We start from the raw sequence: 142,336 nt of genomic DNA on the forward strand, positions 1-142,336 counted from the left end.
CTACATGATTAGCCATGAGCTAACACTCATTTGGCATTATTCTAAGATATTTAACTGTTGATTTTTAGGACATTTGACAAAGAGGTTAGTGCAATTTGATATAAATTAAGAAAGTTAAGTTGGTTTATTTAATTTTCCAGTTTTTAGTTTGGTGTAAAACTGCATATTAGCAGATTGGATTGTTTCTTAACTATAATAATGAGCACATTTCCCTCATGCTACCAAATTACATAACTCTTCCACAGCTGCTACTAAATTATTGAAAAAAGCCAACATGCTAATATATCGTTGGACACAGAACTACACAATGAAAACAAAACATTTTCTCACATTTAAAGAATTGATTTTTTGCAAGTTAACTACATATCAATCAATTATAATGAGCAATGACCAATGGAACACTTTTATCCAAATTGCACCACCCTCTCACCCACTTTACACTGAGTTTGACAACACAGAACTTTGTCTCTCTATATAATAGTATAAAATGGCCACTAGTATCACTCCAGTACTGGTAAAAGCCTGGGAACCGAATTAACATAATATAACTCAAGTACTCATTATGCAGAATGGCTCATTTCAGAGTGATATATTATATTTTGGGGTTATTAGTATCCATTAATATGTTGGATTTGGTCAAAATGGAGCAAAATTTTAACTACTTTACACACTGTTGGGTAGTTACAGGTATAACGGTACATATTAGGATTTTTATATATCAAATGTAATGAAGTAAGTACCATATTACCTCAAAATGACACCCGAGTACAGTTAAATGACAGAATACCTCTTGTTTTGGGTGACATGGCCTTATCTCTGACACCTTGTATCATCCAAACTAAATTAGGAACAAAGTTTTCTCCTAATTTAAAATCCATCAGTTGTGTTTTTGTGGTGTGTAATGAGCATTGAAGCCTCGTGGGGGCCGCTGGAATAACGATGGGCTTTTTAGTCTTGTTTGAACAGAATGACTAATTGAAGGTTTTGTAAGCTCGTTGTAACACAGACGATGTAATTTCTCTTGTTAGAGGTGCGCTCCCGCTCCCGCCCCCGCCTCCTGTAGGCTGTCAGGCTTCATGTGAGCAGATGGTATCTCACGTCTCTGCCTTTGATCCAGGAGCCTGTGTGCATGTCAGAACTGATATTTTCCATCTTGGCTGGCGTTGGTGAGTCCGCTGAGTCCTTTTAACGATCACTGTGCAGCTCCTGTCTTTCATATGTGTTTCATAACGACCTCTGACTTTGTGAATTTGACCTCTACCTTCAGCCCCCCCTCTCCCTTTTATTGTGGAAAGTTTAGTACACATTTTCATCATCATCACAGCTTCAGATTTATGGTAAGAGATAAAGCTGATTGCCAAGAGTGCATAAACTCATTAAACTCATTACGCACCCTTATATCCAGTGGTCTCCAACCCTGCTTCTGGAGAGCTACTGCCTGCATGTTTTAGGTCTCGCCCCCACTCTTACACACCTGATTCTAATAATGAACTCCTTATCAAGCAGCTGAAGCTCAACGGGCTTGATAAGGAGTTCATTATTAGAATCAGGTGTGTTAGAGTGGGGGCGAGACCTAAAACATACAGGGTTGGAGACCCCTCTAAAATACACTTTTTTTTTTTCCTTACAATTGTACTAGAGTAAATTCTTCTTACTAAAGGCAAACTATAGCTTCCTCTGTTAACTGAAGATGACAATAACTTCAGCTGAGAAAGTGCTTAAGCTTAATTGTCCATTCCTGGCTGATTTGTAATGAGTTGACAACAGTTTAAGCTCTTAGATGTGTTCATTTCAAAAATCACTCAAATTTGAAGAAAGCTTCAGCACATTCATCTCTACTGCAGTTCATCTCATTTTCAAAAGGAACAAAGGAGAGAAACAGTGGAAGAAAAATAACAACTACTGCACCTCATCCTCATTAAAACTTCCATGACCTAACTCATCTTAGCAAAAAGGCATTAGAGTATTGATGAGTGAAATAATGCTGTGTAAGTTAATATACACTATGTGGTCAAATCTATAATGGACAAGCAGACATTACACCCAGATGTTGTTTTAAGGTTAATCTACTCCGGTAACATCTCTCACTCTTCTGGGAAAGCTCAAGAATCTTTACAGAGCTAAGCATTAGTTTCTCAGAAAGACAATAAGATGATGTGTAGAAAAAGCTCAAAGTTATGAAGACAGTTTTGCCTCCTGATCGAAACAAAAACAGTGGCGTGTGGCAACCTGGAGAGGAAAGTTTGCTCTCAGCTTTTCCTCTAAACAGGAGTCTTTTAAAGGGCTCTGGAAATATCTTAAGTAGAGTGGCAGGTCAGTGGCAGGTCAGGCACAAGTGACGGACTTCAGAGGTTCATCAACAACAGCTGTTCAACCAAAGCAGGTTTCATATCTAAACTGTTTCTTTATATTGGTTTTAGATGCTTGAAAGGCTAAATCTAACTTTTATTCCACAAGAAAGAAAGAGAGGGATTTGAGAGACGTTGAACATGAATTTTTGACCCCACAGATTTATCCTAGAAATCAGCTGGAGTTTCCCCAACAGCCAGTTAGGGAATAAGTGGTTTCAACTCATCATTGATTGTTACAGAATTAAGATCTCCCTTTAATTGAAGCTGTATAGGTCTAAAACAGCATGCATATATATAAAAATGCTTATCCAAAATAGATTTGAGCCCTTTTAAACAGAAACAAGTGCACAAATTCCTAAATAAAAAAGTCTGGAAAAAGTTTGTCATTGTCTTTATTTTAATCTCACACGACGTTGCAGAGTCAAACTTTAGATTTTTCAGTTTTTCCATCTGGACTCACGCTTTAAAGAAAAAGGGTTCAACATTTTTGTTATTGTCCGGTCATGAGTTGAAACAGAGGGGAAAAAACATCCTACCCACAGCTTTGGGAAAAGGAATGTGAATAATGGAAAGTACACCGAGTCCTTATTATCTTTTTTTTCTGAGTTGTGTTTGAACTTGGCACGACAAACACAGGTTAAAGCAGAGGTTTAACGTTTTTTGGTGGGACTCCTCAGGAAACAGTTGCAGGGGAGGCTCAGTGACTGGAAGTGGAAAAAATAGGCCTAGATTAGTTATCAGAAGGGAGACCACAAAGAATGACCTGAATGTGTGTGATTTGGTTAAAGATGTTGACTAGTCTGAAACTACTAAATCTCTTCGGACAGACCTTTTTTATGTATGAAGTGTTGTATGAAGTATGTGAAACAGCTGATCAGGCTATCTCGGCTCAATTGTTGAGTGTCTATGGCAGAGGTGTCAAACTCATTTTCTTTCAAGGGCCACAAACAGCCCAATTTGACCTAATGTGGGCCGGACCATTAAAAAGATGGATGGAAGGAAGGAAGGAAGGAAGGCAGGCAGGCAGGGAGGGAGGAAGGAAGGAAGGGAGGAAGGACAAATGGAAGGAAGGTGGGAAGGAAAGAGAAGGAGAAGGAAGGAAAGGTTGGAAAAGAAGACAGGAAGGAAAGATGAAAGGGAGGAAGGACAGAAGGGAGGAAGGACAGAAGGACAGAAGGGAGGAAGGAAGGAAGGAAAAAAAGACAGGAAGGAAAGTGGGCCGAATTGGACTCTTCGGAGGGCCAGTTCTGGCCCACAGGCTGCATGTTTGACACCCCTGGTCTATGGGGTCAAATAACATAATCATGACCCTATAGACATCCAGGAATTGAGGAAAACTAAGGAAGTAAAAGTACCAATCTCTTTTAATGTAAGTTTGACTCATCCTTCCTTATGTGTTCTTTCTTTCTTTCTTTCTTTTTTTCTTTAAATAAGAATGACAGAAAACAGAAAGATACAGCCACCAAAGAATAAAACTTACATCCAGTACAGCTTCTCATACGTCCTTTTAGTACTCCACAATACTGCAAGATTACAAGTTACTGTATGGCAAACACACACACACACACACACACACACACACACACACACACACACACATTAAAAATGGACCAATAGCTGGACACTTCAAAGTGCACATTTCAACGTCAAGACAAAGTACAGAGACGTAATCAACATAGAAGCTATACACAGATATAGACTTTGTACATTTTTGCCTATTTAGTGCTCTTCTTCTTCTTTTTTTATTTCTTTTTAAATGTTTTTGCCAAGTTGTCACCAGCAGAACCTCTACTTTACTACCTCTGATACGATCACATCAAACATTTAATCATAAAAAGTGTTTCTGTGTGTATATCCAGCATATTGGTTCAAAAAGGGTCACGTCGTGTCAATGTTTCCCCCCCCCTCTGTCCTCAATCGCTCTCCGCTCTCTTTTTTTAAATCAGTTCAAAGTCACATCCTGTCACCTCCTGCTCAGAGAGTTTGTTAAACCGCACTGCTCTTGCTCGCTGACTTGATAAGAAAGACGATCTGACAGCTTTGACCTCAAGTCTGTTAAGTCCTTATTTGTGTCGGTCAAAGTCTGATTAATTTGTTGTGATTTTAATTCGATTTGATCGCCCGCCGCTCCTTGGGTGTTTGTCCAACATGTGTCCTGGAGCTTATTTAACACACAGAAAGAGAGAGAGAGGGTCTACATGTGTGCCACCAGCGGCCTCAGCATCCTCAGCATCCTCAGCATCCTCAGCATCCTCAGCATCCTCAGCATCCTCAGCATCCACACGGAGAAAACATTTCAACACAGGAAAAGTCTTGAGATAAAGTCTTTTTTTTTTTAAAGAGTCCATTCTGCAGAAATAAGCAGTCCAATATGAATGAGAAGGGTATTTTACAGAGGGGGCAGAGGGGCATCTTGGTTTCTGCCGACAGCATTGTGCAGCCGCTTCCACAACTTTTTTTTTTTTTCTTTGATCTGTTCTTTCCCCAAACATCAGCCCTGCATCGTAGCCCACAAGTTGGACCAGCAGAGAGAAGCTGGATCCTCAAGTAACATCACGTTAAGGCAGCAAGACCTGCAGACAAGAACAAAAACTTTAAATACAGATCAGTTATTCCACTTCATCTACTTAGTAAATTGCTTAAAACTTATTTGCATATTTCTAACTCTTATAATATTGTTTTTTATGTGCTTTTTATGGACGTTTTTTTGTCGAAATTTTAAAAATAGGCGAGAGCCCAATGGAGCACTCCTCTCCCACATCATCCATTTATTATACAAATCGTCTTCTACACTTAAATTAAACACACGCTCATGCTTTTATTAAACACTCACTGCTGCTGAAGCATCTCTGCACAAATATTTAGGAGGAAATGTCGACCTTGTTCTTTTAAGCATTGGATTCAGATTCATTAACACGGCTATATTAAAATTATCAGTCCGAAACTGTTAAGTAAAGGAGCAATGAGATTTAGTCAGAAGCTCATTTTTAATGCTTATCATTGGTTAAATATTTGTAAAAAAAAAAAAAAAAAAAAAAAAAAACAGAAAGACACAAAGGCTGACCAATAGCATTGATTTATAAAAGAAAATTAAAATGATGAAATATGGAGATACAAAGTTTCTGCCAATTAGCAATGATATGCTAAATCTACCAACATTATGAGTGATTATGATCAGTATTCATGATTATTATTATTAGCATTTGGTTTTAATATATCAATTTATTCATTGATTCATGTAAAGTAACGTGATAAGACAAATATTGAAATAAATATCCCCCCCTAGACTCTGATAAAGCCTCACTGTGTCACTGTCAGTCATTATAAACTCACACAATGTATCAAAGTTTACCAGAAATAACCAAATATAATCTGAATTTTGGGGATTATGGACATATAAAGGTAATTTACAGAATTTCCATTTGATGTGACAGTTCAGCAGCTACATCTGTATGACAGAAATTAGACATGATACACTTTAGTCTGGCCTGATTCTGATATATAGCATATTTTTTGACTTAAGATATTTAAATTAGACATTTTCTGGCAAATAAAAAAAATATAATAACATTTCAATAATGTAAGAGGATTTAGCAAATCTCCACCAGGATTATATTCCTGGGAGTGTGGGGATTTGAAATAGCATTTAAATCATCATAAATCATACAGAGCATATATAAATATATATCACACTGGCTGTCAGATAATATGGTATAAAGATGACTTTCTCAAACTTAAAGCTATTTAATGGGGAAAAAGGGGTAAACTGGATTTTAAAGTGTGTTGTAATGGTGGGGGGGACACTGAACATCAGCTGCTGTGGGTGCAAGTTTTAATTAAAGTGTGTTGAAGGTGTGTTTTCCTACATTTCCCAAAATTCACTTGAGTCAGTTGCTTTAGAGACTCCATCATAGAGCGGATGGAGCATAAAAATAAAATAATGACTCAAGTAAGGCCAATTACACAGCAGTATCTATTTAAAGGTTGCCATAAGCTGCTGATCATAGCAGACCAAATAAGACCCCTGACAACATGTTTATTGATTCAACTTTCAATGTGTCAGAGGAACAAGATACATTTCTTCTTTCTTTTTTTTTCTTTCTAAAGTTCAAGTTGCTTTAAAGGATGATTTGCTCATAAAAAATGAATAAAATTGGGATAAAGTGGTTTGTAATGGTGGGAAAACACATGATTATTACTTCAGTCTGCAGTAGGAGCAGCAAATCAATCTCGCCCTTGCTACAGACTACAATACACTCATTTAGATCCTTACCTGTGTGTGTGTGCGTGTGTGTGCGTCTGCTTGATTATTTACACACATTATATGGCGTTATTACCGGGCTCTGTGAGGAGAGAGAAAAAAAAGAGAGAGAGAAAACAGTTAAGGAAAGGAAAGGATTGCTGACTATTATTAACCAGCAGGTGGCAGTATTACACAATACTAATAGTCATCTTCTCTAAAAGTGAAAAACAGCTGCAAATTTCACCACCCCCGCTTTGATGTTGGAGGTTTCTAACTCAGACAGGTGTCAGTATTCATCCTCCTGAGTGACTAGACAAGAAAAGCATCTCATTAAAGCGCATCTGGAGTTTGATGAATCCCCATATTTTCACTTTCAGTCTCATGTTTCATGTTTCATCTCTCTCTTTCTCTCTTTCTCATCCTCATTATCTCCCCCCTCTCTCTCTTTCTCTTTCTGTGTCTTGTCCTCCCTCTCTCTCTCTCTTTTTCCGGTCCTTCAGTTGATAATGGCTTCTTCCTCCCAGTCACTTTGCTTATACGAGCTAACAGGCGACTGTGTCCCGGCTGATATGGTGGCTGTGATTCATTTAGACAGGCTGGCAGCAAGCTGTGTAAACAGCCATTAGTAATTCATGACTCTGTCCAGCATCCCCCGGGGCTTCAATTAACCCTTGCTATTGGTGCATTCTTTCTCTCCATCACCAATCTTTCTCTCTGTGCCCCCTCTGTCGCTCATTTCCTTTCATCTCCATCCTCCTTCATCTGTATTCTCCTCTTCTCTTCTTCTTCTTTCTTGCAACCCCGCTCGTTTAAATCATCCTCATTGGGTCCGAGTGCAGTTGTCATCTCTCCCAATCAAAAGTATATAAATAAATAAATTTAAATAAAATCAGAAAGCTGAGCAGGTGGTGTGAAACATCCATCTAATATATGCAGATTAATAGTTTGCACGTGTGAAATTATGCAGAGACATCTTGAAGGACACAAGGTGTGGGTTTCTTTATTTCAAGCTGCTGGTTGGATGTGTTGCAGTAGGAATCAGATGGTGTCTTTTGATGAAAGTTTGCCTCATTATTATGTCAGGCTTTAATGAAAATGTCAAAAATAAAAACACTTGTAAATCACTTTGACTTTACTTGGACTCGAGCCACGTGACTTCAAAATACTTACAGTATATTACACTCTGCAGCCAAAAGTGGAATCAAATCTTGGCTGGACAGCATATTCAGAGACAGAGCAGACATTCAGATTGATTTTTTAATAAGTTCTGTAACATTTGCTTTGTTTTTGGGTTTCTTTAATGGCCTGGATCTCGTTTCAGGTTTAACTGCACCAGACTACTACTGCTCTACCTTTATTGTTTACCAGCAAACTGTCTCTTTTAGAGCACTCTACAAATTACCATTAAAATGGGTTTTTGGAAAACGTAATACATTTATAAACTATTAGCTTTTGTTTCCATTTCAAAAATGGCTTTAAATCCAGTAAGGAATGTAGTATTGCTTTAGTAGGACTTGGATGTCAATGATGACTATGGCTGAAACAACGAGTTGATTAATTGATTAGTCGAGTGGTTTCCAACCTTTTTGACTTTTGACCCTTTAAAGTGATGCGGGCTGTTGTTATGTTGAAACAGGAGTTGGGCTTTTCCTCAAACTGTTGCCACAATTTCCGAAGCACACTATTGTCTGAAATAATGTTGTAAGCTGTAGCATTAAGATTTCCTTTCACTGAAACTTGATCTACAGTATATGTCTACATGGAAGGGAAGTATCATCCTCTTACTGTCTCCCAGCAACTCCTCAGACATCAGACTGTCCTGGCGGTTTCCCAGGACGAAGGCCAGGAAGGAGAGGATGAGAGCGTCCATGATGCCCATGATGGCCAGGATGTAGGCCCAGCGTACCGAGCAGGCCCCCAGCGTGTACTTGTCTGTCTGCTCGCCGCACATCCGTTTCACCTCGTCGCTGTCCCAGCCGTCTGGGTAGATCATGCAGCCCAGGATCAGACATGTACCTGAAACAGAAGGGGAGAAAAAGACAGATGAGTGTTTGCAACAAGCTTAATTGGCTATCAAGGGAGGATTTACTGCTGGATTTTTGGACACTGTGCAAAACTAAAAATCTCAATGTTCATAAAAAATGCATAAGATGTAAAATATAGTGTCTGGTGTAAAAACAGTGAGCTCAGGCAAGATGAGGAAGGATTTTATTTACACTTTTTTAGCTTTATGTATAGATAATAAAATTCACATTTATAGAAGATTCATTAATAGATTGCCGAATGACAGAGAAAGAAAAAGAAGACTTAAAGAGAGGAGGAGAAGGAGAGGAGGTGGCAGCAGTGCAGAGATGTGACAGAGAGGTGAGAAAATATGTTTCCCACATGTCACAGCAACATGTGGCGGGGAGTCAGGGTGCTTCATTAGCTGGCTGCTGCATGGCTGACGATGACAGACTGAGCTGTTAGAGAGCAGAGTAGTCTGACTCACACACACACACTCATACACACTCACACACTCATACACACACTCACACACACACTCATACACACTCGATCAAAGCAATCAAATCATTTGCAGGTCTGTATTTATTTGCTGACTATGCTCCCAAAAGTGTGTGTGTTTGTGTGTGTGTGTGTTTGGGATTATGATTTAAGTCACTTTCAGGGACACAAACTATGATTAAGACCAGTTGATTGTGGGCAGCTTGAGCAATTTGGGACAAATGCTGTATTATTTATTGGGTCAGTGGTTATGATTGGGGTTTCGGGTAAGTCATGAAATGAATGTAAGTCTATGTAAATACCCCAAAAGTGACTTAAGTAGACGTTTGTGTGTGTGCGTGTGTATGTCTGTCATAGGCTACTTTTGGGGACAATTTTCAGATTTTTGGACACCTGATTTTTGGGTCAGTGGTTAAGGTTTGGATGGGGTAACTCTCCTGGAAATGAGTATAGGTCTATGTAATGTTCCCAATAAATTTAAGGGGTTAATATTTTACTATAGTTCTATTGTTGCTTTATGCCAGTATTTGGGGAATTGTGTAGTATGTTGATTTATCAGATAATTCTGTATCTGATAATTTCATTGACAGTTCTTGGATGTATTTCCAGAAAAAGATAATATATTAATTTATACAGATGCCTGACAAATTAAAGTAAGGTTCTGGGCCAACATATTTGTCCAAAATCTCCCATAGGTGCTCAGATCTGATGACTGTAATGGTCACATCATTTTCATACTTAATAAACCATTCACTGCTCTGCACGGAAACATCTACTTCTGTTATGTTTCTCCACTCCTTTTTAAGCAGACACATGTATTTAGCTAGAGTTTATCGCTCTCATGATATGAAATATCCCTTAATGGAAGATTTATTTCATATTTCCAACCCCCTCGTTAGATTTAGGATAAGAGTTAAAGTTGTATTATGGCATGTAGTTAAGATGTTTGGGATTAGAGGGGTTACAAGAATGCATTATGTCTGCCAGGGTCCTTACAGATATAGAAGGATAAACGTGTGTGTGTGTGTGTGTGTGTGTGTGTGTGTGTGTGTGTGTGTGTGTGTGTGTGTGTGTGTGTGTGTGTGTGTGTGTGTGTGTGTGTCAGGTTAACACACTAACTGGAGTTGCCATCAGATTAAGCAAACAGATAATCTCCGGAAATGACTCAAGTCCCCTCCACCCCCTCCTCTTTCTCATCATACACACTTGCTCTTATTACAGCCCCCATAATGAGTAAAGACGGAGAGAGTGGCACAGGTAGAAAGGAAGAGCATTAGAGGTGGAGACCTTTATATGGAGTCCATGATCGAGACAGAGAATGAGCAGAAATGGCTGTCTGTGCAAATCTGGACTCCCCGCTGTGCCCCCCTCCACCCCCCATCCCTCTCCTCTCATGTCTGTTTTTCTGTTATTCATGAGTTAAACTACACCGATCCATTCCTTTCACTATCACAATTGTACCAATAACAGCAGCAACAAGCCACTGTAATAATAACCAGTATTGATATAAAAGCTCTCTAATCCATATCTGACGCCTACATTTCCCAGGGGGCAGCAAGTCTATTGACTTTCCTGCAGCCTTCCAGAGTTTTCTCAACAAACCCCTCCAAAAAAACAAGTTTAAGCAGCATTACATTGTTGTGAATACATTTCGCCTCGTATTTCATTGTGAATACAGGAAACAGCATGTACCTACCCTACTACATGTTTGAGCTGACAGTTTGTTGCATTTGTAGGATTGAGAAAAAAATGCTCACGAGGCATAAAAAATGCTTTATTACACTTTTTGTAATCTGAGTCCGACCCTCAGGAGGTAACGTCATTTCTCATTGATCTGACGTTGGAGGAGCCACCAGAGTCCACAAGCAATAACACACATGCTGAGGAGTTATCACGTGAAAGTTTCAGGTGATAATTTTTTTTCTTTTTTTTACAGAGCTGTATGCAATAAACTTAGCATGTGATCATAACAACAAAAGTTTAGAGTGTCAGTTTCTGCTGCAACATGGAGCCAGGAGAGACTTCTGATCTTGATCTACAGCAAAGAACCAGGTGCTGCTTATAATTTCTTTACTTTACCATACTGCTGGACAGAGATAAAGATACCAAAGATCCAGTATTGCTTTTATCATCAAAGAATAATATGTTCCAAATTCAATGCATAGTATGACTAATTTCATACTAAAGCTCTAACAAATCTATAAATCCACAGATGTATTCTTGCTGTTTGTTATGTAAATGAAGCAGCTTAAAACATGCCACTTAAGGATGTAACCATTTGTATTTCAGTCTCTTATCATCTTCAGGAAACCAGTTTTCATGTTCACAAATAACTTAATGTTTATCTTGTCATCCATGTTATATTAGTGTGAATTTTCTTAAGTTCATATTAGATGATTTGGTACAGTGCACACAGTTATCTCCTGTGTAAACAACCTGCTCCTGAAGGCTTTTTTTCAGATGTAATATTAATAGAATGAGTTGAACAGCACATTGTCTCAACGGTGAATCTTAAAAATCTCCCACAGAGCTCAAGTCGAAAAGAGAAATACAAGAGATCAAAGAAGCGTTGGTTTTATCTGACTATCTGACTGACTCTCATCTGAATGCCTTCGAGATGTCCGTGTTTCTGTGCTGGTGGTGGTCCAGAAGCTGCAAGTTTGATGTCACAAAAGGAAAGCAAACAGAATATCTACCTAAAGCCACATGTGTGACATTTTAGGGGGGGGGAAATATTCACTTTCTTGCTGTGTGTGAGATGAGAGGATTGATACCACTTGAGTATAAGAAGGGTTTCAATCTTCCTCCAAAATGTTGAACTGCTCCTTTAAAATGCTCACTCTTGCCTAAAACCCTAAAAGTACAAAAGAATTATATTTTTATAGTAAATGTCACGTAAATCTCTCCTCTTCTCCTTCGCTGATCTGATTATATTCAAACAACTCTTTCAAATACACTTTCTCTTCCCTCCATTTCCAAAAGTGTACTGATATATGAAATCTAATCTTTTTAGCTTCAGCAGACGTATAATTTCTTTTTTCTTTTTTTTTCCTGTTGTTATCCGGAAAGATGATGAAGAAAAAAGCTCAAATCAAAAATCCCCAAAACTGCATCTAAATATCTTTAAAATAGGCTGAGGGCAATGTTTTATCTTTGTTTTCAGGCGTCAGTATAACACGCAGTAACAACAGGGATAAACCAATGAGGTCAGCATCTTCATCCCCTGATAAATACATTTTCATCTCAGCATCCTCGAAGCCATCCTCACCACACACACACACACACACACACACACACACACACACACACCCACACACACCCCTGCCATAAATAATGAAAGATATTATGAAACCACTCGTCAGTTCATTTGAAGTCGTCAAACGTTATGAGTGATGTCTTCAAACTGCGCAACCCAAGAGCTCAGGGTGACGTTCGTAGGCAGAAAGCATCTGGGTTTATAATGTTGCAACGCTTCAAATGATTTAGGTCGACTGCAAAATCGTGTTGAGAGTGTTGAGAAATGTTCAAAACGACGGCCTTGTGCAGCTTTTTCTTTTTTCTTTCTTTTTTATAACTGTGAGGCTTCATTCAGCGTGGTAGTACTCTAACACGGCTGGAGGTGGGTAGTAATGAGATAAAGATCACAGTGGACTCTGGAGAACGATGCTCCACCACGGAGGGAGGAGGGGTGTCATTTACTAAGCTACACTTCATCTTGCTCTCTCATCTCATCTCGGCTAGAAGAAGAAGAAGAAGACTCTGGATTTTCTCTCTTTGGCCAAGTCAGTATAATGAAGAGATGAAATACTCTCTGTTCCTAGACAGTAGAGCACTCTAGTTTTTAATGTTTATGATTGTTTTTTGTTGTTGTTGAGGGTTTCATAGTCTACTCAACTAAAGCAGGGATGTTCAACATACGGCTCGTGGACCAGAACCGGCCTGCCGAGGGATCCAATCCGGCCCGCTTTCCTTCCTGTCTTCTTTTCCTTCCTTCTTTCCTTCCTTCAATCCATCTTTCTTTTCTGTCTTTCCTCTTCCCTTTCTTCCTTCCTTCTTTTCTTCCCTCCTTCCTCTTCTTCCCTCCTTCTTTCCCTTTCTCCCTTTCCTTCATTCTGTCCATCCTTCCTTCTGTCCTTCCTCCCTTCCTTCCTTATGTCATTTCTTCTGTCTGTCCTTCCTCCCTTTCTTCCTTCCTTCTCTCTCTTCCATCTTTCCTTCCATCTGTCCTTCCTCCCTTTCTTCCTTACTTCTGTCCTTCCATCTGTCCTTCCTCCCTTTCTTCCTTCCTCCCTTTCTTCTTTCTTTCATTCTGCCCCAAGTCCTTCCTTTCTTTCTTCCTTCCTTTCTTTCTTCCTTCCTTTCTTCCTTCCTTCCTTTCTTCATTCTGTCCATCCATCCGTCCATCCTTCCTTCCTTCCTTCCTTCCTTCATCCCTTTCTTCCATTTTTCCTTCCTGTCTTCTTTTCATTCCTTCCATTCATCCATCCTCCCTTTATTTCTTCCCTCCTTCTTTCCATCTTTTTAATGGTCTGTATTTGGACCTTGATTGAAAATGAGTTTGACACCCCTGAACTAAAGGAAGAGTGTTGAAACAATTAATGGATTACTTGATGAAACCATTTTAATACTTAATAGGCTTGAAAACAATGGTTCAGCTGCTCTTAGGTTTAAATATCCCCTCCAGACAAGTTTTAAGAATAATAATTAGTGTTTGATATGGTTTTCCAACAAAAAAAGTCAATTATCTCATTAAAATCCATAAATTACTCTACTTCTGATTATATAAATATTTTTCATTGCAAAAGTTTAATTTCTGGATGCCAGATTTCTCCTCCATCACTGAAACTCTATTGTTAGTTTATGTGCTCAGGAGGCTTCAACTTTTCCACATTGCACTTGTGTATGTTGAATAATTGACTACAGTTGGCTCCAAATTAGCTGTGATGTCACAAATCTTGCTTGTAGGTGCTCACCTCAAACTCTGATTTAACGTGAGCACAAAGAAACCTTCCCCATTTTCAGGAGATGAATTAAAAAACACCCTTCTAGTGTCAAACTACAGACATATCCCTTTGCACCATAAAGCTCAAACATCCAACTGAAAATATGCTTCACTGCACCTGTGACCCTCATGACACACCCTCACACGCTTACATCACTGCAGCGAGATGAGAAAGAGAAGCAAAAACAAGATTTTCAGGGAATGTTAAATTGCTCTTTAGCTCATTTTTCATATAAAAGATAAAACATCTGCTGGTTTCAACTTCTCAGATATGAACTGTTAATCTAAAATCTTTGGGTTATGGACTGCAACGTTTCCATGGCTTTTCAGAAAGTATATCTGTACATTCAAATTGTTTTATGATAGCGTGTGTCAATGGTAGGAAAATAGCAGCTCCAGATAAAAAAAAATATTTGTCCCTGAGATGCAAGCTGAAGATCTGACTTTTATAGTCAACATCAAAACTTACATAATAACAAAATAAACATAAGACTCATGTAAATCCCCAACATCTAAAACTGCCTCCAACACCAGGAGAGACTTTAAAACCGTGGCTGTATCTTACTATTTGAACAGTGTGTGCTGCTGAAATTCCAATAAACCTGCCAGATATGAAATTTTAATGAGGGAAATCAAACACTTTTTTTAAAGTTCCATAACTTTACCCTGTGTAGCTACAACAGGTTTGTTTTTTTCACAAAGATAAACAGGTGGGACTGGAGACTGATACAAGGCAACAACAACAACAACAACAGTACTTTCCATCAATTGTGTGTCTCACAGGACATTTATTCATGCATGAGTCATTTTTTTAGCCAAATGGGTATTAAAATGAGCCGTAACTCTGAGTTCACAGTGGTGTCACAGTGTTTGTTCTTAAATGAATAAAATAAAATAAATGAAAATACAGGCCTTGATTTTCACTGAGCCCCCCAATGAAAAATCTTGTAGTCTGGTAGTTTGACCTCATTTCTGACCCCTGTCCGACCCCTATGTTGTTATTCATTAAAACACAATCTGATTTCTTTTTCTAAGTCTCTCTCTACAGTGGACAGTTTCTCAGTCATCCTCTTGATTTTTAACGCCCTTGATTGCTCTTTCTCTCTTTTTTCACTTACAAAACACACATGCTCAACACATTTCCTTTCTCCTTGAAGAATTCCCAGCTGACAGTCGTCGGCAGCAGCTCCCATGGGACAATCAGAGGAGGAGGTGTCATAATCTAGACCTCTATGTCCAATCACCACATGCACGTACACACAAACACACAAACATGCACACACATCAAGCCTCTCATTATGGTGTATTTCACAGACCCAGCTGTAGCTGTCAACTTTGTGCGATTCATGTTGCTTTAAATGTCACGGTTATTGAGAGCATGTGTGTGTGCAGGTGTGTGCGTGTGCGTTTGATGATGGGTTGAAGATACAGGGAGTGAATTAGAGGGCTCATACTGCATGCAATGTGCATCAGCATCAAGGTGGACCGTGGCAAATGATATTAATGGGAGTTAATTGGGGCAGAAACTGGCAGATGCAAGAAGGTACGAGGACAAAATACCTCCTCCCCTCTCGCTCTGTCTCTCCACCCCCCTGCCCTGATCCCTTCTGCTTCACAGAGGAGTCAGTGAGCATCTCTGCATGTGTGTGTGTGTGTGTGTGTGTGTGTGTGTGTGTGTGTGTGTGTTGCCTGTGAGCTGAAAGATAAGGCAGGGGGAAAGGGAGCATGACTTGCAACATGAATCGTGCTGCATACTCACATACTCATTAACACCTCTTGTATTAGCTCCACTGATTCACACACTGGTTAGTCTATGCTATCGACCGCTGGCGCAGTAGATTAATGTGGCTGCTCTGAAGTCGCTGCACTCCCAGGCGTTATGTTTCACAGCGTCACATGTTGCATGATACACTGCACTCAAAAAATATGGGGAAACTTATATGAACAACAAGTGGAATAGCTTATATATGTTAAAAGGATTATAATTTGACTCAAAATCACAGAATCCAGTGAAAAGATAAATGGGGTTTTGCACACACTATACATCGCTGAGCATAATAACGTGTACTTAAAACGAACATCAATGGTCATAAAAGATAAACACTAAAAGTTTGAATTAGTAACTGCAAACTCAGCCCATAAAAATCTACTACTACAGATTTTTTTATTAACGTTGGCACAAGCGGCACACTTCGCTCAGCGGTTCATTCAACAAGCCAAGAGATTAAAGTTCTCACACTAATTAATGGTGGTGCCTATCTGTGTGAAAATGAATATAAAGGGGAAAACAGTGGGAAGAATTACAGGATAACATCATAAGTCCATTCATTCCTCTAATATAGATATTAGAAAACATGATGGAAAGCACTCTGGAGAATCAATCAACAAGAAAGTTTAGACTGAGAGAAAAAACTTTAATTATATTAATTAAAATCCAAAATGAATATTTATTGCTTTAAATTAACCAAACTAGATTTTTTTTTCTCACCTAAACTTACTGAATAAAAATCTAAAGTTACAAGAAAAATATGCAATTTCGATTTAAAAATATGAAACAACTTCTCAGCGAGAAAAGTAGTAAAGAGAGAGTAGCATTGCTTTTATTATTACTTTTGATATTAATGTAGCCTTGTTGTGGTATTTGTTCCAACTATGATATGTATGATCAATGTAAATAAATAAAAAGTTCTAAAAAATAAATATTTTGGTAAAACTTATGTTATGTTATGGGTCCTATGATACTGAGCTGTAATTTCTTAGAAAGATTATAGACTTGAAGACTGTAATTACAGGAAAAGTGGAGCTAGTGTTCACTCGGTAAACACATAGTTATGTTACACCACCAATTAATTGGTAGTATAAATGTTTGGAACAAGCGAAAGTGCATAAGTCAGCTCAGCATGCAAAAATGGAACAATGTGTCTTTCTGTGTGGATATAAATTGGAGGAATGCAGTCAACAAATACAGAGATTAAAAGTCCCCAAAGATGAATTCATATTGACATGTTTTTTAATGAGTCAGTTTTTAAAACCTGCTAATGGTTCAATTATATTCTATGTATATTTTATTTCCCAACATGAAGATCTAACCTTATCTACACTGCTAGTAATAAAACTTCATTATCTTAATTTATACCAAAACATAGAGGAATTAATGTACAGTGAGAGTAAAAATATTGCAATTAGCCTATAAAATATCCACCAAGTGTAGAATATAAACTCCATTTCATGATCCTCACTGTCCATTACACACAACTAACAATGGATCCTCAATGAAAAAACAAAGACTCTCAATGTTTTGATCATATGTGACCATGTTGTGAGCATACAAACCAAATCAATGGACAAAACTGGCTATTATAACAAGCATCCTTAACATACAGCACATAAAGCATCCAGAAAACCTGCTGTGATTGAAACTAATGTAGAAAAAACATTATAATCACGTAAGAATATGTATATGAACCTTCAACTTCACTGTTACCATTGTAATGCTCACCGGGAGCTGTCCACACACTGTGGTGCTGAAACCTCTACAGGAGATGTGGTCACAGCTTCTTCCAGCGGTTTCAAGCTACTCTGCACTGCATTGCACGACCGCATCAATTTCCTGTGATTTAGATACTGGCTGGGGGTCACTCTGAGCCTCTCTGTATGCATGCCAGCACACAGGCTATAACAAAAGACCATTCACATGCTCCCTTTTGTTTCCTCTTCACCTGCTACAAAAGCCAACACCGTGCTGCTGTTGTCATTGTGGATGATAAGGAGGAAGAAGGGGAAGGTGAAGAAGATAAAGTAAGCACTAAAGATGAAGAGACAAGAGTGAGGAGGAGGAGGAAGAGGAAGTGAAAGAATAATGACAACAGGCTGGAAAATGAGAGGAGTGCCAGATCAATGCAGCTCAGGCTTAAAATAACATTAGTGTTTGCATGGAGTGTGCTTGTCAGGATGGAGGGAGAGAGCAGAAAGACAGACAGGTGGCTGCAAGATTAGGATGTGAAACATGACAAGGAAAATAATGAGGAATAAGATGATTAAGGATGATCAAGACAGAATCTGGAAGTCGGATATTAATATTGTAAGATTTGTGTATATGCGTGTGTCATTCATTTTCCAGGTGTGGATTGAAATGACAAGGCAGAGCTGGGAGGGAGTGGAGACTGACGGTTTGTACGGTAGGAACAAGGGTTACAAGATTTGAATCCCAATGCACCTCATTTGAGACACGGAGGGAATGAAAGTGGATGTTTAAAGATGCAGCGCCAGACAGAGACGGAGAAACCACACTTCAAAGACATAAAGCAGACAGACTTCAGTCGAGTCAGGGCAAAAACTGGCCAGTCCGCTCTTTATTTTACTCTCTCGGACGACCTCGGCCATTAGGCTGTCCTCATTCAATTTAATGAAAAAAGGAAAATAAATTTTTACTCTGTGTCGAAGTGTGTCGTAAAATTGATTGAGGAGGAAATTTACAATCTAATCATCTCTGAGCGCAGGCAGGTTCATGCAGCTCAGCTTTGTGTTGAGATCAGGCCAAACAGAGTTATTATATTATTAGTGCTTTGTCATTTATTAAAGGGAAAATAACTGACCTTGGATCAAGGTTATAAGACACCTGTATTTGAACTTAATCTATTAGTCAAAACTCAGTAGGTAAATTACTGCTGCTACACATTTGAATCTGCAGTTTGCTACATGGGAAACATTTAATGCTTGAAATTCAGAGTAATTTTTGAAACAATGCATCATTGATTTCAGCCAGGAGGAAAAAGCAGGCGTCACATTTCTAAAATGCTGTCAGAGGCAGATTTTTATCGCTTGCAACACAGTTGTGTTTTCATCACTTTCAAAGGACATGTAGACAAAACAGACTTTAAACAAAACCGATGTGTCAAGACTGAAAGACGATGACTAGTTTCACACAGAGTTTAGACCTGTGACTTGACAGTTCATTGAAACCTTTTTGGAGGACAGCCAAAGAAGGCAACAGTAACAGCCATTTTCTGAGGATTTGTGGTGTAGATTGTGAGTACGGCGGGTCTTTTCAAGGGAGGCAGCGGGACACAGTTGCATTTGCAGTGTGGGTTAGTTGGGACTGTGTTAACTATATTATAGTGGAGACTGGCCTGTCTGCAGTGGCTTTAGGGCATGGATCTGTATCCTCTGAGGTGAGATTAAATGAATATCAGCCAGCATATATGTAATAGTAGACAGGCTTCATCTTGTCTCCTGTAGACTTTGACTGAATACTTCTTCCCCTTCCATTTCAAGTTTATAGGGGAGCCTACAGTGGCTGCAAAAAGCCCTCTCTAGAGCCAGTGTTTAGTTTATCCATTCAGGGCTACTTGTAGAAACATGGCAGTGTAACATGACAGCTTCTGGGGCTTATTGTAAGGTAACGAAAACACAACAATTCTTATTTTCAGGTGATTTTACACTAATGAAAACAGACCTATGAATATTATATTCCATTTCTGACAAGTCTGTTCTGCCAGATGCTGCTAAATTCTACACACTGCACCTTTTAAGTTGATTGAAAACTCAAGGTGACTTTTTAATGTTTGCAGCTGACTCATTTCAATATGAAAACTCTAAAGGTCTGAACATGAAAATATTAAATCACCCCTGTAGAAAACATAAATATACTCAGAAATCAAGAAACATAAGTATGATCATATGTAATGTAACTCAACATGAGCCTGACTGGATGTTTAACTTACACAATTTGTGACAATAAGTGACACTTCCAGATCAGACAGTGTTCATGCTCTATTGTTTGTATTTCGAACAGTATTTCTCACTTTTAGCATTACAAGAGAAAAGACTTAAAGGTTCAGGACAAATCAATGTGTTTAAAGACTGTAAGATTTTCTCATGTAATGGGCTTGGCTGAAGCTGCTGAAGTAGAACCCAAATGAAATCCAATAAAAGTGCTGCTAATGTTCGCCTAAACTCTCTAACAGGTAGCGTTTAAGACCAGCTGCCACACAGCAGGTAAATACTACACAGTGGATTTATTATTGTGAACAGGAGCTTAATTTTTAACATAAGTATAATCCCTGCAAAGTATGAAAAGCGACATTTGGACAATCGCTGTTTGGCAAGTTTAGTGAGCTGATGATGTTACAGTATTCCTTCTAAGAAAATGTAAACAGTGTAGATTAATGCAATTTAAATATCGTTCCCTCTCCTAAATCTGATGTTCTCAAGTGTGTAAGCATATTAGGATTATTTTAAGATACTTCCAGAGGCCCTTTTTTTTAAAAAGCCCCTCGGCAAGACAGCACAACAGAAACAAAGCCTCCCTCTTTTAGTCATAATCTGCATAAAAGTTATTATGATAATCCCCCTGGGTGGAGGTATTGTTTTCCTCTTTCAGATCCTTCCTCTAATGCAGGAGAACCCCCGCCCCCCTGCTGACTTACAGCACACAGGAGAGGATCTCAGAAGTTGCATCCAAACAGCGATGCAGCTTCAGATTCTCATTCCTTGTCTTTTTTGAAGTGAGTCCTACTTGGAACAACCTCCCCGTGAGTTTCCAAACAACCTCTAATCAAAGCGTCCTCTGTTTGTTTGTTTTTTAACGTGGGGAGTACAAGACATATTTGGGAGTGAGAGGTCGCTCCTTACAATGAGGATCCAGCAGGCAGTTGGATGAAGTGGATGCTGCATCGCCATGGTGACGGGCTGCCTGCTGTCTCTCCTCAAACTGATATGTGTTTTGTTTTTTTTTGATGTAAGGATGAGAACTAGTGTCAGAGAGATGGCGTCACCTCAGCGCTGTGGTGTGAATGTGACACAAAAAAACCCTTCTCCTGTTTCCTGTTTTCTCTCTTCACCCTCCTCCTCCCTTTTTTTTCTCCCTTTTTTTTTCTTCATCTCCTCTGATGAGTTAAAACCCTGCCATATGCTCCAACGCTCCCGGAGCAGACATGTTGCTCATATGACCGCACAGGTTTACAATCTGAAGCAGCTCCATAAACCTATTGGTACATAGGAGCTGATATCGAACAGGTGTTACCCATTAATTAACAGTTCCCACCAGTCAACCCGAGGAGGTAAATCTGCCAAACAAGATCCACGCTGTATCCAACACAGAAGAAAAAAACACATGTTAAACCTTGTAGGCTCGCTGTCAGTAAAGCTAAAAATCCCCCTACGGCGATAATGTTTGTGAAGCTGTATAAACTCAATATTGTCGTGGCTCATGGTGAGGTGAAAGGAGGAGGAATAAAACAACAGGAGCACATTTTTCTCAGTTGGAGTTAGTGAAGACAGAAGATAGAAGATAGAAGATCGATGAAGCCCAGATGGTCAGATTTTTATTTACCGCAGTTGATCCAATAAATGTTTTACTTCTAATGAGCCCAGGTATGTTACATGTTTGATCAGTCGTTGCTTCATCCGAGTGCTCTCTGCCTCCTCAGATGTGGTGACAGCACTTCTTGAAGTGGCAGGCAACTTTGGCAGTTCTTCTGAATCTTTAACGGTTGTCCTTATTTTCTCTCCAAAACCGCCTGCCTTTGATGTCGGGCCGAGGGGATTGCTCCACTCCGTTTCAGCAACTTCTAATGTGTCTCTGATCTGTGGTGATGGCAGAGGGTACATGTTCTCTTTTTTCTTTCAAGCCTCCCCCTATTCTCTCTCTCTCTCTCTGTGTGTCTCTCTCTATCTCTCTCCCTCTCTCTCTCTCTTTCTGCAGCACTGAGCACTAATGACTGATGATATGAGGGGAGGAAAGAAAAGAAAAATTCAGAGCACTGTCTCACACAAGGAAAATCCACCTGGCATGAATAGGCAAGTGCAAGCTGTCAAGAATGAGGCAATGGAGGCATTTAAACATCTTAAACCCCAAAGTCCTAAAGGTGAGTGAGTCAGGAAACTCATGCTGTGCAGTTAAATGTTGCTTAAAGTCTAGTTGAAATCCCAAAGTTTTCAAAGATGCTAACTATGCCAAGCTGAATTTTGCGGAAAATGTGCATCATTTGGTGGAAATGTGCAGCCATAATAAAGAAGAGATAATACTGTTAGACAATGTTGAATAAGATGTTTCTTGAAGCCAAAACAATCTAAATTTAAAGGGTTTTTTATACATATACATACATATATATATATATATATATACATATACATATACATATATATATATATATATATATATATATATATATATATATATATACATATATATACATATATACATATAATATATTCAGATCTTCAGAAAGGGAACTTTTTGGAATTTGAATAAACCTAAATTAATTTTCATGACACAGAACCAAATTTAGAGAGGCACAATCATCATTAACATTAAAAGTAACATGGTTTACAACGCTTTGTGGTTTCAAACACAAAGACGTCAACTCGAGTACAGTAACAAACAAGTAACTTGTAGGAAGATTTGACCTATTTCCATCTCCTGGCTGTAGCTTCATATTGATCTAACATCCATGAGATTGGTATTGATCTTCTCATCTAACTCTCGACAAGAAAGCAATTATGCTTATTTCCCAAAAAGGTTGAACTGTTCCTTTAAGAGGTTACAGGGGAATAAAGGGAGATGTTACTTCTGGAAGAAAAAAGAACTAAAGGTTCGCACAAAGGTAACACAAGCTGTGTGAAAAGTTTTCATCTCCAGGAATGCTCTCTTGACCTGCAGATGTGACCCAAAGGGGAGCGAACAAATTAGGGGGCCAAAATCCAAGCGCGTTGCCATGGAGACGGCCTGAACCGCATCATGGGTGCATCAATTCCCAGAGTGTGCTCCCCTCCTTCCTCCTTCTGCAGCTCCCAGAGGATCCCACTGATCCTGAGTAGCTCGGCTTGGCGATCTCACGGAGAGGAAAGGAGAGAGGAGAGGAGAGTGATAGGATGCTGCCGGCAGCACGGAGAGAGCCGTCTCCATGGCAACCAACAAGCTCGGAAGGGAGGAAGGAGCATTAATGGGTGGCTGAGGTGGCTGCGAGCATCAGTGAAACACACACACACCCCTCGCTCTTTCTTTCCCTGACACACACACACACACACACATACACACACCCACACTTCTCTGATCTGTGTGACCTTCGAGAAATGTTGACTGTAAACAAACATGCAGCAGAGTAGCGGCAACTGTTAACCTGCGGACATACACACACACCACACACACACACACACACACACACACACACACACACACACACCTGAGAAAAAATACTTCACTCCGATCCAAAAAGAGCCTCCTCTCTGAGTGCAGCTGAGGAGGAGTATTGTTCCTCTGCCGTTTCCCCCCCAAGTGTAATCGTAAGTAAGTCCACTGGGATGCAAACACTCCCACGGATTCTTCACTTCTTAACTCCCCCTGCTAAGTTTATCAAATAACAACCCTCGTTGCACCGCTGCATGAGCGCTGGAGCTCTTTTGATGTCCTCTCGAGCTTAGACTTCATTTGTATTCTACTTATACCCCCAGTTTTCCACTAAGCTTTCTTTGATTCCTTACCACCGCCAATATGTTTTCCATGTTAACATTGTTAGTCATGTTTTCCACACAGCATGGGGCAACTTCTTCATTTGCAGTTCAATATAATTGCCAATGGATGATCAGTGTAATTAGGCGTCTACCTCGGGAGACCAGCAGGAGTAGAAACGTTGGGACTCAGTTAGACATTTTGGCATGGGAACAGGTAAATGTTAGGGAAACATCAAGTATAAGTTCATTTACTTTTGTTACTCAATAATAGCTGACGCGTTTTCTTTACAGTGTAACACATCTATCTATCTTCCGAGGCCACAGACAGTCCAGGAGAGTAATATATTCTCAATGACATGTCTGAATGATTGCTAAAAGGCTGCAGCCCGGCCCTCGTCAAACATCTTCTGTGTCTGATATGAAGTTATTGATTGATGAGGGGATGGATTCTTGAAAATGAAATGTCTGCTGAGAAAGCTATTTGCGAAGAGAAGTAGACCAAATGGATGTGAGTTTTTTTGTTTTGGCTCTGACCGGGAGGAAATGCGATTGCACTTTAGACCAGCAAAGATGACCAGAATGAGGGTTTTGGAAGCCATGGTTTGGATATTAGGGAGACAGCAAGGGTAGGATATAAAGGGATCGAATACTGGGCTTGAGGAAATGGGTTAGATCCATGCAAAGGGCCAAGTTTCATCCATCAAGTATGCTGGAAAAAGCATGGCAGAGAAGTGTGGGAAGAGAAATATCTGCTGAAATGGGAAAGTAGCATCCTTAAAGTTATGTCTTGCTTCCTGCTGTCATCAAAAATGAGAGTTTACAGCTGTTTTTCAGACTTTGAAATTGGACTGTGTGGCGCAACCTTCACCAAAGTCTCTATGACATAAATCAAGGCGCATCGGATCATCAATTCCCTCGAACAATGACAGCCAGGTGTCATAACAGGCCTCTCTTAGAGCCTGATATATGAGGAGGACCCCGGCCTGCGCGTCAGTCTCCTCGACAGACGCCGGCATCACTCGTTGACTCAAAACACTCGCACATTGAAATGAGCATCACTCAAATGCACACGCACGGACACACGCAGGCTTATCCAAGGTGGATGGTTTCAAAATGGGTCACCGTGTCCTTGTCCCGCTGCCTCACTCAGGAAGAGGAGGATAAATCAACCGGCTGTCTTCTCCATCCCGGCCCAGTGATCAAGAAGATAAACCCCCGATGGGAAATCTATAAAGCTCTGCCCCTCCTCTGGGCTCGGAGACACGTGAAAGCTAGCGGCAGAGGAAGAGACGTGTTGATAATATTTAGAGTGTGCCGTGGAGGACACAAAGACAGCTACAAAGTCTAATGGATCACGCCGTAGCTTGATGTAGCTGCTGTCTGTTGGTCAGTCATTTGTCTACAAAAGGAAAGAAAAAAGGGTGGCTCTGGTGTCAGGTGTGGCAGAGAAGAATCATTTATTTTTACTTTGAGTCTTTTTATGGCTCTTTTTTACTTATTTATTAATGGCACAAAGAAATGAGGAAGAAAGACATTAAGCTCACTCTGAGAACAACAATGTCTCCTAAATGACCTTTATATACAACTTAAATTGCAGAAATGTAATGCTGGAGGAATATATTGTCTTGTCTTAATGTATTTGATTTGGAAATTGCAAAAAATGTTGATACTGAACATATAAATGAAATGATCAGAGAAAACCCAAATCTTTTTTTCCCACCAAAATATCTGATCTTGTATAGTATATATTATAGTATAGTCATATTTACAACCTGGCAGCGCTCAGTTAAGGTTAGGGAAAGATCACGGTTTTGGTTAAATACAGAAAAAAGGCTGTAATAACTTCAAGTGTAACATGTATTTTAACATTTCTACATTTCCATTAAACAATAATCTTTCATTACCCTTCACCAATTTGCTTTCAGTGCCAAAATATATAAATGTTTTGTGTCATTTGTTGGAAAAAAATAAAAAACTGGAACATGGATGTGCTCAGCCATTTAAGTTCATAAGAAGAGAGATTTCTGAGACATCTTTCAGAGTGTAAAAGTTTTTTTTTTACTTTTAATTTAAGATAAACAATCCAGACTGTGATTATGTTTGCTAATTGGGAACACTTTAAATATATTTACAGTACAGTCAAAAGTTTGGACACACTTTCCTATTCACATCAATGAGAAAGTGTGTTCAAACTTTTGACTGGTAGTATGGTACTGTATATTAACATCATTTCTTGGAGACGGTTGCAAATAATGAATCTTAAAAAAAATATGCACCTACTAGTTAAATATGATATGATTGAAAACAGCTACTAAAGTGACCTCATGGTAAGATTGTTTTCTCATTTGCAGTTTTCAAAGTAAAGAGGGATAAAATGGTTTGTTCATCATTTTAATACATGATTGTGAATTAATCAGGCATTGTTTTTGCCTTGTAACTTGTATGTGTCTTGAGGGGGAATGTGTTCTTTTGCTATTATTAAGAAGCTCACTGCTGTTTTCTTTGTTTTGGCCTGTGTCAAGATAAGACAGAAGCTCTGAGTTTTGGGACGTGTGGAACAATCGTAATGTTCCTGGGGATGTGTGGCTGACTGATGTATGTCCTGTGGCGATATGCCATTGGCTGTAGTCATACAGTATATGCTGCTCACATATTTGACAAACAGATCATTTCTTTGTCCCTTCAGGAGCTATAATAGGTTACGTTTGTTCTTTGCTGGTAGAGACAAGCTGATGTTAGTTTGTGTGTATGCTGTCTCCTTATTGTATAATAATAACTGTTTAATATGTTTTAGTGTTTTAGTCAGTCAATATATGCAAATATCAAAAGTTTGACATGAGTTTATTAATATATATATATAAATAAATCAGCCTTCAAACATGTTATATTCATCATATTCAAAAAAATGTTCTCCTGGACCATAAAATAGTGATTGTGAAAGTTTTTGGTTTTTTTTTCCTCTCCAAAAATGAGTCATAAATGTACTAATGACTGATGGGGGAGTTTATGACGGTGGATTGGTGTAGAGACTAATTATGAGTCAGAATATGAACAGTATGTAAGGGTTAAGAAGTACTTAAAGTGCTCAATTTAAACGAAAAAGGACATTTGAGCAGCTACAACTCCTCAATAACAGAGCAAACTACATCTTCTAATGAAGATCATGTGTTAATATTGAAATATTGACAATGACCAAAAGGATCTTTGGCCTTTGATATTGCTTTTTAAATAGCTAATATCTACACATTAACTTATGATATATTTTATTATAAGTAAACTTGTATTTCAGGTTCTGTTTTTTCAGTCTTTGATGCATGCAAAGTGTTAATTGTTGCAACATTTCTTTACTTCAACTTTCAAGAATTCACTTGTTCTTCCCGATAATATTTAAACTTTATTTCTTTGGACATTTTCAGTTTCAGATGGCGACAGACATCTTGGAAATACAACACACAAGAGCTTCAAGCTTCAAGTATTTTTCCTGCCAACATGGAAATAGCTGAGAACAGCCCACAGACATGCTGGTGAATTCAAATGCAGTCAAATGTGAGCATGTTTTCAGCAGAAAATGAATAATTTACAGGAAATATGTATTCATGCAGTTCATGTGCATATAAACATCTCTTGTTTTATGGATTACTCGATGAACTCCAGGATGTCAAATACACACAAGATGACAACCCGTCAGTCAAATCAACAAAATTTAATTAGACCTCATCCACACACATTGCTTTTAAAAGGTTTTACCCACTGATATCCAAACACACATCCCTTCCCATCTCCCTCCATATTACTCTGTTGGCTACTACGACTTATAAGCGGTCAAGTGTGGTTTTATGTGATGGGTGCAGTTAGCGAGTCCCCAAAAGGTCACATTTGATTGGTTTAAGTTTTTTGTAAATGCCCCTGAGTTCAAGATGAATTGTCAAACATTTGAAACCCATTTTACAGGAAGAGGACAGACAAAGAGTTTAATGTAAAAATACTCAAAAATGATTTTTCTGTTTTTTCTCTGTTTTTAAGTCCCATTCTCGTTAACACAATATCTCAGCATTGCCCAGAGCGAATTTCTTCAAATTTGGCACAAACATGTACTTGGACTCAAGGATGAACTACTTAGAAATTGGTGATCAAAGGTCAAGGTCACTGTGAGGTTTTGAACCATAACTCAAGAAATCAGAGGCTAATTGTGCTTCACACAAACATCTAATAGGATAAAATGATGAAGTGATCACTTTTTATGTCCAAAAGGCGGCAACATCCATACCTGAAGCATCGTCTACTGTCATGGCTACATCTTTGTGCTCTATCAGAATCAGTTTATTGGCCAAATGTGTGAATATATACAAGGAAAATACATTTAATACCTTTTATTAAATTCCTTTAACTAAAAATATTATCGAAGTGTGAACAGGGTTTGTTGGCAGAGGCATACAACCTTGAGGCAGTATTTTTAGTTTGACATAGAACTAGAGATAACAAGAGATAACTGAGCAATTAACTCAGGGACATGGGATTAGAAGTGAGAAAATGTATTTTTTCATTTTAAAAGATCTCTGGTGTTTCATGTGTGGTCCAGCCATATACTGGGTTTTGACCTAGCCTTGTTTGGTAAAACATGATACCCTCTCATCGCCCTCAAGGCAGTGATTAATTGTGTGGAGTAACTCCTTCTCTTTGCCCTTAGGTCCTAATTAAGCAGAATGCAACTTTCTTCATCTCGTAATTATGAAGCCAGGGAGAAAGAAGAGCTCGGATCAGTATAAATACAAACAGATTGAGCAGGAGAGAGAGAGCGGGAGAGAGGTTTGGTTAGGACCTAGAGGTGTTGTTATTTGGGTGTTTTAGGAGCAGTACATGGAGGATTGGATTGCTACAGTATGTATGTAATTACAAATAAGCAACAGAGATTCATTTGCATTGTTGAACCACGGAGAATTTGAACAGTTCGTGCTGCTATCTCTGGTTTGAATGAGGATATTTACTTTGTGAGACTGATACGTGACTGAATTTCTGAAAAACAGCACCATAAGAGATGCACACTCAGAAGCCTTCAATCACGTCTCCGAGAATAATGATTTATTCACAAACAAGCAGTTGTGTTTGCATGTATAATTCATATTGAAATGACTCAAGTGGCCAGTGCAGAGAGACAAGGAGACCAACAGCAGCGTTTAATCTCACAATGTCCAAAATCACCTCATCTGTGAGCTGTGAGTTTGGATTGAAAGGCCTGAGGGATCAAGACGCAACAAACTTGTTGGACAGTCGATCTGGCATACTAGCTGGTCCAGGGTCTCATTTCTTGTATTTAGCCTGTCACATCCCATCAAAGCAAGGCGAGCCGCAGAGCCCAGACTTGTTTTCTACTCATGAGGGGAAACTTTAATAGAAGTTCCCAGTCATCTGCGGTTATAATGATTTGTTGGTTGACGTTCAGAGGGTGTTGAGTGGGTATATACTGTAGGTCTCTAAGCTTGCAAAGGATGAGCGGTGGAGGTCAGGGCAGCAGGGTAAGGCTGCAATCAGCCTTTTTTCCTCCGCCCTTCCCCCACCCCTCCTGGTTACACTAATTACCTTACTCCTGGGGAGACGGGATAATCAAATCTTAATGAGGCGTGGAAGACTGGAGTGCTGTGCTTAACATGACAGTCTCTACCACAAGAGGTGTTGAACCTTTGTTCGAAGTCTCTGTTGACTTGTAGAGTTTGTGCATGATGCAGCTGTATGAAAATAATCCCATTTCACACCATCCTGCAAACCTGATCAAACTTTTCTCTTCTGCTTATTCTTTTCAATATTCAGTTTTCACAATGGATGAGGAGGATGAGGAGGAGAATAATGCTTTTGATAGTGACAAAACATCTTTTATCGAAGGCTGTCAGAGTTAACATGATAATAACACGTTAACACAAATTCTTTTTAACACCACAACTTTTTTTTTACCTGTAGTCCAACCCTCTAGCATTAAGCCAGATGGAAACTAGCAAAGAACAATGGATAAAGAAAAAGGTATTTCAAATGGCAAGTTCAACTTTGAAGCCCTGTTAAATGTGTCTGTCGACAAGATCAAAAGTTATGTGTAGTTACTGTCGATGTGAATTGAGTTCCTTCCAGATTATATCTGTGGATATCGAGGGATCCAGGGAGTGATCTTTAATCAGTACTGAAGTAATGAAAAATGTAGCTGGTCAATGCGCCCGTCTATTGCCTGTTGGGCTTGAGTTTCCCATAAGCGTGTTGAGCATATGTAATGTAAGGGTTTCTGACAAGGAGATAACAAGATAATAAAGCAATATTGTTTAGTTTTGGCAGCCCTGATACAACTCTGAAGGATGGAGGCTTTCTGGGTTTCAATCCTGCAAAATGGTTCGACCCGAAGTTTGAGAAAGTATTAATAAGAGGAATCAATCAAGTCCAAGTCAAGCTGAGATTTATTAAGCAAAGTTAGTCCAAAACTGCCTGAATGGTGGGAGGGATTGATTTTAAATTAAGTCACTATATCAAAATGACATTTTTCTATCCCAGTGAAACTTGGGAATGTGCAAATGAATAGAAGATGATTTTAATTTGAGGATGTGGTTCATGAACAAATTTGGATAAATATGAACTATTCTGCTTCAACTGAGACACACTGACAGCTGGTATCATGTTAGCCTTTGATATGCAGAACAGACTGATATTGACAACTTTGAACAATAAGTTAGTTAGTGTTATTTTGGAGCTTCCCATAAGACTTAAAAGACAGCAGGAAAAACAGAGAGGCGGAGTAAATTATTCTCCTCTGGGACATGCTTATGCTTCTCGAGATTATCACTTTCTCCTGCTGGGGGATTTGTCACTGATCCCTCGTAGAGCGCGGAGCGGGCAAGCTATTTAGTGATGCTCCCTCAGGGATACATAATACAATAGGATAATACAACAGCAGATTGGGAACATTTTCTTTTTCAGAGAGCAAAATATCACAACATCGACTGCTGCTCCTCACATCAGTAATATTTCTACCCGGCTGGTCTGAAACACACTCGCATGCACATATACTAGGATGAATATTTTCTGTTGTTTTTTATACACACAACCAAGATGTCAAAGTTGTCTCCTCTTGCCATTCAACACTCTCATTTCCTTCGACATCCCCTGCTGTTTGCTCTCCTGCTGCTTCATAACTGGCACCTGATTAGGAGTGTTATTAAGTCCTATGACTTCAGCACATCCACATCCTGCGGAGACGGCTGCAAAGACCTCGTTATCTCCCCATCAGCTCTGCTACCTGTTCTCTCTGTCTGGCAACCGGACACTATCCCATCTTCATACCACCAATTTAAAGGGCAGCACAGCCCAGAAGAATGCCAACAGACTTCCATCTCTACGCTGTTTCTTTCTCCGGTCTCAGCAAAACATAAGAGAGCCAGGCAGATCTCATGAAACATGTATAAAACCTTCTGGCAAACACTGCAGAAATCAAGGCTATAAGCTGCCTCGGAGAGAAACACATCGCTCTTTAGGAATTGCGTTGCTTCATGCAAGCAAATTGTGGGTGTAATTAGAGGTTCAACTTTTGACAGTTTCGTAATGGTAAAAAAAAATCGCCTTCAGCAAACTCTTAACAACATGAGCGTAAATATGCTTCCATATAGTTGGTTTAATGTCGACGTAATGGAGCCTGCGAGGTCTCTCCCCTAGAATAGTGGGATGAAAAGTGCTTTTTAGTGTTCAGTTAGAACATTCAAAGCAACTAGAGAGCCACCAGAGAGTACATACTTCTGCAGAGGTCACATAATTATCTCAATGTGTTGCTCTAATGATAAATGTAAATGATTTTAATCTGAATCTGCACCAAAATACACACACGGGGATAGTGATTTCACAGAATATCTAAATGCTGTTGTTTACAGTGTATGCATAATTTGTCATGATCACTGAGATGCAATAATTTAAGCTCATGAACTTGCCCTACTGTCACCTAAACCATTAGATTTCCAAGATGGCTCATAGTTGGTGTGGTTTGTTCAAGAGTTATGGCGGTTTATGTGGAGTATGGTGTCAGGAATTTGGCAGCCAATTATAAGAAAACAGTGACATGTCCAAAAATAAACCATAACATTTGTAAAGGTCTTTTTGCAGGCTTATTCAATTATTTAATCTATTAACTTTAGTGAGGATTGGATTATATGTGAGGTCTATACTGGATCCAAAAAAGTCAACTCCTCATAATTTATGAATTATGAATTATGAAGTTATGAATTAAAACTTTTAATGCTTTACTTTAAAGATCTAATCTTTTTAAATATGTATATAGACTATAGAGAAACTGGATGTGTCCTGGTAGGAAACCTCTATTTAAACCTAAGTAAATATTAATTCATTATCGGAATCTTTACGCTTTATCCATATTAAGCTGAATTGTATATCTGACTGGAGACTGCAAATCTCTCATGATCTGCACAAAATGTATTGAACAAGGTTTCTATTTTCCCTAGAATAGAGGTTGTGGACCCTGTAAATTTAAGCATTAGAGGAAAGAATTGCTCTATGTATACCCTGTGTTGTTATGTTGATGCACTGTCAAGGTGTCAAGTGGAGCCGAAACATAAACATTTTATTCTCTATTTTTTTTAAACCTGTGTAATAATGAGATGTAACAAATAAGCTCATGAATCTTGGATCATATTTTTGTTGCCTTATGATTTAATTTTACACCAAATTTTAATAAAATTAGTAACATTCTGGCTCTTAAAACAGTACCAAGAACATCCCTGGTGAAGTTAATGAGGTATCCGTCTCCCCTCGACTCCGTCAAACAGCACCTGTCAGTGTTTTCATGCTTAAACCAAAGTGGGTTCAGATTATATTATGTTTTGTTTGTGCATGTAAATTCCCCATGTGTCAATAAACACCCCTATCATCTCTATTCATTTCTTTATAATTCAGCCTGAGCAGAGGAGTATCCATTTTGTGCAGTGTAATTACAGTCCTGGAGATATTTGAAAAACAGCGTCTTGTCATTGGTTGTCAATTTCATCTGGCTAGCAGCCCTCAGAGTCCCTTCTCCTTCTCGCCATCTCACATAATCTCCATCTCTCTGCTCATTCCACGTCCTAACTACTCTGCAATCAAAACTGTCAGTCACACTTAAGGCTCTAAATACCTTGCGATTCCCCCAATCAGACACACCACCATCGCTCTATACCTCAAATAAGGGCTACGGTCGCTCCTGCAGCCCTATCTGTCCATCACACTGTGGATAATTTTTTAAGACAAACTCATCATCACCTCTGGATGACATGTTATTTATCAACAAGCCGTGATAAGTGGCTCAAAATAACCTGACCTTCACAATATCAATGCCATGAAAAGTCATTTATAGCGGCACAGCTCTGTTGCTCCTCCGCTTTGATCCTAACTGAAATATCTCAGCAACTATTGGATTAAATTAGCCACAGACGTTCACGGTGCCCAGAGGATGAAATGTAAAAACTTTGATGATCCCTTAAATTTGAATCTTGTGTCAACAGCAGGTCAAAACTTTAACTTATCCAGGGAAATGTCTCAACGTCTATACTAGACAGAAATTCATGGTTCCCAAAGAATGAATCCTAATGACTTCACTGATAATTCAACTCTTTTTCTAATGTCACCAGGAGGTTCATATTTGTGATTTCTATTTTGCCATGAAATGTGGTTCACTTATTCATGCCTGTCTCAGGATTAACTGTTGCTAAGTAGCGCTACTGTATCATCTAATAACCAAATACCTTCAAAGCTAATTAAATTCCACTCAGTCTGACCTGTAATTTGTTATTAGTGCAGTCTTGCAGAGCAGCTAGCATGGCTATACTATATTAGCTTTGTAAAAGGTTTATAGTGAAAAATCGGCAAAATGTAGAGTTTCACCTTTAAGAGTACTTAATGTCTCAACTCTTTACCATTCACAAAAGTCAGGAAATCACCTTCTGTCACTTGATTTAAGCTACAAATTCACAATTTAGCGTATTGTGTACCTTTTACTGCTAATTATCAAATGTTAGCATGCTAATACACTTAATTAAGATGGTGATTAAGATGTTAACCATATTCAGCATCTTAGTTTAGAGTCCTAATATGTATCAAACATTGATACTTAAACACATGATTTACATTGTCATTGCCATCTGCTGCTAGCTGATATAGACTCTTATTCTCATTCGCCTACATATAGAGGCTATCATCTATTTTACATAATGTGTGATTTGTAAAGGTGCAACAAGACAGGAAATATGCAGCGAAGCATAATGTGATTTTTCATTTTCTACTTGTACTTTTCTATAAGTTTGTGACTGCTTTATTATGTTCTTTCAGGGTCATATAGCATTACAGTTAAACCATAAGAAACCTCGTAATTCCTGTGAGAGGAAGCCCAATCCTGCACTATACCTTCTACATACACACTACACCGTTACCTATGAAATTGTTAGTGCACGTTAATGTCGAGTTCTTCCTCTGGCTGCAGCAGATTTGTGAGCAGCTGACAGGCAGATATGACGACCCCCAGTCTGCCTGTGATTGCAGCAACTTGGACACGATGTTCAATCTCTCCACTTCACGATACCACACACACACCCCATAAAACACCTCGCCCTCTGTGACACCTTTACGTCGCTGCACCCACGCTCTGTTTGGATTTATTCGTGGGTTGACAGCCCTATTAGGAAGATCACTGATCATCTGAGAGAAAGGCTTCAAAGGACACATTTCAAGCTTTTTGGTGGTTTTGTGCATTTAATGGAGTCATGAAGATCCATGTTTATTTGTATATTTAAGGAAGAATTTAGTGAGTCTTTTTCACTCCCATGGAAATGATTAACAATCCTAATTTATCTGTGGAGTGGACAGCTTATTATTTGTATAATTAAATATCATGTAATTGGTTGAAAAAGGTTACTTTTAACAAATTGGGCTATTTTTGTGGTGGTATAAGATTACTTTTGGCTTTTGAAATAATAACATTCATCTGGCAGCTGCTTTTAATAAGGTGACATTTTTCTACATACACTGGCAGCAATTTGGCTTCTTGCTCAAGCACACATCAGTAAGTGGGCAGGAGGAACCAGGGATTGAAAAATAACAACCACATGATGAAATTTTTAAGTGTTACCAATCATAATTAGAATGGATAATTATTGGTGTTGATATTTGGCATCTTGGCTCCGACCGTGTTCCTCCCCACAAGGAACCACTGAGCCCAGCATGGCAGTGATGGCACTGATAACAGGAGAGTGATGATACTAACTTCCTCCCTTGGGTGAAGGAAGACTCAGATCCTTCAAGCTGTACAGATAAATGCAGCAGGAAGTGACAGCATGGCACTGATGGATTCAATATAACGACACAATAAAAAGGGTGCATTAAATATTCTTATACATTGAGAAGAGGCAAACTAGCCTTCAGGCATCACTTCATTATGTTTTTTTGGCCCCTTTTGGCCCCTTTTTACACTGCTATAGAGGAAACACTTCAGCCAAACACTAAAGTCTCATAATTGTTCCTGATGTGTGTGCAGTCGAGGTGGAAAAAGTAAGTTAATTTGTGCAAAGCCATCTCCAAAATTAATGCTATGTAATAAAATGTTGAATTGTTGGACAGGCAAGTGATCAAAAAAACCTTCTCTGACAGAGTTATTGATCAGAAGCAGCAACAAATCTTCTGGCAGTTGCTGCGATTTCAGGCTTTTGGGAACAAAATTTATGAAACCCAATTTTTAGGATGGTGTTGATGATGTATGACACAAGTCATTTTTATCTACAAAGTCTTAAGAGCTGCATTCTCAAGCAGCCAAAGAAGCCCAATGATGAAGGGGCTTCATGATTATATTATTTCTCTCTGATTCATCACTCTTTCCTTAACCTTTCTGCTGGATCATAGCTGTAATTAAATGAGAAACCACTCTCCTATTTGAGGAATATTTATGTTAGATATGAGATACCAAAGGGCCAGGAGGGTTTTTAGTGCTGTATAGAGGTCACAGATTGGTTACTGTACCTTTAAAATCCTCATCAGGATGGAGGTGATCTACTTTCTTAATCCACCAACTAAGAATTAGTCTGTAGTCAAGATCCTCCTCCTTTGAGATTTCTAGCTGACTTGGCTGGCCTTTAATTTGGCTGATTCACACTGCGCTCTCCTTTTGTTTATGCTTCTATAGCGTTTTCTTGACTCAGTGTAAAATAGCTGTCCATCCACTGTGACCTCTCTGAGGTTAAAAAAGAAATGTTTTCATTTCCAGGCAGCACCTACAGAGCAGGCAGGCAGCCAGGGGGAACCAGCTGAGCACCTCACTGAACAGAGAGAGTAAAGAAAAGGTTTCCACTCCTCTCACCGAGCTGAGACCCCTGACTTTCATCTAAACACCTGGAGGTGAACACATCACTCACAGACTTTTATTTCTTTTCCTCAGCTAATGGCACAGAGTCTTAGTCTCATGTGTGGTCATGTTACATCACTGTAAAGCCTCTCAGACTCTTCCGGTCCTTCATGATACATGTGAGAGGATAAAACCTGGCTGATGTCATTAGCCCTCAGCTTTAAATCAGGTCCGGCTCAACTACACCACAATATTTAAGGAGCACTAAGAAGCCACCAGTTAGTGTCAGCAGATGACCACTTTATTTATTTATCTATTTATTTAAGGTTTATTTTTATAGGCAAGAGAACACACCATGGACCAATGGCACATACACAGCATTTAAAGCATTTAAATCATTTATATTGAGGAGTGAGATCAGTGAATTCAGCATTTTGTTGGATCTGAATCTCAAATTTTAAATTATACTCATGAAACACATTTCAGATGTGAAAAGTTCACATGCGGCCACTTTTCACAGGTGCAAGATTTCTGATTATAAAGGCACATGTATATATACACATGTACATATATTTCATATATCAAATGTAAGATATCACTCAATGAAAATGTAAAATCACACATGTGAAACCCAATTTCAAATGTGAGGTTCAATCATTATCCTTGCCCTGGGAGAAACCAGCCTTTACCACAAGGTCCATTAAGAAGCTGTCATATTACATGATCTTCATCAGCACAAAAGGGTTTGTTGATGTTAAAAATGCAACCAAAATATAAAAGAATCAAAGATAAAGAGTCAGAAAAAATGGAAATTTGACCCTCTGTAATTCCATGAAAACCAAGCAAACTTAATTTCTTGATGAAAGTTATGTAATATGATCAAAAGCTCCAGAACAGCTATTATATGGACTGCATGACAAGATTGTTTTCTCAGCCTTTCAGACACGATGAACATGAAGCACATATGGGTTTCTGGACAATTGAAGTTAACCATTTTTTTGTAAATTTGAGCAATCTGAATCATTTTAGTCATATGATCTTGTTCATTTTCCTTGAAATTATCTCACTAAATTATGGATTTTTTGATTAGGCCAAGAGCAAATTTTATAAGATATATTTAGACCTATTTCAGAAAACGCTTTAATTAATCTTATTTGTACAAGTTTGAGCAACGATGGTCTCAATTAATACACTGATGCATGAGATTAATGCTGAATTGATGCTTTTATACCATAATTATTCCTATTATCTATTATTTAATACTTAATTACATTTTTCCCCCCAAGGTGTTTGTTTTTCACGATGACACACTTGTCTGAATATGGGTTACATTAAGGAATACATCAATTCATTCATTAAAAAAGAGCAAAAAATGAGTTGAATATTAGGATTTGATGCAGCTTTTGTCAGTGAGGAACATGAGCGAACACAACAGAACACGATGTCTGATGTCTATCTATCTTGGGATAATAAAATAGGACTATTGGAGAGTAGCATGACTTCTTTTTGGACAGAAATAACACACAATCAGTATTTCAATATGAAGACTTCAGCTTTCAAACATTCTCTCATTATCTGGCCTCCTCCTCCGCAGACGCAGTGTGATAGTGTCTGCGTATCTTTCCCTCTCCTTTCCAAGACACAATGTGACGGCGATAAGCAGCACGTCCCAGTTCCACTTGACATCTTTCTGAAGAGGTGTAAAATTGAATACCACACAACGCTCCGAGCAATCATATAATAATATCAGTCAGTCAGTCAGACGCCATATCAAACGCTGTTATCATGCATCAAACATAAGGTAACCAGAGCGTTTGTGGCGCCTGCCTCTCTCTGTCTATCTGTCACTCTCGCTTCTCCACAATAACACATAACTGAGCCCGAGTACATGCAAGCAAAAAGGCCTCACACTGGCAGCTGTCCCTTGTTAGAGCCCTGCTTCCTTTTATTCTGGAAAGCTTTTGGATCAATAAACCTCCAGCTACCAAATGGATGTTGTATTGTTGGCTCAGAATGCCAGCTTCCCTCTCTGGAGGAGCACTTAGTAGGCAGAGTGCGCCATGAGGAAAGCCACTTACTGCACGTGGGAGCTGCTCGTCAGACAACCAGGAAATGGACCGTGTGTTGGAAACGCTTCAGCAGCACTCAGAGCAACCCACCTAAGGTTGCGTGGACTTGCATGGATTTACGGCCACAGAAAAATGGGCAGCTGTTCATGCCATGGCAGTCCTCGTGTCTGTATGTTTGTGTGAGTGAGTGATCCAGATGGCCGTCAGTGCTCTGGAGGCCATCCAGGTTATTGAGCACCGATGTGCAGCCTGCCGTCAGAGCTGTCTGCCTGCTGCTCCACACTGTGCACACTCTCTTCATCCTAAAACTCCACCATTTTCATTATCAGCATCACTTCTTTGCTAGAACATGCTGTAAAAAGGGATTATAAGTTGTAACTAATGGCTTATTCATGATAAATAAATAATTCATCAATGCTTATGGCTCAGGAATAAACCATTAACCACCTTATGAGTCACTAGTTTGTGAACAATCCATTAATGTGGTGCACTGTAAAATGTAATAAGTGAACTTTACTTTACTTTAACTTCATGTGCAAATATGCCTTAGAAAAACTAAGTAAAGTAAACTTAAGGTGGTGAGTTTGTTTATTATTTGTGTGAGCAATACTTGAAATAACTTGTTTTTTTGAGTCTGCAATACATATAAATTGTATTTTTGAGTGTGCAATACTTATAACTTGTATTTTTGAGTGTGCAATATTTATAATAACTTGTTTTTTGTGAGTGTGCAAAACTTGTTTGTTGTGTTTTTGTATTTCATGCACTGACTGTTCCAGGATTACTTTGCCTTTCATGCTCTTTAAAGGGTCAGTTCACCCCACCCAAAAACTAAAGCTATGCACATACTTTTTGGTTTTAATATCTCATGTCACTGTATCTATTGTCAGCCAAAGAAGTAAACCAGATGTAAACTGTGACAGACAATGATTCTGTTTCTAGAGAGTGAGTGTGATTGATGACTTCATTGTACTAGAGCAGGGACAGAAATTTGTACTTTAATGCTGTATGTTTTTGTGGTGTCTGACTCGTTAATTAACCAGACCAACGGATGACGTCATCACTAACCTTCTGATGAACAGCTGCAGGGCATCCAAAAGTAATTTGTATTAACGACTTACAGCTCCAAACTTGATTAATTATTTGAGTCAAGGAAACATATTTGACTCAAATTTACAACCACAGACCTGAAAAAATGTTACAATATAAAATGAAATGATCAAGATGGTTAAATGCAGGTTCACAAGTGTAAGTTCATGCTAATAGGGCATTGAGTTTGCGGCTATAAATGTTTGTAACATCAATAATAGTATTGTTAAAATAATAATAATATAGCTGTAAATGTTCTGCAGCACTTTTCCAGAAGGTAAGTGAAAAATCTAATGGTTCCCAAACTGAGGTTTAGAACCCCAAAGTGGTCCCAAGATTAATCTCATGGGTCACCAGATGATTACAATGATAAGAAAAAAATACACATCTCTTACATCCATTACGGTTTGTTTCTTTTCTTGAATTTCTATAATGTTTTGCTTCTGTCTTTCTTTTTCTGTGCTTGTGAAGGATTGTTTCATCTCTTCCAGCATAAGAAAAAATCCTTAAAACAAAAAACAGCCTGAAGAACAAACGTCACTCTTCGGTTAAACTTCTCATAACGTATGATTACACGAAGGACCTGATCTGAGATGAGAGGTCGCATGTTGCTGCATTTTAGGGGGGCGGCTGCCAAAATCTTTGGAATCAGCAGAGCAATGAAAGCGAAGCTCAAAGCCAAAAACAACAGGACACAGTACATACCAGCCAAAATAACTCTTAATAACCCAGTGAGCCAAATCTTATCCTTATTAATGGCTTGTTATTGATCAATAACACCAATAAATTATGTATTACCCTTTAGTCAGAGCTTACATGCCCTGTGGTAGCTCAATGTGTTGATCTTTGGCCTCTTTGACCTTACATTTATTGGGGTGACTGGTATCCTCTAGTGATGGGAGTGTTCAGGATAGAAAAGCAAAGCGGAGAATCACAAAATAGCAGATATAGATGCAAAAAGTCTTCACTGTCTGATGTCCGTCTGCCATCTGCTGCACAAACTTATGCAAAGTACTGTATAAAACGGACCATCAAAGCAGACTGTTGGGTTTTCAAGAATATCATTACAGAATTTGTCAATATTCTTTGCTATTTTCCCCAAAAATTTGTCATCGAACTGCGAGCCGGCGCTCATCAAACATTCAGGACAGCCCGTCGTTGGAGAGGAGGGCTGCCTGTGAGCTGTATATGCAGCCTTTGATAGAGCATCACAGCCGCTCCGTACCTCCTGAAATGACATCTGACAGCATTAAGCCCACAGGAGTTTTGTTTTGGGTTTTTTTTTACTATCACACCAGGATTTCAGCAAGAGAGAGAAAAAAGTGCCTTGATATTGGCTATTTAAGATGCCAAGAAAGAGTCTTAATGGCCTGATTTCACAGTGGCCAGCGAATAAGAGCAGAGGAGAAGTGATGAGATGATCAATAGGAGATGAGGAGCTTCCAAACTCCACCACTGTCGTCATCAATGCTCCACATTCAGAAGCCAACAAAAAAAAAATGAGAGATGAGTGTACCAACGGTGATGTACTGTGATTTATTTATTTCACCTGACTCACATCTGCACCCCCCTGACATGCTGGGAAAACTGGGGAAAGCCAACATATGACTCAGAGGAATAAGAAGCAGCTTTGATCCACACAGACACAAACTGCCAGGCTGTACCGCTCATTAGGCTGATGTGTAATAGATAGTTCACGCTTTCTACCCATAATCCACCTCACAGCAGCTGGTTTGAGACACTCGGGATACTTTTTTGCTATGAAATGAGAAGATAGTGTTCAAATTAGGCCTAACAGCTGGCCAATGGTGCTGCTTACCTCTATCTCTAAATCAATAGCTAGAGCAGCACGGTGTTAGATGGTTGCTAATTGTTGCTAAAACTAGTGATCAGTGGACTTTTGGGACACTTTTTAATCCTGAATAAGGCTGGTTATGCAGCTGATTGTGTTTCTGTGTGCAAAAACACAAGCACACTCTCTATGAATGTGACTGCTATTGGTTATGACATTTAATTCCCATATGAGAACAACCAGTGTTTTGCAGGCGGCAATCATAACGATGCACGGTGTGATGTCAGGAGATTATTTATACACACAAATTAGATTTGCCTCTTTATGCTGAGCCAGAGATTATGCTCAAAATATTCTTTATCAACCATAATTTGTCATGGGTTTCACGACAAACCATGCCCCCGGGAAATAAAAGTTAACTGTCTTGTCGCTTTTAGCTGAGCAGAAAATATGTTTTAAATTAGAGCTCCTTCTTAATCTGTTATCTCTATCCACCACTCTCACCTGGAAATGTTAAATCAAGGTCATTTCAATGACAGGCTGATTGATTACATCTATTTTCTTCCAATGACATCAATGAGATCAAGTCCTCTGTATATTTTAGGGGTATTTGGACAATTCCTATCTTTTTTATAAAAAGGTATCTATGGTGATCTGTAGGTCACATGACTGATCAATAGACTGTTAAAAAGGAAATGGAGACAGCTTCAGACATCACCATGGTGAAAGTGAGATAGCCTAAACATTTCACAAGGTGAAGAAGGCATGTGTGATGTGTTAGGTACTGCAATGAAGCATTTCAACCTTCATAGTTGGGAAATACAATTAGCAGATACTTTCTGCTATTTTTTAAAATTGGAAATAATAATAAATAATAATTTTTAAAAATCTGGTAAAAAAAACCATCTGAAATCCTGACACAGTCCTGCTTTTATTGTCTACCAGAAATTAAAAAGTAGGAGTGAAAACAAGTTGTTAAAAGCTGACATTTACTGTCACTTTCCCCTGGTGTACTTAAGAAGCTGGCAGAGATACAAAGCTAAGCAGCATCAGTTATTTGAAGATATCATTTTTGGATGGGAATCAGAATCTGCAAACATGCAGGCATATTATCGTGCTGCTTCACAGAGACTTTTAGAAATTTGACCAAAAAACAAAAACAAAAAAAGCAGCTCAGTCAGATGGACATGTCTGTGCTCATTTTGGATTTTTGCTTCTCATTTTCTTTACATGTGTTTTTTCTCTTTTCATTGACGATGTTAGAGAGATCCTTTCTTGTCTCATTAAATGAGAACAGGACTCATTTGGATATTTCCAATGTATCCTCCTGGCTTAAAGCAAAGTACACTTTAAACCACAAAAGCCCTGTTTCTATAGCTGAGAGTTTATCTTTCAGATGGGTAACCACATAATTTGGCTGATATGTGACAGGATGTACTTCTGAATAAGAGATGTGATGTAATTAATATAGAAGCTTTAGATGGAGAAACATGCATAAAATGATGCTTTCCTGCAAATTTAACAGATTTTTTTCTTCATATTGAAAGATGAAGATAATGGATATCCCCTCTTGCATCACTAGTTTGGAGGATACATCTGGCTAGTCCAGTTGTCTCCAAAGATTTGACCATGAGGCATTCAAAAGAAAAGATCAAAAAGTAGGAAAAAAATGTATTTCTTTGTTATTTAACTCTTTAGAATTTGACACTCTGAGAGCGTTTTCAATTTGAAGTCTCACTTTCCCCAAGGCTGCTGTCACTCCACCTACACTACAGAGTTACATAATGTTGTATGATGGCTTTTGTATCCATAGAAATGTTTGAAATTGGGTTTCAAATGACAAAATTTAGCGAAATGGGGCTCTGTGGCCAAACTGGGGGATACTGAGATTTTGATGTGTGAATTTTGACCCTGCTTTGATGGCTTTTAAACTCTGAAACCTGTGAGTCTGGATTATTCCCAGTCAATTATGTGATCTCTGGAGCTCCAGACAGCTCCTTGAACTGTTTTATGAACTTCCACATGCAGTCGGAGTAGAGTCTCCTACCTGCAGCCAGCTGCATCCAGCCGCAGATCTTGTAGACGGTGCCGGTGCTGCAGAAGAAGAAGAGCGCGAAGCAACCGATGCAGGTGAGGACCAGCAGCATGGACATGCCGATGAAGAAGGAGGCGGCCTTGAACGCACCGGAGGGGATGCTGCTGAACTCGGTGAAGCTGCCCTGACAGGTCAAGTCCCGGGACAGCCCGTTCCCGATGCAGTAGTGGAACAGACCGAAGTAGCCTACCTGCGGTGTGTCCCTGCCGTCTCCGATCCAGTACGGCTGGATGAAGCACACCACGTTGACGATGGCGAAGAGGATGGTGAAGATGGCCCACAGGACACCGATGGCGCGGGAGTTACGCACGTAGTTGGTCTGGTAGATTTTGGCAGCCTCGGAGGCGGGGAGCATGGTGGTGGTCGTGCTGGGGGCCCCGGGGACCATCCTCCGGTTTGTTTAATAGTAGTGTAATCTGCTCGGTCCTCTTGGAAATCTGTCCTCAGCAAACTCACATCTGCTGCATCTGATGTGTGGAAGGCATAGTCAGAACTTCTTCTTGTCGCTGATTTATTTTATTTTTTAATTTATTGTGATTGATGATTTCAGCCTTTATTCAGTCACAGCTGCACCCTCAGCATCACTGCACTCTCGCATCCATGGCAAGGTTGGATTTTATGTGTTTTTTCTTTCCTTTTTCCTCTGATTTTCAGTCATCACTCTGCAAGAAAAACGATACATGCGCTCCAGAGAAAACAAGCCGCGAGCATCAAGAATCCATCCTCCATTCATCAGCCAGCAGATTTACCCTATATCTGTCCTTATAATTTTTTTTAAATGTCCCTACCTGAGTCGTGTAGTGTTATTCCGTTTATAAACCGGACAGTGTGTCGGACAGAGGTTCAGCTCTTTGCATCACTGTGTGAGATCTCGCTGAAATGGTGCGTCTCGCTCTCCCTGCTCGACAACAGCAGCTGAGATCCTATTGAATTAGAGTTGGAGGATAGCCTTGGATATTACAGGGACAACCCACATCCCTTAATCCCGGTCTGACGTATCATCAGGGGCGGACTTTGTCATTTGGCAAGATATAAGCAACCCTGGAGCCCCCAAATAAGGGCCCCAAGCAGCTATATATTTATTATGATGTTTAGATATGAAGAATAGCCTACTGAATTATGTTTAATTATTCTAGCTAATTTTACACTCACAAAAGCCCCCAAAGCACTTTAAAAAATATGCTGTAGGCTACACTTCACAGGAAAACATTATACTACATTTTACCTGACAGATAAATGTTGCACATATTTAGCTATAGCAGATTTTACTCAAGACATATAAATATAATATGATGCATTATTATTGATTAAACTATCCAGCATTATATAAGAATTAAAAGCCCCACCTTCACTGCCAATACCAACATTTCCTTTTATAGAAAAGATGAAAATAAAGCAAGACAGAGCTTGCCTGGGGCCCCCAAATCACTAAATCCACCCCTGCATATTGTGATGTGTGAATTTTTAAATAGAGACAATGAAATCACATAAAAACAATTATAGTGGCATAGTCCTCAATCTAATGCTAATAATGTTATGATCATTTATTATGTTTTTACTACTATTGTTTTTTTTTTATTGCTTTCGTACTTATTATTTATTGTTCTTAAATTTCCCCATTCCCCATTATTATCTTATCTAATCATTATCACATAATATTAATATTCTCATATTTTGTTGTAATAGGATTGACCTGTAAAATACAGCTATTTTCTAATGTGGGAGCTATAATGCAATGACAATAGCTCGTAATAATAGAAAAGTTGTTTCATCAGTTTTATCATACATTTGATATATTTAAACACATATGGAGAATGATTATGTAAAAGCATCTGATGTTTTTCCACCATAAATGACAAGATTCAAATGAAATCTGATAGAAAACATGATAATATATTACTTGTAAGTCATCATTTTCCATTTATTTCACAAAAACGAGATTTTACGGCTCAAAACTACATTACCCATGATTCCTATGTGTGAGCTGTGATTGGCTGGTGACCCGAACGGCGACGTGACGTAGTGTGGAGATGGCGCGAAACTCCTCAGAGCGCTTTCTGTCATGTGTCAGTGTTTCCGACTTTTAAACTGACTTATTTCGCTGCATTTTGAGCTTGTTATACATTTTACTGTCACTTATCGATATTAACACACTCCTCTGTCGTATTCGTGGTATGTAGTTTCTTACAATACTCCTCGTTTTGTTCGCATTTTGAGGTGCTCGTCTCTAGCCACGTTAACGTTGCTTGTTTTTAGCCACACTACAGTCGTGTCTACTCAGTTATAACTGAGTGTTTTGGTCGGAGAGACACGGAGAGCAGGATGGCAGCCCTCCTGAAGCATCCAGGATATGAGGAGGAGAAGCTGCAGAGGGTCGCAGACCAGATCCCGTGCAGGGAGGTCCAAGCGGGGACACTGTTGTCTCTGATGGGACAGGTAAATATGTCAACTCCTGTCTAAAAACTGTAGTATGAGTTTATTTTAGGTGTCCAGAAGGTTAAAAATACTTAATACTTCTGTCTTGTACTCGTTGATCTTTTCTTGACCAATATACTTAATGAGAAAGTAGTATTAAAAGAAAGTTTTGATTATTTGAGTGCATTTAGAGTCATTTTAATAACTGTCATTATATAATAGAGCTACAATGATTAGTCGATTAATAAGGTAAGGTACTTTATAGACAGAAAACTAATTTGCAACTATTTTGCTCATCTAGTTATTGTTATAGTCTTTTTTCAAAGCAAAAATAATCAAATATTTGCTGGTTTCAGCTTCTTCAAATGTGATGAGTGGATGCTTTTGTTTGTAAGGTTGCAACTATTACTTAATTTATTGACTTTTTAAAAATATTATTTTATTTACTAAATTATTATTTTCGTTATCTATTTTTAATGCTTCAATATATTGTTTTTTGTACATTTTTATACACAGTAAAGCATTCTCTATACATAGTTCATTAGTTCAGGATACTGACCTGCATACATTTTAATTGATACTTTTATTTGTGTAGCACCTTTCATACAATAAATGCAGCTCAAAGTGCTTTACAACAAAAATACACTGAGTGCTTCACATAAAAGAAACTGAAAAGAAAAGAGGAAAGAAATAAAAACATTGATGGAATATAAGAAAACAATGATAATAATAATAGTAAATAGTAACATTACCTAAAAAAAAAAATAGAATAAAAACAATATATAGATATACAAACTTAATTTATTTATCAGTTTAGTGTTTTAAAATGTCAGTAAATGGTAAAAAAAGATCCCAAAGATAAAGATGCAGCCAAAGATGTCTCAATTTATCCCGACAGACGGTCCACAACAATATTACTATTATAATGGATAATAGGTTATTTGAGACGTTGCCAATTATTTTTCTGTAATCATTTCCGCTTTGTAGTTTTCTCAAAACATTTATTTCAGTTTATTGAAATCTATTTTTTATGCTCAACATTATTAGTGAAGTGATTACCTAAAAATATCTTTTGCGTCGCTCCTTCAATCAATTAGAGCTGCTGACTGCTCATTATAGAGCTTCAGAATAATAATAAGTAACAGGCTTTGATCTATCAAGCGCTAGACGTCACAAAATCATTCAGCATGACTGCATTTAACTGAGGACGAGGAACAATAAAATCGAGTTTGAGAGTCATAAAAAATGTAATTAATGAATTCACCAGAGAGAGGGAGAGAGAGAGAGAGAGAATGAAGAGAGCACACAGCAGAGGAGAGAGACAAAGCACTGACGCAAATAAATACACAGTGATGTAACCCGGTCGCTACGCTACGCTACGAGTCCTGACCTCAAACCCTGCGTGCTGTTATTGGCTGGGGGGGCTACACACCCACCGCCTGAAGAGTGATGCTCAGAAACGTCCCAAACACAGTAAATAAGAAATTACAGGCACTACACACTTGTAGTGGGTCGTAAGTGATAATTGAGAGGGATTATTCTTGTATGAGTCTATCATTTGTTTTTTTTATAGTAAATCTTGCATCGTATTATCTTTATCTGTTAGCCAACACATTTCTTTAGCCAAGGAAGGTATTACATTTAATTTCTTACTATAACAGCATCAAAAAAGTCAGCACACTGCAGCTCCCAATGCAGGTATAATTCAATAGTGATGTTTCAAGCCTTATACCTGCATTGGGAGCTGCAGTGTGAACATTTTTTCTTCTCTTACAGATTTAGTTATTTGGCCCAGCACCTGCTTTCTTATTCTGTATGTGTGCGTCTACTAGGGCTGGGCGATTATGGCAAAAATCAAAATCACGATTAATTGAACTTTTAACCTCGATTACGATTAATGAATGATTATCTCCACCCTCGATGAACAATGATGTATTTTCACAGTTTCTTTAGTTTTGTATTTTCCACTGCTGCCCTCACACATGAGGATCTTTAGGGAGTGAAAATAGTGATGTTTTAAGGTGTGACGCTGTGGTTAATGTCTAGTTTACTTGATTAGAACTATGAAAAGATCATGTTTGGGTTAAAATGATCACTGGAGACAAGTTTTCAAATTCCTTAAAGATATGCAACCTTTGCTGTCATGGCAACAGTGAACACCACAATTAATTGACATGAGCAAGATTAAGTCGATTAGAGTTTCTAAATGTCGGTTTTCGATTAATTGCCCAACCCTAGCGTCTACTACATTTTCAATTAATTACTTACTTTGATTTTGGGAGAGCTTGTTAATTTCTATTGTTATCAGTCATGATTTAATGTTACTATGAAGTTGAGTTTAAGATGTTTTCCTGATGTTTATTCCAACAGCCAGAACAGTGCAGTTTTCCTTCCATCTTCATCTACGGTCATCGAGCCACAGGAAAGAGTCACGTGATGAATGTTTTACTGAAGGAACTGGAGGTAAGAGAGAAAACAACTGCTGTCGGAGTTTGGATTGTAGGTGTGTGTGTGTGTGTGTGTGTGTGTGTGTGTGTGTGTGTGTCCACGATTTGTCAGTAAAATCAGTAATAATTTCACTTTTGTGCTCTCTTTAATTCAGTCCTACAACAAGAGTTTGTTAACAGACAAACTAATAATTAAAGTTTAGCTCACTGACTACTTGAAGGTTATATAGACTTGACTTCAAACAGATGCTGGCACTTCAGTCATACAAAGCTTTCTTCATCAAACCACTGAATGTTTGGAAATATATTTTATTTAAAGTACAAAAAAAGCTTTACTTTGCTATTTTTTGGCTTGTCAGTGAAAGCAAATCTGCCAGCTGCTTGCATATTTTACCAGGTGCTAATTTTCAGCCCTGCTCTCCCTGACTGTAATATTTATGGACTTAACCATCAGGTGTGTGATATAGAAAAACAACATTTAATAATAATGATGCATTTTATTTATAGGCGCTTTTTAAAGCTTTCAAGGACATCTTAAAGACACACACAAATAAACAAACTGTGATTAAAAAGTGACCTTAAAGAGATAAATGGTTTGACTCATGATCAATAGGAGACTGAATATGCATTTATCCTCCTTCTGCTGTCATGAAGCTTCTTTTGATCTGTAGAGTCTTTCTCAGTCTTTAATAAAATGCTGAAGCTCAGCTCTTTCAGCAGCTCCACGCCTGAAGGACTTATAAAATAAAGATATAAATCCTCTTCTGTGTGTTGGCACCTTTCTCCTATTGGACCTGAACTTAGCTTTTGGGCACTTTCTCACTTTTCTCTCTCCTGACTAGATCCTCGTTGTGTTGTATTACCTCCCATAGCTACCTTGCTTTTGATAAAAGTGTCTGCCAAATGAAACTATAGCATTACAGTCACATTTAAGTTCTTCTTCTTGTAAAGATGTGTATATTAACCCTTTCTTTCCCTCTCTGCAGCTGCCTCACGCCACAGTCAGCTGTGTAGAATGTGTTTCCGTCGGGCTGCTATTTGAACAAGTGCTGCTGTCCTTCTTTGGCGGAGACGCTGCCTCCCAGCTCCCCCGCAGTCCGTCCCTGTCTGACTTTGTACGCATCTACAGGCAGCAGTGCTCTCAGTCGGCTGCCAAGCAGACGCGATACATTGTGAGTGCACTTTCCGCTCAGCCACAAATTCCTCTTCACTTGGCACACCGAAATACCATAATCCACGGCATGTCAAATTACATATTCTTTGGATATGTCACTTAAATGTTTGTATGATAATGTGATTAGTGGTGATAACATATGCAAATAGATGCTAAACAAAGCTCCAGATGCATTAGCCTGAAGAAAATTAAGTGTGATTTTCAGCCAGCACAGGAAAGCGTTTAATCGGGTGTTTTGGCGTGATCGTTTTTGACGTTTTAAAGTGAGCTTGCTGCACAGAATGCAGTAATGTGCTGTGATAAAACAGCCATTCACAGCTGCTAGTTTACTGAGCAGCAATGTTACAAAATAAGCTCAAATGTCCAAATACATTTTTGTGTCCATGTGGTTTAGTCAAATTTAAAGGTTGTACCAAATAATTAAACTTGCTTAAAAATGTTAAATTCTCAATAAAACTCAATTTCAACTAGTTTGGCATCATCAATCATCATTCTCAGGAGCATTCAGTCTTACTTTTGGTTTAAAAAATGGTGCAAATGTCCTTTCAAACAACATAAAACCAACAAACAAACCTGATGCTGCTTTTAAAACTATTTTTAAAGATGTTTTTGAATTGCTCTTCTTATTTGTCACTGACCCGTGTGTACATATATATATTTTTGCAGGTAATGGAAAAAGCCGAGCTTCTGAGAGACACAGATGCCAATCTCCTCCCTGCTCTTCTGCGTCTTCAGGAACTGGTGAGATAGAAAAGTGTAGTGTGCTCGTTATGTTATCTTTCAAGTGAGCCTCTTTATTGTTGTCGCTCTGTGTGGATGATGAAGAGCGCCTTTTCTTTTTTCTTTTTAATGAATAACCTTGAGTTGAGTGTGAAGAGCTCTTTCATTACGCTTTTTGGAAGCGAGGATGGCATCAATTCACAGCAGTTAAAGACATCAAGAGTAAAACGTGTTTCTGTTAAAGCCAACTGTCTTCAGAGGAGAGGAAGGTCTTTTCAATGTTGTGCTATTTCAGGGTTTTGAAATGATAATTAGGATGCACATTTCTACGTATATATATAATGGAGACAGGATGATGAAGGGTTGTTGTGCCTCGGATGCCTCGTTATTATTACTGTTATTATTATAATTTTTATCATGGCCATGGTGTAAAAAAGGTTAACGGGACAGAGGTTAACATGTAAAAGTATTATTTGATTAGAATCAAACTTTTCTTTAAATGTACTTAAAAAGGTTACATTTCTAAAACACAACTTGTGTAATCTGACATTTTACTGAAACGTATTTCCCTTTAATGATTCGGTAATGAGCAATAAAACCTCAGTGGGTTTGGGCTTAGTCTCACCTAAATCACATAAATACAGAGTTTCCTCATCAGAGGAAGCATTAAATCTGTTTTTACGGCTACTGGAACAGTTCCTGAATGTAACAGTGCACATAGATCCAGGACATAAACTAATGATCATTTTTATTATTGATTCATCTGCAGATTACTTTTTCAGTTTATCATTTAGTCAATAAAATGTCTCTTAAAGTCCAATGTGATGTCATCAAATTGCCTGTTTTGTAACACCAATGGCCCAAAATATATAAATATTACATTTACAATCACATTAGAGAAAGATTAGCAGCAAATCATCAAGTGACAAGTTGGAATTGGGGAATGTCGGCATTTTTTTTTTTTTTTTTTTGACTTTAGTGGTTAATCAAATGTGGACATAGTTGCAGATGAATTGACTACATGTTGTTTTTCTACAGAGATCTTTGACTTTTGGTTTGATTCTTAAAATCTTGGAAACTGTGAATTTCAACAAGGACTTAACAGGAACTGATTTATCTAAAAATTAATCATTTTATTCATTTATCATGAAAATAGTAATAGATTCAGCCCTAAACTTTATTGTATCTCAAGATAAATTTGTTTAGCAGCCAGGCGAAATTTAAAAATCACTTGAGTATAAGGGATCAGATGGATAAAATGAAATAAAACACGTAACATTTGATATAAAACTACAAAACACAAAGAAACGTCTGTAACCATGGAGACATTGTTCACTTTCTCTCTTATAAACACTTATAAACCATTACATGACATAAATCTGATCTAATAATATGAATAATAAGAATAATGATAATGATGATGCATTTTATTTAAAGGCACATAAAACAACATTGATATGGAAGTTAGTATAAATTTTACACAGATAAATAAATAAATGTGAATGTGACTACATAGTGCAATAGTACAATGGATAAACAAGAATGTGATTACAGATCTGTCCTTTTTTCAGGTTGAGGACAACGTCTCCGTCATCCTCCTCAGTGAAATCGTCTGGGACAAGTTCAGACCCAACACCGGCTGCTTCGAGCCCATTCTGCTCCATTTCCCCGACTACAGCAAAGGTATCATCCTTCACATACACACTGTTGTGAATATTTTCCTCCACGCTGCATGATGATGATGATGATGATGATGATGATGATGATGATGATGATGATGATGATGATGAAGACAACGACACACACTTGGCAGATGAGGTGTCAGATGAGAGATTTGTACCTGTGATTTTGTTCTTTTACACTTCATGCAGCGACTGTGGAGGAGTATAGCACCCTGAAACACCGCTGTATAAATTCTGCACTTAGAGGGAGTGATTCATTGTACTTGTGAGAATCTCTTGTCTGGTATTGAGTATTATTTAAAATATCTGTCTGGTTTTTTTTTTTTGTGTTTCTGTGTGTGTGTGTGTTTGTAGGCGAGCTGCATCAGGTCTTGTCCCAGGACAGACATCCTTCATATTCGGCTGAGTTTTACTCCTCCTACATCAACATCCTGCTGGGAGTCTTTTACTCCGTCTGTCGAGACCTCAGAGAGCTACGCCACCTGGTCAGACAGACACACACACACACACACACACACACACACACACACACACACACACACACAGACACACAGACACACAGACACAGACACACAGTCAGTGAAGAGTTTTCATTGCTTTGATTTACTTTCAGTCTTGTATCATTTATTTGTCTTTTCTCTTCTAAACTAGGCTGCCCTTAATTTTTCCAAGTTCTGCGAGCCGTTGGCAGAAGGAAAAGGTAATTTATTTAGAAAAAGAAGCTTATTCATTCGACTGCTGATCAATATTTAAAATCATCATAATTTCTTTGTTTTTTTACTCAAACATGAGTTTTCTTTTGCTGTCGAGATGCACTTCAGCTATTCAGATTTCTTTCTTTCTTTAAAGTTGCATTCTTTGTTTTTGGACACAAATCCAGAAGCAAACATACAGTGAACTCATCCTACTAACAAGTCTAGTGTGTTTATTTAAAGCTTCTTTATATTATTCCTCTGTGCCCTAGAGCCCTGTCGTTGTCCAAGAACAATTAAAGAACATGTCAGTGAGCCACACAGCTGCACTGGGTGACATGCTCCTTCGTCCATAAAGAGTTTGGTTACCACTGGTTACCACAGTTTCAACATTATCCTAAAAACAGCAGCCTGTAGTTTGTGGGCTGTAAAACAAAAACAATGAGCTAAAAAAGACTAAAATGCACAGTAGAGCTGAAGAGGAGAGTTTACTGAATTATTTTTTAATTAATCAATCAGTCATTTGGTCCATAAAATGTAAAAAAATTGTAAATAATTAATGTAGACCACTGTTTACCAAAGCCGAAGGTGGTGATCTCAAATGTTTTGTTATGTCCTGACCAAAGATACTCAGTTTACTATCATAGCGGATCAAATAAAGAAACCATAAATATCCACATCTGAGAAGTTGGAATCAAAGAATTTTGGCAATTTATCTCTAAAATTGACTCAAGCTGTTCATTGATTATCAAAATAGTTGCAGATTAAATTTTCTGTGGATTTCCTAATTGATTAATTGACTAATAGTTGCAACTCTATTTATCACTACAGCTGACACCGTTCACAATAACCATAATCATCTGTCATTAAAATGAAAGTATTGTGCAGCTGTCCCCCCCCTCCCCAACACCATTTTCCAGTTATTTTTCTTGCTGTCACTGTGGCTGTTTCAAAAACTGTTGCTTTGTTTGTGTTTTTTAGCTAAAGAGAGCGACACACACAAGCTGTGGAAAAACATTGAGCCTCATCTGAAAAAAGCCATGCAGACAGTGTACCTTCGAGAGGTGTCCAGGTCTGTGCATGTTCTTCACATCAGTGTATTCTTTAAATCAAATCATGTCACTTTCCATCTATAAACTAAACTGTGGCTTCTTCTTGTCATTATGTGTGTTTTCTCTTTTCTCTTCTTCTTCTTCTTCTGCAGCCTTCAGTGGGAACAGATGCAGGAAATGGAGGAGCAGGAAACCAAAGCCATGAGAGGTAGCAACACACGCTTAGCTCTGCCGATTCACGCTGACATAGCTGTTAATTTCTTCAGTGAAATATTATTGTGTCACACCCCGAAATAAAGTAAATCACAGTACATCACAACTTACTGCCTGGGCTGCACTGAACATCACAGATTAATGATGTACTGAGTAGATATGACAGGATCTATGTGTGCATTTATCTCCTCAGTTTATCTCACTCACATTTATTTCTCTCTCTCTCTCTCTTTTTTTTTAAAGGTTTATCTGCTCACACTCACGTTGAACTTCCTTATTACTCCAAGTTTCTGTTGATCGCTGCCTACCTGGCGTCATACAACCCCGCCCGCACAGATAAACGCTTCTTCGTCAAGGTACAGAGGGAACTTTGTCTTTTCTATAAAGGACAGTATAGATGGTATAGTGACAGGACATGAGGGGGAGAAGAAGGGGCACAATTAGCATGAAAACATCCCTGAAACACACATGAATCAAAGATAACTATTGTCGTATATTTTCAAACCTGCGTCCAGTTGAATCAGACACTGGTTTGTGGTTCGCCTTTGGTGCAGTTAATTTGGGCAGATCTGAACATCTGGATCAAGGTTAGACCTGGACTAGTGTATATATAGGACCTTCTTATGTTTATGTTGTTACTCCCGCCTCAAACACAGCTGAAGAAACCGAACCAACAGGAAACTGCACCAATTTGACCAACTTACCCTCTGATTTAGACCAGAACAAACACACTATCCACTGGGCTTGACTAGTGCTGTTGGACTTCCCAGTCAGGACACACCAGGGATTTTGTCTTAACATTTTTCACACCTGTTGAAATTATGCTTCTGTGTGTTTTAGGTTTTATCGATTTATCAGTTGATTATATTCGTGATTATTCGAGTGGTTGTTTGGTCTAAAACAATGTCAGAAAATTGTGAAAAATGTCAATTGTTGTTTCCCAAAATCCATGGTGCATCCTTAAATGTCTTAATTTGTCCCATCTAACAGTCTAAATCCCAAATATATTCAGTTTATCATCATTGGAGACTAAAGAAACCATCAAATATTCATATTGAACAAGTTGGAACCAGTGCATTTTACTCTCTTATACTCTTTCAATAAAAATGGCTCATGATTATTAGTTGATTATCAAAATTGTTGGTGATTAATTTTTCTAAGGACCAATTTATTGTTGCTGCTCGAAGGTTTTTTTTTACCCTAGACCCACAAAATGAAAAAACGCTGGATGTCTGTTTTTAAGTAATCTACAACTTAAATAAACTTGACTTTGACTGAAGTTGACACAGATCTGCACTTTGGTGTTCTCAAAGTATGACGATATTTTTATTTATTCAAACTGAGGGTCTAAGGACACAGAGTATGCCGTATGGATTGTAAAGCCTTCTGTGACAGATTTGTGATTTGTTGCTGAACATAAATAAAACGTTTTTATTATCTGTGGATCTGTGAATCAATCCATTTGACGTCTCTTTTCTTTTCCCCACAGCATCACGGCAAAATAAGAAAAACAAATTTCCTGAAGAAAAATGAAAAGGTGAATTATCTTGTTTTTTTTAATCTTCATCAGTTTTCATCACAACTTTTTCAGATATGACTTAACATGATGTCCATATTTTCTAGACTAGTAATCACCTACTGGGGCCCAAACCGTTTGCTCTGGACCGACTGCTCGCCATTTTCTACAGCGTGGTCGACAGCAGAGTCGCACCCACCGCCAGCATCTTCTCTCAGGTCAGAGTCCAGCACGTTTTAATGGTTGTCATAATTTGAACAATATTTTACTAAATATTCAGAGTATGCTGAGCAGGTACAGTTAAAATTATCTGATGAATACCCAATGACTGGGACATTCATTTTTTTCACTTTTGTTCATGTAATAAATTGAGAGTCTTTTCTAGGTTCGTTTTGGTCAGATTATGGGCACATTTTCCTAAAGTGGGGACTGTTAACCTTCTTCTGACAGCACACATCTGGCACTTCTCGAAAAGCCATGATTCAAAAGCACAATCCCTCTGACATTTACTTGTTTTGATGGTTAAAATGACCTCTGGACAAGGTGTTGATGGTGGGGATAGTGTGTAATGTCCTTCACTAGTAAAATACAGGACAAGTAAAGGTGCATGTGTTTGCCACCAGAAGACGAAAATGACATCTGAAACAACTAGTACTTAGATGTATTAGCCTCCTTAATTATCTGGATATATTCCTCTTATTGCCAGTTTGGTTGTTATTAAACTAAGTTAAACTGAGCTCTCTAGGGGTTTAATTCTGCCTTTTAATTTAGTCCTGCACTGGTTCTAGTTTCTCTGCATTAATGTGACTCCCAAAGTTAGCAGCCTCGTGGGTCTGTAAAGCGGCTTCCTCAAAATACAGAAAATAATTGAATTTACCACTTTGTCAGATAACCAAATGAAAAAGAATAGTCGCTATAATATTCAGAGGATTTTAAATGCTAGTTTTTCAATCTTAAGGTCCTAAAAATTCCCATTTCCATTTCCACGTGCAGATTGCACACTGTTTCATGTTAAATCAAGCCTAATGACCACGCTGTCTCAGATGAGCAAGTTTTCTACCCATATGGTCATGAGTTTTGGGATCAGTGGCCAAATGTGAATCTATTTATGGCCGTGGGCATGAAATGGTTTTAGGAAATTAGGTATCTGTGCACCCAGCTCTCATCGCTTTTGTGCGTCTGCATCAAAGTGTGGAAAAGCTGCGTTTAAAGAAGCAGAACAAAGATTCATTTCTGTTTCTCTCTCTCTCGTTTAGATCTCCTCTCTGGTGACCTTACAGCTGTTGAGTCAGGTCAGTCATGACGACCAGCTCGATGCCCCCAAGTACAAATGTGCTGTTTCCATGGACTTCATCTGCGCTATATCCAGGTATATGTGTGTGTGTGTGTGTGTGTGTGTGTGTGTGTGTGTGTGTGTCTGCATTATTACGCATGACTGAGACTGCCAGAGGAATGATTCAAGGGATTTGACCTTTTGCAGTGTTTTCACTCAGAATGTGCTTGCTGTCGTTTATCTTCCAGGACGGTGAACTTTGATATTGTGAAGTATCTGTACGACTTCCTGTAAGCCTGCTGCGCTCAAAGGAGAGACGACACACGTGTGACAGTAAGAGGAAAAGGGAGGATTTCTCTCCACATGAAACGCACTTAAGGACCAAACTTTGGCAAAATGAGGAGCTCCGACAGTTGTTGATGAGCTTGTGCAGGAAAATTAATCCAATTATGTCGCTGCCCTCTTGTGGTTGTTGTATTAGCTCGACTGATCATGTTACATATTTGCATTTGTGTAAAATAAATGCCATATTGGCAGTTTCACTACATATTTGTTTTAGTTTTGTTTGTTTAAAAAAAAAAAAGTGTTCATTTGTGATGCACAGGAAATATCTAAAAGAATCTTGCAATAATGAAGATTTCTATTCTTTTTTATTATATTACAAAAATAAAAAGCAAAATTAGAGTAAAGTTCTTCCTCAAATTGTGGAGGGTGATAACGTGCCTTTGGGCTTTTTGTCTGATGGTAACAGACTGTGGCACCATGCAGGTGAATCACTGTCCTTGCTCAAAGGTAGGATTTTGTTTCTCTGACGTGTTACCTTTTTATTTATTTATTTATCTTCATTTTTTTTAGATGACTAAAGACATAAGATATTTTTTTACTTTAATGGGAGAAATTCTTTCACAAAATGTTATAAAAGCTTCTTTCTTAATTAGACTCCTGTTTAACTAATCTTCCTCCAACCTTTGAACAGTAAAACAGATGAAGCTTCTCTCTTTCAAGCCTTGCCTGATTTTCACTGGGCTGTGTTGATGAGATGATTGAATTCAGTTTAAAACTTAATTTGAATGTAAATCAAAAATATTCTGTGTGTGAAAATAAGCATTTCTGGTCTTTTGTGGATCCCAGTATTTGTAGGAATATCTGCGTCCATGTCAGTGATTCCCTAAGAGGGGTTGGGAAATGATTAAAATGTTAGAAAAGAAGAACTAAAACTATCTTTAGCTCCAAAAAAAATCATTTAATTTCTTTAGGCTTCTAAAATTATTCAAATGAAACATTTTGAGGAGACAAAAAAATCCCTTTTTGATTGAAGTGCTCACAGCTTATAGAGATTTGTAACATTAATTTAATGTTTAATTAATTAGGTTATGTCTTGTTACGGACTCTTTGTTCTTCTGAATCCCAGACTTCATTCAAATTTGAAAATGTATGTCTCCACATTTCTCTGCAGCTGCCTGTTTCATAGGAGCTGCAATACCTCAAGTACATTAAAACAGAGACATTACACGACCGAGTTCAATTTCCATCTTTATTGTACAAACAAGCAAAAGCTGAAAACACATTCTCTCTGTAGTCTTCAACAGAAGGCACCAGTCGAGCGTAGCCAACAAACACGACAGAGGTGATCTATATCTGTATTTATGCAGCAAATCATTCATCCAAAGCAACACCCACACATGTTCTGCAGATATACAAGACCAGTTCTGATGTAAAAAAATGCAAAAAAAAAGAAAACAACTGAATTTTGCCTTTTTGCATCCTTTTAAATCATTTTTTAAAAAAAGGTTCAAAACATAAAAAAGGTAAACATTTGTGAATTATGTCTCACACATATCTCTTCAGAAACTTTCCACCTTTTATTTTTATTACAGCCACTGACTTAATCAAACTAACACCGATGTAAAGCACACCGGATAGTCGTAGCTTCCTCCTGTAAAATGAGATTGGAGTAATTTGATCAGTTTTCCCCCCTCACAAAAAAAAAAAAAAAAAACTTTGGAAAGCATCGACGTGTGCATACAATTGCTTCTCTGTCTCTCTCTCCCTCGTTTATCCTTCAGGGTGTCTGAGGGTAAGTGGACCGTCTGAGAGATCATCCCTCATGCCAAGGTGGCCTTGGGAGAGCTCAGCATCATTAAACAAGGACAATGACCAGTCTGCCACAGCCGACTGAGTCATCCCAACACATTTAAAGTGCATATGCGTGCATATATGACACTTGCATCCTACGAAACTGGATTCAATCTGTAGAGAAATTTCAATCTATTAACGACCTTTTGTACCGGAGGCGATGCACTGCAAGCTCTCGGGTTAAATATTCCTGAGATGAGGATGAGGATGAGGTAGTGGGAGTGATCCTAAATGCTATGCCTCCTGCTGTGGATCATGGCCACAATGTGGGTGAGGTCCAGACTCTTCATCATCACCTCCATGAATTCTTCATCACTGCGGGCACCAGCCACAAACTCCTCTAAGGAGAGCTCACCTGTTAGAGGAGACAAAAACAGTATTTAAAGCCAAAGTGAGATCAGCTTTGAGGTCTAACTTATGGAAAAAAGTGTTTTGTAAAAGTTTTATTGGTTTTTAGCCACTAACACTACATCTTCTTTCCATTTTTTGTGTCTTTCCTGACAGCAGTAGAGCTGATAAGTGTCTAAACACTGTCCACCTACGATAAATTCCCTCTTAAATCTAAGTCTCCACATGGTGCCAACTGACTTACCATCTCCATTTATATCAATCCTGTCAAACACACGGTTAGTGAAATCCTCCGCTGATGTTTCCTGGTTTTCATGCCCATTGATTGCACGGATGGCCTGAAGAAACAGAATAAGATTAGTATGCCACGTTGATGCCAGGAGTTACTTAGAGATGCGGTGTGGCAGGTGCGTGATAAACTGTACCTTTATGATGTTGAGAAGCTCGTGTCGGTCAATGCAGCCGTTTCCATCCACATCGTAAAGTTTGAAGTACCAGCGTAGCTTGTGCTCCATCTTTCCTCGCATCACCAGGCTGAGAGCGGCCACATACTCCATGAAGTCTATGTAGCCGTCCTGCAAAAAATAAAGAGAGAGTGTCAAACATCAACAAATCTTGATGCGTGACCGTGTACGCATTATGAAACATTCAAAAGTGGTAATCAGTCAGTCAGTGGCCCTCATCTCAACTCCAGAAGGCATCCGAGCAGAAATGAAGCGTGTCAAGACGGAGGATTATCTTCGGGGACTGTCTGTGTCTGAATACAGGCAACAATCGTAGCATCAAAGCGTTGTCTCCCAGATAATCTCACAGTTTAAATCATGCATAAAGATTACAGCGGCCCTTTTGTGAGCTGAGAGGGAGGACTAAAGATAGCTGTGCCGCTTCTCAGACAGACACATCCCACGATGACCCTGTCTCTTGCTCCGAGACACTTTTAATTAAACTGTGATCCGAGGGCCAAACTGTCACTGGGAGGTCACTGCACTGTTTGAGTGTCCCAGAATGATGCAGATGTTTTTTTAAAGCCACTGACTAGCACTAAAGAAAAAAACACTCAAAGGTCATGCAGCAGACCATCTCACTCTGTTACCTGTTTTAGTGCTGAAACAATGAGTCAGACTCGTGCTTCAGGCAAAAAGGTCCCAAATTAGTTGGTTCCCTCATTTAAATGTGACAACTTGATCTTAACTTAAAAACTATATCAAATAATTCAATGTAGTTTAGTTTCATCACTTTGGGTTGTGATAAGAATCTTCCACTGTTCTCTGACACTTAAATAATGAACAGATAAATAGTTTCCTCTTCAAACCTCTTCTCTACTTTGTTCCTAGTGATATATGTTTGATAAATAAATCTGAATTTGATCATAGAGGTGAAACAAGTAGTCAATTAATCATTTAGCTGAAAATTAATTGGCAACAATTTTGATAATTAATTTATTATGCAAAAGAAAATCTATGGTCTATCTGATCTATCTAACTTTTCCATTGTGAAAATGTTATGCCTTTATCTTTTTTATTTAATTATAAATGAAATATTTTGTCTTACAGTGTTGGTCAGACAAAACAGTCAATGTGAAGACTTTTTCAATGTTTTATTTTTTATTTTTTTTATTATTACTGGGCATTTTTCATTATTTTATAGACTAAAACCTATAACACAAACTTTCCAAATACATAATGTACTTTTGGTGGAAACTTTAATGATGTCCTAAGTGGATGATTCAGTTATTATTAGAGTATTAATCCCAATAGTATTAATAAAAGGATAAAGGGATTACATGGATAAAGGTTACAACAGCCACTTAACTCATCAGCACACAATAACATTGAGGCAGGTCAAAGAAACAAATACAATTTAAGGCTAATTTATACAAAAAATTAATTGACTCAAATATAAAAATAAATAGAATACATACAAATAGATTAGAGAGTAGAGATGTAACCGCAGTTATAATATATTTTTCTCTGAGTATGCACTGTTCAATGATATTAATATGCTATAATACACAGCATTAGTGTATGTTAGGTTAGAATTAAGTGTACATTCAATACATCAATAATTTACACAATCAATAATCTATAATATCTTTATTATATATCTGTAATTAATATACATTTAGCAGTATATACAGACAGTACTTGAAAGATTTTTAACAAATAAATCTGAAATATATTAAGTATTGTACCACATAGTGACTCATTTTCTAGGTAAAAAAACCCAAAGGTATCTGAAATGGATTATGTTTAAATTAGCAGGTAAAGATTATGATTAGTGACCCTGATACACCTTTAAAGGAAAAGAGCAAATTGTAATTTTTCTTTTTTTCCTGATACTTTTTAACATGACAAAAACTAACAATCCCACTATAATTAGAACACACTTGTCACCGTTAAAAAAGTTCCACTCTCTCATTTTGAGTATAACTTTGTGGTTTGAAATGATTCATCTTACCTTGTTCATATCAAAGGTGCGGAACATCTGCTCTATGTAGGCGTTGGCTTCAGGGTCCAACCCTCGCAGCCCGAAGAACTGCTTGAACTCGTGCTGGGTGAGCTGACCCGAGGGGCATTCGGTCATGAACTTCTTGTACCAGAGGTGCATTTCCACAGCCTGCAGGTCGTCCACGGTGCTTCCATTTGAGTTACCCATTTCTGTCAGATACCTGAGTTGAGCGTAGATTGATACCTGGAGTTTTTGCAGTTGCAGCCGGTGAGCAAACCTCAGCCCAATTGGTCTACTGTGAAGCGGAGGATATCCCTTTTCACAGTCACACAACAATGGGACTTAGGATGAGAGCAGCTGCTGGTGGCGGCCTTTTGTAGCTGTTGGGGTTTTGGGTTTGAGACAGTCCACACCCCTTGGTGTCCTCCTTTGGGGCTAATCACTGGCTGTAATCCAGGCGAACCTGCAGATAATCATCCTAATCACCCCATTAAAAGGGCAAGGTGGCTATTTAATCTCCATCCATGTCTACTCTGATATGTGCTGACAAACAATACAGCTTTCATCCCTCACGTGGAAGTGAAGTAGTCATACAGCTGAGCCGATACCACTTGCTCAGCATGTGTATTTAAGTATGAGTGATTCAGCTTTACTGCTCTTAGTGAAGACTAAGCTCTTGTTTATACGTTGATAAAAGACATAAACACACTGTACTGTAATTCCTCTACTCAATCCATTTCACACTTCATGTACATATTTGTTGCATTTCATAATTTAGTAGGAAAGATGACTTTAACAAGGGCCAAATTGTAGTCGCTATACGATCTGGTCAGAGCATCTCCAAAACAGCAGGTCTTGTGGGGTCTTCCCAGTATGAAGGGGTCAGTACCTCCCAAAAGTCTAAGGAAGGACAACCAGTGAATCTGTGACAGGGTCATGGGCACCCAAAGGTCACTGATGCACGTGGGAAACGAAGGCTAGCCCGCCTGGTCTTATCCCTCAGATAGGTCACACAGCTTGCCTCATATAGGACTGTGTAGATGCAGACTGGTCAGAGTCTCCATGCCGACCACTGTCCACTGCCAAAAGCACCTACAATAGGGACATGAGCGTCAAAACTGGATCATAAAGCAATGGAAGAGGGTGGCCTGGTCTGATGTATCACGTTTTCTTTTAGATAATTTTGACGGCCGGGTGGGTGTGCATCATTTACCTGGCAAAGAGATGGCACCAGGATGCATTATGGGAAGCTGGTAGAGGCAGTGTAATGCTTTGGGTAATATTCTGCTGGGAAACGTTGGATCCTGGCATTCATGTGGATGTTACTTTGACACATACCACCTACCTTAATACTTACAAACCAAATACACACCCATCACATTTGCCTACACAATATTAGGCAGGTGGATTTAATGTTTTGGCTGGTCAGTGTATAACTACCCACGACATGAGAGGTACCTTACTCAGGTAGCTGCTCAGCACATTGTCAACATGACGGGTAATGTCAATGAATTAGTGAAATCATTGGTGTCTACATTTGATACGAACCTCCATTGTGGTTTGCATTGTTTTCATTACTATCAAAGGAAACAACCATGACTTACTCTTAACATGCGTTTGAGACACAAATTTCCATCATGTATGTTTTTATCAAACCACACAAGAAACATCTTAGGAGAATTTTAACTGTCAAACAATGCATGCTGGAAAGTCTGTGAACACATCACAAGTCTTTACAAAAAACTGATTAAACTAACTAACTTAATAAACTTCCTAAACTTAACTTAAGTTCAGTGAACTCTCAGCAGTTGACTTCAAGTCAGGCACACTTAATTCCTAAATTATGATTTACAGTATCATCCTTTGTGGGGAAAAGTGGTGTCTATTTTATACTACTTGTCTGATTATTGTATTTATACATATATATATATATATATATATATATATATATATATATATATTGGTAATGAACATTGCATATTATTTTTGTTCTCTTGCAGTCTTGTGATACTCCTCACTGTACATCCTGTGGTGTGTATGTGATGAATAAAATATCCTTACAATACAGTTAAAGTGTGCCCCCCAGTACACTTTTTAGAGACAGTACAGTTCAGTGGATTAAAATGAATCTGCAACAATTTGGATAGTCGGTTAAATCATTAATGTCATTCCCTGGTTCAAGCTTCTCAAATGTCAATATTTGCTGGTTGTATTTGTCTACTGGGAGATCCTGTAGACTGCTGACTCACCTCCAGCTTTGAAAAATGATCACGGTCATTATACAAAATATTAGTTGATAATAAGACTAAAGGAAAGAAGAGAAGACAAACATGATTTGGCAGAGGACTTTATTTGGAAACCACCGTTTCAAGAAGGCCTGAGCCACAAATAACGGTAACTGAACAAGTATAACAGTTTGAGTAAATAAAAATAATATCAAAATACTGCTGAAAGCCATTTCATTGCAATGTCATTACCAGAAACAAGGAAGATAATCATATATTTAATTTCTTCTACATGCAGTGCTGTCTCACTTCCTTCACATAAGCTTTGTAATCTTATTTGAAAGCAGTAACGTTGTTTATAGCAGCTATAAGTGCTGTTAATAGTTAACAGGTGCATTCTTACAATGCACAAACAATAGACAAATAATACAGATACATATATCGTAGTGATAAAAGGTCATCTAAATATACTGAAAATGAAAATATACAGTATGTAGTAATAAAATAAGTTTAAAAAAAATAATTTCATTGGTTAATGCAGCTGTCGTTTACATTGACATTACAGAAAAACCACAGGAAGCAGTACCTCCACCAGGTGACTGGTGTAGCTGGTGTGGCGGCTCATTGTTCAGTTCAGACTAACACATAAAGTTTGGTCAGTGTCCACAAATAAAATAAAATATAGTGTTTGTATCAGACAGGCACAGATGTTAACAAATACAATTTAAAAAAATCAATTGGCTGTTAATGAAATAGTGGATTGTTCATGTAGTGCTTCATTAAAACCCGCATCCTACCCCTGCTATAGTGCAATAATGTAATTCTGAAAAGGCATACAGTATCTATGCTTCATATTGTCCTCCAGTTTGCATTGTTTACCCCCCTTGCCCACACATTCACATTAACAATCATATATCTGCAGGTATATGAGTGATAAATGCCATGAATGCAAGCAACCATGTTTTCCCGTTGTGTCTTACAAATAACCTGAAATATGTAGTGTAGTTTCCAACATTTTTGGAAGAGACAACAAAACTTGGTATATGAGCTCACATACAAATATAAACACCAAGTAATATGATGTCACAAATAGCTATGTTTTAAAAGCTTAAAAAAACAACAAAAAGCTAAAGACTACAGTAAGGCCTCGTTTTCCTTCTTCACCTTGCATCCTTTTCTCTTCACATTTATCTTTCAAAGGTTTCAGTCCAGTGTCAGTCTCTCTACTTTCAAGACCCTGTTGACAGCGAAAGTTATAAGTAGTCACTGTGGCTGCATGTCAGAGCTCGGGCAGATCTCCTTCGCCCCAACACTTTTCCTCCTCCCCCAGTGCAGATGTCTGTAGATGGAGTCAAACACTGACACCGTGTAGTGAGCAAACAGGCTGGTCCACTTCACTGCCTCCACAATCCACTGGACGGTGCGACCCACGAAGGCCACAAACACTGTGGTGTAATGGGCGAGTAGCATCAGACTCCTTCCCAGCTGCCTGCCACGGTTGATGATCAAGTTGACTCTTTGATCATGTCCTGCCATCTTTTGACTTCTGTGTGATTTCCAAGGTGCAGAAAAGTCAATTTTGTAGCTCAAGGGTGCATTTTTTCGTTTTTAAGACACATATGTCTTAAGCTGATGCTCCCTAAGTAGGTGTAGACGTCTGGAAATTTGCAGCCAGTCCCTTTTGCGTTGGTCCAATCAGCGCAGAGAAAGCTTTGTTTCCGGGAGTGTTTGGTGATGTGGCTCTGCTCTGAAATCCGTACGAGGAAATATAGCAAATAAAAACCAAGGAACATTTACCTGAGAAGCACTCGCACAGGTGAGTCAAATGCCCTTTTTTCTGTTTTTAAAGCTGCACCTCTCCCCAATACAAAGCTGTTAATGCGAGAAAGGAGAGTGTAAAGGAAGAGAGCGAGGCAGTTTTTCCCTTAAAGAAGCTGTATTTGCGAGCTAAAGTAGCTAACTTATTAAGTCAGCAGTAATACAAAACGCATATATTCATTGAGCATCCCCTTCAAGCCACCGTTTCTTAATCTTCAAACGAGTCTATTACATTTTAGTAAATGTCCAGTCCAGGCCGTGGAAAGTTTGCAGTCCGTTTATTCGTGTTAGCTTGCTATAATCTTTGCTGTTCACTAAAAGAGTGGCGCAGTCGCAGTGGAGTGTCCGGCGCGTTCGGGCAGACTCGGCTCTGTTTGGCTCTGTTCGGCTCTGTTCGGCATCACTCGGAGAACAACGGTTAGGGAGCATCATCCGGCGGTTTCGGGCAGACTCGACTCTGTTCGGCACCGCTCGGAGGTGTCCGGTTAGGGAGCGTCAGTCAATGCGTTGCTCTGGATTTGAGAGGAAAAGCGAAGATTTTTTTAGACAAAAGCGACCTGTTTTATCTGTCGTATCTGACTCCTGTCATATCACACACCCTAGGATCGTATGTTTTTTAATATGGGCATGTTTGTGTGAGATTTTGGTTTTTAAAAAGCTCCAAATTGACTGAAATCCAGTAAAGTGCTCTTGTAAGTGTCCATCTAATCATAATATTATACAATTTCTAGATAAAACACTGTTTTCTTAAGCACTTTACTCACCAGAGCACAGAGGGGTTAATAAATAATGTTGTTCATGAACAAAACAAGCCCTCAACTCAGTCAGTTGTCTTCATGCCATACTTCATATAATTCCTAGAAGATACTGTGGTTTTCTCCCATTTTCTTACGATGAGTTGTCCCACCTGTACAGTATCTCAGCAGATATCAGAGATTTCCACGGTTGAACTGAAGGAATCCATTTCGTCATTATAGCCTTTGTAGCCAACATTTTATACCTTCAAAGGATCCGGTAAACTTCCTCGTAGACATAACAGTGGATAACATTACAGCCTTGTCACCACACTTATTTCTTTACTTTATTATTGCACTCCCAAATACAATGTAATCTGGATGTAGGGGGATTTTAAACAGGCTATAATTTATTAAAATGTCTATAAACCTGTCAAAACTTCTCATCACCAAGTCCAGTATATGGAGTATGTAAATTTGAGCTTCATAAAATTGTGACTGGCATTTCTTTCTATTTACTAATCCATAAGAAATACTGAATTAACTAACTAAGTAATTGAGAACATTATAGTCAGATTAATTGAGAATTAAAATATTAGTTGCAGCTTTAGTATCTGACGATCTTTCTTAGCAGGAGGAGTTTTCAGGGAATTGTAGATTATTTTCATATTTCTGAGCAATTTAAGGACTTTTTTTCATGTTGGCCTAAAAAGTAGGAATCAAATCTAATTTCATATCAAATCAAATCTCAACTTTTAAGCCACCATGGATGAAAAGTCTTTATAGTGCCCTGAAAAATAGAATAAATCTACAATTTGATGAAACTGGGTAACTCATCTAACAAGGACGATGTTGAGGATATATGACTATGAGATTGTTTTGCCAGTTTCCATCAATGATTAACTTTAAACCTCAAATCTATAAAACCTTGTTTCACATACACTGGCACTGCCTGCAGAAACGTTGCACAACAAAAGTTAAATAAAAACATTTTGGACGTGTATATTCACACCTTTTTAGAGGACATGTCAACATCAGGCAGCACTTCAAGCTGTTCTTGGTGAACATGATGCAATACTGTGCATTATGAACACAACACATTTAACTGTAGGCTCTCGTTAGGAAAATATAAAGCAGAAAATGTATCTTTAGCAAACAGAATGGGAGTTGCAAAGGAATGATTTAATGTTTTTTTCACACTGAAGCCTCAAATTTATGAGTTTCTTTTCTCCCCTCACAGTGCCATCTTTATGTTTAGCCGTCTGGCCACAGTCCTCCAGGAGCTCTCTGGAGAGGAGGGCACAGATGGAGACTCACAGGTGAGCGAGAGAGCAGCACATAAATATCAACAAGGTTAAACCTGAATAACCCCAAATGAAGTAGGACTGTCAACCACAATCCATGCTTTTAAAATAAGTGTAGATCTGATGTCTGATAAAGTTAAAAATGTGTAAGTGTAGAAATCATTGCACAGTCACGGGTAGCAGGATGGTTGGAAATGTCTGCTTGTCTTCTATCTTTACAAAGAAATAAGACATAAGCTATTACAAGCATCTTAGCTGTACAGAAATATATGCAAGATGTGCACCAATGTAACTTAAAACATTATCTCATATATTCACTCCTCGTATTTGTTTTCCATGAACAGGGCATGCTGGTGCCTCAGCTACCTGCCGGAGAGGGCCAGGCTCCAGTGGAGTCTGAGGCACCCGAGGAGGCCTTGGAGAGGCTGGCCCACCTGGAACAACTGGTGGTCCAGCTGAAGGAGCTCATCAGAGACAAAGACACCCAGCTCGTTGAGAAGGACACTGAACTATCTAACAAAGATGCACAACTCAAGGTAAATAACGTGTGTGTAATTAACTATTACCCTATCTAATATTTTGTATGGTTGAGCACCATTCAGTAATATTTAATGCATTTTTTTGGATCCATATCCACAGAATGAAAAGGATGCAGCTGAGGCTCGCTTCACTAAACTCAAACTGCAGGCCAAAGCTAAGATGGCATCACTCAGCAAACAGATCAGTGAATTGAAAGGACAAGAAGGAGCAACAGTAAGTTTAAATCAGGCAAAATCTTTGGAGTTGTAACATTTTATTACCTCTCCTCTTTTAGCTCAATTTTATTTCCAATTGAACATATATTTCATATTTAAATGTCTTTTTATTCCAACATGTCTTGCTTTTATAGCCTGTCTCGACTCATTTGATGTTTTATGTAAAGTGCTTTGAGTTGCCTTGTTGTTGAAATGTGCTATACAAAGAAATTTGCCTTGTCTTGCCTCCACACTTTTACTACAAAGTCTTGTCTTCCACAGACAAAAATATGCCACCCTTGAACCACAAACCATCAATAAAGCTCAAGCACTTCATAATTTATCTGACTTGAACATCTGTTTTGTCTACATCAGAGCCCAGACAGCTCTTTCACAGGAGTGGGATCTGCAAGAGAGGACGAGCTCCAAGAACTTCAGAGCAAGCTGAGCGAGGAGGAGGGGAACAGCAGGGCGCTTAAAGAACGACTCCAGGTCACCGAACAGCTCCTTCAAGAGAAGGAATCTGCACACGCTGAACAGGTAATGTAGCTGTAATTACATGTAGTCCTTCTTTTTAACAATTTAAATGTCTTGAAAAAGTTGTCTGAATGTGTTATTGTGCTTGTTGTTATCAGCTGCGGATCCTACAGGCTGTGGTCTGTGAGAAGGATGTGCGCTTTCAGGAGCAAATCCAGAAACATGAAGAAGAGCTGCTGAGGGTCACGTCGCAATCTCAGAATGACGGCGAGCTTCAGCAGGTGCAAGATCCAGTAGTTCTTTACATTAATTGAACATCTAATTTGTGATTTTTTTCATTTATTGCCAACTGATTCAATCCCAAGTCCCTAGTAATCTCTTTTTTCCCCTGTTGCATCCTTTAATTGTATTCATCTTGTTTTTGTTGATAGTTTGAAACATCATGTAATATTGGACAATATTTGTTTTAACTCTCTAAATAATAGACATTAAATTATATTGTCCTGTAAAGCAATATAGGCAAGTCATTTTTATCTATATAGCCTAAAATACTTTCCCTCTGAGTACTTTAGAAACTATACAACATAAGACCTTTGATTCAGATGAGGATAAACTCAACAAAAGTACCTTTTAACAGGAAAAAGCAGAGAAACTTGCTCTAAAAATAGTCTACAGTATAAACTGAAACCAAACTCTTTTAAGAATAGTTCTCATAACTGGCAAAGAACTGGATTTGCCTCAGTTCATCCCAAGAGAATAAAACATAAAAATGTTGCAGTTAATCTAGTGGTAATGCAGATATTCAAAATTCAAGATAAACTTTATTGTCCCACAGTGCAGGAAATGTGTCTTGAGCTCTACACCCATGCTGCAGCCATTGAAAGACAACACTTCAATACACTAACATCAAGATTTAAAAAACATATCAATAAATTGATTACCATAACAGCAAGGATCTCAACTATACTAAAGTAGCAATAAATAATGTCCATGGTTCTAAAATAGCAAGGCTAACATATTAAACAAAATGTCAAATAACACACTACAACAACCAGAGCACATCCTGGTCCTGTTTGCCACTATTTAAAATTTTTATGGACAGTGAGATAAATTAATTTATAAATCTGTTTAATCTGCTACGAGTTGCTCTGAACCTCGTAGCAGGAGGCAGCAGCTGGCGCTCAGTAAATAGGACATGGGATGGGTCTGTTAAAATCCTGTTAGCTTTCCTTAATGTAGCCTCTTCGTAAATAGACTGCAGGTCATATGCAGTTTTACTCCTTTAATCTTCAATGCAGCCTGTATCACTTGCTCTAGTTTAGACCTTAACTGCACAGGTTATTTAGTCTCTTTGCTTCTCGTCTTTCCCAGACCCTGCATACAGCCCAGCGGCGGTGTGAAGAGCTCGAAGAGGCCTTGAACTCTCGGTCCCAGGTGCTGGAAATGCTGCAGCAAGAAGTCAGCAGTGCCGATCAGCAGAAACAGGTACACATCCTGTTGTACTAGATGCCATTTGTTCAGCTACTTGTAGTTTGTTGGTGAAGCGATTGTTCCGCATATTGCCAGATATTTACAGATGCTTAGTAGATTAAATACTGCTCCTGCCTGATGAAAAGAAAACTAAACAAATAGACACGCCTTACATCTTGATGGACGTCATTATTATGCATTGTTTGGCTCAGCCATACAACACACCCACTCATATCCTCCTTGTTTCTCCGTGTATGATTGTCTTCAGATCTTGACGGCTCAGTTCCGGCAGATGGAGCAAGAGTTGACCGAGGCCGTCAAGCAGCAAGAGGATGAGAGGCAGCAGTGGGCCGAACAGTCCAGCAGAACTGAAGCAGAACTCGCCTCTCTACGAACCAACCTGGAGGCCCTGGAAAGAGAAAGTACAGAGGCGGCAAGGCAGGAGAGTGAGCTGTCCTCCCTGAGAGAGGCAGAGCATGTTCGACTGGAGGCTCTGGAGAAGGAGAAGATGGAGGTTGTCAGGTTGGAGAGAGAACTGGCTTTGACGAAAGAGGCCGAGCTCGCAGCCGTCCAAGCGTGCCGTGATGCTTCAGAGAGAGACGGGGCGGAAATTGCTCGCCTTGAAGGAGAACTTGCATCTATGAGAGAGGCAGAGTCTGCAGCCAGCCAGGACACTGCGGAGAGGGAGAAGTCAGAAGTAAATAAACTAGAGAGAGAGCTGGATTCCCTCAGACAGGAGTACGAAGATTCACAGAAGAAGGGTGAGATGTTGAGTGAAGTTTGGAGACATCTACAATCTCTGGCTCTAGAAGATGTTCAACCATCAGAGGAAAGTCCAGTTCCAACAGATCTTTCTCTGTTCGTGGACACTGTGCAGTCCATTGAGACACAGCTGACAAGGCTGAAAGACGAACGTATAGAGAGTGAGGAACTTCGTGTCGAGCTTAGCCACACCATGGAAGCTCTTCAGGGTGAGAGCATTAATTTCACCTAAAATAAGCCTTTTTTTCATGGTCTCTTTTCTAACATTTTAATAACACTCTCGTCTCTACTTTTCAGAACAATTAGCCAGAAGAACCGCTGAAAATGAAGAGTCCATCACCAGGATAGAGCAGCTGGAGCAGCAAATTGAAACAGTTAGTACTTTTTAAACACTCAGGCAAATTTTGGGACTCATTAGCTGTTAAATACCAGATGTTAGCAGCTTATTTGACTTGAGATGTAAACTTCAAAAGGCAATCCTTAATAAGCTCTATGATACTCTGCTTTATCATTTCCGCAAAGCTTAAACATCAAAGTGTCTCAGTGCCTTTTGTAATGAGTTCTGTTTTGCAGTGTCTCTATTTATATGGTTAAACAAGGTGCAGGATATGGTGAGAAAGCTTTGGATAAGCTGAGTTATAAGTTCCTAATAGTGTGTCTACAAAACTTAGACAACTAGGTCATTTGCACTTTCATTAAAACACATACTTTGTACTTTCACCTTTTTATATTTATGAGATTAGTTTGATCCTTTACACCTAGTCCACCGTCGCGACTTGTGTCTGGGCAGGTGATTTCCATCAGTTCAGTATCAGACAGGGCGGAAGCAGGGTCACAGACGGGCGATGCTCTAACCCAGTGAAGAAGTGCGTCCTCTAATCCCCTCTGCACTGATCCACTGTTATGACTATCTGTCTGTATTAGCCGACCTTCACCTCACTCTACAGCCATACGTCCTGCTGATATAGATTTAAATTGTTGCAGCAATCACAGAAGTTGCATAGAGCTCTTAAAAACAGTTATATCACCAATTCTTTAACAGGTTTTAATTCTCTAGTAAATCACTTAATTTCTCTCCTGCCTATTATCAAAATGTAATATATGTTTTTGCCTCTCTCTTTTAGATGTCTGAAAGAGATGCAGCTGAACCACCAACACAGATTTCATCTGAAACTGACAAAGGTATAAAAGATTTGTTGGTTATATCTGCCACAATAAAATGTATGTATCATATCAGCTGTTCTGTACGAGGCATAGGTGTAGAAATAATGACAAAATATGTGCCATGTTTTGAATTGAATGTCATTACATAATTAGTTAGTAATACAATTAAAGAAAAAAAATGTCTTACTGAACACCTCAAAATCCATAGTGGTTTATCATATTTTTGTTTTTAATGTAATGTGTAAAAGTCTTGAACCTTACTATTGAAAAGTTAGAAATAACTTAATTCCTAGAATGTTTTCTGAATGACAAGTTGACCAGATTAAATTTGAACACTGATGTGATGTGATGACAGTAGCACACATTGAGATTGAATTTATCTTACACTGGGTGGACTCTTGCATATAAACTGTTGAAACTACTAGTAGTTATTTGAGGCCTTTTTGAATTTTTTTTTCTAATTTCACCTCTGCTGACCTCCACAGCACACATATTGGCACTGGAGCAGCAGCTGTTGGAAAAAGACAAAGAGCTGGTTGCCTTGCAAGAGTCTCTTCAACTGGCTGAAGAGCGCAGCTCCAGTAAGGCTGCATTGGGTGAAAATTATGATCAGAGTCCAGATCAATGTCAGGATGCCAGTACAGCCCCCCATGACACTTCTGCAACCCATCCTGACTCCCTGGATAATACACAAGAAGAGGAGACCACCTTAGTTGCTGAGGACACCTCTGTTATCTCCATTTCTGCTGATAATGAAAGTAGCCCGGAGCTTATTGGAGACCAGTCTGAATCACCAGAAGGATCCAAAGGGACTTCATCAGATGAGATGGTCGCCAGTAGTGATTCAGAGGTGGCTCACAGCAGCTGGACCCTCCTGGAAGCTGTGAATCAAGACGGAGGCCAGGAATGGCCGTCCATCCTGCAAGACTTTGGCCAGCTGCAGTTGCAGTCATGGGAGGCAACAAGCATGGAGCAGGAAACCTCCACAGTTCAGGCTGAGTCCTCATCTGTCATCATCCGAGAGACGGTCCAGGTTCACTTAACTCAGAGTGAATCCACCACGGATGTACCCTCTGGCCAGGTCTTTGCCCAAATCCTCGCCGAGGAACTCCAGAAGAGGTATAGTGAACTTTTGGCTGAGCTGCAGAAACTGAGAGAGCTCGCTGCAGAGTCACAGGAGAAAATCCAGAATCTGGAGGAAGAAACACAAACACTCGCTACTGCCAAGGAAGAGGTCGAGTCCCAAGCCAGTGATTTTGCAGAGGAGCTTAAGTTAGCCAAAGAGGAGTTGGACAAGCTTTCCCAGCAAAGTAGCTCTGTGGAGGAGAAGCATGGTGTTGAAATTCATCTTCTGCATGAACAGTTAGACATTTTGAACAGTGAAAGTAAAGCCAAGGAGCAGAAGATCCAGATTCTGCAGTCAGATTTAGAAATGGCCCAACAAGCTCTCTCTGAACAGGAAGGTCAGGCCCGGATGCTGAGTGCTCAGCTGGAAGACAGAGAGCTCCTCTCCTCTGAGCTTGAAAAGAAGCTTCAAGACATGGAGAGCAGCATGTTGGAGTACTCGCGGACATCAGATCTCAACAACGATTCTTTGTCACAGAAGGACTCTGAGATCTGTGAGCTGCAGCTTCGTCTCAGCCAGAAAGAGCAGGAGATGACGGAGCTCAATGACAGCATGTCCGCTAAACTCCTTCAAGCAGAGGACAACAAGTTTGTGGTGGACAGTGAAGTCAACAAACTAAAGGAGCAGATAGTAGAGCTGGAGAAAGTGAGAGACGAGAAACAGAAAGTAAGTGATAAAGACTCCGCCACTCCTGCAGAGGATGAACTTACTAGTTTACGAAAGGTCAAAGGGCAGCTAGAAACCCAGCTGACAAACGCAAAGAAGAAGTTGCAGGTGGCACTTGTGCAACGGAAAGAGCTTTTGAAGAAGGTTGCTGATTTTGAGGCAGAAGCAAAGACTCAGAAAGAAAAAGGTGACGCAGCAGAACCAGAAACTGAAAAGTCTCAAGGACAGGAGATTGAGGAAATGAAGGTTAAACTCGCGGAACTGGAGCAAGCTTTAAGATCCAAAGAAGAGACCGTTGAGACTCTTGAGCAGAAAATTATCCAACAGGCTCAAGCTCTTGCTGATACACTTGATCTGAATAAAAAGCTAAATGAAGAAGCTGAAAAATCTCATCAGCCTGACGTTTCTTTTGAAACAGCTGCGTTACAGTCTCAAGTGGCGTCTCTCGAGGCCGAGTGTGAAACCCTTCAGAGGAAAGTTGTGGAGGTGCAAGAATCTCGTAAAGAAACCATCCATAAAGCGAAAGAGAAAGATAGACACCATCGTGAACAGCTGAAGCAGCAGAAAGAAGATTACAGCGAACTTAAGGAGCGTTTTGAGTTGCAGAGCGGCGAGAGAGAAGTTCTTCTTACTAAATTGAGGGAATTCGAGGAAAAGGTGAGCACTGAGAAAGAAGACCTGCCTCACCATGAGACCGAGCAACCTGCTGAAAACTTGGAGAAGCCAGCAGCAAATGATTGGGTCCAGGAGGAATGGGTGGATTTTGCTACATCTGAGACTGATTCATCACAATCACAATCTAAAGATCAGATTCAGCATTCTGCAGAGCAATCTGAGGTTCCTCCACAAATGGAGGAGTCTTTGAAAGCTCTAACAGAGGAGATCCAGACTGTGCGGACGGCAAACACAGAGCTAGAAAAGCAGCTGCAGGAAACTCATGCCAGCCTGTCACTGAAGGAGGCTGAGTTACAGGAACTTGGCATAGAGCTCCAATCACTGAGAGAGAAGGAAACACAGATTGATGTACTCTCAGAGGAAATTAGTGATCTCAAAGAAAAGTATCGCCAAGCCGAATCTCATGCTGAAACCTTGAAGGCGGAGATGGAAGCTGCAGCCAAAGCAGCACCTGCGGATTCTGAAACCTCCATCACAACTCTTCAGGCTGAAGTTGAAGACTTCAAGCAGTTTCTGGACAATAAGAACCGTGAGATCATGGAGCTAAGCCAGCAGCTTAGCGAGCAGACCTCTCTCATACACTCCATGCAGGGTACAGTGTCTCAGAAGGATCAGCTGATATCATCTTTACAGGACGAGCTAAAGGCTGAGCAAGAGAAAATCCAGAAGTTAGAGGTTGAGGTTCCACAGAGGCAGGAGGAAGAAAAAGACAATGAGGCAAAGATCCAGCAGCTTCAACGAAAGCTTCAGGCAGCTCTGATCTCTCGCAAAGAGGTGCTCAAAGAAAACAAAACCCAGAAGGAGCAACTAGCTTCAAGTGAGAAGCTCATATCTGAGCTGCAGCAGAAGATGGAGTCAGCAGAAGATGAGCTGGAGAAGCTAAAAGCAGAAAAGGTTAAACTGATCGACGAGGTTGACCGGATGTTACTGGAGAACCAAAGCCTAGGGTCATCCTGCGAGAGCCTCAAACTGGCCATGGATGGGATACTGAGTGAGAAAGATGCCTGTACGAGAGAAGTAGACTTGGCAAAAGAAGAGGCTGCCAGGGTGTGCAGAGAATGGGAGGAAAAGGTTCAAGGCATGAAGGATGAATATGAGACTCTACTCAAGTCTTATGAAAATGTGAGCGATGAGGCGGAGCGCGTGAGACGAGTCCTGGAAGCTGCCAGGCAGGAGAGACAGGATTTAGCAGCCAAAATGAGGACAAACGAGGCAGCGAGGCAGGAAGCTGAAAGGCAGACGGAGGAGTCGCAGAAGGAGGTGGAGTCCGTGAAAGACAAAATGAGAAAGTTTGCTAAAACAAAGCAGCAAAAAATATTGGAATTAGAGGAAGAGAATGAGAGACTCAGAGAGATGCAAGAAAGGCCTTCGATGAAACGACAGGATTCATCTCACAAAGCTGAGCTCGGCAGACTTCGAGACGAACTGGGGAGTTTAAGAGATGAGTTGGATGCTACAGTAGCAGAAAGAGACTCTTTGGGGCAACAGATTGAACAGCTGAAGGAAGAACTTGCCAAAACAGCAGAGAAAGACATTGATGAAGTTCAGGCTGCTACGCTGAACTCTGCAGCTGTTGTAGAAGAAGTTGTCACTGTCCAGCAGTCAGACACGACCAAAACAGAGCTTGTTGAAAGTCAATATGATGACAAAGAAAAACCCCTCACCTCAGAAGAGACTCCAGATGACCAAATAAGTGCAGTATCTGTACCAGAAACACATTTGCAACCTACTGTGGAAAGAGAAGAAGCAGATGTGACTGAAAGTGCTCAATTTGTATTAGATGATAAAATGAGGGAGATGGAGGCCACTGTTAACGCAGAGAGGGAGCTGTGGCAGGAACGAGAGGCTGAGCTAAAGACTGAACTGTCCTCTCTTGAGCAAAATCTAGAGGAAAGTAAGGAGAAGGTGAGCATGATGGCCTCTCTGGAGAAGTGCCTGCAAGAGAGCAAAGAGAGAGAAAAGTGCCTGATTGAAGAGGCTTCAAAGAGGGAAGCCCAGGTCAAAGAACTCCTGAAAAGCCTTGAAACTGAGAAAGATAACTTGGAGGAGCGTCTGATGAACCAGTTGGCCCAACTCAACGGGAGCATCGCTGGCTACCAGCAAGAGGCAGCAGACACCAGGGAGCACCTGGCTGAACTTCAGCGGGAGGTGGAAAGGTTGGAGAGGGAGCGAGCCGAACTTGAAGCCCAGGCTCAGAGCGAGGGCGACCGAGCGGCCAGGCTGGAAGAGGACATGAGACAAGCCCAGAGAGAGAGAGCCGAGGCTGAAGCAGAATCCGGCAAGCAGAGGGAGCTGGAACAACAACTGAGGTCTGCTCAGAGGGTCAAAGAAGGAAGCCAGAGCAGAGCGCGTCAGCTGGAGGAACTGTTGAGAGAAAAGCAGCTAGAGGTCCGTCAGTTACAGAGGGACTCCATCCAGTACCAAGAGAGGATCAGTGAGCTGGGTAGGGAGGCAAAGGCGCTGCAGCTAGGCCACGACGAGATCCACACGAAGCTAGAACAGTCTCAACTGGAGACGTCCAAAACGCTTGAGGACCTGAGAAGGACTGAGGCAGAGTTGGCAAGTAGCAAATCCCACTTAGACGAAACCCAGAAACAGTTAAATGAGGTTTTAGTCGAGAAAACAACTTTAGAACAGGACAGCCAGAAGAAAGAAGCTTTAATCAAAGCAGAGGCAGAGCAAACCCTGGACTCTGTGAGATTCAGGCTCGGGGGTGAACTAAAGGAGATAGAGCTGAGACTGGAAGATGCAGACAGAGAAAGAGAAAAGGAAGAGGAGGCCACGCTGGAGGCCAGAGAGATCGCAAAAGGAGCCGAGAGACGAGCTCAGGAAATGCAGGCCCGTCTGGATGAGTCTCTTGCCAGGTTAGCCGCCTTCTCGCGCTGCATGTCCTCACTGCAAGACGACCGGGACAGAGTTTTAGACGAGGCTCGGCAGTGGGAGACTCGCTTTAATGATGCTCTGCAGGGTAAGGAGGCTGAAGTTCGGGAGGCTGAAACACGAGCCAAGGAGCTGGCAGAGCAACTTCAGAAAGAATCTGCACTGAAAGAAGAGCTTCAGCTCTCAGTTGACAGGTAAAATTATTTTGATATCTTTCTTAAATGCTTGTTCAGTACAAAACTTAAAAATGTGATCTGATGAGGACAATTTTTCTTCCAGATTAGAGAAAACCGACAAAGATTGGCAGCTGAAAGTAGCAGAAGATGAGAAGAACGTTCTACAGAGCCGCGCCGCCCTTGAAGAGGAGAGGAGCAAGTTACAGCAAACCACAGCTGAGTTGCAGTCTGCACAAAATGAAGCCCAAGTCCTAAAAACTGAGCTGGAGAGTCTGCATCAGAGGATCCGGGCTCTGGAGGAGGCTGTAGGCGTGCTGCAGGAAGAAGTCGACCAGGCCAGGACTGCGCTGAAGGAGAGGGAGGTAGAAGAGAGGCGGCTGTGTCTGAACGTGGAGCAACTAGAGACAGACCTGCGCTCCTCCAAGGCCTTGACCGAGAGCCTGCAGACGGAGTTAAATGAGAAGGAGAGGAGGGAAGTGGAACTTCTGGGGGAGAAGGAGCAAGCTGTTACTCAGGTAATAACATTATCACTTAGCTACAGTACATACTTTATACTTTTATACCCTTTTAGTAATGTTGGTAATCAACTAGAAGATTATTTACAAATTCCTCATGATTTCACCTCACAGGCTGCAGAGGAGGCTCGGAAGGAGGCGGACAGCAGGGCACAAGAAGCCGAAAAGGAGCTGGAGCAGAGGAGAGGGGAACTGCGGGATCTGGAGGAAAAACTACGAAAGGCAGAGGAAGAGAGCAACAACAGAAAAGCCAGGCTGGACTCTTTCATGAAGGCTATGGGCTCTTTGCAGGACGACAGAGACAGAGTCCTCAACACGTACAAGCAGCTGGAGGAGAAACACCTGCAGGTATTGTATAAAAATCCTTTCACATTAACATTAACAACATTGACATATGTTGCGCTTGTTTTCGGTGCCTAATATAACACCTGCATTGTGCATCAGGTAATGATGGAGAAAGATGGTCTGATCCAAGAGGCAGCAGGAGAGAACAACAGCCTGAAAGAAGAGCTGCGCTCTCTGCTGGTCCAGAGAGACGACCTGTATGCTGAAAAGGCCAAACTGTCCGCTCAGCTTCACGGCTACCGTGAAGAACTTAATCAAGTTCTTAGCATGAAGGACTCCCAACACAAACAGCTTTTGGCAGCCCAGCGAGAACGGATCGCCTCTTTGGAAAGGGAGCGTGAGGAGCTAGAAAGTCAGTTAAAGAGCATGAGCCGAGCCAGAGAGACGGAAGTAGAAGCAGGTAAAGTGGAGAGGGAGATTCTTAACCAGGCTGCTGACAGTAGGACAGTATCACAGGTGAAAGATGCTCCTGGTGCAGAGGTTGAGAAGCTGAGAGAGCAGCTGCAGGCAGCTAGAGAACAAGTGGAGGCTTTGGAAGAGCGTCTACAAACGGAGAGGCAAGAGCAGGATAGCAGGAGCAAAGAACTAGCTGAACTGCGATGGGAGGGAGGCGTGATGAGGACAGAGTCGGAGAGCGCTCAGGAGAGGGTGGCAGAGCTGGCCAGTGATCTGCTGGCTGTCGAACAGAAGCTGCTGGAGGAGAAAGAGGTGACGGCACGGCTGACAGCAGAGAACCAGTCCTTTGCTAAATCCATGGCCTCCCTCCAGGATAGCAGAGATCAGGCAGAAAACAAGGCCCAGGAACTGAGCCTGAGGCTGGAAGAGATGAGCAAGGCAGGAGGCCATGCAGCACACAGCAGCCCCGCAGGCTCCACTGGAGAAGTGTGGGGCTTGAAGAATGCACTACAAGCCCTGCAGAACGACAGGGAGAGACTGGTGAGTAGATGTCTAACCACAAATGTCAATATTTTAGTGATTAAAAATCTACTGGTGAATATATTAATAATTACGTGTTTAGGTGAGTTATGCAGTGTGTAAATCTTCTGCTCTGTCGATGTGTAGCTGGAGCAGCTTCAAACACAGACGTCTGAGCTCAAGAAACAGAAGTCAGAGCTGGCTCGTCTGGGAGCGGGAGAGCTGATTAAAGTCAGCCAGGAGCTGTTTGATGAAAAGAAAAGGAATGAAGACATGCTGCGTGTTGTAGCACAGCTAGAGAATGTTGTGGAAATGGGCAAACAGGAAATCGAGACCCTCAGGTGAGCCACAGTACTGATATTTTGTCCTTAAAATCACTGTTTTTTAGCACAAAGAGCCTTAGATTTATTGTGAATATGTGTGGTATTTCTATTTGTTTAGACTGGAGCGAATTGACTGGATGGCTCAAGCCGAGCAGCTGAAGCAGCAGACCCTCACCACACTCTCAGAGCGGGACCAACAACTGCGACAGCTTACTGCCATGCTGGAGGACGCCCGCACTCATAAGCCCAAACTTCAACAGGAACGCTATCAGAGAGAAGTAAGGGTCTGAACATGTGCTTGTACACTGGACTGTTAGAGAAACAAATATATTCTGTGTTTCAACATCGTATTGATTACTGGGAATAAACTGTTGTGACTAAGATAGTTTTAGAAATGTTTCTGTCTGATCCAAATCAGTTTAATGTCTTTATTGGCTTACAAATGGCATAATCCAAACTGCAAGAACTAATGTAAAAAAAAAACAACAACAAAGGTTCAGTTTCATTTCAGGATGTTGGATTTAATATATATATATATGATATTCACACTGTAATTTTCCTCCCACAGGGCACAGAGGAAGTGGACAGTGCTCCTGGAGCCCCACAGGAGAGAATTAACCTGCTGGACAGCCACGCCTACGTTGCTGAGGTCAAAGAGCTGCAGCGAAGGTATTTTATGGATCAAACCTTTCTAAAGATGAGAAACAGACACAACACGCAGATATTCACTGATTTTATATTTTAAATCTTCTCAACATCAGACTGGATGAAGAGACACAGCAGAGGATAGCAGCTGAGGAGCAGCTGATGGCTACGCAAGATCAACTTGAACGGTATGAAATGTGCTACAAGATCAGAGAAAAAACTTTATTGATACCACACAGAGTAATTTAAAGTCCCTCTCCACTTTTTTTCCACTTTTTAACTTCACTTGTAGATTTGAATGCTGTATATGCAGAGATTTCATAATCCTCTGCAGAAAAGGGAAAGTTTCTCTGTGCTCACTTTAAGTATTTGGTGATATCACAACTAGTGCAGAATCCCATCATAGTCTTAATACACAGCTTCAAAAGTGTGATGTGGCGACATCTTGTGTCCAGTAGTTAAACTTTTATAGCAAAAAAATATTTGCATGTTTATAGACGGTGGGTTTTTCAATGAGGGAAAGGAGTAGATCTAGTTTTAAGAATTTTTAACAAGACAATTACGGCACTGAAAATTGGTCACACAATTATTAATTATTACACAAAACAGATTATATTTATGTCTTTAAACATGTCTCAAGTACAAAAACAGATAGTATGGGTGGGAATATGAGAATCTACTACATACAACAAGCAGCATCAAAAGTGAAACCAGAGATACTGTAGACACCTGATAAAATATGTGGTAAACCATATAAGATAATTTAGTGGTGACCAGTTAGTGCAGTGTATTTATAGGAATACTTATCTGTCTTTCTTGCTGAGAGTTAAATAAGATGTCAGATTTACTGTACAGACATTAACGTTACAGCCAACAGCTTATCATAAAGGCTGGAAATAGGAGGAAACAGTCAGAGGTTGACAAAATCCCAACTAGCAGCACATATAAAGCTCAGAAATTAACATCTTTGTCTAAACTGCACAAAAACTATACTGTAAAATTGACAGTCTATTGTGATTTAACGGGAAGTATTTTGGGGAGGGGTACAGTCCTGAAGTCTCAGCTGGTTGCCTGGCAACCTCATAATGACGAGACTCCTGGAAGTCACTGCACCCTGCCAAGAAATGGTTTCTATTTAATGAACAGTATGACAGCCGTATCAATCTTCTCATATAACTCTCAGCAAGAAAGCTACTAAGTGCATTTACCAAAATGAGGAACTATTCCTTTAATGTTATAAAGTATAGATCAGCTTTAGTTCAGTGTCTTTTTGCATGCAATACAGTCGATACTGTGGAAAAGAAAAGTGTTGGCATACTGTTGTGTTTATCTGAATCTCATAGTTCATCTAGTCCCCTTTTTGTAGCTCGTTTTAAATGTGTTCAATCAACAAAGAATGACAGCAAACATCTGTTGTTGTTATTATTAGTCACAGCCAGGCTAAATGGCACTCTGCACAAGAAGGGGATCACTCAGAGACCGCTGTTTTCATCGAGCCGCCGGAAGGAGCTGTCACTCGAGTAAGGCTCCTCCTAATGATCTGCACCGCCTCATTTACCATCTTAATCACCGTGGAAATAAAGACATACGAGCCAAATGTTTCCTGTAACCTTGTGTTTTTCTGCTCCCTCCAGCAGACTCGAAGAGGCGGCCCCGGTTTGATGCGGATGCTCCGAGTGGCCTTCTGCTCCCGCCAGCGCACCCCTCTGCTGTTCAGCCTCTATCTGCTCACTGTGCACGTCCTGCTGCTGCTGTGCCTGGGCGGATACCTCTGAAACCAGCTCCCCTTTAACAATCCCCGACAAGATTAGAAGAGAGGGAGAAAGGGACAAAAGGAAGGGAAAGAAAATGGAAATGTGACACAGACCTAACCCAAGCCAACATAATGTTTGATATTGTTACGTGTAATAAATTAGGAAAAAAAGGGGGAATGAGAAACGCTCTACACGCAAACACTGCACTTTACCAGGACTTCAACTTTTAGCCAAAGTATATAGATTTATATAGGGAGGTGTTGTCATTGATTTTTAACCATTTTGATCTTTTAATGGCTTTCAGGTGTGTATGGCAGGTTTTTCAAAACCCCAAACAAAGAGGACATAAAAGGGATTAATTATCCTTTGCTTAAAAATCTTTAGGAGTAAATCAAGTATTTTGGCAGATGGTGTTCTTCATGTGCCTTTAGATTTGGATATAAAAGGGTCACTTAACACTAAAGCAAAAGTTTGACATCTTGGGGAAACCACTGTCTTGTCTGCCTTGTTAGATTTAAGGCTACAGCTTAAAGGGGACCTCTTATGCTTTTTCCTTATATTCAGACTGGACTAGCTTTGTCTTCAAAGTGACAAAATCCACCCACCAGCACCTCTGAAGCTCACCAATTAACATGTAATATATTGTTTGATTCATCCCTACATAAGCCTTGTATTTAATGGTCAGATGTGTGAGTGGTATCTTTCTCTTTGTCTAATTATCCAACCAGAAAGTAAGTTTAATATATTTCCCCAACATGTCAAACTTGTTCCATTCAGCTGGCTTGAGGTTCAGGATGTGCTGTGATAGTCCAGTCTCTTCCTCTTCTGCTCGTTTTATGCACAAAAAAAAAATGGAGCACAGTGCAATTTCTGTTCCTACACATTCCTATCATGTGAGTTTTTTTCTTTTCTCTAACTGTCCCCTTATATAAGTCACATTTTAAAAAAACAACAAAAAAAGAGAGAGAGAAATATTATATTGATATTTATACTTGTATGTCACGTATGTCGGCTGGATGTGGGTTTTTCCTCTTACATACCCAATAAGACCCCCCCCTTCCTGACCCGTCCACATTTATTTCTGTTGCACAGATGTAGAGTTTACGGTTTGCCCTTTAGTTTTTAAGGCAGATGAAGTTGCCATTCAGGTGCAATGTTAACCACAGTGTGGATTCATTCCAGAGGAGAAAGACTGCTGTGTTTTTTCCCAATAATATCCATCCCATTATAGACTACTGTGATGTAGCATAATTTATTATTATAAGTTGAAACTGTTAAATCGTTCACTACTTACTGTAAATCTATATTGCCATTGTCTTCTTCCTTCTTCCTTTCTTTCTATCTTTCTATCGCTCACTGTGGGTAGATGGATTACTGTACGCGTCTTCTTTAAACGTCCATGTTTTTCCTTCACATCACATCACATCTCACACACACACACACACTGAAATAATCTGAAATTGAACTGTAAATAACTGTTTAAAAGGGCTGTAATTAAAGTGTTGGGGGTTTAGATCAGGGAATGATCTCCTCAAATATTATTGGCTCGTTCATGTGGCTGTAGGAAAAAAAACTAAATATTGGGATTTTTTTTCCTCATTGTTGCCGTCCTGTTCAAAATTGACATATAGGAGATACATTTTATGAGAAAATCTGCATATTTTTCAGCTTTTAGATTATGCATTTTTCAGATAATCCAGATAATGTTGTAAGGATTTATTGAGTTTGAGAAGTAGAGGTGTCTCATGCTTTGAGGATCAATTAATCCTTCATTTAATTTATTTTACACTAAAGTTAAAATAACCTAAATTGGAGATACATGGATGTTGTATGAGGACTTTTCTTAACTGTTTTCTGCAGCTCAGTTCATTTTGATTTCCATAAGCAGAGTCTGAAATGTAAAGCTCAGGTTCAGACCAAACAAGTGGAAGTCATGACATACTGTGAAGTCTTCAAAATGAAATTCAAAACTTAATTACTGGTTTTAAATGGGTAATAATGCATCGCTTTATGGAAAGATAAAAAACACTTAAATCACACACCACATTCAAAAACCTTTTATGTTAATTTCATGTGGAGGTGAAATCTTGGTCTTGATCTTACTTTCCTGTAAAAGTTGTAAGTAGCCTGTTCACACGGGGACTTTGGTTTACTTAAGAAAACGGTTTTTGAAACAATTATAGATCACAACACGGAGGAAAGAATAAACATGTTCAGTAAACAAGGTGTGTCTGTCTGTCTGTCTATTAGTGAACATGGGGGGGGGGGGGATAATACAGATTTAGTTGCTAAATTAAGTTATAATTGATTCAAAAATAAGTTTTTCTATTTTTTAGTGCAATGTATGATCTTGAACGTAGAATTGGGTTTAATCAACATGATTTAGTTCATTATTATTATTGTTAAGCCTTAAATGATTTGACTGTTCTCATGAAAGCAAAATATAAAATGTTTTTGATTATTTCTTATAAATTTGACATAATGTGGATGCAGTTTCAGTGTTATTACTACAATGTTAAAGCTGTGTGAGTCTGCCCCCAAGTGTTGCAACCACACAACAGCTAAACCACAGCTGTATCCTCTAATGCATTCAGTTTGGAAAGAGAAAATAAACATGAATCCACATTCAAACAATGGAAATGCAGTGGAGTAAAGTCAAAGGTTTTAGTTCCTTTGCCTGATATTGTTAGGCATCCTACAATAAGTCACATAATACTATGTACAATAGTTCAAAACATGCTGCACTGTGATAAAAAGCATATGCACTACAGTTAATAGCCTATTGTAATTATACAATACAGATGATAATAGTATGAGTGGAGTTATGTTTAAGGATGCTGGATAAAAACAGCATCAGTGTTGATGACTGTCTCTCCCACACACATCCGGCACAAGCTGCATCATTGTCTACATATAAATATAAATGTATGATTATAATTTATTAATTTACATCAGCGGCACCTGTAGTAGCTCTGTTTACAATGTTCTGATTAGCCACAGTAAAGAATTAAAGACCTGTTAGTAAACTAGTAAATTAAAAGCAGTAAGCACGATTTATAGCCAGTAATTATTGGTGTGTTCAAGTGCTGGTGACCTAAAGTTGCTGTAGCTCAAAAAAAATCTCTATTTTACTGTAATAACCACAATGTCTTCACGAAGTTGGGTTAGGGTTATAAATAAATAAAAGATACATATATGTGTATAATTTAATACTAAAATGCTATTGTTTCTGTAATAATATCTATTTATAAGTGTATAAAAAATTATATAGTTACGTTGCGACTTTTTTTCATTTATTTACATCCATGCGCGTTCACAAGCGCAGGACGCGCGTTCACATTTCGCCCATCCCCTGCCGCACGCTTGGCTGAAGAACAAAGTTTGTCGTTTGTTATCGACACAAACACGGATATAAATACTTCTCACAGCTAAAAGGTAATGTTCATCTCTCTCCAAACTAATTGATTAACAGATTTAAATGCACTTTAATTTAATTTATCTTTGAATTTCATTGAGGAAGTGAGTCTGAGTGTTGTACTGTTAACTGTACTGAAGAAACTTGACCTTAACTTTAGTCAAACATGAGTTCAGAAGTGAAAGGATAACACTATAAAATGATGAAATTATGATATTAAGTTGGTAGCTGGGACATCAGATTGCATTTATAGTATGTTAACTCAATGTGTTACATAATATTAGCAATATTATAATTAATATCATTAGTTCTGCTGCTGCTGCTGTTGCTACTTCATAGTGAATACAAGTAAGATCTGATTAACTCCTAATGCACTTCTCTGAGGAGGAAAAAATACATTCTTAAGTGCTTATTTTGTATTTTTAGTGTCGTTTTACAACATGAAGCCATAAAATGGTGTGTTTCATTATGGGGAAATGATGCTGATGTTGAAAATAACTCACTTCCTTTTTAAGACTTCAGCAAATGGTGGCTGTGTCAGCTTATTGTAGTTGTTCTTTCTTTAAGTCAACGTAGCAGAAATAGTAGAATAAACAGTGAGTTCAAGGTTTTTTTTTTGCAGTTATGGACACATGAATAGGGCATGAATCACACTCACATACTGGCTTCAGTGTTCGCTGTCATGTGTGGTTAACTGTGTTTTATTCCCCCAGATGTGGAAGTCAGTCGTGGGCCACAATGTGAGCATGAAGGTGGCAGCAGAGGGGGACGACTGGGAGACAGACCCTGACTTTGAGGTACTGTATATATCCTGGAGTGTGTATCACTAAGGGGAAGATATATGCCAATGCAATAAGTCTTCTTTTAGGATTTCACGCTGCATTTTCACCACAGCCTCTGTTTTTTGTCTTTTTTTGCAGAATGACGTATCAGAGCAGGAGCAGAGGTGGGGAGCCAAGAGCGTTGAGGGTTCGGGACGTAAAGAGCACATCAGGTAAGAGATGCAAAGCCATTTTTTTTCTGGAAATGAAAGGTTGAACCTGTCAGAAGATTTCAAGAAACGCAGGTCAGAGTGGGTGCAGAGTAGCAACAGGAAGAGGAAGTGAGAGCAGAGCAACAAGCTGTCAGACTGTCTCCTAATATGGATAATATATGACGATGACGCGCTGACAGTGAGCTTTAAACCAATGTGACTTCTCACTGCGGCTGTATCATAAGATTAGGAGAAGAAACTGCTCAAAGGTGTTATAATGTTGCATCCGGTGAAATGCAGTTCAAATATAGTCCAAACTTTTAGCACTGGCCATATTCGATATCATTTTAATATTTACAGCTTCGGCCAAACTCCACTGTGCCCTAAAGGTGTCAGAACAAATCTGCAGAGGCATAGTTGGCATAGTTGGTGCTCAGTGTACACAGTCAAATCAATATGTAGTAAATCAAATCACACATGAAAGAAAGTGCAGAGTACTGGTTTCAATGTTATCAATTATAAGTAATTAACAGAAAGCAGAAATGTGCATTTATGTGACAATATATAATAATAATTTGTCGATCTACTGAGAACTGATCATCTTAATCATCAAGTTAAAATACTATATAATCATTTGTTGGTTTAAGCTTCTCATATAGTGATAAAAGTAACGAAAGGACGAATAAATCACAACGAGAGCTGTGACACTGTTGACACAAAACATTGTAGAAGTATCACTGTTAGAATCTTTACAGCTTTGTCTGTTTTACGTCATTGTAAATTGAATATCTTTAGATTTTGTGGTGTTGGGCTATAATTAGCAATCGAGCAAAATTAGCAATTTGAAGGTGTCACCCCAGGCTGTGAGAATTACTTTAGTGGTTTATGTCATTTTATGGACTTAACGAATAGTCAGACAATTGCACCAACATTGGACCCCCCCCATGAGCTGTGTCCTTAATGAAGTTTTGAATTGAATTCATGTATCTTCAATTAGATATTTGAACATACTAGATATGAGTGCACCATTAAAAGCATCAAATGAATGCTTTTATTACATTTTGATGTCTTTATTTTTACTTTATTTTGTCATATTTACCTCCAAATGTATAGACATGTTCACACTTCCTGGTTTTAGTTTGTTTCCAGTTCATTTTAAAGTTCTGCCTTGTGTATGATTCAAGATAAACTAACGTAAGCCTTTATTAGTCTCACGATGGGAGTAATTGACAGCCTTACAGCATCAAAGTGGGTTGCAAAAATAGAAAGAGCATCAATAAAAAAACAAAAGAACAAAAAGTAGGTGAAGCAATATGAACAACAGGAAATAGTAAAAAAATAGTAACAGTATGTGTGACTTGTGCTACAGACTTATGTGAGTATGTTCGGTATAAATAGTCAACGGTAAATATGACTAATATTACTATTATTGTGCATACTGGGGGCGTCTGTGTGCACAGGCCTTCAGATGTCAGTATGTTTGACGTCTACGTGACCTTTTCAGCATTGAAGCGCTCAGACAGAAAGTGGCTGTGGAGCACGAACAGGTGAAGGGTAAAGAGCACACTCCCAAAGCATCGTACGGATATGGAGGGAAGTTTGGAGTGGAGAAGGACAGAATGGACAAGGTAAGCAAACTCTCTGATATCATTTATGCTTATATGTAAACCACCTGCTGTTAAGGGATTAGTTTGTGCATTAATGTATGTCTGACTACCCAGGCGGCTTTGGGGCACGACTACGTGGCTCAAGTCGAGCAGCACTCCTCCCAGAAAGATGCAGCGCGAGGGTTTGGCGGGAAATACGGAGTTCAGAAAGACCGAGTGGATAAGGTGAGAGGAGAAGCAGACTGTTTTACACTCTGAGTCTTTTAATGAAAAACAAGAGAAAGCAAGCACATAAAACCATTTTTTTCCTTACACTATAGTAGTAAATGTATCAACAGTTAAGAGATTGCAGCATTTTCCTGTAAATATCTGACATGCAACATCTGTAAATTCCTTTAAAAAACATATAAAGACTCACCTTTTAAATGTTAATGTGAGTAGATTTGCTTTTATTGAATCTCACTGAACATTTTCAGTTCTCTATTTGATGTTAGTTTTCTGTGTTTCATTGTATTTTAATGTTTCTGTTCAACTGAAACTCTTGCTTTACTTATATAACTCATAACATAACACAGTAGATCCAAAGTGCTTTACACAGAGGAAAAACAAACATAATAAAGAGAAATCAGAATGATGATAAAACTCACAACATTAATAATAAAAGTACATGGTCACATAGAGCATAGAGACACACTTTAAACTGCAGTGTATGAAATCTGTTATCATAATTATTATTAAATGCAGTCTCTGTGTGTCTGTGCAGTCTGCCATGGGCTTTGAATACAAAGGAGAAGTGCAGCAGCATGCATCTCAGAAAGGTTTGGCTCTCTTAATATTTAATATACTCTTTTTGGAAGTTGCTGCCAAACAGAAGTTCCTCATCCAGGATTTTTTTTCTTTACATGGTTTTAGATTACGCTAAGGGATTTGGAGGGAAATACGGAGTGGAGAAGGAAAAAGTGGACAAAGCTGCAATGGGGTACGACTACAAAGGCGAGACAGAGAAGCATCAGTCACAAAAAGGTGAGTTTAAGTCATAATAATTGTTAATTGTGACAGTTTTCTAGACATTTTGGCTTCATTTTGTCTTCTTATTTTTTGTCAGATTACTCAAAGGGATTTGGAGGGAAATACGGTGTGGAGAAGGAGAAGGTGGACAAAGCTGCACATGGGTACGATTATAAAGCAGAAACAGAGAAGCACCAGTCACAGAAAGGTGAGTTTAAGTTGTTGCATTTTCTGACTCTGCTTACCAAACATCTGATTACATCCACTCTTATTCTTCTTCTTCCTTCTTTTTTTTTTTTTTTTACCAGATTACTCGAAGGGATTCGGGGGGAAGTTTGGCGTCGAGAAGGAGAAAGTAGATAAAGCTGCCTTGGGGTACGATTATAAGGGTGAGACGGAGAAACATCAGTCACAGAAAGGTGAGACGACACCCACAAAAGTGTTTATTAGCACTTATCAGAAGAGTTACGGTACGTCAGACTGATCCAGCTGGTCTCTGTTTAGATTATTCAACAGGTTTTGGAGGCCGTTATGGAGTACAGGCAGACCGCATGGACAAGGTGAGTGTCAGGGCTACAACTCATTGTTAATTCATATTTTTGATTGTTGTTTACTCTGTAGAATAGTAGAACATCTCCATCACAAATTCCAAGAGTCTAGTTTTTATTGTAATGGGAAATAAGATTTTAGCGTCTTTCAGTAACTTATAACTTTTACACATTAAATTAAAGCTATACATAGTTTTCAAGTCTTATAAAGTAATTCAGATTTGATGTAAGAATAATATAGATATATATATAAATATAATTAGTAAATATTAATAAATATGTGTGCAAAATGCCACATATGAAGAGTGTGGTTAACATGTGGTTTATTGGTTGGTGGTTGGCATTTAGATTTATTTACAGTTGATAAACTGGTAAGTTTCAGCACTTGTATTCATTATGGTGAATGATAATTGACTTAATTCATGAATATAGTGTAAGTTTCTCTGATGTTTATTCATAGAGTGCAGCTACCTTCTCAGACATGGACTCCCCGACTTCTGCTTATGAAAAGACGCAGCCGTTAGAGGCCTGTAAGTTCATTTTTCCCTCATCATCATCCATCCTACTGAGCTGCTGCAGGTGCTTTGTGTTCATATTCACTCATTCATTCATTCATTCATTCATTCATTCATTCATTCATCTATGTTATGCAGCAAGCGCAGGCGCAGGGAAACTGAAGGCACGTTTCGAGAACATGGCCAAAGCTTCAGATGATGAGAACCGAAAGAAAGCAGAAGAAGAGAGAACCAGGAGACAGGCGAGAGAGAAAAGAGAGCGAGAGGAAGCCAAACGCAGACAGCAGGTAACACAAACGCTCCACTTTAACTTTAACTACATCGAAGAGCAATAAGCTAACTAATGCTCATCATGCATTATTATTATTAATGATAAATGTTTCCTGTAGGAGCAGGACAGCAGAGAACAGGAGGCTCATCCACCACCTGTTCCAGATGTGGCTGAAAAGTACAACATGCCACTACCTGAGATCCCCCGCTACGTGCCAGAGGTAGAAGAAACACAAGAGTCAGAGCCAGAACCAGAACCAGAGCCAGAGCCAGAGCCAGAGCCAGAGCCAGAGGTGAGACACTCTGACTTAGATTAATGTTAGTTGTAGCAAAGCTTTATTTAATTCAGGCAAGTTTTAAAGACAATGAAGAAGGAATCTCTTTTAATTCTCTTCAAGAAAGCAAATTAAAGTAATTCCCAAAATATTCCTTTAAGTATGGCATCCCTGTACTGCAGTCGCTCGTGGTTCAGGGTCTCATGTTAAAATCTTGTGTGTTTGACATCATCTGTGCAATGTTTCCAGGACCCAGCAATATACGAGGAGCCGCCGTCCTTGCCTCCACGTGGTGACGATTTCCTCGAATCAGATGTTCCCCCGCTCCCCATGAGGTCATCAGAAGTTGATGAGGAGGAGGATGAAGGAGAGTATGAGGAGCTCGCTGAAGCACCACCACCTCTGCCACCTCATATAGAGTCAGGTCTGTCTCAGAGTGGGCCGTCATATCAAACATCAAACCTTTTACACATGTGAAATACTCATTCATTTGTTTTCTATTTGACAGCTGCGGACAATGACTATGAAGACCTGTCGCATGGCATGAAGGCAGTAGCACTTTACGACTATGAAGGAGGTACAACACTTCTTTTTTTTTTTACATTGAACAACCATCTCTCTGTACCAGGGGTGTCAAACATGCGGCCCCTGGGCCAAAACCGGCCCGTCGAGTGGTCCAATCCGGCCCACTTTCTTTTCCTCCCTCCCTCCCTTCCCTCCTTCCATCTACCCTTCCTGTCTTCTCTTCCTTCTTTCCATCTGTCCTTCCTCCCTTTAATCTTTCCTACCTTCTATCCTTCTTTCCTTCCCTCATTCTGTCCCTCCATCTTTCCTTCCTGTCTTCTTCTCTCTTTCTTTTCTTACATCTTTTTAGTGGTCTGGCCCACATCATATCAAATTGGGCTGTGTGTGGGCCTTGAATGAAAATGAGTTTGACACCCCTGCTCTATACTGACAAGGACATTCTTCATTCTTCTGTTTTTCTTTTTCCACACAGGCGCAGACGATGAGATCTCCTTCAACCCAGATGACGTCATCACCAACATAGAGATGATAGACGAGGGCTGGTGGAAGGGGCACTGCAACGGCCGCATCGGTCTTTTCCCGTCAGCTTACGTCCAGCTGATGTAACCAAAATATTTATATAATCATTCCAGCAAAATGTATGCTTCTGATCATTTGACTTCTTTACTTTTACTGTGTAATATTGCGCTTAGTTTGTGCCAGTGAGTATCTGAACACCAAATGTGTATTAGTGGTGAGTGAAGTTACATCTTATAACTGCAACAAACTGATCAAGTCAATAAAATGCTACACAGGCAAGCTTTCTGTTGTGTTTATGCCAAAAACCTTTATTAATTATTTCCGATCAATGTCAATTTACAGAAGTATTAGAGCTGCAATAATCGTATCATTTTACATAATTATGTTGTTAAAACTGATGATTACAACCAGACTGTGTGGTTAAAAAATGACTAAATTGATCAAAAATGTGTATTTATATATGATGTTACATATATCTGCTTTAGGTGGAATGAACATTGATATCAGAAAAATATTCTAATCAATGTTGTCGATTTTGACCTTTTAAGGCCAGCTCTAAAATGATATACAACACAAGTCCTGAAGAATCAACATCAAAATATGCTGAACAGAGCAAGTCACAGGACTGTTAATACATTTCTTTAATCTTACAAAATGATTGAACTTGTAGCAGAGAATACATGTCTAATACCTCCACCGCTATGCTGCACTTTGAAACCAGACACATTTTTTTCTTAAAACTTGTCTTGATGTCAAAATGGAGCTGCTGTTCCATGAGAACAAACAGAACAACGACAACAGGTTCGGTGGCACGACCGTGAACCGTGTGATCCACCGAGAGAATGAGATTCAAGTACAGAAGTCGACAGTTATCATGTATGCAAGGAATACATGAAATAATCCCAGGCTTCTGCGTTAAAAAGTCTTTAAGGCAAAGCAAAGATCTTTTGGCTTCCTTTTGCTTTTACCAGGCGATACCCTTCTTCTTCTTCTGCTGCTGCTTGCCCTGACCGCCTTTCTTTGTCATCCGTTTGGCTTTCATTTTCTTGGCCTGCCGCTGGCTCATCCATGTAGGATACTGTCCATTTTCATCCAGCAGAGTTTTCTTGCTGCGCTTGCCGTCCATATCCATTTTCCCATCTATAAAACACAAAAGGCAACAATTTTAGACTACGGTAAATAAATACAGTGTGTCCCAAAAGCAAAATGGTAATATAATTTGGTTACATTTGAGGTAGTAAATGTATTGCTTTGCATCTATGAGTTTTATTTAGCCCATGCTGTGCTCAATCTCTCACTCACCATCGCCCATAGTATCTATCATATCAGCGTCGGTCTGTTTCTTGATCTTGTCAGCTGGCACCACAGTGGCGATTTCCTGCATGTCACTCATCGTAGCGTCTGCCTTCACATCCCGACCAAGAGCCTGTTTCAGACGGGCCAGCTCCTTAGGGGCGTTCTTCTTTCTCTTCTCCGCTCGCATCTTCCTCTTCCATTTACTCCGGAGGCTTTTTGCCATTTTAAGGATTTTCTGAAATAAACACAGATAGTCAGTCACGACCTTTCTGAACACAATGAAGAGTGACGGCAGTCTGAATTGATTATGCTTTAAGTGAACATCTTTCTTAAATATTACCCCACATCCCAGGAACACAAAGAAGCCACAGAGGATTAGCTTGTTTGTTCAATCTTTCCCATTTTAATTGTTTCAGTAAGGGAAGACTAAATATTAGAAACACCTCTCAGTAAAATTAAACACAAACACAAAAAATGACAATAAAAATGTAAAACATCTATAAAACAGGTTAAAAAAAAACCAAAAACATGAACCACGTTTGTTTTTAACGATACAGACTTAACAAAATGTCAAATTAGTGTTTTTGGAGAGTTTTAGAGCCATGACAGTGAGTAGATGACTTGTCCTCCTTGCTCACACTTGTCTTATGTTGATATTAACATTTTATTTAAATCTCACATGACATCAACGCATTTGTTACTGTTTGATGGTGGAAAAAACACAATCTTTAAAGCTGCAATAATCAATTGGTTGCCAACTATTGAATTAATCAGCTAATTCTGATAATTGATTAAGATAAATATATTTAGGTTGAGGACAAAACAAGACCATTTTGGCAGTGAACAGTGATACACACTTTTCACCAATTTTATGCACCAAATAACTAATTTATTTTAAAAACCCAAGGACTTGCTGATCATTTACATGGCCTTGCTTGTCTAAACATCACCAAGAAAACACAGGTTATGGTTATTAGTCGATTAATCGATTAGTTTCCAACTATAAAAACTACAATTACATGACTACAAACCATCAAGTAAAAACAGGATGTCATTACTGGAGGTTATTATTTTTCTTGGATAATTATGTTAGATTTGTAAATATTAACCACAGCAGCAAACTGTTAGCTACCTCGTTAGCTTTCCAATTGCTAACTATTCCTATCAAAACAGGCACTTTAAAAACGACTTAATTCAACATGCTATTACCTACAAGCTGCTAGCAACATTTCCACATTATAAACAGTGAATTTAACTTACAGAAAATGAGTTTTTAGCAGCTGAAATCTCTCCGTAGACGCACACTGACTGCTCCGTACATACACGTGTTTACAAGACGTGAAAAAAACTACGTAATGACGCACGCTGAAGAAACTGCAACATGATTGGCTGCCAAAGTCAACGTGAGAAGCGTGGCGTCTGATTGGCTGACACTCTCAATCTAGGAAGGATTGAGGGATTGTGAAACGTAAACAAGAAGTTTAGGAGAGGATAGTGAATGACTGAAGCCCCCAAACGCGCTTACGAAGCGTTAAATTAAGCTGCTGAAAGTGAGGCGGTGACTCGTTACGTTGTGTAAAGTTGCTGTTTTTCCTCTTAATTTTGAAATAGTAGACCCTAATGAGCAGCTCAGGTACTAGTCTGGCTCATGTTCGCAGCTGCGGCTCAGTCTGCAGCCCTCCGCTCTCTCCTTCTTTATCAGCGATGTTCAGCATGCTGGACTCGGCTGCAGAGCAACTAATGGTCCATAAAGACTTCCAGGCAGCCTTTGATACCTGCAACAGAGGCCTGGAGAGTCTCGCCACCATGGAGCAAGAGGACAACAGGTGACAGGCCTGAAGCTCACTCTACATGACTTATTCTGCAGCCTGAATGTTGGTGTGTTTCACTCACTCAGGTGTTTTCTATGTTTTTTTATCTCCTCAGGTGTGCAGAGTTAAAGGCCGGCTTCTGCATCTTAGGGATTCAGGCTCTGGCTGAGCTGAATCAGTGGCATGGTGTCTTCTCCTGGGTTCTTCAGCATTATGAGCATCAGGAGAAAATACCAGCTAAAATAATGCAGATGTGGTGAGAAGAGCTTAAGCAATTAGTCACCAATTATTAAGTTAACTGCCAACTATTTTGATACATATTTTTTTTGTTATTTTGTAAGAGTCTCTGATCCCAGCTTCTGAAATGTGAATATTTTAAGATTTTTTCAGTCCTGTATGACAGTCAACTAAATATCTTTGAGTTGTGTACAAAAGAAGACATTTAAGATGTCAACACAGGCTTTGAGAAACATTTTTCACAATTTTCTGACATTCTGTGGACTAAACAACTAATCAATGACTTGAGAAAATAATCGCCAGATTAATTGATTAGTTGCAGCCATACTTTGTAGATTGACAGAAAAAGGATTGTCTCAATATTATGGTTATCAAGTAATAAGTAATTCATCTCTGTTCCACCTTCTTAAATGTGAATTTTTGCTGATTTTCTCTGTTTTATTATGACTGTAAATTGAATATCTTTAGGTTTTGGGTTGTTAGTCAGGCAAAACAAGCAAATAGAAACAACTACTTTGCAGTTTAGGAAGTGTGATAAATTGATCATTAGTTGCAGCTCTAATGATGAGGAATCTGATGAAATATGAAGCAAATCAAATTAAATAATGTACATTAGTAAGGCAACAATTATTTTCATTATGGACTCATCTTTACCAATATTTTCTCAATGAATTAATCACTTTGTCATAAGTAAAAAATGTCCCTCATAATCTTCAAATTTCTAGTTTATTTCAACCATCAGTACAAAACCAAAATGTGACCAAAGTACTATGTAATAATGCTCACATTTAGGAGGCTGAAATCAGAATTTTTTTTAAAATTACTTAAATGATTTGCTGATTGTTTTTCTGTCAATCAAATCAATCTATCATCTCATTGCATCAGCTCTAAAGTACATATTTAATTAGCTTTCTCTTATATTTGCAGCATACTTCTTTACTCCAAAGTGGGTGAGCCAGCTGTGCTGCAGGAGGCGTCCAGAGCTTGGTTACAGTGTTTGTCAAACAGTAGAGCAGCAGGTTTTGGGACAGTCGCAGAACTGTACCTACTGCATGTCCTTGTACCTCTCGGACATACGGAAGAGGCGCGGGAGCTGATCACCGGTGAGGTCGGAAGCTGCGCGTTCACAGAAGACCAGAGGCAGACAGCGCTGGATATTGTAGATGAAAAAGAGCAAGAGAATCAAGAAAATCCTCCTTGTAATCCAGACTCTGAACTTGTTGCTCAAATTGCTTCAACTCAAGGTTAGAAATATCAGCTCAGTCCTGATGACATGCATTATAAACTCCTCACATAAATCCCATAATACACTCTGATGGTTTTCCTTTTTTGTTTGTGTTAAACAGGAAGTGTAATCCATAAACTAGAAGCCATGCTCAGGCTTCTCTACAGAAGACTGTTGGCGCCCGGCTCCGGCTCCTTCTCTCTCCGGAGAGTCTTTCTGGCTGGCATCCTTCTCTACATGCTTCTTGTCCGAATGGATCCAGGTGGGATAAAAATGTTTTTTGTATCTCAGACATCAATAGGCCTCGCTGAAAGATAAATAAAACTGATTGGAAATAAATAAATCTTCCTGTTCTTTGCCCACAGCTCTTCCTTCTTCATTCATGTGGATTTCCAAGCTTCTTCAACTGCTCAAACAGATGTGGAGTGCCATGTTTGCTCCTTACTATCAGACCCTCACTCAGAGTAAAAGGCTATAAGAGACTGAAAATCTGTCTAATTATGTTTTACTCATCATTTGGATTCATTTTACTCTTTCTTGTTCTTTGTAGGCAGAACATGGTCTATTTCATGTTTACCTGTGAAAAACATCTGTCATATTAACAGCTTTCATGACTCCAAATATGGACATATCTAGTAATGTTTGAGTTAGAAATCGTGGATGCCTCACTGAGGTCAAAAATCTATTTTACATAAGTGTCCTGGTCAAGATCACCGCAGCACAAAGGACATGAAACATAGTAAATGTATGATAAAATGTGAAAGGAATAATTACAGATAAAAAAAACCCAGATGTGATCAAATGGTTAATGTAATATATATTCTGTATATAACAACTATTTAATACTGATATAGTATATTAATTTTATTTTTTTAAGGTTTGTGAGAGTGATTCACACTCCTGTACAGGAAATAGATTAAAATAAATAAACACATTTTTGAACAGCTACATTTGAGTTCTACTTTTCTTTGAACACATTAAACACATTAAGGTTTGATGCATGCTTTGGCTACATCTGGCACTGAAATGAATTTAAAACAAAAAAGCATAGGTTGTGTGTGTGTGTGTGTGTGTGAGACCCGTCTGTCTTGACTGTCCCTTCTTTCCTTCCTTCCGTCTGCTCTTCCTCCATCCCTCCTTCTCTCTTTCTTTACTCCCTTCCTTATTTCCTTCCCCCTACCTTCCTCCCTTCCTTCTTTCCTCTGTCCTTCTTTCCTTCCTTCGTCCCTTCCTCTTTTTCTTTCTCCCTCCCTCCCTCCTTCCTTCTTTCCTCCCTCCCTCCCTTCCTTCTTTCCTTTCCTCCTTTCCTACCTTCCTTCCTCTCTCCCTTCCTTCTTTTTTCTTTCCTCCTTTCCTACATTTCTTCCTTCCATCCTTCCTTCCTCCTTTCCTACCTTCCTTCCCTCATTCCTTCCTCCCTCCCTCCCTCCCTTCCTTCTTCCTCCCTTCCTTCCTTCTCGAGGACAACAGGAGGGTTAAATGCAAACCCAAAGATAATCAGACTCAATAAACCAGAAGATATTCACATGAGAAGCTGTATTCAGATCATTTGGGACTTGATTGAAATTATTCAAAACAATTAATCACATATAAAAATAGTTGGCAACTAATCGATTAATTGACGTTGCAGCCCTAAAATAACTGTGAATGGGGGAAGTTTGCATAATGAAGCTGCCACGAATGAATGCAGCATTGTATTTTTTCATTGTAGTGTGGTCTCTTCTATTATAGTAAAAAAAAAAAAAAACTCATTAGTTATTGCACCACCTATTTTACTGCCTGTTTATTGGAGCTGCGTTTAAGTTTCGATTCCGGCTAACAGCTGGAGCCCGATAAAGCGAAACTGAATGTTAACCTGTAGATGAGACGGTGATGTTTACACACACAGGAGCCTGGACAACCCATTTCACGACAAGTCACGTAACATTTGATTCGTCTCCTGTCCATAAACCGGTTTATATCATGCAGGAAGGACGAGTCTCTCTCCAGTTCGTCTGTCTCCTCCAGCCTTTAAGTCCGCAGTGATGTCCTTCATCGCTGTTTTGGTCTCAAAACTCGGTTTGGGGGACCTCTGCCACGGTAAGTAGACTCAATTTAGTCTGTGTGATGATGGATTAATAATGTTAAATATGACATAAATATCATTAAACACCTCTCTACATTGTAATAAAAAATGTACTCTGCAATAAATAGCCTGCTACCACTGTGAGATTTAACTGTGAGGTATTGACCCTTAGTTTTACTTGAGTGCATTGTAGATGATTACTGATTGACTTCTCCCTATGATAGATATGATGATATGATATTGACAAGATTGTGACATAACAAAACAAACATTCAAGATTGAATCATTTATTACATAACATATGAAAAATATTCCAGCATGATGAATAAAACATCAACATATAACACAAGTGTCTGGTGCATTATAGGGACCGCTAGGGGACACAATAAGTTAATGGGCTGAACTGAGTTTGAGGAAATATACGAATGTGCTGGTGCGGAAATGCTCTTTATCCTACATAATCTTTTTCCCTGAGGGGAGGGCTGTAAAAAGTAGTCATCTCAACATAAATGTAGGTATTATTCATTGCATTGCATCATATGGATGTTTTTAGGTTTCTGGTCAAACATCTGTCCATAATAGAAGTCTATACTAGTGTGATTATAAAGAACTTATAAGCATGAATTATTGGTTAATAAATCATTTTCTAATGTGTTTTAAAGCATTTATAAGTTATTTATAACTTGAATAACTTACCAGTTAGAAAAATCCCTCTCCAACATATCAGTGTCATTAATAAATTACCTCATGTTTCCCTTTTTTTTAAAGCCATCAAAACTGTAGTTATAAATATTGAATTCCTATATATCCTATATATAGGATATATTCCTATAAATATTGTATTTCTGTTAAGCCACCAATAAAACTTTAAACTGAAGTGCTAAAAAGACTAAAAACGTTTGTTGTTAGAGGAGGACCTGGCAACCCAAAAGGTTTTCTTAATAATGTTGTGCAGTGAATGATTCATTAATCATTAACAAAGTCATTGATTAATGCTTATACATCTTATGAATTAGAAAGGGTGGCTTATTTGAAATTGGTCACAAATACTGGTCAGCAAAATCCCTTACATTACTTCCTGAAGTTTCCTTGACAATCCCGTCCCTAGAGGCTCAAGGACCCAAACACTGGTGTAACTTTATGGGTAAAATAAGACCTCCAAGGCCCTGACATTGATCTGTAACAAGTTTGTTCACGGCCCCATTCTGCAGGACATTTTTCACTGTCTATTTTTTTCTCTCCTCACAACCAATAAATCTTTCTTGTGAGCAACACAGCGGCATAGAAAGCAAAATACTATGCCTCAGATCCGTGTAAAATAAACCCGCTGTGCATAGAGCCATAAACCAATAACCCAAACACATCTTTATTTGTTTCTCCTCTATAAAATGACTGTTTATTTTAATAAAACATACACATGATGTGGGTGTTCTGCACCGCAAGACTTCACTGTTACATTTTTATTTTCTCTTTGCACATGCAACGACCTGCTGACACTCTGCGCCTCTAGGCCATGGATTTGATGGACGATAAATAGTGTTATTTAACCTTTCTGTTGTTCCATCACAGGAATGAGAGGCCTCAGCAATTACAATTTGTCCTGCTGTGTGAACACTTTGCTGCAGACTTTCTCTGCCACCTTGGAACTAGCAGATCTACTAGACAAGTAAGCAGCACACCAATGATAGTCCAGGATTCACTATAATTGTGATTTCTAACACTTATCTTTATCACAGGGTGGAAGACATAATGCTTTTGATGTTTAAAAACCTCAGAAATCCAGTTAAAGTGATTGTTTTTGTAGTTCTATGACCCTTTGACCTCATGAAACCCTCTCAATGATTGGACACAATGCTGCTTTTCTCATGTTAATTGATGGTTTGTGAATTGCACAAGGTGGGACGCTGCCGGCGTGAGAACAGACAGTAGTAATGTCCCGCAGCAGCTTAAGAAAGTACTTGTGGCCATGCGGAGCGACCACCCTCAGCCTGCTCCCCATCGTGACTTCCTGCACTGTCTGGACAGTAACCGCATCCAACGTATGAGTTGCAAAAACTGCACCATAATACTGCTTTTTTTAAAATATAGTATAATTTCACATCCTCTTTCTGTGGAAATGTTTTGCAGTTAGTATACAGCATGATGCCGATGAGGTGTTCCTCTCCATCCTGAACTTAATACAGAAGCAGATGGATAACAAAACACTGGTTTGTATTTAATCATGAATATACTGTTGTTGTTGTTTTTTAATTGTAAAAACATTAACTATATAGTTTGTTTTTCCTGCTAGGCTCTTCAAATCAAGGATCTGTACAAGATTTCAGTGCAGACGCAACTCAAGTGTTTAGATTGTGACTCCATCCAGACTCTGGACAGCTACCTGCTCAGCCTGCCGCTACATATCAAGGAAGATCAAAACACTCTGGTGCAGTCTCTCTCTTTTGATTACATGTAGATTGTTGTAAAGAAATATTTTTGACATGTTGGAAGGTGGACTTATTTGACTAGACTGATGCCTATATGCTAAATATGATTATACTGCCAGCAATTCACAGCCCTCTTCACGAAAGGGCTTTTACAACCGAGGATAACCAAGCTCCAAGAAGTAGTCACGTCCCACACCACAAATTGTCATCTCTGCACTTGTTTAAAACAAACAAAACAAAATTAAACAAACAAGATGTATTTAGTGAGCATTTGAGGTGTTGTTGCTATGCTAAGCTAAGCTAAGCTAAACTAAGCTAAAATAACTGATTGTTGGCTGAAACCTTATAATAGACGGACATCAATCTTCTCATTTTATCCTCATATTAATCTTATGTTTCTCACCATGTCAAACTATTGTGTTAAACTTTGCTCAATTTGAACATTCAAGTATTTCTAATATACCATTTCAGGAAGAATGCATGAAATCCTTCTTTGAGCACCAGGAGCTAAGGGGCAGAGATTGCTGCACCTGTGAACCGTGTGGAACCAAGACTCCTTCTAAACAAGTAATGTTTCGTTTAAATGCTTCCCCTTAAAAATATATTAAGCCAACATTGTCCTCAACTTTGGCATCTCTTTTCTCTTTCAGGGAGTCAAACTGCTTGCCCTGCCTCCTATCTTGTGCGTGCACCTGAAACGATTTCGGAATATGCGTGGTTACACCCGAAAACTTCATTGCGAAGTAAATTTTCCAGAAACCCTCGACCTCTCCGAAATGATTCATGAAGCATTCTCAGCAGAATTTGCCCAGGTATATGCACGTCCTGTAGAGTATCTGGATGTTGTATTTTTTGTAATCTAAAAGGTTATTTATTTTTCCAGAATAACTGCAAGTACACTTTGTATGCAGTGGTAGTGCACTCTGGCGAAGCAATGTGTGGGCACTATACTGCCTATGTTCGTCACAGCAGGACCCAGAGCTGGTACTATGCAGATGACAGCTGTGTAAAAAAGGTAGGCCCAATTTAACAACATCTTATACTAATTGAAGACTCTTTGTTTAAAATATTGGTGAAATGAACACCCTTCTTAATCAGTCAAAATGAAAGATAGTTAGATATTAATACTCAAATGTAGATCCCTGTTTCAAAACCATTCAAGTATTCAAATACCTCATATCTAATAGTGTATGCTGAAAAATACATGTATATCCATGTATCCATAATATAAATGTGTATTAAATGTCTTATCTTATGTCCTAAAGTTTGCTCCCAAAAGATTTATTTTTATTTTCCTACCATTCTACAATGTCTTGTGCAAATTTGCCATTACTCTAGACTGTGATTTGTAATCTAACAGGTGTCCTGGCAAGACGTGCAGACAACCTATGGAGGACATAGAAGGTAAATTATTAAACATCCAACCGTTTGAAATGTTATGTCTTGAATGGGTTCTTTTGATAACGCTGAACAGTGCTGCGTTTGACCCTGATAACACTGTGTTTTATTGGTTAGTATATAGCCACTGTATGTATATATGTAGACACCCGGTGTGACCCAGTTTCCCTAGTTAAGAGAAATCTTAAAGGATAGGTTCACAATTTTTCAAGGCTGTCTTAGAACAATAGTCAGGTGCTCAAATGAACGTCCTCCTTTTCATACTGGACATTACTTTCTATGTAAGTGATGGGAAACTAAATCTTCAGTCCTACTGTGCAAATATGTATTTAAAAGTTTATTTAAAGACAATTTGAGGCTTCAGCCGTCCAAATTAGTCAAACAAATTGAATATCTTTTCAGTGCCGAATTCCCTTTTTATGATTCTTCCACTGAAGCTGAACAAGAAAACACTGTTGAGATGGTTTTTTTTCCTTGAAAGACTATACCTGTGGAAGATATCCACTAAATTGGATGACTGAAGTTTTATATTCTCTTTAGATAAACTTTTTTGCTCAAAACACAGACTGTTGCGGGCCCTGTAACTTAAACTATAAGTGCATTTGAAGGGGATCTTTTAGTAGCCAGTATTAACAGGAGGAATGATTACAACCTGTTTCAATTTGAAGGTTGTTATAGCGACACGTTTATGCCCATAGTTTTGACATTAAATGTTCAATCATATATGGGTGTTAAGGTTGGATGTCCGCATACTTTTGCTATGACATTAGAGAAGAAAACACTTCATCATCTTTATTAAGGAGTCTGGCGTGACATCAAATGATACATGCCAAACAGTTTTTTTTGCTATCTTCTACATACCAGCAACATGAAGTTTGAAACTGTCACTCAGACTGAATAAAAGCATAAGTTAAGGTGGCGGTTTACATCCACCCAGAAATTTGATCCTGTTCTTAGCTTGACATTTTTTGGAAATACACTCATTTGCTTAGATTAGAAGATTGATATCACTCACACTTTTATCTATTCAGTTGGAAGCTGGAGATGTTTATAGCTTAGCTTAAAATATCGTAACTTGTGATTTTTACTCTGTGGTTGTAGTACAGATTAAACAAACAAGATATAACATGTTAATTTGTGAGCTTTAGAGGTGCTAGTAGCTGGATTTACCTTTGGACAGAGGCAGGCTAGCTGCTTTCAGTCATTATGCTAAGATAAGCTAACTGGCTATAGCTTCGTATTTACTGTATAAACAGGAGAGCGTTATCAATCTTCTCATCTAACTGTCAGCAAGACAGCAGATAAATGTATTTCCCAAAATGTCATGTTCATTTTCGGCAATCATAGTGTGTGAGAAATAATCTCCTCCCCCACCTATAAAATTTTGAAAGCAACAAAAAACAGCACACAACCACCACATTTCAGTCTGCTTAAATGACCTCCAGGTTATTAATAACATTTAAAGGCTTAAATGCTTGGCCCCTGCTGACATCAGAGCTTTTATCTGCCTACTTGAGGAAACAGTCTTAGATCTCAAGAGACAAAGCCTTATTGTCTGTTCCTCGGTTAAGATTAAAGAGAAAAAGTGACCATGTTTTTGCCACGAGGGCTTTCAAACTTAAGACCCCTTTTAGAGAGGAAATCCACCTTGTCTGTTTTGCTGTCATGTCTGTTAACAACAAACTACTTGTGCCTTTTTATTCCTGTTTATTGAATTTTCTCAATGCTCTGATAAGTATAACTTTTTTTGTTTTTTAAAGTACCTCTATTGTGGTTTTCTTTACAGACAAACAGCGTACATGCTGATGTACAGAAGAGACTCCAAAGAGGAGGGACACCAACCTGAATGTTCGGGCTAAAAGGATGAATGCAGATGAATTAAAGTAGAGACAAGGTGAAATATAGGATACACATAGGAATTTTAAGCAATATAATCCCAGACTTGATTTAAGTTATTTATTGTAACCCTTTAATTAAAATATATATGGTGATTTTTTAAATATTTAATGATATTTCTGACCTCTTAAAGCTGCATTATTGGACACAAGCAGAGTAATATTTTCCAAACACCAGTAGGTGGTGTTGAAGACTCAAAACACTTGCTGCGGATTCACGATCAGACCACACACTGTGAACATGCTGAATGATACTGGGGGTTGGTTTGAAGACAATGCTTAGCTTAGGTTTTTACTGTTTGAGGGGAAATACCTGCATTAGGACTAAGGGCTTATTTTCCTGACACTGCTTTGTAATATATGAGTCACTCGTGAAGAACAATGAAGTCATTTTTTCTTTCATTTGGGCTGCCAAAAGCAATAACAATAACAAAAAAAATAACTTACTGAATGAATGATTTTATGTTTTGCATTTTCTCACTACCAGCATTAGCTTTAAATGGCATTACAGCTAATCTGTGGGTTTTTTTTGTTGCTTTTGTTGATAAGTTTCTCCTCTTTATTGCTCTATCAATGCACAAACACCAGCACATCTCATCATCACCTGAGCTCAAAATGTATTTTAAGTGTCTGTACTGTGTGCATTTTATATTTTTGAATGCATTTAGGAAACTATCTTACCAAGAAGAAAAAAAAGTTGCAGTTGCAGCCACAGTGCGTGGTATAGGCTGTCAGCAGAGTCTCTAAAGTTCCCACTCACTTCGCCAAGAGTCTGGGGACCGTGTGAAATGGTGCCTATGTGCTGCAGAGCTCTGACAGAATGGAACATGTCTGCACAGTGCCACAGGCTGCAGGCCTCATGCTTAGTCATCTCACTGCCATGTAGCACAGGCACAGCTTTATGTATAGGGGGTATCTCAGTGTGTCTGGATGTGGGTCACAGTCACAGATATGGTTAGGCGTTTCACATTGAATTGGTGACTTTAAGGTCACATCTGTCTCTGAGAAGTGCCAGTAAGGAGCTGATACTGAAAACAGTCATAATCAGACAGGCTATTAACATATGCTGAGAGAGAAAATGTGCATGTTTACATAACAGGAAATGTTGATGATTAACAATAAATGCTATGCATTGCTATCATTTGTTACATTAATATCAGTGGTGGAAGTCTGCATTAAAAACTCTTACTCAGCAAATGTACAGACATAAAATAACAAGAAAAAAAGTACTAATAATGCAGAATAGCCCCTTTCTTATTATTGGTGGAAGCAGTAGGGCTGTATTTAACGATTATTCACTATCGAGTAATCTGTCAATTATTTTCTCAATTAATCCATTAGTTATTTGGTCAATAAAATGTCAGAAAATGGTAAAAATAAATGTTCAGGTTTCCAAAAGCCAAAGGTAACAGACCAAAATGTCTTATTTTGTTCCAACCAACAATCCAAAACTTAAAGATATTCAGTTTACTGTCGTATAAAACAAAAGAAAGCTGAAAATATTCACATTTGAGAAGCTGGAGTCTGAGAATTTGGAGATTTTTTCTTAAAAATGAATCTAAATGATTTATAAATGATCTGAATAGTTGTTGATTAATTCAATAGTTGGCAACTAATCGAATAATTGACTAATTGTTGAAGCTCTAGTAAGAAGGGTTGTACTGTTTAGCCGGATAAGGTGGGGCTAATCACTCCTATACATATTGTTGGGTAGTTTAATCTAGAAAATACATTATATCCATCAATTAAATGTGCAGATAAATGTCAGATGAATATAGTATAAACGTTATGTATTTGAGTAAATGTATTTAGTTACTTTTGTCTGCTGCACAATAGAAGACACATTTGGTATATGTCCCCAATAACCAGACCAGATTGTCCTGATTGTGAATCTCTAGACAAGCTGTAATTTTAGACGATTTTTACAACAAGAGCTGAAAAACACGATTATTGTCGAATATAATAGCTCCTCAACTTCCTAAGAAGTGATTCTTCCCTTGGTAGGGTTTTAATTAATTATTCATATTCCACCACCATGTGTCAAGTAGATTTTAGGTGAGCACCTGTTCAGCACCACCCTGACATTGACCACATCACAGACATGAACAATACGACATCTCAAAAGCAGTACAGCCTTAGGCCATTCGTAAAGTCTGACTGAACGTCTGGAAGTCTCTCTTTTCAGGCACGAGTCACACATGCATGAGCTCTTTGTCACTATTGAGGTTGAGCCTTAACCCCTGGATGTGGTTACACAGACACTTTATGATAGATCATAATCCCGGCAATTTAGTTATAGCACTTTATCTTGGTCAGGTGTTAGCCAGTCAGCCAAGGGGCACCTTATGTTGTATTATGTTGCATTTCTCCGGGAACGATAGTGATTGACACCATGAACCAGTGAACACCACAATCGACGCAGCTCTTACAGTGTCTTTGTCAGACCGCAGTCCCAGTACACGCTGGAGCAGCAGGGGTGATATTCCTGAGGCTTTGCAGTGTGGCAACACTTAACTGTTTTCTTTGGAGAGTATGTAGAGCTTCATTAATGCTTTTTAGACAATGTTGATGTGTGTTTACCAGTTACTAGGTGAGCACACCACTGTGATGCATCGAGGAGAAAATGGAATTTGGCTATTTGAGAACCACTCTTAAATGTTCCACCTTTTTTCTTGTGGAGAGGATTTCACAGGCTTAGATCAATGCATACGGCCGAGTTGAATTGTTTTAAAGGCCACAGACAGCGTGCAAGTACTCAACCGATATGACTATTTGATAATGATCACCAATAATGTAATTGTGCGTTTTGCCCTGAGAGCAGTAACACAAGGTTTCAGTCTGGCTGGCAAACTCTGTAAGATTTAAAAAAGTTGTAATGCCCTCATTTTACAACTGTTTAGGCTTGATTGTTTTACCCTCCAAACATCACTGCCATTACCTAAAAATACACATACATGCACATTTTTTTGGTTGGATTCATGTAAGGGTAAAACGTAGCATCTACCCACAAAATCTGTTTTTAACCATCTGGTTTAAGAAAATAAAGCTGTTTTGTGTCTGTCCGTTTACAAATAATATTTATATCGAAAACAATTCAATACAATTTATTACTTTCAAACATGTGATTCTAAGGCAGCTCAACTACACCAAATAATTTCCCAGAGCCAAAAGCTAATATGGCAATTACGGTTATGCTGCTTTTCATTTACCTCGGAAGTTGTGCATGACGTTACACCTGAATTTGATTCGCTCCCAGCTTAGAAGTCAGCTGTATTTATGCGTACAAACAGCATAGCGACATGTCCACACATAGAAGTTGGACAGTGTTTTATGTATGACTAATTTAATGACACACAAATAAGACAAAACTGCTAATAAACAGGATATGACTACAACTTTCTCACTGCTGATGCACGTGGCTGGTAGGGATCGTCCTACTTCACAGTTACAGTTGAAATGTCCGACTTGGGGATTTGGAAAATTTTGACTTCCGAGTACAACTGGAATGCACTATTGAGTCAAAAGCTAAAATAGCAGCTACATGATTAATGGATTTAGCTACTTCCTCATCTAGTTATGCGCAAGTAGTCATTTAATCATAATTGATATTTTTCAAATACAGATATCAGCTTCAAAAGTACATTTTGGGTTTAGCCTTAGCAGCTATCTCCATCTCTAGCTTTCAGTCATGACTTAACGACACAGCCAGAGTGCATTTAGCGGTTTAACTCAGTTCTTAACTTATTTTTGTAACTCAGTTTCAACCAAATAGTTACTTTATAGGGTAATGTGGAGCTGTCTCTTTCATTCAGAGTTTATAGGTTCCGTATTCTGGTTTTATTTTCACAGCCCTAAAAAGGATGCATGTCATGCATATCTACACAGTTCCCCCTTTTCCTGCTCATAATGGTGGTTGTCTGTTAAACTGGCTTATTAGAGGAATGCTCCATTATGAGATAAGTGTGTAAAGGAGGATGTTCCCCCCTAAATGTCAAAACTGAGACCCTTAAACAAGCCCCGTCCTGACTGTCCCTCATAATCCTATATAACCTATCTAACAGCAAATCTCTGGATGCTTCAGGGGTGGTAAGCCAGCTCACTCAGCTATCCTTTAGTTACATAATGAGGTTTCACATAGGAAATGATTCTCTTTTGCTCTCTGCAGGCCTTGGTGACCATGGAGAAGTCTGCTGTTGTAAATAGCAAACAAGAACTGAAGGCAAATGTCTGCTGCATGACTTAGATTTTTCCTCTCATATCAAAAAAAAAATTGGTAAATCAGATAAAGGAGCTCAGAACTGACAAAAATATCAGCATATTTCTTCATAAAAAGAAAATCCTGCATAATTTAAATGGCCTAAATCCAGAAGTAAACCATATAACTTCAGCCATCTAGGAAGACATTTGTTTTGATTGATTGGTAACCTACTTATCTTCAATTTAAAGCTCTTGGCTCATATTTATGGTGCTGAAACCAGGCGGGCGTCCCAGATGCAATAATCTGGCCATATTTCTTATCTTAAGGTGTGGGACAGGATGGTTTTACTAATGTGGGTCCAATACATTCTTGAATTAATGCAATATGCATTTAAGCACATTAAATGCAATACCAATAGTTACTCAGGAGACTTGTAATGCTTATTTTTAGGCAGATTTCAAATGATGTTATTGCTAACATTAATAGATTGTGTGTGACAGCAAAATCACTGTAATTACTGAAATGACCAATTATGGGCATTTACTTTGGCTTTGAGTATTATTAACCAGAATAGTTTTTACTGTATGAGTTAAGGTGATTTAGACCTTTCAGTCTCCCAGTCAGTGTCCCAGATTTAAGCCTGACCTTTCCCACTTTCGAAAGGCACATAATCCGAGACATGTTGTCACAGGAAACACTTTCATACATGTTATTTCTACCCTAACCCTCTTTTCTGATATGATTAGAAAACACCTTGGGGATTTCAGAATGGTATTGGGTGCAGGTGTAATGCATTGTTCTCATGTTGAAATACACTGCTGAAGTGCCAGTTGCAAAAATTGTCCCACATTACTCTTACTCCCCCCCTACGCTGGCCTGTGAATATATACTGCAATGATTTCAGTGGAATTCGTAGCATTTAGCGGTCGTGTCGAGGAAAAAAGCTTTATCATTCCCCAGTGAGTTCATAAAATTTCCTCGCATGAGGAGAGAAAGGGAGTCTGGTCTGACACCAAGTTTGTCTCTCTTCACGTGTTCAGTTGTCCTCCCCGAGATTCTTGGCAGTCCGAGTGCAATAAATAGAACATCTGCTGAGTTTTCTAGGAAAAAGGATGTCGAACAGTCAAACTGAGCAGCAAAGAGTAAGTGCTTTAAATTTGGTCTGGTTTGGTTTGGACCCGAGCTACAGTTGGGGCTGATTCGGTTTTATTTGGGTTAACTCAAAATGGCAAGTGACACTGCTACTTAGTGGCAAATGATATTCGGTCTCAGTTATTTTTCAGGTTATTTATATTTATTATGACTTGGCTGAACAGAAAGTTAGTTGACTCCCAAAGCAGAGGCAGCAGGTTCTCACAGGAGGTGAGCTGAGGCCCCTTGGTAATTGCAGTCATGACATGTAAGGATATATGACCTGATGCCCTACCCTTGTCTTCATAGTTCTGTCGTTACCCTTCAGTTAGCGCCTTATCTCAGCTCCTTATCATCAGAGTCAGGATCCAGGGTAGATCAGCCGTCGTCTCAGAAGTCGGGCTGCTCAGGTTACGGGTGAAATGGCTTTACTGATGGGCTCAGGTAAGTGTCTGTCATTCGCTGAGCTTCCTGCCTCAAAGCCAGCTCCTGCTCTAACATGTACACCACCATGTTTATGCACCTCTACACTGGTGGCCCCTCCACTAGTACCACCAGTCCTCAGAGGTGGAAGAAATACCACGATCCTTTAAAAAAAAAAAGTATCAAAACCATGAAAAATGAAAAAATACTTAATTGCAAGTTCAGTTCATTTAAAATCCTACTTACGTTAAAGTATAGTAGTATTATCAGCTACATTTACTGAAAGGACTAAAGTGGAAGTGCTTGTTTTGCAGGGATGTGACATACTGTATATATATTTAATACATTTAACAAAGTGCATTGTAAATACCACTGGTGGAAATTAACCAGATACATTTATTCACCCACTGTATTGAAGTAATTCAGTGTTTCCATTTTATACTGGTTTATACCTCCACTACATTACATTTGAGAGTGACATATTTTGCACCTTTAGTTACTTTTCAGATGAAGATTTGACACAATGGGTAATATAACAAGGGTTTAAAAGAGCACGTGGTAAAAGATTAAGCCAGTAGTTTCAAACCTTTTAGGCTTTTGACATCTTACAAAAATCAGTGTGTAGCCGGAGTCACATTTCAGATGTCTGTGACCCTGTTTACACTTAGTTTTAAAATGCATCTCAGCGGATTAGCTTACAAGTGGACAGTGCTAAATACAATTGTAAACGACCATTGCGATGCTTTGTGATCTGATCACTCCAACAATCAACCAAGGTGGTCTGGGACGCATTAGTCCTGCCAATCTGAGCAGTTGAAATAGTCCGTACATGTACATTAGTTGTTGAAGTATATTTTCATAGCTAGTCCGTGCAAAACAAATCTGGCACTTGTACGTAATAACACCTAGGTTTGGAGCCACTGACCCATTAGTCTAAACTAGCTAACTATATTTAAAGTAGTTCAAACTAGCAGAAATAAGCCTAGTGGCGTAAAAAAGCACAATACACATAACAATATTTCCTAGTAGAAGCATCAAGTGGCATAAAATGAAAATACTCAATTCAAGTACCTTAAAAAATGTCCTTAAGAACAGTACTTGAGTAAATGTACTTAGTTACTTTCCACCACCAGTATGGATGCCTTTTGTTTTATAATATGTTTTTATTTTGGTGCAGTTTTTAGAAGCTTTGCATCAGTTTTAAAAAATAATTTCCACTCAAAACACAAAATGATAATCAACTCATGCTGTGACTTGTTCAGGGGAAAAACTAATTTAAGCATTACCAGATAGTTATATAATAAATCCTCATCTTCACATGGCGTTCCTCTAATTGAAATCCCTCTCCGCCAGTCTCTCAGTTTACAGGAATGAATGGAATTGCACCTTGAGGCTGACTGCTGCCTCATCGGTCCAGCTCTCAGCTAGCGATAAGCTCTCAGCAACCTGTTAACTGCCATAGACACACATTTCAGCTGTGCTTGTGTATGCATGCCAATCAGTTGCTACATCAGCGCACAGGTTAATGATTTGTACAGTACGAGAACAACCTGTGACGGGAGGGGTGTCGTACTGTAGTGAAACTGGCCTAGATGCAAACAATGTGGGTTTTTCTTTTTTCACTTCTCCACATCTTCTTGGTGCACCTTGCCATGTTAAAGAGACTCAACCCAGGTTCTGCTGTTCGCTCACTCTGCAGTGTGGGCTGGGCACCTTGAGAAGTGAGCTATCCATTGTCAAACCTCTTTGACCTGCTCTCTCCTTCAGCCTCTCCTATTTCCGCACAAAGACTCTCTAATGCCAGGTAGCTGGCGCTGGCATTCCTGTTGCATTCCACCATGGGGAAGTTGCTGGGATCAGGATGAAAAATGCCTGAAACAAAGGCCTACTCTCATTCACAGGGTTTAGGGTTCTGTGGGAAAGTCCAGCCTGGACAGAGGTTGGATGGCAGAGGAATGCAAAGCGAGGCATAGCTCACACAGTCTCTATGACACAGACCCAAAGACACATTGACAAGGTAGAGGTCCTCTTACAGAAGAGGTGGCAGGCAGCCCTCATGAAAGAGGATGATCAAACTCTGGATACCTACAGTACATCTCCTGTTTATCTTGTGTATAGTTAAATCATACATTCAGAGCTTCGATTGGATGTCTGAATGGAAGATCTGGTCTTTATCAACTCAAACCTGACCCTCTGGTTTCTGGCTTTTATTCGCCTTTATTCGATATTGGACAGTGAAGAGAAATGAATTGCAGTAAAGCAGAGTTATCCAACTTTGTGGACCCTTAAAATGAAGCTACTTGTGACACTGAGCCAGAAATAGATAATTTTCTTCTTAGTTTGTTCATTTAAGGATTTCAAAGGATTTGGTAAAGAATGTGGTACATCACAAAAGCAAAAACCTAAAACTGAAAGAACAGAACTTCCCATCATTACAGAGACCTCTTTCGGCGATCCTGACCCCTGAAACAAAGGTCCATGGCTAGCCTTTATCTGGGGACGTCAGTGTCATAATCAGGGCTGCAACTAATGATTAGTATCTTTGCGATTAATTAGTTAATCATTTTGTCTATAAAATATGAAATATAGTAATTGAATGATAATTTAATTAATTAAAATATTATTTCCTAGAGCCCAAATCTTCAAATGTCTTGTTTTATACAACAAAAAACCTCTATCTGAAATATATTCAGTATCAGAAAAGCATCACATCCTCACATTTGATTATGAAAATATTTATTTACTTCCTGTCAATTGACTAATGGATTAATTTACTAATCGTTAACCACTAGACTGTCTCAGTGGGAAAAACAAAAAATATCTTTCTTCACTGTTCATTAATCATAAATTATTATGCCACTAATGTTTTTTAATTTATTAAGGTATGAAGTCCATTCCTTTACCACCACATGCTGAGGTTAAGTGCCTGACCTCACATCACCCACCCTCCCCTGAGCCGTATCTGAACTGCGGCTTGTGAAGATTTAGAGAGGAATTTACTGTCCAAGCCTTTTCACTCTCCCACAACAAATACCAACAGATATTATTGATAATGCATCTTCAGCTGTGGGGAAAAGAAAGACCGTGAGATCAGTTCAAGGTACTTTCTTCTTTTTTTAGGTGAGAGTTGAGACATTTGCAGGCTGGATCTTCCACAGAAGCAGCTCTAATCAACATTTTTATATAACAATGTATCAGATGACTTTGTGTAATATGAGAGAAGTCGATAAAAGTGCAGTTCTCCTCAGATCTACAGGGTTTCACAGAGTATTTCTAGTGATTGTTTTGGTTTTCTGGCCTATTGGTTCATTCTCACTGCTCTCATAGTGTTGCTTTTGGCCACTGCAGGCAGCTTTTTTTTTTCCACAAAAGAGCTCTAATGCCACTATCTGCTCAGCACAGTTAGCGACAAGCTGGTGAACACAGTGGAACGTTTAGCAGCAAAATCTTGCACGTAGGAATTAGTGGAGAGCAAACATTGCAAATTTAGCGAACATTGGACTCAAATTCATCAGATGGCTTCTAACACGCCTCCAAATAACATGAACATTCCTTTGCATGTGCTGGATATGTTAATAGGCACCTGCCAACTTAAAGATGATAGTTGATATGTTCATTTTGTGTTTAAAGCTTGTTCACACTGCTCTGTAGTGGGCAATGAAATTAGTTTAAAGACTACAGATAATTATTTTTGACCCCAAATTGATTTGTGAATAAACTCTTCATCCTCTATCAGCGTCATATCAATCACAGTGTAAAGCTATAGTGTATTTCTGAATGTATACACACAGCATAAACAATACAAACCCAACACAGATCACATCTTGCAGATTAGATTGATCAAACCAACCGTACAAGAGGACTTCCTGAGTATTGTAGTAAGTATGAGAAGTACCAGTAATTTTCCACATTTCATACATAACTCGCAGCTTGATTTACCTGTAAACAATGTCTCTCGCTACAGATGAATGAATGCTGGCAGCTGACGATGCACTTTTTCCTCAAAGGTTCTGTTTGACTCGATCTTTTTCGCATGAAGATAAAAATCACATCTCAGCACACCTAAACAGTTAAAGCTGCCGTTTGTTTATACTCTTGCACTGCAGCCTGCTATCAGTTCTGACTGTATATCATCTCCAGAGTCTATATGCAGTGTGTGGTTGTGGGGCGTTGGAGATGGAGTGCATGGGGAAATGAGAGGAGATCTGTTGCAGCCCACAGGCCCCTTCGGATTCTCTGATGTGGCTTCAAGACTGCCTAGGAAATGCAAGGCCTTCTGGGATAGCACTTAAGGGGTCTCCAGAGTTTTGTGAGCATGTGTTTTGAGTGTGAATGAGTGCATGTGCCTGTTACTCTGTGTATCTCGGTGTAGGTTCCACTACTCTCAGCGTCATTGTTAAACTCACTCCTTTGATATGCGAGGACGCAGTTGGCTGACTGTGGCTTTTCAAGGAATGAAGGAGTGTCGCTGCAAATAAAAGGCCACAGCAAGCTATATCGTGCAGGTGAATTTTTTTTGGGTGTGCCACATTGATAACATATGGAAAGTTTTGCCTCTAAATCCTCACTTCTGCCTCGCGCCTGTGAAACACACAGGCCTGAAAACACAGTGACATTCCCACTGTTTTCTCATGGGCTGTTATCACTCTTATTCAAACAAGGTGCTCTCACTCATGAGATAAACAGTGGGCTATTATCCTCGCTATCTCCAGTCTGTTGCACTCCTAACAGGCTGTGATGCATTAGGGACCACTTTAATGGATAATAAGTGAGTTTAGATGAAGAAAAATGTTAACGTTCCCAGCTATTCAATACCATTTTTGATTTTTAAAATTTTTTTTATGCTTTCCTGCTTTTTGTTAAGTGAATAAGGCTGCTGAGAGGCCCAGCCCCTCTCATCTGCAGCCTGTTATGGTGGAGCGGGAGGATGACATCATATTGGTCTCGGAGCGGCGGCTGGTAATTGGCCCGTTCTCCTCCTCCAGCGGCACGGGCCAAACAGAACACACAAGTGGAGCCAGGCAATGCAAGTCAGATGCACTGGGTTTTTCCAGAGTGGCTGGTGGGGCCTCAGTGCAGACGGAGAGCCAAGAGGCCTCAAAGAGGGGTGCACCGATCCAACTGTAAATGTCAGAAATGAATGAAGGGCCTCAACTCAAATGAAATCTGATATAATGCGCCCCAGGCCAGCCTGTTTGATCTGCTGCACAACCCACTGCTGTAGACGGCTGGATAACTGCGCCTATTCTCTATGATATGACATTGCAAAAGCATTTTCATGTGGAAGGTTTGCGAGAGCCAACGTCAATGAGCTCTCAGCCCACACAAAGTTCCATTACAGTGAGACTGAATTGCTGCACCTCTGGGCTGCCGAGGAGCCACAGCCAGTGATTGTTTGCAATATTAAAAAATCAGTGTGCAATTTCTCAGCTCGGAAGAAATTCTCATGCCTTGTAACGCAGATGCATTACTTAGCATAGATGATGTAAAGCTCCACTAGGCATTATTCCGAAGGTCCTAGCACATGTGAATAATGGCCAGAGGACGAAACATCTGGAAATAAGATTGAACCTCTGCAGGTTCGGATATGCGTCTTGTAGACAAAAATCCCATCAGCAGGACGATAACATGCAAAAACATCTAATCTCATTAGGTTTTTAAGCATCTATTTGATGTGGCAACATGAGTAAAACCTAATTGGTTGCAGTGGATCTGTGAATTAGACCTGGTTCTACCCTGTGGCCACTCTCACACTGAGCACATGGGCCGGGCAGAGATGCTGGATACCTCTGTTCTAATAAAGCACAGTCTTTATCTTTTATAGAGGCTGCTCAGTCATGCCACCATGTTTCTTGCTATGTGGTGTTTGTACCAAAAAAAGCCCCAAAAAACAAGGTGTGCTGATCTTCTGATTACATAGGCGGAGGATTACATAAACCTCTCTGTTATCATCTAAAAGAACAGTTGTGAGAACACGTTTGGTGTCTAAAGCCTTGTGTGGGAAAACACACGTACCTGCTATGTCAAAAGAGGGTGCAGTGCTCAGCGTGTTGGCACGTGCCCCTCTACCTGTCTGTTGCCCATTGTTGTTTTCCTCATATTACTGAGAGATAAATGGGCGTCAGTTATGAACGGAAGGTCACAAGAGAGCCTGTAGGTGGTGAGAACCTCCGGGTTCCTGTCAGGGCCCTAGATGCAACTCAGCGTCTGTGGGCAAAACGGCTGACTGAGCAAAACTGTCAGAGGAGCTGCGCTGCTCTCACTGGAATGATTCTTTGAATGCTTTCACTCTCGGTGCTCTGTCAGGTACTGCACTGAGCTGTGAAGCCCTGCAGCGCAATAACTCAGCGTAGGTGTTGTTACTACGACAAAATAAATACAAATTTGCTGTATGTTGAACAGTGTTTTAGTATCATCTGGAAATACGAGATACAGATTGGTGATGTGTGTGCTAGAAGACACAAGTTGCTCTGGCTAAACTGTAACATTAAAGCCTCCTTTTCTATTTTTCTTCCGGTGGCAAGAACATCTTACAGGTTGTGTTTAAACTTGCAGTGAAACAGCAGCCTTTGCCTCTATAACTTGACGTACTAGTACTACAGGAGGGATTTAAATAAACTCCTTCAGATTTGATTGGATTGCTCAAAAGTAGGTGATGCTAAGCTTTAAAGGACTATTTGCCTCAACCTACGTCTCCCTCACCCTCGCTCTTAGATCAGAAGGAGGATGATGGAGAAATAGATGAATTAGTAAATACCACTGATGAGCTATGACCCAAAAGAGGAGATAAGACAGGAATTTCAATATTAAAACACTCAGAAATTATTTTTTTTGCCACATATTTGACATTTAATAAGAGATAACTGAAAAGTAATGCAGGATTTATTGAAAAATGTATTTTTATTTCATTGTCTCTTAGTGGTTCCCAAGAGGATTGCTGATTAGTCTCTCACCTCTGGGGTGTTTTTTATGGTGAGAAACCATTTCTATGTTAATAATGACTTCGCCTTTCAATTTCAGTTCCTATCAGAAGTCACTTGAGGACAGAAAGGGCAGGTGGGAGTGTAACCTCCACACAGAGAGCTGGTCTTGACTTGGAAAGTTCCCATGTAGCCTTTTTTCCCTTTTTTCTTTTTTTTCTCGCTGCTGTTGATGCACATTTCCCAGTACATCCTCTCTGTCTCTCAGCTGGTGAGCTAGCTGTCAAGGCAGACACTGCGCCGGAGGGAGGAAATGATTATAGCATAAGGGAATGTGTTATCACTTTATCCATCTTGTGCATACTCTCTCAACTAGCTGAATGCCATGTATTTGTGTTTCTTATCTGTAAGATGAGAAAGAAGCACATTTCACAATTTGGACGAGACTGACACATCCTCCACACAATTTAGATTTGAACGTTTCCGCGTGTCATATCAAGACGATTAGTCCAGACTGGACATGTGCACTGAAATATCAAATGTCATGTAGGCTGTTGTGTGGTTGCACAGTGGAAAAGTCTATATCATGTTCCCCATCCATCAAAAGCCCCTCTCAGGAGGAAGCAGCCCCAGCTGTTGTCAGCCATTGATACCTTTGTTGTTCCTCTCTGTTGAACCGATAGTCTGCAGTCCTCAGCTGCTTGCACTTCACCAGCCTGTTAGTTCACTTCATCTATCTTCTGTTTGTCTGCCTTCTTGTCTCATTCTTTCTCTCACAGCAGTGCCTCATTGATGACCTGCGCTCATCAATTTGTGTCCTTGCCCTGTAGATGTTTAATAGCAATATCTGCTACCTGGTACAGATATAGGAGATGCTGAAGAAGGGTCAGATCTTAACTGCAGTGTGAGAGTTACATCCGGCATCACTGTACTTGTATTCACCACAGACTCATCTCAGGGCACCCTACAGACTGCAAACATACAGTCCCCTTCGCATCTGAGAGCACATATCAAGTTGACAGCCATGACTGCAAAAGGGTGGAGAGAGGAGCCGCACCTTGACAGCCCTAGCAACTTTTCATGTCTAGCAAACACATGTGTCAAACTTCTCCTCCCACGCTTCACATTTCACACATTCCTCAAGAATGTTTGCTTTTTTACCAGGTCAAGTCAAGAGAATCAACCCAAAGCTGCATTGTGTGTCTCACCAGCTTAGTGCAGCTTTTGGAGCTCTCTTCTGTAAGACTATTTCATCTTGTGCAATTCGCTCTTTGCCCAGTCATCAGTTTTTCTGCAGTCTGACTGAAAGTCTTGCTTCTACCAGTGAGTATTTATGTCTTCATGGGCTAACCATAAAGAGAGCCTCCCTGTGCTTTCATTTCCTCAGTGACAGTGGGAATCCTGACCAAGGGCTTGAGCTCTGGCGGTGGCTCCAACCATAACATATGCCTCACTACTTCCTGTTATCAATGATTACATAAGGTTCGGAAACAAAGACATCCTAGGTTGTCAGGGAAGCAGCAACGCCCCCCCCCCCCCTCCCGCACTTAATTTCCATGAGAATAAGTTTTATGATGACCTTGAAAAGCAAAGTTTTTGCAAAAATATCAGATCCTATTGAATGTTATTATAGGATATAATGTAGCTATCCCAAACTATTTGCATCCTTGTTTGAAAGTGTACAGGTATTTAATAAAGATTTCTTGCATGCATGTGATTTACATGTCCATCTTCCATGTACATGCAGTTTGTAGGTCACTATGATGGGATGTATTCTCATTATGGACAGTGCTGAGGTTGCAAAGCGAGCCGGAACTACAGCAGAGCTCCCCAGGGACGGGGCCTCGGTCCTGGGAAGCAGTGGCCTATGATCAACCGGACCATTGCAGCTTCAGGCCGCACTGTGAACCTCCTTCTTTCCCAGCGTGGGCTGGCCCGTCGCTGACATTTGAACAACTATCAGAATAAGCCCTGCTCCTCCCAGACTTTCGGTGGGATAAATTGATGAGTTTTTATTAGTTGACTCGAGGCAAAGAGGAAAAGCTTGTCTCCTGGGCGCTAACTATTATTAACAGGCCTGATATAGTGCTACACAAGGCAGTCCTTGTGGGAATGTTCAGTTGTATCAAGTGTCGCGTTTCCAGGAGTGTGAAATGATTTTGTATGCATGTAGCATGTCGTGTCATGATCAGTCTCATCCACCTCTCATAGCTCAGGGGGCTCTTAGCTCAGTAACAAAGCCCTGATATCTGGTTCTGCAAGCTTGTTATTTGATTAAGACTAATCTCCAGGTTTTGATTTCAACTGGTTTTGTCTGGCGTGAAAGTAATTTTGCTCTCTTTCTGTTTCTAAACTAAAGCTCAGCCTGTTCAACTGGATTTTGTGTTCTCTGGTATAACCAAGGCTGCACCCAAAGTTATGAGCAAAGTGAAAAAGACAAAAGGAAGCAGTGGAGACACTATTTTAGGATGACAATGTATGAGATAAAAATTACATTTACTAAAGACACTTTTGGAAATATGCTTATTTGATTCATTGATTTCTAGCCAGCAGCTAGTTAGCTTAGCTTAGCATAGAGAGCTAGCCTGGCTCTGTCTAAAGGTAACAAAATCCACCTACCAGCTCCTCTAAAGCTCACTAATTAACCAATTAGCTGTATCATGTTGTTTAATTAATGGTTTTACAGAGCCAGACTAGCTGTTTCCAACTGCCTCCAGTCTTATGCTAAGCTAACTGTCTCCTGACTCCAGCTTCCTGTGAGTGGTATCAATCTGCTCATCTAGCTCACGGTAAGAAAGCGAATAAGCATATTTCACAAATGTCAAATGATTCCTTTAACTGTGTAATTTGTAAGAGAAGGCTTAGAAGGAATGCAGATTCAATCTTTATATCAGGAGATATGGTAATTGCTGCGTTGTGTATCATATTCCTGTACATGAGTTAGAGATGAGATGATTTCAGCAATTTTGCTCAGTATGTGAAATCCCTTGGCATTGTCAGAGACAGGAACGCCCTGGTGGATGAGGACCCAAGCTAACGGTGTGGGCGCCGCTGATCTGGTTGGCCTCTCTGCTCCGCTGAATCCCCCCAACCATGATGAGTTCAAAGCCAGGCGGCATGTCAGGGGACCCAGATGAGAATGATGTTGTCATCCAGCCCTTTCCATCACCACGCTAATTCATTCTTTGCCATGGTATTTCCTGTAGATAGGCCCTGGAATGCCGCTGTTTGTCTTTGGTTTTTTTTTGTTGCTAAATTACACAATGTGCGAGAGGAAACATTGGATTTCACCATCACCCCAAAGTGTTTGTTTGTTTGTGTCGCTGGCTGTGGTGGTAAGCACAATGCAAGCCAGAGACAGACCATAAACGATTGCTTTGTGGTTGGAGTGAAGTGGTGGTTTCAGAACCGTGTCATGCTATATAGGCTTTGTTTCCTGCGTTTCACATGCTCTGCCTTTGTCTTCTATGCTTAATTGGATAAATGTAGTCGGTTTTGCAATGAAAATAGTCAGCCAAGAGTGCTAGAATGGTTTCAATTTTAAAACAATGTCATTACAGCAAGAGTTACCTCACAGAAACAATATTTCTCACTCCCACTTGGATTTACTAAAATGACAACACTTATCAGTGTGTATCAATGTGTTTGGTCTGGCTACAGTTCATGGTGTGTTTTTCTGTTTGCAATACACACGGACAATTGTTGTGGCAGGCTGCAATACTGATAACAGGTTGATTTCCGTCCTTCTGTTTGAATTCATGAGATGTTTGAGGGGAAATAGCGGCCTTTTGAGTCTCCCTGCTGAATTTAATCAAGCAATGAGACCAATGAGGTGAATTAAGGCTGGAGCTGACTCAGCCTTACAGAGGCCTCTTTATGCCACTGCCGAAGTCAAGGGGGCCCAGGGTTAGCATGCATCACACACAGGAAAACACCAGGCAGCTCCCAGACAGTCCAGGCCCCAGCCGTCCGCCCCTGAATCCCTCCCTGCTCGCCATTTATAAGGAGCATATCGCCTCACTGGAGCTACTTTCAAAGAGCTTTCCTTCACATTGCGAGGCCCCCCATTTCCTCCTCTCTGTCAGGAGGGAAATGTAAGTGTGCAGGAGTGGAAATGTTGCTGAGTCGAAGGGAAGTGAATGGATGAAGAAAGCAATGTTATTTGTGGAACAGTGAGGCCCATTGCCTTAAAATAAACTCACACAAAATGACTTACTGGAAACTGCTCAGCCCTGTGCTGCTGATTAATGCCTCATTTTTCTATGGGCAAAGAGAGTGTTTTAGAGAAAGACAGACAGAGAAAGACTAACTTTTGTTTGATCCAAGGTCATTGAGTGGCCAGCTGCAAGGCCCTCTGTCTACCCCTGGGATCTGTCTTCCTATTGGACATCCTGTCCCTGATGAATTGTCACTCTTCTCATTTAAGATCACACAGAGGAAGCTGGTCACTGCCAGGACACACCCACCCGTCATCGGCGGCCAATCGGCTTGCTCCAGTTGTCCAGCATCCTTCGCACTCGGAAAACCACAGCTGCCACAGGAGCTCCTCCGCCGGAATTTTTGTTTGTGTCCTTCCTTCCCTAATCTCTGACCACACACACTTGTTCACTTGTGACAGGCAGCCGCTGCCTCTTGGCCCCGGACCAGTCCCCCCCACCCCCCGTCCTCTGCACCGCCCTGAGACATCTGTGTGCTGTGAAGCAAATGAGCAGAAAAGCTGGGGGAACTTCAGAGTCAACTGCTGGAACAGAACAAGGGGGCCCCCACAGCAGCGTTATATAACGGTCAGAAATCTAACCGTACGCTCACATGAAGAACATCACTCTATTTTGCAGATGCATGCCATGCTCTCATGCCGTGAACATTACTTTACATGCATGCAGGCTCTGTTTTGTCTGCTTGTCTGGGCATACGAGGAGGTAAATGACAGGCACAAAGCTCATCACTTTTAGATATCTAAGTTTTTCCTTTCTAGACATGAAGTGTGTTGAACTGCTAAATGGAGAGGACATGATCTCATCCACTTAAAATCCAACCTATGTTACTTGCTGCTTATGACTTAATCCAAGCTTCCCCTTTGTGCTAAGTGTCCCTGCCCACCACTTGAACATAAAAAAAAGAATGTTCTTCAAGGACTGTGGGTAGGGTATTGGATCTAGTAGAGTTAAAATTAAATCAAGGGCATCTAGTGTTTCCCAAGGGGTCTGTTTTTACAGCATCGTAGAGTGTCCTGCAGCACAAGCATAAATGCCTTGTTCTGGCACCTCATAGAACCGCTTTTGTTTAAAGTGTACCCTCTTCCTCTCCCCTCCTCTGTCTGCTATTCCTCCTGTGTGCACGGTGGAGAATAGGGCAATGTTCTCAGAGGCTCTGGTAGGAGTGAGGGATGCAAGCTGCTGGACGTCAGACTTGTATACAGACTTAATGGAGGAGGGGGGGGATTCAGCAATGACCGAGGCCCAAGCTGTGGAAAAGAAACCCTCTTGTGTTCCAAGATCCAGACTAAAGACCAGGCCCGGATGTTGCTATCTGTCCCATCATTGTCTCCTCAAATGTTGGCATTTTAGTTTGAATGATGGCTTTCAGTTTAGCCAAAACATTCCTAAGGCACAGTGTGGGAAACACCCTCTTTTTCCTGCGCTGATTTGACGACACTCCATTTGTTTTATAATCTTGCTGCGTAGTTGAGTGCAAATTAGCTGGTTGTGGCACAGGGCTTCTAATCACAATCGAAGGGCTGGTGGTGGGACTTACTCAAGTATTAAGGAAGTGGGATTTACACATCCAAAAAAATATAATTATGAGGTGCAGGGTAGCGAAAACCACAGCAACTGTTGGGAGCAACGCAGCTACAAACAGTTATTTTTCCAATCCGGCATGTGAGTTTCTGAACTTTTTCCTGGAAAGCACCTTCTTCCCCACTTTCCACCCTCAGCCACTCTGCAATGAGTGGCAGTGATGGGATGGCTTTGATGTGTGACACTTGCGATAGAGGCGCGCTCCACGCCGCTGATAGCATGACAGGAATAGCATGTGAAAGAGCAAGAACATGCGACTACCCATGAATATTTATGTCGCCTACTTTTCATGTTGGGGAATGGGTGTTTAGTCCACTTCCAGAAGGGGTGTAATCAGTTGATGTGAAAGCATATAGTATGCAACCATGTGACAGACAGAAGCTACTTTATCTGCTCCCTGGCTGAGCTACAGCTATCACTCAGTGCTGGGAGGAGTGTTCACCACCATTCACACCACAGCATTCCAGCCATAGCATCCTCTTCTCTACTGTCAGTAAAGCCAGACAGCCAGCTTGACTCAGAGCACATGGGCAACCTGTAATCAAGCTTGGCCCTGAAACTGGCATGTAAAAGTAAATCCTGTGTTTATATCCGAGAGAGAGGCCTCCCTCATGGAACGACTTACTTGATCTTGCACAGGAAATACATAAGATGATGTTAAGCTTCAAAACAATCTCCAGGATTAAAGATCTTGACTATCACCCTCCACCTCTTCTCTCTTTCTTTGTCTCTTTTCTCTTGATCTGTGGCAGTCTGCCCATCTCCGGGCCCCTGTGCTCTGGTGGGTTCAGTGGACTGGTATGCAGCAGGAATCTTTGGATCAAGGTGATTTCACGCTCCTCCACGTTTTCCCAGGGCTTTGGCCGCTCTCTGTTACCTCTGTGCAGCCCGGAGTGTGTGATAGCGGCTGACATGTGTTATCACAGGACACATGCACAAACAGCAGCAACAGGGTAAGGCTGCTTTATCTGTCTAACACCTCTGTTTCCCTCAAGTGTCAGGCTTTGAATGTCTGGTATGGTAGGCTTCTTTGGCCTCTTGGGAGATACCCCCTTTGGACGAAAAACACAGTCCGAGGGATTTGTCAACCTGTCCACGCACAGACAAAAGGATAAACCTTGGACATGAAATCTCAATTCTAAGATGAATCCTCTCAAACATACACCCCCTCCTCCTTTGAAGTAGAACTAATCTTACTAACCTTGACATTCCCTCAGAGACAGTTCCTACTCTCACTTCACAGTCTGCTCTCATAATAGCTCCACAGTGCTCTTTTTTTTTTCTCAATGAAACTCCATATCTCATTCAGCTCTTTGGTGGTGACTGTGAAGGGGGAAGTTTGTGAAGTCCCTGTGAGAAGTGGTTCAGTTCAGCTTCTGTCATTCAACTCGACTGAACATTTTTTCCTCTCACTGTGAATATGCAACAGCTAATTTAGATTCAGAAGATTTGCTTGTATGAAGTCTTTTGATAAGGACTTTAGCACTATCAGTTGCAAAGAGAGACACAGAACAGAAATGACCATAAGAGATCGGAAGTGATAGGGAGTCAACAACCACACGACTTCCTCTTCTCTTATAATTCTACTTTTTTTTTTAACAGATGAGATCCTGTCTAAGAAGGACAAAATAACAAATACTTTTAGACATCCTGGAGACACCACAAGCACTCTCTGCAGATTTGCATGTCCATCCTCATACTTTCATCCTTTGGCATGCCACCATGCCAAAGGACTTCCTTTATGGAAAAGTTTTCTCTGGAAAGAGATCAACATGCCGTCCACACCCTTTGCTATAAGGATGTTTGTCTGCAGCATCACACTGTGTCTCATGGACTGCAGCTCATGTGGCAGGGCTATGACCTGATTCAAAACACCAATGGTTTTACAGAGATAGTGTCCTGACTCTGAATAATAATAATCACACAGTAACATATATTTATGTGCCCATTTTGAACCTGCATTTACACTTAAAAGAAGGAAATTACAGCCATGTTGCAGTTGTGGACCAGGATATGTGACATGAAATGTATCAAGACACATTTAAAATTTAACACTGAAATATGTTATGCAAATAAATAAAAGTTGATACTCCCAAAATTGCACATCACACTTTGTGGTTAGTATCTACATTTTGACCGCTACAGCTAGTTAGGAGATAACAAGCTAACATACCAGCTAGTTGTGAGCTAACTCCTCAGCTAAATTCAGACATTGTTGCTGTTCCTGACATTTATTGACCCGCTGTAAGTCTAGTTTATGTCAGTCTTGTAAGTAATTTTATCGTCTTAAAGTGTAAAATCACAAAAGTTCGAATGTACAACAGCACATTTTTTAGCTGTGAACCGAGTGAAATGTTAGCTGAGTGAGAAATGTCTCCACATTTTCAACTTGCTAGCAACTTGAAAAGTTCAACAAAGTTCAACATACAAAACATTGTGATACATGTGTATAATTATCTTTTCTGTCCAGCACACTGATTCACATTTCTGCACCATTACTCACAGTTAGCTTGCTAGCCTTTTGACAATTGGAGTTTGTCATTTTTCTTAATTTTATTGCATTTTCTTAGCATGTGTCACATCATCTGGGCTAGAGATACACAGGCCTAGTAGGACATAGTGTGATATGCTATTGATATTCAGTCTAACGCTGCTTGCAGTCAATATTAAATGTGTTTTCAGCAGTATCAGTTCTGCTATTTCTTCTTCTTCTCAGACTGATCTAATTTACACCCAGTTAATAAAAGCCTTGTGAGGTTGTGATGTGTTTTTTACTTTATGTTCTGCTGCAGATACCCCAAGTAAAGAGCCCATACGACATACTCCAGATTCAGATGACTTAATATGTAAGTCTATGTATATGTACATACGTGTGAATATGTGCACATGTAGGTGTAAATACGCAAGTGTATGTATAAATGTGCAGTGTCTGATGGATATAGGCTACTGTTTGTATTACGTATATTCAAGAGTATTTTTTTACTTTGTCGTTCTATTAGCTTCCTGTCTCTTATTTAGCACCTTTCAGCAAGTTGCACCATCAGTATTATAGTACGGTCTTTCAATGACATAAAAGGCACTCTATTTTTTTTTCTTTTCTACAAGAGAACATATTTTATTTACAAATTGTGGATGTGTGGGCATTTAGTTTTTTTCATTAGGTCCCACAATTTCTGCATCTGTCTACAATTTGATGGTAAGATCACAACACCACAAGGTCACGCTAAAATCCATCTGGTGACCCGAAACAGTGACAAATCCAATTGCCTCGCAAGATTCGATGGTGATGTGGACAGATGGTTCATCCAATCACCTACCAAGTATTTTTTGAAAGTGCTTACCAAAAGGTTTCCAAGGATGACTTCCAAGATGGTTCTGTGCAGTGGCGGATTTAGATATCATCGACATAGCTTATTTGCACATCACGTAAATTCACCTCGTTGCAGAGGATGCCCTTGTTCTAGTTTGTGAACTTGCAGCTTCAGCCTGCTGACAGGATCTCACAGTCAGAAGTAGGAGATGGGGAGAGGAGCAGGGTTAGGTTGACCTCAGGTCTCTTCACCAAAGACCATAGTGTAGACCATATAATTATAATAATGGTTCAGAATAAACAATCACAGTTTTCTACAGAGAGGACCCTGAGATAGTTAATGAGCCCTCAGAGAAAGATATTAATGACAGAACTATCCAAAGTACATTAAATCTGTTAAAATTAAACTATTTAAACCTGAAGCATACGTTTTTTTCCATCTCTAACAGACAGGCTTGCAACAATAATTAAAGTTGTATAATACAATAGTAATATATTTATTTATTAGGGGTGCTGAAATCAAATTTAGAGGTGCATGTCTTAAAATGGTCTAAAATCGCCAATGCTACCAAACTACTTCTGATGTCATATATTAAAGCTCACTGGCCCACACCTTAAAAAACTGGACTGTCAGTGAGCTCAGAGAAAATTTTCTGCTAGTTTCATCATCATTCTGCACAGTCAATGTCAAACATCCAGCTGCAGGAACAAGCCGGAAAAATAACCCACATATTTTGAGTGGATGCTAAACATGTAAATACTAATTAATAAAGCCCGGAAGTCACACTATAAGAACAGCATCAGTAGGCTATAAGAGGGGTGGAGAGTTTTTTTTTCTTTTCTTTTTTGCACAGTTGCTTTTAATTTGAAGGGTTCCTTTCCGGATATTCTGATTTTTAGCTTGACAGCGAAAAAAGAGAGTAGGAGAAGAAGAAACAGCAGCAGCAGCCCGAGAGGTGCAGCAAACCTCCAGCAGCAAGCAGCCTCATGCTTCGTCTTGGGCGCTTCTCCTCCTGCATTGTGACCATATTTATTTCGTATTTTTATATTTTATTATAGCCTGAGGAGAGCAGGAGGAGGAGGTGGAGGAGGTGGGAGGAAGACAGAAAAGAAAGAAGAAGTAGTAGGGGGCCCGAGAGACATGGAGCTGTACTGCTTGGAGTCGGACACAGCCGTGAAAGCCCAGCCTGACCCAAACATCCTCTGTGATGACAGAGTGCTGCAAAGTTTATTAACAATCGAGGAAAAGTTTTTACCCCAGTGCTCGTATTTCCAACGTGTCCAGAAGGATATTCAACCTTACATGAGACGCATGGTTGCAGGTTGGATGCATGAGGTTTGTTGGTATTTTATGCTATGATGAGCTACTTCAAGCTAACTTAATTGTATGTTTTTTTCCTGCACTTTGACAGGCATCCTCGGGCTAATTTTGGCTCATAAATAAGGGTATTTTCGTTCATAGAGAGTTGTCAGCGTTAACCTATTTGACAATTGAATGAGAATGACTCATCAAAGCGTGGGAGAGTCGGAAATTCCACCTCAGCTTCAAAGGAGTAGCCCAAGCAAGATGTTTACTTTCATTAACACTGAAAGCCTTAGCGTTTTTGATTTATTAGGCATCTCAGTCGACAGAGGAGGTGTTAATCTTAATTTACATTATCGAAAAGGCGACATTTTCCCCTTCTCAGTAATTATTATTAATTTTTTAAAAGGGCCTCAAGTCTCCATGGCAGGGCGAGCATGCAGACCCACTTTCATTTTCTAAAAAGATATAAAACACTTAAATGACGCAAACTCTTCTGGGTTAAAACTGTCGGAAACTGTTTTTACACGGCTTGTAAACATTTTGCATACTTTTTAAAGCTTGTAGATGACGTATTTTTAATTTTGTTTCAATATATATATATTTTTTAAAGACGGCAAGCCCAACCAGGATGACGAGTCTAATGGCTGAAATACTTCCTATTAAACTAATTTGGTTGCCATGTCTGACTTTGACAGAGTAAAGAGAAACTAAAAAGATTTATTTAACCTTCATCTCATAGACAGTGGAAAAATCTGCCTTATATAGTCTTTAGCCTGTAGGAAAACCACCCCTAGTGTAAATAATCCCATTTTCTTTTATTATAACCTCCAGTTTGCAAAATATATAACACAATATACATTTTTCCATCATCTTTCCTCAGGTGTGTGAAGAAGAGAAGAGTAATGAAGACGTCTTCCCTTTAGCCATTAATTATTTGGACAGATTCTTGGCAGTGATGCCCACAAGAAAGAGTTATTTGCAGCTTCTGGGAGCTGTGTGCATGTTCCTGGCATCAAAGTTAAAGGACAGCAGGCTACTATCAGCAGAAAAACTTTGCATGTACACAGATAACACCATCACGCCGCGGGAACTGCTGGTAAGAACTTGACTAAATGGTGGGTTTTGTCTTTTCAGAGCCCCCCGCCCCCCCATTCATTTGTAGGGAGCATGGAAACGTAGTGTCACAATTTGAGATGATATTATAATGATAATGGTTGAATTGGTTTCACAGGAAGTGTCCCATTTTCCCTATAACTGGAGATGTGCACATTGCAGCCACATCCTCTCTGTGGATCCATGTGGACTGCAGAGGCGTGTGATGCCATCTAGTGCCAGTTATGCAGTATGGAATTTGGATTTGGGAATCGGCTAGATATAGATAGAAGAGTGTATGCTATGAGAACACCCACAATGCTTTAACAGAGGAGTTTATCTCTTTAGAGCACTTTCCTACCATCATGAATCTTATTAAACTTTAAGATCAGAGTGTGAGTATTCAACCAGGAAACTTTGAGGTGTTGTTTTTTGAGAGAAAAGTTGATTATTTTCATTATTGATTAATAATGTCTGAACAATGTCCTTTTCATAGTTTCCTTAAACTGGAAGTGTCTTTAAGTTGTCCTTTTCTGTCTGGCCAACAGTCCAAAACCCAAATATATTAAGCTGAAAAGACAAAAGTCTACATGCAGTAGTAGCTTGTTCTGGAGCTTTCATGTAAATATATAGACATGTTGAAACTTTCCATGACTCTGAGAGATGCAGTTTAATATCACCGGTGACAGAGGAAAGTACAGATGGAATGACTGGTCGATTGATGCAACTCATGATGATTAATCGACTAGTCATTTGATCTAAAAAGTTTAAAATGGTGAAAAATGTTGATCACAGTTTCAAAAGCCCAAAATGCAACCTAAAATGTCTTGTTGAGTCCACAACTCAAAGATGTTCAGTTTACTATCATCAAAGACCAAAGAAACAAGAAGATATTCACATTTAAGAAGCTGAAATCAGAGAATTTTGTAATTTTGTCTTAAAGAAATGGCTCAAAATGGCAAATAGATTACTATTGAGTATTTGTAGCTCTACACAAGATTCATAGCTTCTCCAATGTGAGGATTTTCAGCTTTTCTTTTTCTTATGTTGCAGTAAACTGAATATCTTTGAGGTTTTGGATTGTTGATCAAGACATTTTGAAGATGTCAGATTATGAATTATAAAACTAACGATGAGCATTTAACATTATTTTGTTACATTTTATTAACAGAGCACTTAATCAAGAAAATGATCATCAGTTGCAGCTCTAAAGAAAAGCAGCAAAACTGTGATTCATGCAAAAAAACAAGAATTAATGCTTGATTAATTGATTATTACAGTTGAAGAGTTCAACCTTCTTCTCATCTGAACCAAATGGCTCCACATGCTCTCTATACGTCCTTTTGTGTTGCCTGCAGCTGTTTAGGGAAATGACATTCGTCCCATTCGATGCTCATTATTGTCGTAAGACTCCAGATTCCTGGATATCCTCACAGGATGCACAGAGAAGGCAGTGAAGAGCCAGTGAAATATGCTTCGGCTCTTCCTTATAATGAACACACCACTGCCGGTTCTTCAGCTGGAAGAGAGAAGTTGGGGAGGGGGGTGGGGTGGGGTGGGGAGGGGGGTTATCCTGGGGCAGCTGTCCAGGAAGTGAGCACACCGACAGCAAAACCTCCTCCCCGGCTCATGTCACAGTCAAACAATCTCCACAGGGGCTAAAATAGGTTAAATGCTAGCATGTGTGTTGCGGGTCAGGTACAGGAAATTGACGTGAATGTGAACGACGGCTGACATTTCAGATGGCAGATGAGCGCTTGTTGATGGGAGGTGGGGGGGGACTGTCCCTGACGGTGTTGGGGTTTTGGTTTGTACTACGTTTGCATCGTCTGTGACACATCTCCGTAGAAAAAGTGAGGAAATGAATTCATCAGCATTTAAAGTTGGGGAGGAAAAAAAGTTGCATGCAGTTGCTTTTGCATGCAGTCAGTAGTCTCGTAACCCCACTTATTAATTGATGTTAACATAACTCAAAAGGGACAGCCACATCTCTCCCATTACTTCCTGCCTACTGTATATATGAATGTAGCTAACTTACAGGAAATACATACTTCACTCAGTACTGTAAGGGCACAGTCAGATCATCTGTGCTCATATTCATAATAAAATGATCATGGTTTTTATACCATGAAGTGACAACAGATGACTTGATAAGGGACACCACTTCCTTCTCTTATATCTAATCCTTTTATATGGAACCAAGATGAGAAATGTGTTAAATTTCAAAGCTTTTATAAAAGACCTAATCTGGCTTTTTCAATGCAGCCAGATGTTTGATGAGATATGTGAGAATTAGACATCCAAACTTCAATTTTCAAAATGTGCAAATGGCAATTTATGAATGCAAAGTTAGCTGTGATTCATGGTTCCCTAATTTGAGGTAACAACTTATAATGAAACTAAGTGTGTGACTTTCTATGGTCTCCAAATGCCCATCATGACGTGGCGGAAATGAAAACCCTGGTACTACCATTTGATTGGCTGTGAATTTAAAAAGCTTGATCAATGTGTCCCTGGTGACCTGACACCTGTTTTTTTTCCATTCTCCAGACCTATGTGATTTATAACAAGTGCCATTGTACCTTTTTGAATCTTAAAACACAAACTTACGCAAACGTTGGCATGTCAGAAGTTGCACATTTTAAATATTAAAGCAGTGATAAAACATTGAAAGCACTAAGTGAATTTGCAGGCTGGGAAAAAAAAGAGGACTTTACAGACAGGAAATGAAATCATGACTTGTGTACACCGTTCTTGCTGGTGCTGCAAAGCCCTGACTGTATGAAGAGTCAGCTCCATGTTGCTGCCTGTGCATTGCAAACTCATTGTTAGCTGTTTGAGGCTTGTGACAGGAAGGAAGGGGCTAGCTGTCTCACTGGCAGGGCCTCTAAGCGGGGCAAAGCTTGTCACATGGCGGCGATATGAACTCAAAGGATGCGAGGAATGAGAAAGGCACGCAGATAATAAGATACAGCGAGGAGAGATAAAGAGAAGAAATGTTGCTCTTCTTACAGAGCCATTTCCTCTGGGAATAGGGATGGACTGTGATCTTCTTCACGGTCAATGGAATCATGGCACCATGCCATTCAACCCTCTGACTGAGTAGATACTGCCAAGAAACTGAATTTGAAATGACTGACACTTTTTCTTTTTATAATTTTTTTTTTTTATCATGCTCTTCCATGTCTTTCAGGACTGGGAACTGGTGGTGCTGGGGAAATTGAAGTGGAACATGGCCTCGGTCATCCCCAATGATTTTATAGAGCACATCATACGCAGGCTGCCCCTTCCCAAAGACAAGCTGGCCATGGTCCGCAAACACACGCTGACATTCATCGCCCTCTGTGCCACAGGTAACGCAGCTGCTTATCATTTCATGTGCTCTCTTTTTTTTTTCTTTAAAGTACCTTTTTTCTTTTACTTGTTTGCTCACTCGCACGCTCACTCCGCTGCCTCACTGCTGTTATTTCCACATCCAGCAGAATATTCCCACACACACAACATTCTCCCGTCGTGAGTCATCTGTGACTATGCCTGTGACCTCTTTCTTCTCTCAGCAAAGTCCTCTGGCTGCATTTCCCTTATCCACTTTCTAGTCTCTCCACAGCCTGTAGTAGAGTTTTCTTCTTTTTTTTTCTCTCTCTCTCTCTTCTAAACAGCGGACCAGCTGCTAAAAGCTGTGCTGGAGTGCCTAAAGTGGTCATTTCCAGGTTTCTTCTTCTAAGCGCTTGAGAAAAATCCTATCACGGTTCTGTTTAGATTAGCCACGTACACGGGTGGTGATGAAGGTGTATCACGCTGCGTCTCGTACACCAGTAGACATACGCGTGCTCAGGTGCAGCTGAACTGCCCGTGCTACTTTCCCTGTATTGTTTGTTGACAGGGAAGCTTCCAGGTTTAAAAAGTCAGGGCACTGATCCAGTGATCTTCCTTCCTCCTCCCATCTCGGCCTCGTGTCCAAAATAAACTCTGGAGGCTCTGGAGAAGCACAAACTCAGATGTCCCCTCAGGCCTCTCCCTAGGTGAATTTCCACGGCATTCCTTTGCCTATACTAGGAATCCCACTAATATTTTCATATCCTGGACAGAAGTACTACTGCAGGATCGCCTAATACACATAATATATAGCACTCCTCTGTCACAAGGCTGCCTTTCATCTGCTACCTCCTTCAGCTAATTCGATGAGGGAAATAAAACAAAGGAGGTCACTTCAGTGCAGTGAAATTCCTCACAAACGCTAGTGCGGTCAGATCTCACCCATAAGCACGTGTTTATAGAGCTAGTTATTGAAACCATAGGCTCCCTCAATGAGATTCATACCCTGTTTACCAAAGTTTTAGTGTCACACTTTTTTAAATATATTTATACATATGAGTGTGTGTGTATGTGTATGTATATGTATGTATAGATATATATATACATATATATATTTGGGTGTGTTTCAGTGGTTGCCTCTGCTATTCATAAGCAGCTGGTTATCCAAGCACAAAGCAGCCGCAGTGGAAAAAAAAGGAGGCCTGCTGTGGTTGTGCAGTAATGTAAATGTTTGGAGTTTTATATGGAGTTGAGATGTTATTCTTATGATGGAGGAGCTCCTCCTATGGACAGCTGGTCCCTAGAGGAGAAGATGGGCGTAGTGAGGCAGGCTTTAATCAGAGCTATCAGGCCACCAGTGCTGGTTTGGTTTGGACTAGTGCAGCATTTAACAATTGTGTGCGTGCCGAGTTACTGCCCTTTTGTGATTAGCGTTGGTCATGTACGTTCACTGAGACCGGAAAAAGGCTTTGTGTTGTAATTGTGGAAAAATACACCAGGGGCTATTTTCACAAAACTTCCCAAAGCTAAAAAAAAAGCTCCTAAGAGGCAGAGTTAGGAGAAACTCCTGAAAATAAGGGGTGTGGCAGGCTATTCACGAAGCAGTTTAGCAATAAAAGTAGCTCAAATCTGGCCTAAAACAAGAGTCGGTTGCTAAAATCAACATTGACACATGTTTTTCTTGTTGTAATCGTTCCTCCTGTTCATAATGACCATTAGACGATCCCTTCATAATGCACTTACAATATAAGTGATAGGGGACAATCTACAGCCCTCCTTCTGTGCAAAAATATATTTAAAAGTTTGCTTCAGCTTCAGTTGATGAAACAAGTCAAATCAATTCAACATCTTTCAAAGTTGCAGTATTTTTAGTGATAAATTCCTTCTTTGAAACGCTGTCTGTCAAGACATGGTGGGAAAATTTGACTAAAAGGATTATAAACGTGGCAGATATCAACTTTATTTGACTTGCTCAGGCGGCTGAAGCCTCATTCCAGTAAACACACTCAGCTTTGCTCAATCAGCTGTTACAAGCAATACTCTTCATTGTGTCCACGTTGTGTATAAACACAAAGTTATTGAACTTTTACAAGCTGAATTTGAATTTCTCTTGAATTATTCATCAAACCAAAAATGTGCTCATAAGACTTTATTCCACATAAAAAAACTCGCCAAATGCACCAAGTAAATAAATAAATGCAGTCACAACATCTAGCTATCTAGTTATTAACATATTCCTCATACTCCTGTGTATATTGTCCAGGTCAGTCACTGAAATCATAGAGAGTAAGTTAATTCATTGAAGCACAAACTTCATCCATAGATTTTGAGGAGATCTGGCAGTTCCTCATTCAAAGTTGCTCTGAGGAGACTCTCTGAACTTAAAGCACCATGTAGGAGGACTTCTAGAGGTAACACAAGATGCTTTGTAAACATGGCTCCAGGTTGTCCCATAAAATCAAAATACCTGACCAGGCAGAAACTGGTCTTGGCCATATCACAAGCTGTATCTTCAGTTCAGTCAGTACTTGCGGAGGTGTTCCTTGTTGTCGTGTCCGTTGCTGCCTCCTCTTCCGTTTCCTCAGTGCAGGCCTGTTGTTGCTTAAAGCCTTTTAGACCAGGATGTGGACCAGAGGGAGTCGTTCTTGGAACTTGTTGCTCACTGAGTAGGAGGATTCCTACTCTGCTTTTCTAATCAGAGCTGTAGTTTCTATGAGGGGAAACCACACAGGTTCCACCATGCAGCGACGTCTGTTGAAATTCAGACTGTGGGAAAGTCGGCTTCGATTGCAGAGCGTGCACATTGGAGATAATTCAGATGTTTGTACCTCTCATTCGTCTCTCATACTTCCTCTGGGCTGATTTAAGTGTTTCAGCTTTTTGTGTCACAGTTAATAATGTGATTTCTGCACATCAATTTTTCTTTCATCCTTCCTTGCCAGATGACCGCCTTGCAATGAACCCTCCTTCCATGATTGCCACTGGCAGCATGGGAGCCGCTGTCTGCGGCCTGCAGCTGGACCACGCTGACCAGAGGCTGAGTCGAGACAACCTGACAGACCTGCTGGCCAAGATCACCAACACAGAAGTGGTGAGTATCTCAGCGAAGGAACTTTATACCTGCTACAAGTAGTTAGTCATCAGTTGTAGTGCTACACAACAATGCATTGTTAATAATACTCGTGGCAGCATCTCACAAGCAGGATTGAGGGCTCTTTAGTAAACAACAGGGATGACTTCAGTAGTGGCAGATTGAAGCTATTTACTTTTCATGGAGAGAGAGGGAGAGAGCGAGCTTTTGGCTCTTGGCTGGGGAGCCAGACTGCTGCTATAAAGAGCAGCGGCAGAGGGAATGTCTTCTTAAAACTCAGAGCCCACATTCTTGTGGTAAGACGCATGCAATTTCTTAGCATGGCTCCCACTTTAGCTGTGTGCCCCTCCTGGTGGAGGAATATGTCCGTAATCAAGTCGAAGAGCATCTTTCCAGAGGAGAGGCCGGTGAAGTAACACAAGTCTATTTAAGATGGACACATCTGGACATATTTGGATGAGTGTTTAAATATATGAAGACTCACTTGTGTATATAGTTGTGTATTGGCTGAGTTACAGATGCAGTGAAGGGGAATGAAGCTTTATTAGGCTTGAATGAATAACCGCATATAACTCAAACTCTAAATGCCATCATCATGAACTTTGTACATTTCATTATTGTTCAATACTGAACGTTTTGATAATTCAATGTACTTTGTACTGTACAGGTACCAAATTATAAACACAATGGGAGTTAATGGGCCTCCATTGACTTTAATGTAATATATAATCTATAAATGTGATAATAATAAGATGGTGTACAGTTGATCAGTGTGACGTTATGTGCATTTTGAACACAGGGGTGAATGGGCATCCATAGACTAATGTGGTATATAAGCACCATCATAATGATGTCATACTTTTGATTGGTGTGCAATACTGGCTGGGAAATTAATATAATGGATATCTATTGGGATCATACTAAAGTATTCATAACTCATTAAGTAAAACAGTTACATCTACAAATAATTACGCACGATTTGATACACGGACCGTCTTAGCAAGTCGTGTCTTTTTAGAAACAGCACTCACACACATACACCACGTATATTTATCCCGGTGTGTGTTTTCATTGTCACTGTATCTTGTGACACCAGAGGACCAGTTTAGAAGCCTTTTAAAAATCCAGAAGGGCCACAGCCAACCGGCCAGAGGAACAACACGATTGCCTCTTAGATTTGTGGTTACGTTGCCTTGGCGACGTGGGCCCCGCAACCCAGCCGTCACAACAGGCGCTTCGACTGCAGCCCATCAGGTTCCAATTATCCGTACATTTCAAAGGAATGCTGGCCTCTTTGCGAGCCTCGGTGCATTCTTTAAAGGGTCCTGCAGCCAGCTCGCTCAGGCAGACCTCCCACATCTCCACGCAGACCTGCTGGAGGAGGCGGAGAGGGACGGAGACAGCGAGAGGATCCCCTTTCACAAGAGAAGTTGTCCAAAAACATCCGGTCCCACTGTCCCATATTCTGTTTTACACCCAAACTCAGGGTTAGGGTGCAGTAGGTCAAAGCCATTTCCTCTAGACCTCCTCATGGGACTGACCCAACTGTAAACCCAAAGAGGGGGGGGTTAGTCCAGAGTTTCAGATGTGTTCATCTGTTCGCTGCTAGACCGCAGAGCTCTTTGAGGACCCCTGACTCCCTCCCTCCTCACCCTCCCACCCCCCCAACCTTGTGCTCATACCTCAGACATGCTCCGGTCTCGTGTCAGAGCGTTTCGGTGCCCGTTGTTGGTTTGGAGCGTGCTGGCACCCATTGTTCTGGTCATGATGAAAACAGGACCACCTACCTGCAGACACATAATTCCCTGCTGGTATGCCACGCATGTGACCTAAGCCGTTAAACAACTCGCACCTCAGATGTGCCAGACATGCCATGTTTCTGACTGTCTGCATGCAGGTGTACAGATTAGAGCTGTTAAATGAGAAGTTTGATCAACAGAAATCAACTATTTTAATAATCAGATAATCGTTTTTTGTGTTGTTTGCCAAATATTTGCTGGTTGCCACTTCTCAAATGTGAGGATTTGAGAGGTCATACATAATAGTAAACAATTTTTTCTGGATTTTGAACTTTTCATCCAACAAAAGAAAATATTTAATGACCGCCTTGGGCTTTAAGAAACTAGAACAGACATTTTTCACTGTTTAATCGAGAAAAATATCAGCAGATTAATTGACATTGAAAATAATCGTTAGTTGGCTCGGCTTGTCTTAATTACATCTTAACTCAAGCAAACATGTAATTGAGGCGTGTGTGAGTAACAACTTCTCACCCTTCTTTGTTCCAGGACTGTTTGAGGGCATGCCAGGAGCAGATAGAGCGTGTGTTGGCCACCAGCCTGCAGCAGGGCCAACAGTACCGGCAGGAGACCGGGGTCAGAGCGGGCAACAAGGCAAGGGAGCAGCAAGACCAGTCCAGCACCCCGACAGATGTACGCGATGTCAACTTATGAACTCCCGTCGCCACCTGAAACACCAGTCACGTCTGTCCACCAATGAACTAAGGAGCGAGGGCGGGCGCGGGCACGTGAGCTGCCGTTATCTTCGTCAAGTCGCCGCCCCCATAAGCAATGGTGTGACAATCTATGAACTTTTTAGAAATTAAGAAATTTCTTGTTGTTTTGTTTTGTTTTGATTTTTTGCCCCATTCATACCAAAAGCTTTTTGTGTGGGCCACATGTAATCAACAAGATATTTAAAAAAAAATCTTGAAAAACTTGATAGTGCCTTTTTTAGGTTTTTCCAAAGAGGAAACCTGAATATATTTTCATACTTGAAAAAAAAAAATAGTATAATTATATGAAATATTCTTTTGATACCACCTAGCAAAAATGAATATGATAAATAATGTATATTTAGCTAGTATTTAGTTACGTTACTCTTTTATCATCTTTAGCAAAGTTAGTTATGTATCAATTCATAGTTTTTATTGGGTTTTCTTTCCTCACGCGTGATCCGTATTCATTTGTGCAGGAAAACCCTGTTTAGTAGTGTTGTGATTGATATGCTGATTTATACAGTACATGGCATTTAAACCAAGCTGATATCCAGCCAGAGGAGCGCTACCGTAGTTAGCCGCTCTCTCTATCTAGCATAATGTGCACCTGCAACTATTTATGCTGAAAAATGCTGGCCGGGAGTGGGCTGGGCCTGCTCACAGAGGAGGGGACGCGAAGAGGGGTTTGAGAGAGGTCTGGAGCAGTGGCTACTGTCTGAAAGGTTAATAGGCTACAGAGGACATGTAAGTTCTTGAGGCCTTGATTTCACTGTTAAATCAATAATAACAAGACAGTATGTACATGTATTTGAATTCAGTGGGGCTACATTATTATTATTATTATTATTATAATTGTTCTTTTGTTCTAGCTCCAACATGTTAAGAGAGCATTTAAAGAGTGTTTTAGTAGTTGCATGAGATTTTAGCTGAAGACAGGTAGTATGGACGTAATGTTATTAGAGAAAGGAGATTCAGCATGTTCGTTTTAAAAAAAAAAAAAAGGTTTGAGAGGAAACGGGTACAAGTCGAAGGGTTTTTGTGAAGTTTTTTCGTGGAAAAGGAAAGCATGTGCAAAATGGAGGAAATTGCTAGAAGTCTGGATTGATGAATGATAGAGAAATGATTGCGGGGATGTTAACTTTAGCTATATAACGATTCTGCAGTTGTACGTTACTTGAGTGACACAGGAGGAGGAAAAGGAGGAGGAGGAAGAATCCTCTGGGTTCAGTTTGTCTTTGCTGCAGTTTCTCCTGTTATCAGTTTTACCATTTAACCTTTTTAAGTTTATTTTTTGCAGAGAGAGAGAGAGGGAGGATAGGAACAATATTGATGCACTTTTGAAACACACTCCTTAAAAATGGTAAGGGGATAGTGGTCGAGGAGAGTTTGTGGGTTATTAGGGTCTTCATTTTAAATTTTTTTTTGGTTTGTTTTTTTGTTAGTTTTTTCGTTTCAGTTCTAGTTTTTTTTCTTTTAAGTTATTTGATTCTTTTGGGGCTGGATTCCCATGGGGTGACGCACATTGTCTTGAAAGCTACGCCCCGACAGGTGTGTAGAATATTCCATGTTTATAATATAATAGTATATAAACTAAAAAAAACCAAGTCAAGTGTAGACTTAGATTTTTTTTTTTTTTAGTTTGTTTATTTAACCTTATTTCTTTGTTCATTCATAGCCAAAACCTTACAATAGTTCTTTCAAAGAGGTTTAATATTCTGAATCTTTTAGTTTTTTTAAATTAAATTGCTCTCAAAACTGAAGTTCTAAAACTGCCATTTTCTGTTTTTTTGTTTTTTAGGTTTTTTCCCCATTATAGACATGGGTAGGGGGTTTAAATGGTGTGAAAGTTAGACTGTATATAATAAATTTCAGCCCTGTCGTTGAGCAGAAATGCAAGAAATCCTCGTCACAATTTAGAACAGAAATCGTTTTTTTTATCTAAATTGTTTATCCTTCATGTTCTGTTGTGCAAAAGCCAAAATGTTTGTTTCCCAAAAAAGAAAAAAAGTGCTTTAAACAGAAAAAAAATGTTAATGCTTTGTAAAGGATTTGTGTATAATTTGAAAGCGATAACTCCAAAGTGAAAACAATTGATTATACACATCATTCTCTTGCTGCTATGAAGCTTTTCTCTCTTGTCTTACACAAAGATCTTATTGTAATTCACTTGTGTGCTGCTATATGAATTTTTGTATATGTTCTTTTGCTTTTCTTGTCATATGTGTGTACTGGAGGGAACGTAACAGTTTGGTGCGGGACTGGAAGTACTCGTGTTTGCCGATCTTTTTGATTAGCATGTTTTTAGTCTTTTTCATTTGTATCTTTTTATATACTATCATATTCTTGCTGCTTCTTTGTTAATGTTTGTGTACCTCAGGTTAATTGGACGGATAGAGCGAGAGCCCATCTCGCATTACCTCATCACACTTCACATCACACATGTCGTTTTCACTCTGAATTTTGTTGGACGGGTTTCACTTTTTTTTTTCTTTTTTTTTCTCCTGGATGAGATGGAGGACGGTGTTTCCCTTCCTCTCTTTTAAATCGGGAAAAGTTATCCACCAGAATCCACTGAGCTGTTTCAAGTGACTGTACTTTAAAAATAGGTTATTTCATTAATGTGGTGCTAAGTCATTAAACAGCCTTTGATGTATGTTATACATGTATTGGAAAGACAAAAAAAAAAAAGTTTGGTTTTTCTTACATTCTTTGGAGTTTTTTTGGCATGTCGAGATCAGTTCATCGGAATTAAGTGGATTTTTTGTTTTATTTTGTTTTTTGTTTTTTTGAGGTACACATTTAGGTGAAGTGTAAACCACCAGAATGTTTAACAGAGTGTGGTTGTTATCCAAAAACCTCTCTCCCACTATCCCCCATGTGCAACCACACAGTGTACCTCAACAATATCTCCTCAATAAATTGGCTAAAAATCATCATGTGACTCTTTCATCTGTTCTTCCTGTGTGTCTCAGTTTGTTTGTGCCTCTCAATTGCCACCAGGGGGCGATTAAGCCACCAAAAAAGTGAGACTAGAAGAAAAAGTGCTTTTTATATATTTATAAACTTTCATTATTTGCAACTAATATACAGTACAGGTACACAACTGTCACATAAAAGAAAAAAGACTATTTTTTGTTTCTACATGTTCAATTAAGGTGCTATACTTCTTCAGCTCATAATCCAATCAGTTAAAACAAGATATTTATGTGAAATTTACCAAACATTATCAGAAGCTGAATTTCCATATTTTCATATTCCACAAAACACAAAATACAACACAAGATCAAATACAGTTTTTCCACGTCTTTCCAAAATAAGTTTTAATTGGGACAGTGAAAAAAAATGAAATGCCATCTCTCTGTCAAAATGATAAATCAACATGCATAGTTGATATTTAGTTTAAATCTTTCAAAGACTTATTTCACTGGGTAAATTCAATGTAGAATTTTGAACATTGAAATTGTTTTTTTATTTCCATATTTATTCCTCCTTGTTCTTTCAGTCAGATGTTTGAGCTTCACTGAGTTATTATATTAATTGGAGTATTTTACATACATCTAGTATTTTTGGTCTGACGCAGCTCTGCAGTGCGATGTGTGACGTCATGACGCAAATGGCTACGTCACAGAGTTGCAGATGAACCAACCAGGAAGTACGACGAGAGCAGCAGCTGAAAATGTTTACATTTAGTTTGACGCTCATACGACAGTAAGTGATTATTTACAGGCTCGTATTGGTTTCATAAGTACAGAAGACTTTAACATGAGTGAATTGGTAATGTTAATATTGTTGTCCAGACGCAGTACGACCTTTCAGTTGGCGCCAATGAAGCATGGCGGCTCAATGTGCAGCTTTTAGACATGACTGAAGTAACTTAGCAAGCGTGCCATAGTCGTGTTTTAGTTTTAACAGGTGGCTGTGTGTGTGTTTATTTTTAAAATGACATTAATGTTTATTCACAACCACATTTCTATGTGTTTACACAGTGGAGAAACACAGTACAACAGAGACAAGCTGCTGCAAGGTGAGTTCATTCATATCTGTTTATCCGCACTGTCATTTAATGCAGTGGCTTTCTAACTCCCCCCCCTAAACTGAAACAACCACACACCCCCGGTTGATAAGATTTTGTCACAGGGTCCCCCATTTGATAGGACTTTTTGCTTTAAGATGCTTTATTACAGAAAATGTGTGAAATATGACCATAGTCATACATTACGTCATCGTGTCATTCATTTTTTGCCTGCATCCCCCTGAGAACCATTAATTTAAAGCATGAGTGGATATGACTAATACTACAACATGTGTTTTAAGATGAAACCATGAATCTAATATGCTCATGCTGGCTCTTAAGTGTTTGTTCTTTAATCTGCAGACATCCCATAAATGTAGACAGTTAAATCATCAAAGACTGTACTTTGTGTTTTAGGTCAAGGTGTGGACACTCTCCTGTCAGAGACGGGTATACAGCAGGGCGAGGCCGCAGGACGATACCTCACAGACATCACATTCCACAATGTGTTCGTCAGCAACCTACAGCGGGCTGTGCAGGTAATTCAGACTATATTTAGTTTGGGCTGAGAAAAATTACCTTATTTTATTAAATGGTTATTTGTTAATTTCCCTCCCTCCCCTAAAATAGATAAAAGTCAACAGTAAAATACATATGAAACTGCACAAGACTCAACAATACATGTGCATAGATTACAACACCTAACTCAACAACAAAGTATGTACAAACATCACAAACTCATAAACATACCATAGAAGTATCTTAAAACAACAAGCACCAGATCACTCATGATTACATGCCTGATCCCCCTTTTAAAAGCTGTTTGAGTTTAAGTTTAAAATGTTCCCAGTCAGGATCTATTTTGAGTTCTGTGGGTAAAGAGTTCCACATGTCGATCCTCCGAACAGAGAAAACCGTCTGTCCAAGTGATGATTTACAAAAGGGCGGATTACAGTTCCCAGTAGATGCACCTTGTGTTATAGAACCTGAAATCCTAAGAGGAACCACCTGCTCACTGAGCACCTGAGCAATCTGGCTACTTCAGCATTTATAGATTAGTTTAAGGTTAGAAAATCTAATAGAATAACAGAAACTTAAGATACTGAGGTTATCAGTAGCTCTCAAATTGTTCAGACAAGTTGACAGCCTGTTGGTTTATTGACCCTTACACCATCAGCCCATGCACAGTTTCTATTGTATCATTTTCAAGCTCAAAGTCATACTAAAAGTTGTTATTGCCAACATATCCCATGAAAATATCAAAACCAAGCCAAGCCATAGACCTCCACTATGGGTGATAAACACAAAAATAAGCTGTTTCTTGATTTTTATGAACATGACCACTGCAGTTTATTTTTGAGTCACTCCTATGTACATGTATGTGTCCTGCTGCTGTGTAGACTCACCAGAGCACTAAATATGTATCACGCCACAGCTGGTAGTCCCCCTACAAATACACTATTTACTCCTGA

The 142,336-nt window shown here is 39.6% G+C and overlaps 10 protein-coding genes across 12 annotated transcripts in view; 7 read left to right on the forward strand and 3 right to left on the reverse strand.

The window, feature by feature from the left end:
- Positions 1-4,545: 4,545 nt before the first annotated feature.
- Positions 4,546-43,327, reverse strand: lhfpl3 (LHFPL tetraspan subfamily member 3). The gene is made up of 4 exons (XM_053313789.1): positions 42,892-43,327; positions 8,380-8,610; positions 4,909-4,924; positions 4,546-4,621 (listed from the first exon to the last, which is right to left on the reverse strand). Exons 1-4 carry the CDS (start codon positions 43,325-43,327, stop codon positions 4,546-4,548), a joined length of 759 nt encoding a protein of 252 aa, XP_053169764.1.
- Positions 43,328-45,207: 1,880 nt separating this feature from the next.
- On the forward strand, positions 45,208-56,465 carry orc5 (origin recognition complex, subunit 5). The gene is made up of 14 exons (XM_053344171.1): positions 45,208-45,375; positions 47,725-47,817; positions 48,788-48,973; positions 49,642-49,716; positions 51,267-51,378; positions 51,732-51,862; positions 52,029-52,077; positions 53,051-53,141; positions 53,274-53,329; positions 53,578-53,690; positions 54,824-54,871; positions 54,958-55,068; positions 56,107-56,219; positions 56,372-56,465. The coding sequence occupies exons 1-14, from the start codon at positions 45,262-45,264 to the stop codon at positions 56,415-56,417; spliced, it is 1,338 nt and encodes a 445-aa protein (XP_053200146.1). The 5' UTR covers positions 45,208-45,261; the 3' UTR covers positions 56,418-56,465.
- Positions 56,466-58,486: 2,021 nt separating this feature from the next.
- guca1a (guanylate cyclase activator 1A) lies at positions 58,487-61,262 on the reverse strand. Its single transcript, XM_053344186.1, has 4 exons — positions 61,065-61,262; positions 59,033-59,182; positions 58,852-58,945; positions 58,487-58,614 (listed from the first exon to the last, which is right to left on the reverse strand). The coding sequence occupies exons 1-4, from the start codon at positions 61,260-61,262 to the stop codon at positions 58,487-58,489; spliced, it is 570 nt and encodes a 189-aa protein (XP_053200161.1).
- A 2,142-nt stretch (positions 61,263-63,404) lies between these two features.
- Positions 63,405-83,987, forward strand: golgb1 (golgin B1). 2 transcript variants are annotated; one of them, XM_053344161.1, is made up of 20 exons: positions 63,405-65,096; positions 67,073-67,151; positions 67,481-67,672; positions 67,776-67,889; positions 68,246-68,410; positions 68,506-68,628; positions 69,719-69,832; positions 70,086-70,788; positions 70,877-70,953; positions 71,704-71,761; positions 72,229-77,284; positions 77,370-77,781; positions 77,896-78,129; positions 78,226-79,062; positions 79,189-79,382; positions 79,483-79,648; positions 79,933-80,033; positions 80,126-80,197; positions 81,439-81,529; positions 81,644-83,987. In XM_053344161.1, exons 2-20 carry the CDS (start codon positions 67,083-67,085, stop codon positions 81,782-81,784), a joined length of 8,919 nt encoding a protein of 2,972 aa, XP_053200136.1. In that variant the 5' UTR covers positions 63,405-65,096; positions 67,073-67,082; the 3' UTR covers positions 81,785-83,987. The 2 variants fall into 2 exon arrangements, with proteins under 2 accessions (XP_053200136.1, XP_053200137.1); XM_053344162.1 differs by having other exon boundaries at positions 79,483-79,642; positions 81,647-83,987.
- A 1,103-nt stretch (positions 83,988-85,090) lies between these two features.
- Positions 85,091-91,677, forward strand: hcls1 (hematopoietic cell-specific Lyn substrate 1). 2 transcript variants are annotated; one of them, XM_053344167.1, is made up of 16 exons: positions 85,091-85,198; positions 85,892-85,975; positions 86,099-86,172; positions 87,656-87,779; positions 87,873-87,983; positions 88,522-88,576; positions 88,671-88,781; positions 88,864-88,974; positions 89,075-89,185; positions 89,271-89,326; positions 89,775-89,844; positions 89,968-90,116; positions 90,219-90,392; positions 90,624-90,798; positions 90,883-90,951; positions 91,372-91,676. In XM_053344167.1, exons 2-16 carry the CDS (start codon positions 85,892-85,894, stop codon positions 91,503-91,505), a joined length of 1,608 nt encoding a protein of 535 aa, XP_053200142.1. In that variant the 5' UTR covers positions 85,091-85,198; the 3' UTR covers positions 91,506-91,676. The 2 variants fall into 2 exon arrangements, with proteins under 2 accessions (XP_053200142.1, XP_053200143.1); XM_053344168.1 differs by lacking the exon at positions 85,091-85,198 and adding an exon at positions 85,754-85,774 and having other exon boundaries at positions 91,372-91,677.
- A 101-nt stretch (positions 91,678-91,778) lies between these two features.
- Positions 91,779-94,050, reverse strand: llph (LLP homolog, long-term synaptic facilitation factor). Its single transcript, XM_053344187.1, has 3 exons — positions 93,975-94,050; positions 92,721-92,949; positions 91,779-92,558 (listed from the first exon to the last, which is right to left on the reverse strand). Exons 2-3 carry the CDS (start codon positions 92,935-92,937, stop codon positions 92,383-92,385), a joined length of 393 nt encoding a protein of 130 aa, XP_053200162.1. The 5' UTR covers positions 92,938-92,949; positions 93,975-94,050; the 3' UTR covers positions 91,779-92,382.
- Positions 94,051-94,165: 115 nt separating this feature from the next.
- pex26 (peroxisomal biogenesis factor 26) lies at positions 94,166-96,935 on the forward strand. The gene is made up of 5 exons (XM_053344176.1): positions 94,166-94,540; positions 94,641-94,781; positions 95,690-96,006; positions 96,109-96,249; positions 96,353-96,935. The coding sequence occupies exons 1-5, from the start codon at positions 94,335-94,337 to the stop codon at positions 96,463-96,465; spliced, it is 918 nt and encodes a 305-aa protein (XP_053200151.1). The 5' UTR covers positions 94,166-94,334; the 3' UTR covers positions 96,466-96,935.
- A 952-nt stretch (positions 96,936-97,887) lies between these two features.
- On the forward strand, positions 97,888-103,867 carry usp18 (ubiquitin specific peptidase 18). The gene is made up of 10 exons (XM_053344174.1): positions 97,888-98,066; positions 99,622-99,718; positions 99,949-100,091; positions 100,180-100,259; positions 100,343-100,477; positions 100,950-101,045; positions 101,129-101,290; positions 101,362-101,493; positions 101,839-101,882; positions 103,663-103,867. Exons 1-10 carry the CDS (start codon positions 98,012-98,014, stop codon positions 103,733-103,735), a joined length of 1,017 nt encoding a protein of 338 aa, XP_053200149.1. The 5' UTR covers positions 97,888-98,011; the 3' UTR covers positions 103,736-103,867.
- A 22,657-nt stretch (positions 103,868-126,524) lies between these two features.
- Positions 126,525-136,835, forward strand: LOC128385316 (G1/S-specific cyclin-D2-like). Its single transcript, XM_053344177.1, has 5 exons — positions 126,525-126,887; positions 127,738-127,953; positions 131,143-131,302; positions 134,207-134,355; positions 136,644-136,835. The coding sequence occupies exons 1-5, from the start codon at positions 126,693-126,695 to the stop codon at positions 136,806-136,808; spliced, it is 885 nt and encodes a 294-aa protein (XP_053200152.1). The 5' UTR covers positions 126,525-126,692; the 3' UTR covers positions 136,809-136,835.
- A 3,662-nt stretch (positions 136,836-140,497) lies between these two features.
- tigarb (TP53 induced glycolysis regulatory phosphatase b) overlaps positions 140,498-142,336 on the forward strand; it is a 5,518-nt gene continuing 3,679 nt past the window's right edge. The window contains exons 1-3 of the mRNA XM_053344178.1: positions 140,498-140,560; positions 140,839-140,876; positions 141,282-141,403. Coding sequence (XP_053200153.1) covers positions 140,529-140,560; positions 140,839-140,876; positions 141,282-141,403 — 192 coding nt within the window. The 5' untranslated portion in view covers positions 140,498-140,528. The remainder of the gene's footprint in view (positions 140,561-140,838; positions 140,877-141,281; positions 141,404-142,336) is intronic.

This window comes from Scomber japonicus, chromosome 23 (assembly GCF_027409825.1).
Source record: "Scomber japonicus isolate fScoJap1 chromosome 23, fScoJap1.pri, whole genome shotgun sequence".
NCBI lineage: Eukaryota > Metazoa > Chordata > Actinopteri > Scombriformes > Scombridae > Scomber > Scomber japonicus.

What these genes read in the sequence shown, in the direction of transcription:
- guca1a (XM_053344186.1), bottom strand. Translation starts at nt 61,262, where the DNA reads ATGGGTAACTCAAATGGAAGCACCGTGGACGACCTGCAGGCTGTGGAA. An exon ending in AGCTTCTCAACATCATAAAG is followed by an intron (nt 58,946 to 59,032) that starts GTACAGTTTATC and finishes CTGTTTCTTCAG; the next exon opens with GCCATCCGTGCAATCAATGG. An exon ending in GATTGATATAAATGGAGATG is followed by an intron (nt 58,615 to 58,851) that starts GTAAGTCAGTTG and finishes CTCCTCTAACAG; the next exon opens with GTGAGCTCTCCTTAGAGGAG.
- llph (XM_053344187.1), bottom strand. Translation starts at nt 92,937, where the DNA reads ATGGCAAAAAGCCTCCGGAGTAAATGGAAGAGGAAGATGCGAGCGGAG. An exon ending in GATAGATACTATGGGCGATG is followed by an intron (nt 92,559 to 92,720) that starts GTGAGTGAGAGA and finishes TGTGTTTTATAG; the next exon opens with ATGGGAAAATGGATATGGAC.
- golgb1 (XM_053344161.1), top strand. Translation starts at nt 67,083, where the DNA reads ATGTTTAGCCGTCTGGCCACAGTCCTCCAGGAGCTCTCTGGAGAGGAG. An exon ending in GCTATCAGAGAGAAGTAAGG is followed by an intron (nt 79,649 to 79,932) that starts GTCTGAACATGT and finishes TTCCTCCCACAG; the next exon opens with GGCACAGAGGAAGTGGACAG. An exon ending in CGGAAGGAGCTGTCACTCGA is followed by an intron (nt 81,530 to 81,643) that starts GTAAGGCTCCTC and finishes TGCTCCCTCCAG; the next exon opens with CAGACTCGAAGAGGCGGCCC.
- orc5 (XM_053344171.1), top strand. Translation starts at nt 45,262, where the DNA reads ATGGCAGCCCTCCTGAAGCATCCAGGATATGAGGAGGAGAAGCTGCAG. An exon ending in TTTTACTGAAGGAACTGGAG is followed by an intron (nt 47,818 to 48,787) that starts GTAAGAGAGAAA and finishes CCCTCTCTGCAG; the next exon opens with CTGCCTCACGCCACAGTCAG. An exon ending in TACCTTCGAGAGGTGTCCAG is followed by an intron (nt 53,142 to 53,273) that starts GTCTGTGCATGT and finishes CTTCTTCTGCAG; the next exon opens with CCTTCAGTGGGAACAGATGC.
- pex26 (XM_053344176.1), top strand. Translation starts at nt 94,335, where the DNA reads ATGAGCAGCTCAGGTACTAGTCTGGCTCATGTTCGCAGCTGCGGCTCA. An exon ending in ATGGAGCAAGAGGACAACAG is followed by an intron (nt 94,541 to 94,640) that starts GTGACAGGCCTG and finishes TTATCTCCTCAG; the next exon opens with GTGTGCAGAGTTAAAGGCCG. An exon ending in GCTAAAATAATGCAGATGTG is followed by an intron (nt 94,782 to 95,689) that starts GTGAGAAGAGCT and finishes TTATATTTGCAG; the next exon opens with CATACTTCTTTACTCCAAAG.
- lhfpl3 (XM_053313789.1), bottom strand. Translation starts at nt 43,327, where the DNA reads ATGGTCCCCGGGGCCCCCAGCACGACCACCACCATGCTCCCCGCCTCC. An exon ending in CTGGATGCAGCTGGCTGCAG is followed by an intron (nt 8,611 to 42,891) that starts GTAGGAGACTCT and finishes CTTCTGTTTCAG; the next exon opens with GTACATGTCTGATCCTGGGC.
- LOC128385316 (XM_053344177.1), top strand. Translation starts at nt 126,693, where the DNA reads ATGGAGCTGTACTGCTTGGAGTCGGACACAGCCGTGAAAGCCCAGCCT. An exon ending in TCACGCCGCGGGAACTGCTG is followed by an intron (nt 127,954 to 131,142) that starts GTAAGAACTTGA and finishes CATGTCTTTCAG; the next exon opens with GACTGGGAACTGGTGGTGCT. An exon ending in CATCGCCCTCTGTGCCACAG is followed by an intron (nt 131,303 to 134,206) that starts GTAACGCAGCTG and finishes CTTCCTTGCCAG; the next exon opens with ATGACCGCCTTGCAATGAAC.
- usp18 (XM_053344174.1), top strand. Translation starts at nt 98,012, where the DNA reads ATGTCCTTCATCGCTGTTTTGGTCTCAAAACTCGGTTTGGGGGACCTC. An exon ending in ATGACAGCTGTGTAAAAAAG is followed by an intron (nt 101,494 to 101,838) that starts GTAGGCCCAATT and finishes GTAATCTAACAG; the next exon opens with GTGTCCTGGCAAGACGTGCA. An exon ending in ACCTATGGAGGACATAGAAG is followed by an intron (nt 101,883 to 103,662) that starts GTAAATTATTAA and finishes TTTTCTTTACAG; the next exon opens with ACAAACAGCGTACATGCTGA.
- hcls1 (XM_053344167.1), top strand. Translation starts at nt 85,892, where the DNA reads ATGTGGAAGTCAGTCGTGGGCCACAATGTGAGCATGAAGGTGGCAGCA. An exon ending in GAAGCATCAGTCACAAAAAG is followed by an intron (nt 88,782 to 88,863) that starts GTGAGTTTAAGT and finishes ATTTTTTGTCAG; the next exon opens with ATTACTCAAAGGGATTTGGA. An exon ending in AAGCCAAACGCAGACAGCAG is followed by an intron (nt 90,117 to 90,218) that starts GTAACACAAACG and finishes TGTTTCCTGTAG; the next exon opens with GAGCAGGACAGCAGAGAACA.